Genomic DNA, 143,717 nt, shown 5'->3' on the forward strand with positions numbered 1-143,717 from the left:
CTTCCCTCAATATATTTGTGGACGAGAGTTCTCATTTATAACTCTGCAGGTTTGTGAATTGCAGTGCCCCTGAGCTCCATTTGTCAACTCGCTTTTCTGGGAGCTGGCCGCAAAAGCGCAGGATTGCTTCAGGGCCTATTCTGGTTCCGGGGGGCAGGCTGAGCCTGTGGTTCATTCTTCTTCCTGATGGGAAAATAGAGTGGCCTGTGCCTGTCCCAACACCTAGAGCTAGTCTCTCATTGGTTCCCCCTCTTCCCGTTCATCCTCAGGACAAATTGCGACCTGTACGAAACAGGAGGTCAACGGTGCTGATTCTCCAAGTAGGGAGATTGTTAGTGAAGCGGCTGGAATGGCGAACCCGAGCACAAGGAGAGGAGAAATGAGGTGCGTTTTAGAAACCTTTTCCGATCACACGGTGTACCATATTCTGGGTTTCCCAGGCATGTTTTCGATGTAGGAAGATGCCCTTGAACCTGGAGATTTGGGACCCATGGCATGGGTACCACGCACTATTACTTTAAAGGGTCTGCATTTGCTCACGCAACCTCACCAATCCTCTCAGCACCAAGAGTGTCCAGCCTTCTGTCTCATCCAGCTGTGGGTCTAGATATGGTCAATCCAGGTTGCATCAGAGCCCCTGAATGGATTTTGTAAGAATTTCTCTCTCTTTCACTGTCTTTGTTTTATGGGTTTTTTTTTTAAGTAATCTATTTTTATAATGGGGTTTAGCTGCTTTTCCCTGCTGTGTTTATGCCGCTTTACACCCTCTTGATTCACTTCCAGAGAGATATCAATACATAGGTTTTAAGACTCTTCCTAGTCAGATATATTCTTGGGCGGTGAATAGGGGGTGTTGAGTCCAGTTCACTGAGCAGGGAGTAGGTCTTGTCTATTACATATTTGGCTTCTGGAACGGTATCTGAGCTAATTTGAAACCCTTGTTTTATGCATCGCCCCACCTCACTTTCCCGTTAAGCAGCCATAGTGTGTTTTCTAAATGTGTGACTCTGTTCTGTTTGGGACTTCTGTTCAGGTGTAGCGATTTTGACATTCCCTCTATAAGTGATATCTTAGGATAAGTGTCCTTTTCTGTGTGACTTACTTCACTTAGAGTCATCGTCCCTAAATCCACTCATCATGCTGCTACTAGCCTTATGACACTGATTTCATGGCTGAGTGATATTCCATTGTGCATAAGTACCACAACTTCTTTATCCATTTTTCTCTTTCCTGGGATATTTAGGGTGTACCGAAGTGGAGGTTCTTGGAAACAGAGCAGCCCTAAACTTTGGGGTGCCTGTGTCTTGTTGAGTTTTACGTTTCCCGATTTCTACGCCCATGAGTGGAAGTGCCCTATGCTCTCTCAGCTGTGTCTATTACATGTTTCAGGACGCAGCGTACACTTCTCCAGAGTGGTTGTTGGCAATTTCCATCCCGCCCATCAGCGTAGCAAGGCTCCCATGTCTCCATGGCCTGTCCTGCATTTCTGGTTTTTACACTTTTTTCAGCATGGCCCTTTTGACCGCTGGCAAGCGAGACTTGTTTGTAGCGCCGATTTGCCTTTCCGGCTTGCTTGGTTGGCCAAAAAGGGCGTATGCGTTTTTTCCTGAATATATTCAGGAAAAAACGCATACGCCCTTTTTGGCCAAGGGCATCATTGTCAACGCTTTGCCGCTTTTCATGTGCTTTCAAGGCGAGTCGAATCTACCTCCTGAAATCTGTTTCCTGCAATTCTGCCTTGCTTTCAAATCCTCTTCGTTGCCTTCCCTCAATATATTTGTGGACGAGAGTTCTCATTTATAACTCTGCAGGTTTGTGAATTGCAGTGCCCCTGAGCTCCATTTGTCAACTCGCTTTTTTGGGAGCTGGCCGCAAAAGCGCACGATTGCTTCAGGGCCTATTCTGGTTCCAGGGGGCAGGCTGAGCCTGTGGTTCATTCTTCTTCCTGATGGGAAAATAGAGTGACCTGTGCCTGTCCCAACACCTAGAGCTAGTCTCTCATTGGTTCCCCCTCTTCCCGTTCATCCTCAGCACAAATTGCGAGCTGTACGAAACAGGAGGTCAACGGTGCTGATTCTCCAAGTAGGGAGATTGTTAGTGAAGCGGCTGGAATGGCGAACCCGAGCACAAGGAGAGGAGAAATGAGGTGCGTTTTAGAAACCTTTCCCGATCACACGGTGTGCCATCTTCTGGGTTTCCGAGGCATGTTTTCGATGTAGGAAGATGCCCTTGAACCTGGAGATTTGGGACCCATGGCATGGGTACCACGCACTATTACTTTGAAGGGTCTGCGTTTGCTCACCCAACCTCACCAATCCTCTCAGCCCCAAGAGTGTCCAGCCTTCTGTCTCATCCAGCTGTGGGTCTAGATATGGTCAATCCAGGTTGCATCAGAGCCCCTGAACGGATTTTGTAAGAATTTCTCTCTCTTTCACTGTCTTTGTTTTATGGGTTTTTTTTTAAGTAATCTATTTTTATAATGGGGTTTAGCTGCTTTTCCCTGCTGTGTTTATGCCGCTTTACACCCTCTTGATTCACTTCCAGAGAGATATCAATATATAGGTTTTAAGACTCTTCCTAGTCAGATATATTCTTGGGCGGTGAATAGGGGGTGTTGAGTCCATTTCACTGAGCAGGGAGTAGGTCTTGTCTATTACATATTTGGCTTCTGGAACGGTATCTGAGCTAATTTGAAACCCTTGTTTTATGCATCGCCCCACCTCACTTTCCCGTTAAGCAGCCATAGTGTGTTTTCTAAATGTGTGACTCTGTTCTGTTTTGGAATTCAGTTCAGGTGTGCGATTTTGACATTCCCTCTATAAGTGATATCTTAGGATAAGTGTCCTTTTCTGTGTGACTTACTTCACTTAGAGTCATCGTCCCTAAATCCACTCATCATGCTGCTACTAGCCTTATGACACTGATTTCATGGCTGAGTGATATTCCATTGTGCATAAGTACCACAACTTCTTTATCCATTTTTCTCTTTCCTGGGATATTTAGGGTGTACCGAAGTAGAGGTTCTTGGAAACAGAGCAGCCCTAAACTTTGGGGTGCCTGTGTCTTGTTGAGTTTTAGGTTTCCCGATTTCTACGCCCATGAGTGGAAGTGCCCTATGCTCTCTCAGCTGTGTCTGTTACATGTTTCAGGACGCAGCGTACACTTCTCCAGAGTGGCTGTTGGCATCTTCCATCGCGCCCATCAGCGTAGCAAGGCTCCCATGTCTCCATGGCCTGTCCTGCATTACTGGTTTTTACACATTTTTCAGCATGGCCCTTTTGACCGCTGGCAAGCGAGACTTGTTTGTAGCGCCGATTTGCCTTTCCGGCTTGCTTGGTTGGCCAAAAAGGGCGTATGCGTTTTTTCCTGAATATATTCAGGAAAAAACGCATACGCCCTTTTTGGCCAAGGGCATCATTGTCAACGCTTTGCCGCTTTTCATGTGCTTTCAAGGCGAGTCGAATCTACCTCCTGAAATCTGTTTCCTGCAATTCTGCCTTGCTTTCAAATCCTCTTCGTTGCCTTCCCTCAATATATTTGTGCACGAGAGTTATCATTTATAACTCTGCAGGTTTGTGAATTGCAGTGCCCCTGAGCTCCATTTGTCAACTCGCTTTTTTGGGAGCTGGCCGCAAAAGCGCAGGATTGCTTCAGGCCCTATTCTGGTTCCGGGGGGCAGGCTGAGCCTGTGGTACATTCTTCTTCCTGATGGGAAAATAGAGTGGCCTGTGCCTGTCCCAACACCTAGAGCTAGTCTCTCATTGGTTTCCCCTCTTCCCGTTCATCCTCAGGACAAATTGCGAGCTGTACGAAACAGGAGGTCAACGGTGCTGATTCTCCAAGTAGGGAGATTGTTAGTGAAGCGGCTGGAATGGCGAACCCGAGCACAAGGAGAGGAGAAATGAGGTGCGTTTTAGAAACCTTTTCCGATCACACGGTGTACCATCTTCTGGGTTTCCCAGGCATGTTTTCGATGTAGGAAGATGCCCTTGAACCTGGAGATTTGGGACCCATGGCATGGGTACCACGCACTATTACTTTAAAGGGTCTGCATTTGCTCACGCAACCTCACCAATCCTCTCAGCCCCAAGAGTGTCCAGCCTTCTGTCTCATCCAGCTGTGGGTCTAGATATGGTCAATCCAGGTTGCATCAGAGCCCCTGAACGGATTTTGTAAGAATTTCTCTCTCTTTCACTGTCTTTGTTTTATGGGTTTTTTTTTAAGTAATCTATTTTTATAATGGGGTTTAGCTGCTTTTCCCTGCTGTGTTTATGCCGCTTTACACCCTCTTGATTCACTTCCAGAGAGATATCAATACATAGGTTTTAAGACTCTTCCTAGTCAGATATATTCTTGGGCGGTGAATAGGGGGTGTTGAGTCCAGTTCACTGAGCAGGGAGTAGGTCTTGTCTATTACATATTTGGCTTCTGGAACGGTATCTGAGCTAATTTGAAACCCTTGTTTTATGCATCGCCCCACCTCACTTTCCCGTTAAGCAGCCATAGTGTGTTTTCTAAATGTGTGACTCTGTTCTGTTTGGGACTTCTGTTCAGGTGTAGCGATTTTGACATTCCCTCTATAAGTGATATCTTAGGATAAGTGTCCTTTTCTGTGTGACTTACTTCACTTAGAGTCATCGTCCCTAAATCCACTCATCATGCTGCTACTAGCCTTATGACACTGATTTCATGGCTGAGTGATATTCCATTGTGCATAAGTACCACAACTTCTTTATCCATTTTTCTCTTTCCTGGGATATTTAGGGTGTACCGAAGTGGAGGTTCTTGGAAACAGAGCAGCCCTAAACTTTGGGGTGCCTGTGTCTTGTTGAGTTTTACGTTTCCCGATTTCTACGCCCATGAGTGGAAGTGCCCTATGCTCTCTCAGCTGTGTCTATTACATGTTTCAGGACGCAGCGTACACTTCTCCAGAGTGGTTGTTGGCAATTTCCATCCCGCCCATCAGCGTAGCAAGGCTCCCATGTCTCCATGGCCTGTCCTGCATTTCTGGTTTTTACACTTTTTTCAGCATGGCCCTTTTGACCGCTGGCAAGCGAGACTTGTTTGTAGCGCCGATTTGCCTTTCCGGCTTGCTTGGTTGGCCAAAAAGGGCGTATGCGTTTTTTCCTGAATATATTCAGGAAAAAACGCATACGCCCTTTTTGGCCAAGGGCATCATTGTCAACGCTTTGCCGCTTTTCATGTGCTTTCAAGGCGAGTCGAATCTACCTCCTGAAATCTGTTTCCTGCAATTCTGCCTTGCTTTCAAATCCTCTTCGTTGCCTTCCCTCAATATATTTGTGGACGAGAGTTCTCATTTATAACTCTGCAGGTTTGTGAATTGCAGTGCCCCTGAGCTCCATTTGTCAACTCGCTTTTTTGGGAGCTGGCCGCAAAAGCGCAGGATTGCTTCAGGGCCTATTCTGGTTCCGGGGGGCAGGCTGAGCCTGTGGTTCATTCTTCTTCCTGATGGGAAAATAGAGTGACCTGTGCCTGTCCCAACACCTAGAGCTAGTCTCTCATTGGTTCCCCCTCTTCCCGTTCATCCTCAGCACAAATTGCGAGCTGTACGAAACAGGAGGTCAACGGTGCTGATTCTCCAAGTAGGGAGATTGTTAGTGAAGCGGCTGGAATGGCGAACCCGAGCACAAGGAGAGGAGAAATGAGGTGCGTTTTAGAAACCTTTCCCGATCACACGGTGTGCCATCTTCTGGGTTTCCGAGGCATGTTTTCGATGTAGGAAGATGCCCTTGAACCTGGAGATTTGGGACCCATGGCATGGGTACCACGCACTATTACTTTAAAGGGTCTGCGTTTGCTCACCCAACCTCACCAATCCTCTCAGCCCCAAGAGTGTCCAGCCTTCTGTCTCATCCAGCTGTGGGTCTAGATATGGTCAATCCAGGTTGCATCAGAGCCCCTGAACGGATTTTGTAAGAATTTCTCTCTCTTTCACTGCCCTTGTTTTATGGGGATTTTTATTAAGTAATCTATTTTTATAATGGGGTTTAGCTGCTTTTCCCTGCTGTGTTTATGCCGCTTTACACCCTCTTGATTCACTTCCAGAGAGATATCAATACATAGGTTTTAAGACTCTTCCTAGTCAGATATATTCTTGGGTGGTGAATAGGGGGTGTTGAGTCCAGTTCACTGAGCAGGGAGTAGGTCTTGTCTATTACATATTTGGCTTCTGGAACGGTATCTGAGCTAATTTGAAACCCTTGTTTTATGCATCGCCCCACCTCACTTTCCCGTTAAGCAGCCATAGTGTGTTTTCTAAATGTGTGACTCTGTTCTGTTTGGGACTTCAGTTCAGGTGTAGCGATTTTGACATTCCCTCTATAAGTGATATCTTAGGATAAGTGTCCTTTTCTGTGTGACTTACTTCACTTAGAGTCATCGTCCCTAAATCCACTCATCATGCTGCTACTAGCCTTATGACACTGATTTCATGGCTGAGTGATATTCCATTGTGCATAAGTACCACAACTTCTTTATCCATTTTTCTTTTTCCTGGGATATTTAAGGTGTACCGAAGTGGAGGTTCTTGGAAACAGAGCAGCCCTAAACTTTGGGGTGCCTGTGTCTTGTTGATTTTTAGGTTTCCCGATTTCTACGCCCATGAGTGGAAGTGCCCTATGCTCTCTCAGCTGTGTCTATTACATGTTTCAGGACGCAGCGTACACATCTCCAGAGTGGCTGTTGGCAACTTCCATCGCGCCCATTAGCGTAGCAAGGCTCCCACGTCTCCATGGCCTGTCCTGCATTTCTGGTTTTTACACATTTTTCAGCATGGCCCTTTTGACCGCTGGCAAGCGAGACTTGTTTGTAGCGCCGATTTGCCTTTCCGGCTTGCTTGGTTGGCCAAAAAGGGCGTATGCGTTTTTTCCTGAATATATTCAGGAAAAAACGCATACGCCCTTTTTGGCCAAGGGCATCATTGTCAACGCTTTGCCGCTTTTCATGTGCTTTCAAGGCGAGTCGAATCTACCTCCTGAAATCTGTTTCCTGCAATTCTGCCTTGCTTTCAAATCCTCTTCGTTGCCTTCCCTCAATATATTTGTGCACGAGAGTTATCATTTATAACTCTGCAGGTTTGTGAATTGCAGTGCCCCTGAGCTCCATTTGTCAACTCGCTTTTTTGGGAGCTGGCCGCAAAAGCGCAGGATTGCTTCAGGCCCTATTCTGGTTCCGGGGGGCAGGCTGAGCCTGTGGTACATTCTTCTTCCTGATGGGAAAATAGAGTGGCCTGTGCCTGTCCCAACACCTAGAGCTAGTCTCTCATTGGTTTCCCCTCTTCCCGTTCATCCTCAGGACAAATTGCGAGCTGTACGAAACAGGAGGTCAACGGTGCTGATTCTCCAAGTAGGGAGATTGTTAGTGAAGCGGCTGGAATGGCGAACCCGAGCACAAGGAGAGGAGAAATGAGGTGCGTTTTAGAAACCTTTTCCGATCACACGGTGTACCATCTTCTGGGTTTCCCAGGCATGTTTTCGATGTAGGAAGATGCCCTTGAACCTGGAGATTTGGGACCCATGGCATGGGTACCACGCACTATTACTTTAAAGGGTCTGCATTTGCTCACGCAACCTCACCAATCCTCTCAGCCCCAAGAGTGTCCAGCCTTCTGTCTCATCCAGCTGTGGGTCTAGATATGGTCAATCCAGGTTGCATCAGAGCCCCTGAACGGATTTTGTAAGAATTTCTCTCTCTTTCACTGTCTTTGTTTTATGGGTTTTTTTTTAAGTAATCTATTTTTATAATGGGGTTTAGCTGCTTTTCCCTGCTGTGTTTATGCCGCTTTACACCCTCTTGATTCACTTCCAGAGAGATATCAATACATAGGTTTTAAGACTCTTCCTAGTCAGATATATTCTTGGGCGGTGAATAGGGGGTGTTGAGTCCAGTTCACTGAGCAGGGAGTAGGTCTTGTCTATTACATATTTGGCTTCTGGAACGGTATCTGAGCTAATTTGAAACCCTTGTTTTATGCATCGCCCCACCTCACTTTCCCGTTAAGCAGCCATAGTGTGTTTTCTAAATGTGTGACTCTGTTCTGTTTGGGACTTCTGTTCAGGTGTAGCGATTTTGACATTCCCTCTATAAGTGATATCTTAGGATAAGTGTCCTTTTCTGTGTGACTTACTTCACTTAGAGTCATCGTCCCTAAATCCACTCATCATGCTGCTACTAGCCTTATGACACTGATTTCATGGCTGAGTGATATTCCATTGTGCATAAGTACCACAACTTCTTTATCCATTTTTCTCTTTCCTGGGATATTTAGTGTGTACCGAAGTGGAGGTTCTTGGAAACAGAGCAGCCCTAAACTTTGGGGTGCCTGTGTCTTGTTGAGTTTTACGTTTCCCGATTTCTACGCCCATGAGTGGAAGTGCCCTATGCTCTCTCAGCTGTGTCTATTACATGTTTCAGGACGCAGCGTACACTTCTCCAGAGTGGTTGTTGGCAATTTCCATCCCGCCCATCAGCGTAGCAAGGCTCCCATGTCTCCATGGCCTGTCCTGCATTTCTGGTTTATACACTTTTTTCAGCATGGCCCTTTTGACCGCTGGCAAGCGAGACTTGTTTGTAGCGCCGATTTGCCTTTCCGGCTTGCTTGGTTGGCCAAAAAGGGCGTATGCGTTTTTTCCTGAATATATTCAGGAAAAAACGCATACGCCCTTTTTGGCCAAGGGCATCATTGTCAACACTTTGGCGCTTTTCATGTGCTTTCAAGGCGAGTCGAATCTACCTCCTGAAATCTGTTTCCTGCAATTCTGCCTTGCTTTCAAATCCTCTTCGTTGCCTTCCCTCAATATATTTGTGGACGAGAGTTCTCATTTATAACTCTGCAGGTTTGTGAATTGCAGTGCCCCTGAGCTCCATTTGTCAACTCGCTTTTTTGGGAGCTGGCCGCAAAAGCGCAGGATTGCTTCAGGGCCTATTCTGGTTCCGGGGGGCAGGCTGAGCCTGTGGTTCATTCTTCTTCCTGATGGGAAAATAGAGTGACCTGTGCCTGTCCCAACACCTAGAGCTAGTCTCTCATTGGTTCCCCCTCTTCCCGTTCATCCTCAGCACAAATTGCGAGCTGTACGAAACAGGAGGTCAACGGTGCTGATTCTCCAAGTAGGGAGATTGTTAGTGAAGCGGCTGGAATGGCGAACCCGAGCACAAGGAGAGGAGAAATGAGGTGCGTTTTAGAAACCTTTCCCGATCACACGGTGTGCCATCTTCTGGGTTTCCGAGGCATGTTTTCGATGTAGGAAGATGCCCTTGAACCTGGAGATTTGGGACCCATGGCATGGGTACCACGCACTATTACTTTAAAGGGTCTGCGTTTGCTCACCCAACCTCACCAATCCTCTCAGCCCCAAGAGTGTCCAGCCTTCTGTCTCATCCAGCTGTGGGTCTAGATATGGTCAATCCAGGTTGCATCAGAGCCCCTGAACGGATTTTGTAAGAATTTCTCTCTCTTTCACTGCCTTTGTTTTATGGGGATTTTTATTAAGTAATCTATTTTTATAATGGGGTTTAGCTGCTTTTCCCTGCTGTGTTTATGCCGCTTTACACCCTCTTGATTCACTTCCAGAGAGATATCAATACATAGGTTTTAAGACTCTTCCTAGTCAGATATATTCTTGGGTGGTGAATAGGGGGTGTTGAGTCCAGTTCACTGAGCAGGGAGTAGGTCTTGTCTATTACATATTTGGCTTCTGGAACGGTATCTGAGCTAATTTGAAACCCTTGTTTTATGCATCGCCCCACCTCACTTTCCCGTTAAGCAGCCATAGTGTGTTTTCTAAATGTGTGACTCTGTTCTGTTTGGGACTTCAGTTCAGGTGTAGCGATTTTGACATTCCCTCTATAAGTGATATCTTAGGATAAGTGTCCTTTTCTGTGTGACTTACTTCACTTAGAGTCATCGTCCCTAAATCCACTCATCATGCTGCTACTAGCCTTATGACACTGATTTCATGGCTGAGTGATATTCCATTGTGCATAAGTACCACAACTTCTTTATCCATTTTTCTTTTTCCTGGGATATTTAAGGTGTACCGAAGTGGAGGTTCTTGGAAACAGAGCAGCCCTAAACTTTGGGGTGCCTGTGTCTTGTTGATTTTTAGGTTTCCCGATTTCTACGCCCATGAGTGGAAGTGCCCTATGCTCTCTCAGCTGTGTCTATTACATGTTTCAGGACGCAGCGTACACATCTCCAGAGTGGCTGTTGGCAACTTCCATCGCGCCCATTAGCGTAGCAAGGCTCCCACGTCTCCATGGCCTGTCCTGCATTTCTGGTTTTTACACATTTTTCAGCATGGCCCTTTTGACCGCTGGCAAGCGAGACTTGTTTGTAGCGCCGATTTGCCTTTCCGGCTTGCTTGGTTGGCCAAAAAGGGCGTATGCGTTTTTTCCTGAATATATTCAGGAAAAAACGCATACGCCCTTTTTGGCCAAGGGCATCATTGTCAACGCTTTGCCGCTTTTCATGTGCTTTCAAGGCGAGTCGAATCTACCTCCTGAAATCTGTTTCCTGCAATTCTGCCTTGCTTTCAAATCCTCTTCGTTGCCTTCCCTCAATATATTTGTGGACGAGAGTTCTCATTTATAACTCTGCAGGTTTGTGAATTGCAGTGCCCCTGAGCTCCATTTGTCAACTCGCTTTTTTGGGAGCTGGCCGCAAAAGCGCAGGATTGCTTCAGGCCCTATTCTGGTTCCGGGGGGCAGGCTGAGCCTGTGGTTCATTCTTCTTCCTGATGGGAAAATAGAGTGACCTGTGCCTGTCCCAACACCTAGAGCTAGTCTCTCATTGGTTCCCCCTCTTCCCGTTCATCCTCAGGACAAATTGCGAGCTGTACGAAACAGGAGGTCAACGGTGCTGATTCTCCAAGTAGGGAGATTGTTAGTGAAGCGGCTGGAATGGCGAACCCGAGCACAAGGAGAGGAGAAATGAGGTGCGTTTTAGAAACCTTTTCCGATCACACGGTGTACCATCTTCTGGGTTTCCCAGGCATGTTTTCGATGTAGGAAGATGCCCTTGAACCTGGAGATTTGGGACCCATGGCATGGGTACCACGCACTATTACTTTAAAGGGTCTGCATTTGCTCACGCAACCTCACCAATTCTCTCAGCCCCAAGAGTGTCCAGCCTTCTGTCTCATCCAGCTGTGGGTCTAGATATGGTCAATCCAGGTTGCATCAGAGCCCCTGAACGGATTTTGTAAGAATTTCTCTCTCTTTCACTGTCTTTGTTTTATGGGGTTTTTTTTTAAGTAATCTATTTTTATAATGGGGTTTAGCTGTTTTTCCCTGCTGTGTTTATGCCGCTTTACACCCTCTTGATTCACTTCCAGAGAGATATCAATACATAGGTTTTAAGACTCTTCCTAGTCAGATATATTCTTGGGCGGTGAATAGGGGGTGTTGAGTCCAGTTCACTGAGCAGGGAGTAGGTCTTGTCTATTACATATTTGGCTTCTGGAACGGTATCTGAGCTAATTTGAAACCCTTGTTTTATGCATCGCCCCACCTCACTTTCCCGTTAAGCAGCCATAGTGTGTTTTCTAAATGTGTGACTCTGTTCTGTTTGGGACTTCTGTTCAGGTGTAGCGATTTTGACATTCCCTCTATAAGTGATATCTTAGGATAAGTGTCCTTTTCTGTGTGACTTACTTCACTTAGAGTCATCGTCCCTAAATCCACTCATCATGCTGCTACTAGCCTTATGACACTGATTTCATGGCTGAGTGATATTCCATTGTGCATAAGTACCACAACTTCTTTATCCATTTTCCTCTTTCCTGGGATATTTAAGGTGTACCGAAGTGGAGGTTCTTGGAAACAGAGCAGCCCTAAACTTTGGGGTGCCTGTGTCTTGTTGATTTTTAGGTTTCCCGATTTCTACGCCCATGAGTGGAAGTGCCCTATGCTCTCTCAGCTGTGTCTATTACATGTTACAGGACGCAGCGTACACTTCTCCAGAGTGGCTGTTGGCAATTTCCATCGCGCCCATCAGCGTAGCAAGGCTCCCATGTCTCCATGGCCTGTCCTGCATTTCTGGTTTTTACACTTTTTTCAGCATGGCCCTTTTGACCGCTGGCAAGCGAGACTTGTTTGTAGCGCCGATTTGCCTTTCCGGCTTGCTTGGTTGGCCAAAAAGGGCGTATGCGTTTTTTCCTGAATATATTCAGGAAAAAACGCATACGCCCTTTTTGGCCAAGGGCCTCATTGTCAACGCTTTGCCGCTTTTCATGTGCTTTCAAGGCGAGTCGAATCTACCTCCTGAAATCTGTTTCCTGCAATTCTGCCTTGCTTTCAAATCCTCTTCGTTGCCTTCCCTCAATATATTTGTGGACGAGAGTTCTCATTTATAACTCTGCAGGCTTGTGAATTGCAGTGCCCCTGAGCTCCATTTGTCAACTCGCTTTTTTGGGAGCTGGCCGCAAAAGCGCAGGATTGCTTCAGGCCCTATTCTGGTTCCGGGGGGCAGGCTGAGCCTGTGGTTCATTCTTCTTCCTGATGGGAAAATAGAGTGACCTGTGCCTGTCCCAACACCTAGAGCTAGTCTCTCATTGGTTCCCCCTCTTCCCGTTCATCCTCAGGACAAATTGCGAGCTGTACGAAACAGGAGGTCAACGGTGCTGATTCTCCAAGTAGGGAGATTGTTAGTGAAGCGGCTGGAATGGCGAACCCGAGCACAAGGAGAGGAGAAATGAGGTGCGTTTTAGAAACCTTTTCCGATCACACGGTGTACCATCTTCTGGGTTTCCCAGGCATGTTTTCGATGTAGGAAGATGCCCTTGAACCTGGAGATTTGGGACCCATGGCATGGGTACCACGCACTATTACTTTAAAGGGTCTGCATTTGCTCACGCAACCTCACCAATCCTCTCAGCCCCAAGAGTGTCCAGCCTTCTGTCACATCCAGCTGTGGGTCTAGATATGGTCAATCCAGGTTGCATCAGAGCCCCTGAACGGATTTTGTAAGAATTTCTCTCTGTTTCACTGTCTTTGTTTTATGGGTTTTTTTTTTTAAGTAATCTATTTTTATAATGGGGTTTAGCTGTTTTTCCCTGCTGTGTTTATGCCGCTTTACACCCTCTTGATTCACTTCCAGAGAGATATCAATACATAGGTTTTAAGACTCTTCCTAGTCAGATATATTCTTGGGCGGTGAATAGGGTGTGTTGAGTCCAGTTCACTGAGCAGGGAGTAGGTCTTGTCTATTACATATTTGGCTTCTGGAACGGTATCTGAGCTAATTTGAAACCCTTGTTTTATGCATCGCCCCACCTCACTTTCCCGTTAAGCAGCCATAGTGTGTTTTCTAAATGTGTGACTCTGTTCTGTTTTGGAATTCAGTTCAGGTGTGCGATTTTGACATTCCCTCTATAAGTGATATCTTAGGATAAGTGTCCTTTTCTGTGTGACTTACTTCACTTAGAGTCATCGTCCCTAAATCCACTCATCATGCTGCTACTAGCCTTATGACACTGATTTCATGGCTGAGTGATATTCCATTGTGCATAAGTACCACAACTTCTTTATCCATTTTTCTCTTTCCTGGGATATTTAGGGTGTACCGAAGTAGAGGTTCTTGGAAACAGAGCAGCCCTAAACTTTGGGGTGCCTGTGTCTTGTTGAGTTTTAGGTTTCCCGATTTCTACGCCCATGAGTGGAAGTGCCCTATGCTCTCTCAGCTGTGTCTATTACATGTTTCAGGACGCAGCGTACACTTCTCCAGAGTGGCTGTTGGCAACTTCCATCGCGCCCATCAGCGTAGCAAGGCTCCCACGTCTCCATAGCCTGTCCTGCATTTCTGGTTTTTACACATTTTTCAGCATGGCCCTTTTGACCGCTGGCAAGCGAGACTTGTTTGTAGCGCCGATTTGCCTTTCCGGCTTGCTTGGTTGGCCAAAAAGGGCGTATGCGTTTTTTCCTGAATATATTCAGGAAAAAACGCATACGCCCTTTTTGGCCAAGGGCATCATTGTCAACGCTTTGCCGCTTTTCATGTGCTTTCAAGGCGAGTCGAATCTACCTCCTGAAATCTGTTTCCTGCAATTCTGCCTTGCTTTCAAATCCTCTTCGTTGCCTTCCCTCAATATATTTGTGGACGAGAGTTCTCATTTATAACTCTGCAGGTTTGTGAATTGCAGTGCCCCTGAGCTCCATTTGTCAACTCGCTTTTCTGGGAGCTGGCCGCAAAAGCGCAGGATTGCTTCAGGGCCTATTCTGGTTCCGGGGGGCAGGCTGAGCCTGTGGTTCATTCTTCTTCCTGATGGGAAAATAGAGTGGCCTGTGCCTGTCCCAACACCTAGAGCTAGTCTCTCATTGGTTCCCCCTCTTCCCGTTCATCCTCAGGACAAATTGCGACCTGTACGAAACAGGAGGTCAACGGTGCTGATTCTCCAAGTAGGGAGATTGTTAGTGAAGCGGCTGGAATGGCGAACCCGAGCACAAGGAGAGGAGAAATGAGGTGCGTTTTAGAAACCTTTTCCGATCACACGGTGTACCATATTCTGGGTTTCCCAGGCATGTTTTCGATGTAGGAAGATGCCCTTGAACCTGGAGATTTGGGACCCATGGCATGGGTACCACGCACTATTACTTTAAAGGGTCTGCATTTGCTCACGCAACCTCACCAATCCTCTCAGCACCAAGAGTGTCCAGCCTTCTGTCTCATCCAGCTGTGGGTCTAGATATGGTCAATCCAGGTTGCATCAGAGCCCCTGAATGGATTTTGTAAGAATTTCTCTCTCTTTCACTGTCTTTGTTTTATGGGTTTTTTTTTTAAGTAATCTATTTTTATAATGGGGTTTAGCTGCTTTTCCCTGCTGTGTTTATGCCGCTTTACACCCTCTTGATTCACTTCCAGAGAGATATCAATACATAGGTTTTAAGACTCTTCCTAGTCAGATATATTCTTGGGCGGTGAATAGGGGGTGTTGAGTCCAGTTCACTGAGCAGGGAGTAGGTCTTGTCTATTACATATTTGGCTTCTGGAACGGTATCTGAGCTAATTTGAAACCCTTGTTTTATGCATCGCCCCACCTCACTTTCCCGTTAAGCAGCCATAGTGTGTTTTCTAAATGTGTGACTCTGTTCTGTTTGGGACTTCTGTTCAGGTGTAGCGATTTTGACATTCCCTCTATAAGTGATATCTTAGGATAAGTGTCCTTTTCTGTGTGACTTACTTCACTTAGAGTCATCGTCCCTAAATCCACTCATCATGCTGCTACTAGCCTTATGACACTGATTTCATGGCTGAGTGATATTCCATTGTGCATAAGTACCACAACTTCTTTATCCATTTTTCTCTTTCCTGGGATATTTAGGGTGTACCGAAGTGGAGGTTCTTGGAAACAGAGCAGCCCTAAACTTTGGGGTGCCTGTGTCTTGTTGAGTTTTACGTTTCCCGATTTCTACGCCCATGAGTGGAAGTGCCCTATGCTCTCTCAGCTGTGTCTATTACATGTTTCAGGACGCAGCGTACACTTCTCCAGAGTGGTTGTTGGCAATTTCCATCCCGCCCATCAGCGTAGCAAGGCTCCCATGTCTCCATGGCCTGTCCTGCATTTCTGGTTTTTACACTTTTTTCAGCATGGCCCTTTTGACCGCTGGCAAGCGAGACTTGTTTGTAGCGCCGATTTGCCTTTCCGGCTTGCTTGGTTGGCCAAAAAGGGCGTATGCGTTTTTTCCTGAATATATTCAGGAAAAAACGCATACGCCCTTTTTGGCCAAGGGCATCATTGTCAACGCTTTGCCGCTTTTCATGTGCTTTCAAGGCGAGTCGAATCTACCTCCTGAAATCTGTTTCCTGCAATTCTGCCTTGCTTTCAAATCCTCTTCGTTGCCTTCCCTCAATATATTTGTGGACGAGAGTTCTCATTTATAACTCTGCAGGTTTGTGAATTGCAGTGCCCCTGAGCTCCATTTGTCAACTCGCTTTTTTGGGAGCTGGCCGCAAAAGCGCACGATTGCTTCAGGGCCTATTCTGGTTCCAGGGGGCAGGCTGAGCCTGTGGTTCATTCTTCTTCCTGATGGGAAAATAGAGTGACCTGTGCCTGTCCCAACACCTAGAGCTAGTCTCTCATTGGTTCCCCCTCTTCCCGTTCATCCTCAGCACAAATTGCGAGCTGTACGAAACAGGAGGTCAACGGTGCTGATTCTCCAAGTAGGGAGATTGTTAGTGAAGCGGCTGGAATGGCGAACCCGAGCACAAGGAGAGGAGAAATGAGGTGCGTTTTAGAAACCTTTCCCGATCACACGGTGTGCCATCTTCTGGGTTTCCGAGGCATGTTTTCGATGTAGGAAGATGCCCTTGAACCTGGAGATTTGGGACCCATGGCATGGGTACCACGCACTATTACTTTGAAGGGTCTGCGTTTGCTCACCCAACCTCACCAATCCTCTCAGCCCCAAGAGTGTCCAGCCTTCTGTCTCATCCAGCTGTGGGTCTAGATATGGTCAATCCAGGTTGCATCAGAGCCCCTGAACGGATTTTGTAAGAATTTCTCTCTCTTTCACTGTCTTTGTTTTATGGGTTTTTTTTTAAGTAATCTATTTTTATAATGGGGTTTAGCTGCTTTTCCCTGCTGTGTTTATGCCGCTTTACACCCTCTTGATTCACTTCCAGAGAGATATCAATATATAGGTTTTAAGACTCTTCCTAGTCAGATATATTCTTGGGCGGTGAATAGGGGGTGTTGAGTCCATTTCACTGAGCAGGGAGTAGGTCTTGTCTATTACATATTTGGCTTCTGGAACGGTATCTGAGCTAATTTGAAACCCTTGTTTTATGCATCGCCCCACCTCACTTTCCCGTTAAGCAGCCATAGTGTGTTTTCTAAATGTGTGACTCTGTTCTGTTTTGGAATTCAGTTCAGGTGTGCGATTTTGACATTCCCTCTATAAGTGATATCTTAGGATAAGTGTCCTTTTCTGTGTGACTTACTTCACTTAGAGTCATCGTCCCTAAATCCACTCATCATGCTGCTACTAGCCTTATGACACTGATTTCATGGCTGAGTGATATTCCATTGTGCATAAGTACCACAACTTCTTTATCCATTTTTCTCTTTCCTGGGATATTTAGGGTGTACCGAAGTAGAGGTTCTTGGAAACAGAGCAGCCCTAAACTTTGGGGTGCCTGTGTCTTGTTGAGTTTTAGGTTTCCCGATTTCTACGCCCATGAGTGGAAGTGCCCTATGCTCTCTCAGCTGTGTCTGTTACATGTTTCAGGACGCAGCGTACACTTCTCCAGAGTGGCTGTTGGCATCTTCCATCGCGCCCATCAGCGTAGCAAGGCTCCCATGTCTCCATGGCCTGTCCTGCATTACTGGTTTTTACACATTTTTCAGCATGGCCGTTTTGACCGCTGGCAAGCGAGACTTGTTTGTAGCGCCGATTTGCCTTTCCGGCTTGCTTGGTTGGCCAAAAAGGGCGTATGCGTTTTTTCCTGAATATATTCAGGAAAAAACGCATACGCCCTTTTTGGCCAAGGGCATCATTGTCAACGCTTTGCCGCTTTTCATGTGCTTTCAAGGCGAGTCGAATCTACCTCCTGAAATCTGTTTCCTGCAATTCTGCCTTGCTTTCAAATCCTCTTCGTTGCCTTCCCTCAATATATTTGTGCACGAGAGTTATCATTTATAACTCTGCAGGTTTGTGAATTGCAGTGCCCCTGAGCTCCATTTGTCAACTCGCTTTTTTGGGAGCTGGCCGCAAAAGCGCAGGATTGCTTCAGGCCCTATTCTGGTTCCGGGGGGCAGGCTGAGCCTGTGGTACATTCTTCTTCCTGATGGGAAAATAGAGTGGCCTGTGCCTGTCCCAACACCTAGAGCTAGTCTCTCATTGGTTTCCCCTCTTCCCGTTCATCCTCAGGACAAATTGCGAGCTGTACGAAACAGGAGGTCAACGGTGCTGATTCTCCAAGTAGGGAGATTGTTAGTGAAGCGGCTGGAATGTCGAACCCGAGCACAAGGAGAGGAGAAATGAGGTGCGTTTTAGAAACCTTTTCCGATCACACGGTGTACCATCTTCTGGGTTTCCCAGGCATGTTTTCGATGTAGGAAGATGCCCTTGAACCTGGAGATTTGGGACCCATGGCATGGGTACCACGCACTATTACTTTAAAGGGTCTGCATTTGCTCACGCAACCTCACCAATCCTCTCAGCCCCAAGAGTGTCCAGCCTTCTGTCTCATCCAGCTGTGGGTCTAGATATGGTCAATCCAGGTTGCATCAGAGCCCCTGAACGGATTTTGTAAGAATTTCTCTCTCTTTCACTGTCTTTGTTTTATGGGTTTTTTTTTAAGTAATCTATTTTTATAATGGGGTTTAGCTGCTTTTCCCTGCTGTGTTTATGCCGCTTTACACCCTCTTGATTCACTTCCAGAGAGATATCAATATATGGGTTTTAAGACTCTTCCTAGTCAGATATATTCTTGGGCGGTGAATAGGGGGTGTTGAGTCCAGTTCACTGAGCAGGGAGTAGGTCTTGTCTATTACATATTTGGCTTCTGGAACGGTATCTGAGCTAATTTGAAACCCTTGTTTTATGCATCGCCCCACCTCACTTTCCCGTTAAGCAGCCATAGTGTGTTTTCTAAATGTGTGACTCTGTTCTGTTTTGGAATTCAGTTCAGGTGTAGCGATTTTGACATTCCCTCTATAAGTGATATCTTAGGATAAGTGTCCTTTTCTGTGTGACTTACTTCACTTAGAGTCATCGTCCCTAAATCCACTCATCATGCTGCTACTAGCCTTATGACACTGATTTCATGGCTGATTGATATTCCATTGTGCATAAGTACCACAACTTCTTTATCCATTTTCCTCTTTCCTGGGATATTTAAGGTGTACCGAAGTGGAGGTTCTTGGAAACAGAGCAGCCCTAAACTTTGGGGTGCCTGTGTCTTGTTGATTTTTAGGTTTCCCGATTTCTACGCCCATGAGTGCAAGTGCCCTATGCTCTCTCAGCTGTGTCTATTACATGTTACAGGACGCAGCGTACACTTCTCCAGAGTGGCTGTTGGCAATTTCCATCCCGCCCATCAGCGTAGCAAGGCTCCCATGTCTCCATGGCCTGTCCTGCATTTCTGGTTTTTACACTTTTTTCAGCATGGCCCTTTTGACCGCTGGCAAGCGAGACTTGTTTGTAGCGCCGATTTGCCTTTCCGGCTTGCTTGGTTGGCCAAAAAGGGCGTATGCGTTTTTTCCTGAATATATTCAGGAAAAAACGCATACGCCCTTTTTGGCCAAGGGCATCATTGTCAGCGCTTTGCTGCTTTTCATGTGCTTTCAAGGCGAGTCGAATCTACCTCCTGAAATCTGTTTCCTGCAATTCTGCCTTGCTTTTAAATCCTCTTCGTTGCCTTCCCTCAATATATTTGTGGACGAGAGTTCTCATTTATAACTCTGCAGGTTTGTGAATTGCAGTGCCCCTGAGCTCCATTTGTCAACTCGCTTTTTTGGGAGCTGGCCGCAAAAGCGCAGGATTGCTTCAGGCCCTATTCTGGTTCCGGGGGGCAGGCTGAGCCTGTGGTTCATTCTTCTTCCTGATGGGAAAATAGAGTGACCTGTGCCTGTCCCAACACCTAGAGCTAGTCTCTCATTGGTTCCCCCTCTTCCCGTTCATCCTCAGCACAAATTGCGAGCTGTTCGAAACAGGAGGTCAACGGTGCTGATTCTCCAAGTAGGGAGATTGTTAGTGAAGCGGCTGGAATGGCGAACCCGAGCACAAGAAGAGGAGAAATGAGGTGCGTTTTAGAAACCTTTCCCGATCACACGGTGTGCCATCTTCTGGGTTTCCCAGGCATGTTTTCGATGTAGGAAGATGCCCTTGAACCTGGAGATTTGGGACCCATGGCATGGGTACCACGCACTATTACTTTAAAGGGTCTGCATTTGCTCACCCAACCTCACCAATCCTCTCAGCCCCAAGCGTGTCCAGCCTTCTGTCTCATCCAGCTGTGGGTCTAGATATGGTCAATCCAGGTTGCATCAGAGCCCCTGAACGGATTTTGTAAGAATTTCTCTCTCTTTCACTGTCTTTGTTTTATGGGGTTTTTTTTTTAAGTAATCTATTTTTATAATGGGGTTTAGCTGTTTTTCCCTGCTGTGTTTATGCCGCTTTACACCCTCTTGATTCACTTCCAGAGAGATATCAATACATAGGTTTTAAGACTCTTCCTAGTCAGATATATTCTTGGGCGGTGAATAGGGGGTGTTGAGTCCAGTTCACTGAGCAGGGAGTAGGTCTTGTCTATTACATATTTGGCTTCTGGAACGGTATCTGAGCTAATTTGAAACCCTTGTTTTATGCATCGCCCCACCTCACTTTCCCGTTAAGCAGCCATAGTGTGTTTTCTAAATGTGTGACTCTGTTCTGTTTTGGAATTCAGTTCAGGTGTGCGATTTTGACATTCCCTCTATAAGTGATATCTTAGGATAAGTGTCCTTTTCTGTGTGACTTACTTCACTTAGCGTCATCGTCCCTAAATCCACTCATCATGCTGCTACTAGCCTTATGACACTGATTTCATGGCTGATTGATATTCCATTGTGCATAAGTACCACAACTTCTTTATCCATTTTCCTCTTTCCTGGGATATTTAAGGTGTACCGAAGTGGAGGTTCTTGGAAACAGAGCAGCCCTAAACTTTGGGGTGCCTGTGTCTTGTTGATTTTTAGGTTTCCCGATTTCTACGCCCATGAGTGGAAGTGCCCTATGCTCTCTCAGCTGTGTCTATTACATGTTACAGGACGCAGCGTACACTTCTCCAGAGTGGCTGTTGGCAATTTCCATCCCGCCCATCAGCGTAGCAAGGCTCCCATGTCTCCATGGCCTGTCCTGCATTTCTGGTTTTTACACTTTTTTCAGCATGGCCCTTTTGACCGCTGGCAAGCGAGACTTCTTTGTAGCGCCGATTTGCCTTTCCGGCTTGCTTGGTTGGCCAAAAAGGGCGTATGCGTTTTTTCCTGAATATATTCAGGAAAAAACGCATACGCCCTTTTTGGCCAAGGGCATCATTGTCAACGCTTTGCCGCTTTTCATGTGCTTTCAAGGCGAGTCGAATCTACCTCCTGAAATCTGTTTCCTGCAATTCTGCCTTGCTTTCAAATCCTCTTCGTTGCCTTCCCTCAATATATTTGTGGACGAGAGTTCTCATTTATAACTCTGCAGGTTTGTGAATTGCAGTGCCCCTGAGCTCCATTTGTCAACTCGCTTTTTTGGGAGCTGGCCGCAAAAGCGCAGGATTGCTTCAGGGCCTATTCTGGTTCCGGGGGGCAGGCTGAGCCTGTGGTTCATTCTTCTTCCTGATGGGAAAATAGAGTGACCTGTGCCTGTCCCAACACCTAGAGCTAGTCTCTCATTGGTTCCCCCTCTTCCCGTTCATCGTCAGGACAAATTGCGAGCTGTACGAAACAGGAGGTCAACGGTGCTGATTCTCCAAGTAGGGAGATTGTTAGTGAAGCGGCTGGAATGGCGAACCCGAGCACAAGGAGAGGAGAAATGAGGTGCGTTTTAGAAACCTTTCCCGATCACACGGTGTACCATCTTCTGGGTTTCCCAGGCATGTTTTCGATGTAGGAAGATGCCCTTGAACCTGGAGATTTGGGACCCATGGCATGGGTACCACGCACTATTACTTTAAAGGGTCTGCGTTTGCTCACGCAACCTCACCAATCCTCTCAGCCCCAAGAGTGTCCAGCCTTCTGTCTCATCCAGCTGTGGGTCTAGATATGGTCAATCCAGGTTGCATCAGAGCCCCTGAACGGATTTTGTAAGAATTTCTCTCTCTTTCACTGTCTTTGTTTTATGGGGTTTTTTTTAAGTAATCTATTTTTATAATGGGGTTTAGCTGCTTTTCCCTGCTGTGTTTATGCCGCTTTACACCCTCTTGATTCACTTCCAGAGAGATATCAATATATAGGTTTTAAGACTCTTCCTAGTCAGATATATTCTTGGGCGGTGAATAGGGGGTGTTGAGTCCATTTCACTGAGCAGGGAGTAGGTCTTGTCTATTACATATTTGGCTTCTGGAACGGTATCTGAGCTAATTTGAAACCCTTGTTTTATGCATCGCCCCACCTCACTTTCCCGTTAAGCAGCCATAGTGTGTTTTCTAAATGTGTGACTCTGTTCTGTTTGGGACTTCAGTTCAGGTGTAGCGATTTTGACATTCCCTCTATAAGTGATATCTTAGGATAAGTGTCCTTTTCTGTGTGACTTACTTCACTTAGAGTCATCGTCCCTAAATCCACTCATCATGCTGCTACTAGCCTTATGACACTGATTTCATGGCTGATTGATATTCCATTGTGCATAAGTACCACAACTTCTTTATCCATTTTCCTCTTTCCTGGGATATTTAAGGTGTACCGAAGTGGAGGTTCTTGGAAACAGAGCAGCCCTAAACTTTGGGGTGCCTGTGTCTTGTTGATTTTTAGGTTTCCCGATTTCTACGCCCATGAGTGGAAGTGCCCTATGCTCTCTCAGCTGTGTCTATTACATGTTACAGGACGCAGCGTACACTTCTCCAGAGTGGCTGTTGGCAATTTCCATCCCGCCCATCAGCGTAGCAAGGCTCCCATGTCTCCATGGCCTGTCCTGCATTTCTGGTTTTTACACTTTTTTCAGCATGGCCCTTTTGACCGCTGGCAAGCGAGACTTCTTTGTAGCGCCGATTGGCCTTTCCGGCTTGCTTGGTTGGCCAAAAAGGGCGTATGCGTTTTTTCCTGAATATATTCAGGAAAAAACGCATACGCCCTTTTTGGCCAAGGGCATCATTGTCAACGCTTTGCCGCTTTTCATGTGCTTTCAAGGCGAGTCGAATCTACCTCCTGAAATCTGTTTCCTGCAATTCTGCCTTGCTTTCAAATCCTCTTCGTTGCCTTCCCTCAATATATTTGTGGACGAGAGTTCTCATTTATAACTCTGCAGGTTTGTGAATTGCAGTGCCCCTGAGCTCCATTTGTCAACTCGCTTTTTTGGGAGCTGGCCGCAAAAGCGCAGGATTGCTTCAGGCCCTATTCTGGTTCCGGGGGGCAGGCTGAGCCTGTGGTTCATTCTTCTTCCTGATGGGAAAATAGAGTGACCTGTGCGTGTCTCAACACCTAGAGCTAGTCTCTCATTGGTTCCCCCTCTTCCCGTTCATCGTCAGGACAAATTGCGAGCTGTATGAAACAGGAGGTCAACGGTGCTGATTCTCCAAGTAGGGAGATTGTTAGTGAAGCGGCTGGAATGGCGAACCCGAGCACAAGGAGAGGAGAAATGAGGTGCGTTTTAGAAACCTTTTCCGATCACACGGTGTACCATCTTCTGGGTTTCCCAGGCATGTTTTCGATGTAGGAAGATGCCCTTGAACCTGGAGATTTGGGACCCATGGCATGGGTACCACGCACTATTACTTTAAAGGGTCTGCATTTGCTCACGCAACCTCACCAATCCTCTCAGCCCCAAGAGTGTCCAGCCTTCTGTCTCATCCAGCTGTGGGTCTAGATATGGTCAATCCAGGTTGCATCAGAGCCCCTGAACGGATTTTGTAAGAATTTCTCTCTCTTTCACTGTCTTTGTTTTATGGGTTTTTTCTTAAGTAATCTATTTTTATAATGGGGTTTAGCTGCTTTTCCCTGCTGTGTTTATACCGCTTTACACCCTCTTGATTCACTTCCAGAGAGATATCAATATATAGGTTTTAAGACTCTTCCTAGTCAGATATATTCTTGGGCGGTGAATAGGGGGTGTTGAGTCCAGTTTACTGAGCAGGGAGTAGGTCTTGTCTATTACATATTTGGCTTCTGGAACGGTATCTGAGCTAATTTGAAACCCTTGTTTTATTCATCGCCCCACCTCACTTTCCCATTAAGCAGCCATAGTGTGTTTTCTAAATGTGTGACTCTGTTCTGTTTTGGAATTCAGTTCAGGTGTGCGATTTTGACATTCCCTCTATAAGTGATATCTTAGGATAAGTGTCCTTTTCTGTGTGACTTACTTCACTTAGAGTCATCGTCCCTAAATCCACTCATCATGCTGCTACTAGCCTTATGACACTGATTTCATGGCTGATTGATATTCCATTGTGCATAAGTACCACAACTTCTTTATCCATTTTCCTCTTTCCTGGGATATTTAAGGTGTACCGAAGTGGAGGTTCTTGGAAACAGAGCAGCCCTAAACTTTGGGGTGCCTGTGTCTTGTTGATTTTTAGGTTTCCCGATTTCTACGCCCATGAGTGGAAGTGCCCTATGCTCTCTCAGCTGTGTCTATTACATGTTACAGGACGCAGCGTACACTTCTCCAGAGTGGCTGTTGGCAATTTCCATCCCGCCCATCAGCGTAGCAAGGCTCCCATGTCTCCATGGCCTGTCCTGCATTTCTGGTTTTTACACTTTTTTCAGCATGGCCCTTTTGACCGCTGGAAAGCGAGACTTGTTTGTAGCGCCGATTTGCCTTTAAGGCTTGCTTGGTTGGCCAAAAAGGGCGTATGCGTTTTTTCCTGAATATATTCAGGAAAAAACGCATACGCCCTTTTTGGCCAAGGGCATCATTGTCAATGCTTTGCCGCTTTTCATGTGCTTTCAAGGCGAGTCGAATCTACCTCCTGAAATCTGTTTCCTGCAATTCTGCCTTGCTTTCAAATCCTCTTCGTTGCCTTCCCTCAATATATTTGTGGACGAGAGTTCTCATTTATAACTCTGCAGGTTTGTGAATTGCAGTGCCCCTGAGCTCCATTTGTCAACTCGCTTTTTTGGGAGCTGGCCGCAAAAGCGCAGGATTGCTTCAGGGCCTATTCTTGTTCCGGGGGGCAGGCTGAGCCTGTGGTTCATTCTTCTTCCTGATGGGAAAATAGAGTGACCTGTGCCTGTCCCAACACCTAGAGCTAGTCTCTCATTGGTTTCCCCTCTTCCCGTTCATCCTCAGCACAAATTGCGAGCTGTACGAAACAGGAGGTCAACGGTGCTGATTCTCCAAGTAGGGAGATTGTTAGTGAAGCGGCTGGAATGGCGAACCCGAGCACAAGGAGAGGAGAAATGAGGTGCGTTTTAGAAACCTTTCCCGATCACACGGTGAACCATCTTCTGGGTTTCCCAGGCATGTTTTCGATGTAGGAAGATGCCCTTGAACCAGGAGATTTGGGACCCATGGCATGGGTACCACGCACTATTACTTTAAAGGGTCTGCGTTTGCTCACCCAACCTCACCAATCCTCTCAGCCCCAAGAGTGTCCAGCCTTCTGTCTCATCCAGCTGTGGGTCTAGATATGGTCAATCCAGGTTGCATCAGAGCCCCTGAACGGATTTTGTAAGAATTTCTCTCTCTTTCACTGTCTTTGTTTTATGGGTTTTTTTTTAAGTAATCTATTTTTATAATGGGGTTTAGCTGCTTTTCCCTGCTGTGTTTATGCCGCTTTACACCCTCTTGATTCACTTCCAGAGAGATATCAATATATAGGTTTTAAGACTCTTCCTAGTCAGATATATTCTTGGGCGGTGAATAGGGGGTGTTGAGTCCATTTCACTGAGCAGGGAGTAGGTCTTGTCTATTACATATTTGGCTTCTGGAACGGTATCTGAGCTAATTTGAAACCCTTGTTTTATGCATCGCCCCACCTCACTTTCCCGTTAAGCAGCCATAGTGTGTTTTCTAAATGTGTGACTCTGTTCTGTTTGGGACTTCAGTTCAGGTGTAGCGATTTTGACATTCCCTCTATAAGTGATATCTTAGGATAAGTGTCCTTTTCTGTGTGACTTACTTCACTTAGAGTCATCGTCCCTAAATCCACTCATCATGCTGCTACTAGCCTTATGACACTGATTTCATGGCTGATTGATATTCCATTGTGCATAAGTACCACAACTTCTTTATCCATTTTCCTCTTTCCTGGGATATTTAAGGTGTACCGAAGTGGAGGTTCTTGGAAACAGAGCAGCCCTAAACTTTGGGGTGCCTGTGTCTTGTTGATTTTTAGGTTTCCCGATTTCTACGCCCATGAGTGGAAGTGCCCTATGCTCTCTCAGCTGTGTCTATTACATGTTACAGGACGCAGCGTACACTTCTCCAGAGTGGCTGTTGGCAATTTCCATCGCGCCCATCAGCGTAGCAAGGCTCCCATGTCTCCATGGCCTGTCCTGCATTTCTGGTTTTTACACTTTTTTCAGCATGGCCCTTTTGACCGCTGGCAAGCGAGACTTCTTTGTAGCGCCGATTGGCCTTTCCGGCTTGCTTGGTTGGCCAAAAAGGGCGTATGCGTTTTTTCCTGAGTATATTCAGGAAAAAACGCATACGCCCTTTTTGGCCAAGGGCATCATTGTCAACGCTTTGCCGCTTTTCATGTGCTTTCAAGGCGAGTCGAATCTACCTCCTGAAATCTGTTTCCTGCAATTCTGCCTTGCTTTCAAATCCTCTTCGTTGCCTTCCCTCAATATATTTGTGCACGAGAGTTATCATTTATAACTCTGCAGGTTTGTGAATTGCAGTGCCCCTGAGCTCCATTTGTCAACTCGCTTTTTTGGGAGCTGGCCGCAAAAGCGCAGGATTGCTTCAGGCCCTATTCTGGTTCCGGGGGGCAGGCTGAGCCTGTGGTTCATTCTTCTTCCTGATGGGAAAATAGAGTGGCCTGTGCCTGTCCCAACACCTAGAGCTAGTCTCTCATTGGTTCCCCCTCTTCCCGTTCATCCTCAGGACAAATTGCGACCTGTACGAAACAGGAGGTCAACGGTGCTGATTCTCCAAGTACGGAGATTGTTAGTGAAGCGGCTGGAATGGCGAACCCGAGTACAAGGAGAGGAGAAATGAGGTGCGTTTTAGAAACCTTTTCCGATCACACGGTGTACCATCTTCTGGGTTTCCCATGCATGTTTTCGATGTAGGAAGATGCCCTTGAACCTGGAGATTTGGGACCCATGGCATGGGTACCACGCACTATTACTTTAAAGGGTCTGCATTTGCTTACGCAACCTCACCAATCCTCTCAGCCCCAAGAGTGTCCAGCCTTCTGTCTCATCCAGCTGTGGGTCTAGATATGGTCAATCCAGGTTGCATCAGAGCCCCTGAACGGATTTTGTAAGAATTTCTCTCTCTTTCACTGTCTTTGTTTTATGGGTTTTTTTTTAAGTAATCTATTTTTATAATGGGGTTTAGCTGTTTTTCCCTGCTGTGTTTATGCCGCTTTACACCCTCTTGATTCACTTCCAGAGAGATATCAATATATAGGTTTTAAGACTCTTCCTAGTCAGATATATTCTTGGGCGGTGAATAGGGGGTGTTGAGTCCAGTTCACTGAGCAGGGAGTAGGTCTTGTCTATTACATATTTGGCTTCTGGAACGGTATCTGAGCTAATTTGAAACCCTTGTTTTATGCATCGCCCCACCTCACTTTCCCGTTAAGCAGCCATAGTGTGTTTTCTAAATGTGTGACTCTGTTCTGTTTGGGACTTCAGTTCAGGTGTAGCGATTTTGACATTCCCTCTATAAGTCATATCTTAGGATAAGTGTCCTTTTCTGTGTGACTTACTTCACTTAGAGTCATCGTCCCTAAATCCACTCATCATGCTGCTACTAGCCTTATGACACTGATTTCATGGCTGAGTGATATTCCATTGTGCATAAGTACCACAACTTCTTTATCCATTTTCCTCTTTCCTGGGATATTTAAGGTGTACCGAAGTGGAGGTTCTTGGAAACAGAGCAGCCCTAAACTTTGGGGTGCCTGTGTCTTGTTGATTTTTAGGTTTCCCGATTTCTACGCCCATGAGTGGAAGTGCCCTATGCTCTCTCAGCTGTGTCTATTACATGTTACAGGACGCAGCGTACACTTCTCCAGAGTGGCTGTTGGCAATTTCCATCCCGCCCATCAGCGTAGCAAGGCTCCCATGTCTCCATGGCCTGTCCTGCATTTCTGGTTTTTACACTTTTTTCAGCATGGCCCTTTTGACCGCTGGCAATCGAGACTTCTTTGTAGCGCCGATTGGCCTTTCCGGCTTGCTTGGTTGGCCAAAAAGGGCGTATGCGTTTTTTCCTGAATATATTCAGGAAAAAACGCATACGCCCTTTTTGGCCAAGGGCATCATTGTCAACGCTTTGCCGCTTTTCATGTGCTTTCAAGGCGAGTCGAATCTACCTCCTGAAATCTGTTTCCTGCAATTCTGCCTTGCTTTCAAATCCTCTTCGTTGCCTTCCCTCAATATATTTGTGCACGAGAGTTCTCATTTATAACTCTGCAGGTTTGTGAATTGCAGTGCCCCTGAGCTCCATTTGTCAACTCGCTTTTTTGGGAGCTGGCCGCAAAAGCGCAGGATTGCTTCAGGGCCTATTCTGGTTCCGGGGGGCAGGCTGAGCCTGTGGTTCATTCTTCTTCCTGATGGGAAAATAGAGTGGCCTGTGCCTGTCCCAACACCTAGAGCTAGTCTCTCATTGGTTCCCCCTCTTCCCGTTCATCGTCAGGACAAATTGCGACCTGAACGAAACAGGAGGTCAACGGTGCTGATTCTCCAAGTAGGGAGATTGTTAGTGAAGCGGCTGGAATGGCGAACCCGAGCACAAGGAGAGGAGAAATGAGGTGCTTTTTAGAAACCTTTCCCGATAACACACAGTGTACCAACTTTGGGTTTCCCAGGCATGTTTTCGATGTAGGAAGATGCCCTTGAACCAGGAGATTTGGGACCCATGGCATGGGTACCACGCACTATTACTTTAAAGGGTCTGCGTTTGCTCACCCAACCTCACCAATCCTCTCAGCCCCAAGAGTGTCCAGCCTTCTGACTCATCCAGCTGTGGGTCTAGATATGGTCAATCCAGGTTGCATCAGAGCCCCTGAACGGATTTTGTAAGAATTTCTCTCTCTTTCACTGTCTTTGTTTTATGGGGTTTTTTTTTTTAAGTAATCTATTTTTATAATGGGGTTTAGCTGTTTTTCCCTGCTGTGTTTATGCCGCTTTACACCCTCTTGATTCACTTCCAGAGAGATATCAATACATAGGTTTTAAGACTCTTCCTAGTCAGATATATTCTTGGGCGGTGAATAGGGGGTGTTGAGTCCAGTTCACTGAGCAGGGAGTAGGTCTTGTCTATTACATATTTGGCTTCTGGAACGGTATCTGAGCTAATTTGAAACCCTTGTTTTATGCATCGCCCCACCTCACTTTCCCGTTAAGCAGCCATAGTGTGTTTTCTAAATGTGTGACTCTGTTCTGTTTTGGAATTCAGTTCAGGTGTGCGATTTTGACATTCCCTCTATAAGTGATATCTTAGGATAAGTGTCCTTTTCTGTGTGACTTACTTCACTTAGCGTCATCGTCCCTAAATCCACTCATCATGCTGCTACTAGCCTTATGACACTGATTTCATGGCTGATTGATATTCCATTGTGCATAAGTACCACAACTTCTTTATCCATTTTCCTCTTTCCTGGGATATTTAAGGTGTACCGAAGTGGAGGTTCTTGGAAACAGAGCAGCCCTAAACTTTGGGGTGCCTGTGTCTTGTTGATTTTTAGGTTTCCCGATTTCTACGCCCATGAGTGGAAGTGCCCTATGCTCTCTCAGCTGTGTCTATTACATGTTACAGGACGCAGCGTACACTTCTCCAGAGTGGCTGTTGGCAATTTCCATCCCGCCCATCAGCGTAGCAAGGCTCCCATGTCTCCATGGCCTGTCCTGCATTTCTGGTTTTTACACTTTTTTCAGCATGGCCCTTTTGACCGCTGGCAAGCGAGACTTGTTTGTAGCGCCGATTTGCCTTTCCGGCTTGCTTGGTTGGCCAAAAAGGGCGTATGCGTTTTTTCCTGAATATATTCAGGAAAAAACGCATACGCCCTTTTTGGCCAAGGGCATCATTGTCAACGCTTTGCCGCTTTTCATGTGCTTTCAAGGCGAGTCGAATCTACCTCCTGAAATCTGTTTCCTGCAATTCTGCCTTGCTTTCAAATCCTCTTCGTTGCCTTCCCTCAATATATTTGTGGACGAGAGTTCTCATTTATAACTCTGCAGGTTTGTGAATTGCAGTGCCCCTGAGCTCCATTTGTCAACTCGCTTTTTTGGGAGCTGGCCGCAAAAGCGCAGGATTGCTTCAGGCCCTATTCTGGTTCCGGCGGGCAGGCTGAGCCTGTGGTTCATTCTTCTTCCTGATGGGAAAATAGAGTGGCCTGTGCCTGTCCCAAAACCTAGAGCTAGTCTCTCATTGGTTCCCCCTCTTCCCGTTCATCGTCAGGACAAATTGCGACCTGTACGAAACAGGAGGTCAACGGTGCTGATTCTCCAACTAGGGAGATTGTTAGTGAAGCGGCTGGAATGGCGAACCCGAGCACAAGGAGAGGAGAAATGAGGTGCTTTTTAGAAACCTTTCCCGATCACACAGTGTACCAACTTTGGGTTTCCCAGGCATGTTTTCGATGTAGGAAGATGCCCTTGAACCAGGAGATTTGGGACCCATGGCATGGGTACCACGCACTATTACTTTAAAGGGTCTGCGTTTGCTCACCCAACCTCACCAATCCTCTCAGCCCCAAGAGTGTCCAGCCTTCTGTCTCATCCAGCTGTGGGTCTAGATATGGTCAATCCAGGTTGCATCAGAGCCCCTGAACGGATTTTGTAAGAATTTCTCTCTCTTTCACTGTCTTTGTTTTATGGGGTTTTTTTTAAGTAATCTATTTTTATAATGGGGTTTAGCTGTTTTTCCCTGCTGTGTTTATGCCGCTTTACACCCTCTTGATTCACTTCCAGAGAGATATCAATATATAGGTTTTAAGACTCTTCCTAGTCAGATATATTCTTGGGCGGTGAATAGGGGGTGTTGAGTCCATTTCACTGAGCAGGGAGTAGGTCTTGTCTATTACATATTTGGCTTCTGGAACGGTATCTGAGCTAATTTGAAACCCTTGTTTTATGCATCGCCCCACCTCACTTTCCCGTTAAGCAGCCATAGTGTGTTTTCTAAATGTGTGACTCTGTTCTGTTTGGGACTTCAGTTCAGGTGTAGCGATTTTGACATTCCCTCTATAAGTGATATCTTAGGATAAGTGTCCTTTTCTGTGTGACTTACTTCACTTAGAGTCATCGTCCCTAAATCCACTCATCATGCTGCTACTAGCCTTATGACACTGATTTCATGGCTGATTGATATTCCATTGTGCATAAGTACCACAACTTCTTTATCCATTTTCCTCTTTCCTGGGATATTTAAGGTGTACCGAAGTGGAGGTTCTTGGAAACAGAGCAGCCCTAAACTTTGGGGTGCCTGTGTCTTGTTGATTTTTAGGTTTCCCGATTTCTACGCCCATGAGTGGAAGTGCCCTATGCTCTCTCAGCTGTGTCTATTACATGTTACAGGACGCAGCGTACACTTCTCCAGAGTGGCTGTTGGCAATTGCCATCGCGCCCATCAGCGTAGCAAGGCTCCCATGTCTCCATGGCCTGTCCTGCATTTCTGGTTTTTACACTTTTTTCAGCATGGCCCTTTTGACCTCTGGCAAGCGAGACTTGTTTGTAGCGCCGATTTGCCTTTCCGGCTTGCTTGGTTGGCCAAAAAGGGCGTATGCGTTTTTTCCTGAATATATTCAGGAAAAAACGCATACGCCCTTTTTGGCCAAGGGCATCATTGTCAACGCTTTGCCGCTTTTCATGTGCTTTCAAGGCGAGTCGAATCTACCTCCTGAAATCTGTTTCCTGCAATTCTGCCTTGCTTTCAAATCCTCTTCGTTGCCTTCCCTCAATATATTTGTGGACGAGAGTTCTCATTTATAACTCTGCAGGTTTGTGAATTGCAGTGCCCCTGAGCTCCATTTGTCAACTCGCTTTTTTGGGAGCTGGCCGCAAAAGCGCAGGATTGCTTCAGGCCCTATTCTGGTTCCGGCGGGCAGGCTGAGCCTGTGGTTCATTCTTCTTCCTGATGGGAAAATAGAGTGGCCTGTGCCTGTCCCAACACCTAGAGCTAGTCTCTCATTGGTTCCCCCTCTTCCCGTTCATCGTCAGGACAAATTGCGACCTGTACGAAACAGGAGGTCAACGGTGCTGATTCTCCAACTAGGGAGATTGTTAGTGAAGCGGCTGGAATGGCGAACCCGAGCACAAGGAGAGGAGAAATGAGGTGCTTTTTAGAAACCTTTCCCGATCACACAGTGTACCAACTTTGGGTTTCCCAGGCATGTTTTCGATGTAGGAAGATGCCCTTGAACCAGGAGATTTGGGACCCATGGCATGGGTACCACGCACTATTACTTTAAAGGGTCTGCGTTTGCTCACCCAACCTCACCAATCCTCTCAGCCCCAAGAGTGTCCAGCCTTCTGTCTCATCCAGCTGTGGGTCTAGATATGGTCAATCCAGGTTGCATCAGAGCCCCTGAACGGATTTTGTAAGAATTTCTCTCTCTTTCACTGTCTTTGTTTTATGGGTTTTTTTTTAAGTAATCTATTTTTATAATGGGGTTTAGCTGTTTTTCCCTGCTGTGTTTATGCCGCTTTACACCCTCTTGATTCACTTCCAGAGAGATATCAATATATAGGTTTTAAGACTCTTCCTAGTCAGATATATTCTTGGGCGGTGAATAGGGGGTGTTGAGTCCATTTCACTGAGCAGGGAGTAGGTCTTGTCTATTACATATTTGGCTTCTGGAACGGTATCTGAGCTAATTTGAAACCCTTGTTTTATGCATCGCCCCACCTCACTTTCCCGTTAAGCAGCCATAGTGTGTTTTCTAAATGTGTGACTCTGTTCTGTTTGGGACTTCAGTTCAGGTGTAGCGATTTTGACATTCCCTCTATAAGTGATATCTTAGGATAAGTGTCCTTTTCTGTGTGACTTACTTCACTTAGAGTCATCGTCCCTAAATCCACTCATCATGCTGCTACTAGCCTTATGACACTGATTTCATGGCTGATTGATATTCCATTGTGCATAAGTACCACAACTTCTTTATCCATTTTCCTCTTTCCTGGGATATTTAAGGTGTACCGAAGTGGAGGTTCTTGGAAACAGAGCAGCCCTAAACTTTGGGGTGCCTGTGTCTTGTTGATTTTTAGGTTTCCCGATTTCTACGCCCATGAGTGGAAGTGCCCTATGCTCTCTCAGCTGTGTCTATTACATGTTACAGGACGCAGCGTACACTTCTCCAGAGTGGCTGTTGGCAATTGCCATCGCGCCCATCAGCGTAGCAAGGCTCCCATGTCTCCATGGCCTGTCCTGCATTTCTGGTTTTTACACTTTTTTCAGCATGGCCCTTTTGACCTCTGGCAAGCGAGACTTGTTTGTAGCGCCGATTTGCCTTTCCGGCTTGCTTGGTTGGCCAAAAAGGGCGTATGCGTTTTTTCCTGAATATATTCAGGAAAAAACGCATACGCCCTTTTTGGCCAAGGGCATCATTGTCAACGCTTTGCCGCTTTTCATGTGCTTTCAAGGCGAGTCGAATCTACCTCCTGAAATCTGTTTCCTGCAATTCTGCCTTGCTTTCAAATCCTCTTCGTTGCCTTCCCTCAATATATTTGTGGACGAGAGTTCTCATTTATAACTCTGCAGGTTTGTGAATTGCAGTGCCCCTGAGCTCCATTTGTCAACTCGCTTTTTTGGGAGCTGGCCGCAAAAGCGCAGGATTGCTTCAGGCCCTATTCTGGTTCCGGGGGGCAGGCTGAGCCTGTGGTTCATTCTTCTTCCTGATGGGAAAATAGAGTGGCCTGTGCCTGTCCCAACACCTAGAGCTAGTCTCTCATTGGTTCCCCCTCTTCCCGTTCATCGTCAGGACAAATTGCGACCTGTACGAAACAGGAGGTCAACGGTGCTGATTCTCCGAGTAGGGAGATTGTTAGTGAAGCGGCTGGAATGGCGAACCCGAGCACAAGGAGAGGAGAAATGAGGTGCGTTTTAGAAACCTTTTCCGATCACACGGTTTACCATCTTCTGGGTTTCCCAGGCATGTTTTCGATGTAGGAATATGCCCTTGAACCTGGAGATTTGGGACCCATGGCATGGGTACCACGCAGTATTACTTTAAAGGGTCTGCGTTTGCTCACCCAACCTCACCAATCCTCTCAGCCCCAAGAGTGTCCAGCCTTCTGTCTCATCCAGCTGTGGGTCTAGATATGGTCAATCCAGGTTGCATCAGAGCCCCTGAACGGATTTTGTAAGAATTTCTCTCTCTTTCACTGTCTTTGTTTTATGGGTTTTTTTTTAAGTAATCTATATTTATAATGGGGTTTAGCTGCTTTTCCCTGCTGTGTTTATGCCGCTTTACACCCTCTTGATTCACTTCCAGAGAGATATCAATACATAGGTTTTAAGACTCTTCCTAGTCAGATATATTCTTGGGCGGTGAATAGGGGGTGTTGAGTCCAGTTCACTGAGCAGGGAGTAGGTCTTGTCTATTACATATTTGGCTTCTGGAACGGTATCTGAGCTAATTTGAAACCCTTGTTTTATGCATCGCCCCACCTCACTTTCCCGTTAAGCAGCCATAGTGTGTTTTCTAAATGTGTGACTGTGTTCTGTTTGGGACTTCAGTTCAGGTGTAGCGATTTTGACATTCCCTCTATAAGTGATATCTTAGGATAAGTGTCCTTTTCTGTGTGACTTACTTCACTTAGAGTCATCGTCCCTAAATCCACTCATCATGCTGCTACTAGCCTTATGACACTGATTTCATGGCTGAGTGATATTCCATTGTGCATAAGTACCACAACTTCTTTATGCATTTTCCTCTTTCCTGGGATATTTAAGGTGTACCGAAGTGGAGGTTCTTGGAAACAGAGCAGCCCTAAACTTTGGGGTGCCTGTGTCTTGTTGATTTTTAGGTTTCCCGATTTCTACGCCCATGAGTGGAAGTGCCCTATGCTCTCTCAGCTGTGTCTATTACATGTTACAGGACGCAGCGTACACTTCTCCAGAGTGGCTGTTGGCAATTTCCATCCCGCCCATCAGCGTAGCAAGGCTCCCATGTCTCCATGGCCTGTCCTGCATTTCTGGTTTTTACACTTTTTTCAGCATGGCCCTTTTGACCGCTGGCAAGCGAGACTTGTTTGTAGCGCCGATTTGCCTTTCCGGCTTGCTTGGTTGGCCAAAAAGGGCGTATGCGTTTTTTCCTGAATATATTCAGGAAAAAACGCATACGCCCTTTTTGGCCAAGGGCATCATTGTCAACGCTTTGCCGCTTTTCATGTGCTTTCAAGGCGAGTCGAATCTACCTCCTGAAATCTGTTTCCTGCAATTCTGCCTTGCTTTCAAATCCTCTTCGTTGCCTTCCCTCAATATATTTGTGGACGAGAGTTCTCATTTATAACTCTGCAGGTTTGTGAATTGCAGTGCCCCTGAGCTCCATTTGTCAACTCGCTTTTTTGGGAGCTGGCCGCAAAAGCGCAGGATTGCTTCAGGCCCTATTCTGGTTCCGGGGGGCAGGCTGAGCCTGTGGTTCATTCTTCTTCCTGATGGGAAAATAGAGTGACCTGTGCCTGTCCCAACACCTAGAGCTAGTCTCTCATTGGTTCCCCCTCTTCCCGTTCATCCTCAGGACAAATTGCGAGCTGTACGAAACAGGAGGTCAACGGTGCTGATTCTCCAAGTAGGGAGATTGTTAGTGAAGCGGCTGGAATGGCGAACCCGAGCACAAGAAGAGGAGAAATGAGGTGCGTTTTAGAAACCTTTCCCTATCACACGGTGTGCCATCTTCTGGGTTTCCCAGGCATGTTTTCGATGTAGGAAGATGCCCTTGAACCTGGAGATTTGGGACCCATGGCATGAGTACCACGCACTATTACTTTAAAGGGTCTGCGTTTGCTCACCCAACCTCACCAATCCTCTCAGCCCCAAGAGTGTCCAGCCTTCTGTCTCATCCAGCTGTGGGTCTAGATATGGTCAATCCAGGTTGCATCAGAGCCCCTGAACGGATTTTGTAAGAATTTCTCTCTCTTTCACTGTCTTTGTTTTATGGGGTTTTTTTTTTTTAAGTAATCTAGTTTTATAATGGGGTTTAGCTGCTTTTCCCTGCTGTGTTTATGCCGCTTTACACCCTCTTGATTCACTTCCAGAGAGATATCAATACATAGGTTTTAAGACTCTTCCTAGTCAGATATATTCTTGGGCGGTGAATAGGGGGTGTTGAGTCCAGTTCACTGAGCAGGGAGTAGGTCTTGTCTATTACATATTTGGCTTCTGGAACGGTATCTGAGCTAATTTGAAACCCTTGTTTTATGCATCGCCCCACCTCACTTTCCCGTTAAGCAGCCATAGTGTGTTTTCTAAATGTGTGACTCTGTTCTGTTTGGGACTTCAGTTCAGGTGTAGCGATTTTGACATTCCCTCTATAAGTGATATCTTAGGATGAGTGTCCTTTTCTGTGTGACTTACTTCACTTAGAGTCATCGTCCCTAAATCCACTCATCATGCTGCTACTAGCCTTATGACACTGATTTCATGGCTGAGTGATATTCCATTGTGCATAAGTACCACAACTTCTTTATCCATTTTCCTCTTTCCTGGGATACTTAAGGTGTACCGAAGTGGAGGTTCTTGGAAACAGAGCAGCCCTAAACTTTGGGGTGCCTGTGTCTTGTTGATTTTTAGGTTTCCCGATTTCTACGCCCATGAGTGGAAGTGCCCTATGCTCTCTCAGCTGTGTCTATTACATGTTACAGGACGCAGCGTACACTTCTCCAGAGTGGCTGTTGGCAATTTCCATCCCGCCCATCAGCGTAGCAAGGCTCCCATGTCTCCATGGCCTGTCCTGCATTTCTGGTTTTTACACTTTTTTCAGCATGGCCCTTTTGACCGCTGGCAATCGAGACTTCTTTGTAGCGCCGATTGGCCTTTCCGGCTTGCTTGGTTGGCCAAAAAGGGCGTATGCGTTTTTTCCTGAATATATTCAGGAAAAAACGCATACGCCCTTTTTGGCCAAGGGCATCATTGTCAACGCTTTGCCGCTTTTCATGTGCTTTCAAGGCGAGTCGAATCTACCTCCTGAAATCTGTTTCCTGCAATTCTGCCTTGCTTTCAAATCCTCTTCGTTGCCTTCCCTCAATATATTTGTGGACGAGAGTTCTCATTTATAACTCTGCAGGTTTGTGAATTGCAGTGCCCCTGAGCTCCATTTGTCAACTCGCTTTTTTGGGAGCTGGCCGCAAAAGCGCAGGATTGCTTCAGGGCCTATTCTGGTTCCGGGGGGCAGGCTGAGCCTGTGGTTCATTCTTCTTCCTGATGGGAAAATAGAGTGACCTGTGCCTGTCCCAACACCTAGAGCTAGTCTCTCATTGGTTCCCCCTCTTCCCGTTCATCGTCAGGACAAATTGCGACCTGTACGAAACAGGAGGTCAACGGTGCTGATTCTCCAAGTAGAGAGATGGTTAGTGAAGCGGCTGGAATGGCGAACCCGAGCACAAGGAGAGGAGAAATGAGGTGCTTTTTAGAAACCTTTCCCGATCACACAGTGTACCAACTTTGGGTTTCCCAGGCATGTTTTCGATGTAGGAAGATGCCCTTGAACCAGGAGATTTGGGACCCATGGCATGGGTACCACGCAGTATTACTTTAAAGGGTCTGCGTTTGCTCACCCAACCTCACCAATCCTCTCAGCCCCAAGAGTGTCCAGCCTTATGTCTCATCCAGCTGTGGGTCTAGATATGGTCAATCCAGGTTGCATCAGAGCCCCTGAACGGATTTTGTAAGAATTTCTCTCTCTTTCACTGTCTTTGTTTTATGGGTTTTTTTTTAAGTAATCTATATTTATAATGGGGTTTAGCTGCTTTTCCCTGCTGTGTTTATGCCGCTTTACACCCTCTTGATTCACTTCCAGAGAGATATCAATATATAGGTTTTAAGACTCTTCCTAGTCAGATATATTCTTGGGCGGTGAATAGGGGGTGTTGAGTCCATTTCACTGAGCAGGGAGTAGGTCTTGTCTATTACATATTTGGCTTCTGGAACGGTATCTGAGCTAATTTGAAACCCTTGTTTTATGCATCGCCCCACCTCACTTTCCCGTTAAGCAGCCATAGTGTGTTTTCTAAATGTGTGACTCTGTTCTTTTTGGGACTTCAGTTCAGGTGTAGCGATTTTGACATTCCCTCTATAAGTGATATCTTAGGATAAGTGTCCTTTTCTGTGTGACTTACTTCACTTAGAGTCATCGTCCCTAAATCCACTCATCATGCTGCTACTAGCCTTATGACACTGATTTCATGGCTGATTGATATTCCATTGTGCATAAGTACCACAACTTCTTTATCCATTTTCCTCTTTCCTGGGATATTTAAGGTGTACCGAAGTGGAGGTTCTTGGAAACAGAGCAGCCCTAAACTTTGGGGTGCCTGTGTCTTGTTGATTTTTAGGTTTCCCGATTTCTACGCCCATGAGTGGAAGTGCCCTATGCTCTCTCAGCTGTGTCTATTACATGTTACAGGACGCAGCGTACACTTCTCCAGAGTGGCTGTTGGCAATTTCCATCGCGCCCATCAGCGTAGCAAGGCTCCCATGTCTCCATGGCCTGTCCTGAATTTCTGGTTTTTACACTTTTTTCAGCATGGCCCTTTTGACCTCTGGCAAGCGAGACTTGTTTGTAGCGCCGATTTGCCTTTCCGGCTTGCTTGGTTGGCCAAAAAGGGCGTATGCGTTTTTTCCTGAATATATTCAGGAAAAAACGCATACGCCCTTTTTGGCCAAGGGCATCATTGTCAACGCTTTGCCGCTTTTCATGTGCTTTCAAGGCAAGTCGAATCTACCTCCTGAAATCTGTTTCCTGCAATTCTGCCTTGCTTTCAAATCCTCTTCGTTGCCTTCCCTCAATATATTTGTGCACGAGAGTTCTCATTTATAACTCTGCAGGTTTGTGAATTGCAGTGCCCCTGAGCTCCATTTGTCAACTCGCTTTTTTGGGAGCTGGCCGCAAAAGCGCAGGATTGCTTCAGGCCCTATTCTGGTTCCGGGGGGCAGGCTGAGCCTGTGGTTCATTCTTCTTCCTGATGGGAAAATAGAGTGGCCTGTGCCTGTCCCAACACCTAGAGCTAGTCTCTCATTGGTTCCCCCTCTTCCCGTTCATCGTCAGGACAAATTGCGACCTGTACGAAACAGGAGGTCAACGGTGCTGATTCTCCAAGTAGGGAGATTGTTAGTGAAGCGGCTGGAATGGCGAACCCGAGCACAAGGAGAGGAGAAATGAGGTGCGTTTTAGAAACCTTTTCCGATCACACGGTTTACCATCTTCTGGGTTTCCAAGGCATGTTTTCGATGTAGGAAGATGCCCTTGAACCTGGAGATTTGGGACCCATGGCATGGGTACCACGCACTATTACTTTAAAGGGTCTGCGTTTGCTCACCCAACCTCACCAATCCTCTCAGCCCCAAGAGTGTCCAGCCTTCTGTCTCATCCAGCTGTGGGTCTAGATATGGTCAATCCAGGTTGCATCAGAGCCCCTGAACGGATTTTGTAAGAATTTCTCTCTCTTTCACTGTCTTTGTTTTATGGGGTTTTTTTTTTAAGTAATCTATTTTTATAATGGGGTTTAGCTGCTTTTCCCTGCTGTGTTTATGCCGCTTTACACCCTCTTGATTCACTTCCAGAGAGATATCAATACATAGGTTTTAAGACTCTTCCTAGTCAGATATATTCTTGGGCGGTGAATAGGGGGTGTTGAGTCCAGTTCACTGAGCAGGGAGTAGGTCTTGTCTATTACATATTTGGCTTCTGGAACGGTATCTGAGCTAATTTGAAACCCTTGTTTTATGCATCGCCCCACCTCACTTTCCCGTTAAGCAGCCATAGTGTGTTTTCTAAATGTGTGACTCTGTTCTGTTTGGGACTTCAGTTCAGGTGTAGCGATTTTGACATTCCCTCTATAAGTGATATCTTAGGATGAGTGTCCTTTTCTGTGTGACTTACTTCACTTAGAGTCATCGTCCCTAAATCCACTCATCATGCTGCTACTAGCCTTATGACACTGATTTCATGGCTGATTGATATTCCATTGTGCATAAGTACCACAACTTCTTTATCCATTTTCCTCTTTCCTGGGATATTTAAGGTGTACCGAAGTGGAGGTTCTTGGAAACAGAGCAGCCCTAAACTTTGGGGTGCCTGTGTCTTGTTGATTTTTAGGTTTCCCGATTTCTACGCCCATGAGTGGAAGTGCCCTATGCTCTCTCAGCTGTGTCTATTACATGTTACAGGACGCAGCGTACACTTCTCCAGAGTGGCTGTTGGCAATTTCCATCGCGCCCATCAGCGTAGCAAGGCTCCCATGTCTCCATGGCCTGTCCTGCATTTCTGGTTTTTACACTTTTTTCAGCATGGCCCTTTTGACCGCTGGCAAGCGAGACTTCTTTGTAGCGCCGATTGGCCTTTCCGGCTTGCTTGGTTGGCCAAAAAGGGCGTATGCGTTTTTTCCTGAATATATTCAGGAAAAAACGCATACGCCCTTTTTGGCCAAGGGCATCATTGTCAACGCTTTGCCGCTTTTCATGTGCTTTCAAGGCGAGGCGAATCTACCTCCTGAAATCTGTTTCCTGCAATTCTGCCTTGCTTTCAAATCCTCTTCGTTGCCTTCCCTCAATATATTTGTGCACGAGAGTTATCATTTATAACTCTGCAGGTTTGTGAATTGCAGTGCCCCTGAGCTCCATTTGTCAACTCGCTTTTTTGGGAGCTGGCCGCAAAAGCGCAGGATTGCTTCAGGGCCTATTCTGGTTCCGGGGGGCAGGCTGAGCCTGTGGTTCATTCTTCTTCCTGATGGGAAAATAGAGTGACCTGTGCCTGTCCCAACACCTAGAGCTAGTCTCTCATTGGTTCCCCCTCTTCCCGTTCATCGTCAGGACAAATTGCGAGCTGTACGAAACAGGAGGTCAACGGTGCTGATTCTCCAAGTAGGGAGATTGTTAGTGAAGCGGCTGGAATGGCGAACCCGAGCACAAGGAGAGGAGAAATGAGGTGCGTTTTAGAAACCTTTCCCGATCACACGGTGTACCATCTTCTGGGTTTCCCAGGCATGTTTTCGATGTAGGAAGATGCCCTTGAACCTGGAGATTTGGGACCCATGGCATGGGTACCACGCACTATTACTTTAAAGGGTCTGCGTTTGCTCACCCAACCTCACCAATCCTCTCAGCCCCAAGAGTGTCCAGCCTTCTGTCTCATCCAGCTGTGGGTCTAGATATGGTCAATCCAGGTTGCATCAGAGCCCCTGAACGGATTTTGTAAGAATTTCTCTCTCTTTCACTGTCTTTGTTTTATGGGGTTTTTTTTAAGTAATCTATTTTTATAATGGGGTTTAGCTGCTTTTCCCTGCTGTGTTTATGCCGCTTTACACCCTCTTGATTCACTTCCAGAGAGATATCAATATATAGGTTTTAAGACTCTTCCTAGTCAGATATATTCTTGGGCGGTGAATAGGGGGTGTTGAGTCCATTTCACTGAGCAGGGAGTAGGTCTTGTCTATTACATATTTGGCTTCTGGAACGGTATCTGAGCTAATTTGAAACCCTTGTTTTATGCATCGCCCCACCTCACTTTCCCGTTAAGCAGCCATAGTGTGTTTTCTAAATGTGTGACTCTGTTCTGTTTGGGACTTCAGTTCAGGTGTAGCGATTTTGACATTCCCTCTATAAGTGATATCTTAGGATAAGTGTCCTTTTCTGTGTGACTTACTTCACTTAGAGTCATCGTCCCTAAATCCACTCATCATGCTGCTACTAGCCTTATGACACTGATTTCATGGCTGATTGATATTCCATTGTGCATAAGTACCACAACTTCTTTATCCATTTTCCTCTTTCCTGGGATATTTAAGGTGTACCGAAGTGGAGGTTCTTGGAAACAGAGCAGCCCTAAACTTTGGGGTGCCTGTGTCTTGTTGATTTTTAGGTTTCCCGATTTCTACGCCCATGAGTGGAAGTGCCCTATGCTCTCTCAGCTGTGTCTATTACATGTTACAGGACGCAGCGTACACTTCTCCAGAGTGGCTGTTGGCAATTTCCATCGCGCCCATCAGCGTAGCAAGGCTCCCATGTCTCCATGGCCTGTCCTGCATTTCTGGTTTTTACACTTTTTTCAGCATGGCCCTTTTGACCGCTGGCAAGCGAGACTTCTTTGTAGCGCCGATTGGCCTTTCCGGCTTGCTTGGTTGGCCAAAAAGGGCGTATGCGTTTTTTCCTGAATATATTCAGGAAAAAACGCATACGCCCTTTTTGGCCAAGGGCATCATTGTCAACGCTTTGCCGCTTTTCATGTGCTTTCAAGGCGAGTCGAATCTACCTCCTGAAATCTGTTTCCTGCAATTCTGCCTTGCTTTCAAATCCTCTTCGTTGCCTTCCCTCAATATATTTGTGGACGAGAGTTCTCATTTATAACTCTGCAGGTTTGTGAATTGCAGTGCCCCTGAGCTCCATTTGTCAACTCGCTTTTTTGGGAGCTGGCCGCAAAAGCGCAGGATTGCTTCAGGCCCTATTCTGGTTCCGGGGGGCAGGCTGAGCCTGTGGTTCATTCTTCTTCCTGATGGGAAAATAGAGTGACCTGTGCGTGTCTCAACACCTAGAGCTAGTCTCTCATTGGTTCCCCCTCTTCCTGTTCATCGTCAGGACAAATTGCGAGCTGTATGAAACAGGAGGTCAACGGTGCTGATTCTCCAAGTAGGGAGATTGTTAGTGAAGCGGCTGGAATGGCGAACCCGAGCACAAGGAGAGGAGAAATGAGGTGCGTTTTAGAAACCTTTTCCGATCACACGGTGTACCATCTTCTGGGTTTCCCAGGCATGTTTTCGATGTAGGAAGATGCCCTTGAACCTGGAGATTTGGGACCCATGGCATGGGTACCACGCACTATTACTTTAAAGGGTCTGCATTTGCTCACGCAACCTCACCAATCCTCTCAGCCCCAAGAGTGTCCAGCCTTCTGTCTCATCCAGCTGTGGGTCTAGATATGGTCAATCCAGGTTGCATCAGAGCCCCTGAACGGATTTTGTAAGAATTTCTCTCTCTTTCACTGTCTTTGTTTTATGGGTTTTTTCTTAAGTAATCTATTTTTATAATGGGGTTTAGCTGCTTTTCCCTGCTGTGTTTATACCGCTTTACACCCTCTTGATTCACTTCCAGAGAGATATCAATATATAGGTTTTAAGACTCTTCCTAGTCAGATATATTCTTGGGCGGTGAATAGGGGGTGTTGAGTCCAGTTTACTGAGCAGGGAGTAGGTCTTGTCTATTACATATTTGGCTTCTGGAACGGTATCTGAGCTAATTTGAAACCCTTGTTTTATTCATCGCCCCACCTCACTTTCCCATTAAGCAGCCATAGTGTGTTTTCTAAATGTGTGACTCTGTTCTGTTTTGGAATTCAGTTCAGGTGTGCGATTTTGACATTCCCTCTATAAGTGATATCTTAGGATAAGTGTCCTTTTCTGTGTGACTTACTTCACTTAGAGTCATCGTCCCTAAATCCACTCATCATGCTGCTACTAGCCTTATGACACTGATTTCATGGCTGATTGATATTCCATTGTGCATAAGTACCACAACTTCTTTATCCATTTTCCTCTTTCCTGGGATATTTAAGGTGTACCGAAGTGGAGGTTCTTGGAAACAGAGCAGCCCTAAACTTTGGGGTGCCTGTGTCTTGTTGATTTTTAGGTTTCCCGATTTCTACGCCCATGAGTGGAAGTGCCCTATGCTCTCTCAGCTGTGTCTATTACATGTTACAGGACGCAGCGTACACTTCTCCAGAGTGGCTGTTGGCAATTTCCATCCCGCCCATCAGCGTAGCAAGGCTCCCATGTCTCCATGGCCTGTCCTGCATTTCTGGTTTTTACACTTTTTTCAGCATGGCCCTTTTGACCGCTGGAAAGCGAGACTTGTTTGTAGCGCCGATTTGCCTTTAAGGCTTGCTTGGTTGGCCAAAAAGGGCGTATGCGTTTTTTCCTGAATATATTCAGGAAAAAACGCATACGCCCTTTTTGGCCAAGGGCATCATTGTCAATGCTTTGCCGCTTTTCATGTGCTTTCAAGGCGAGTCGAATCTACCTCCTGAAATCTGTTTCCTGCAATTCTGCCTTGCTTTCAAATCCTCTTCGTTGCCTTCCCTCAATATATTTGTGGACGAGAGTTCTCATTTATAACTCTGCAGGTTTGTGAATTGCAGTGCCCCTGAGCTCCATTTGTCAACTCGCTTTTTTGGGAGCTGGCCGCAAAAGCGCAGGATTGCTTCAGGGCCTATTCTTGTTCCGGGGGGCAGGCTGAGCCTGTGGTTCATTCTTCTTCCTGATGGGAAAATAGAGTGACCTGTGCCTGTCCCAACACCTAGAGCTAGTCTCTCATTGGTTTCCCCTCTTCCCGTTCATCCTCAGCACAAATTGCGAGCTGTACGAAACAGGAGGTCAACGGTGCTGATTCTCCAAGTAGGGAGATTGTTAGTGAAGCGGCTGGAATGGCGAACCCGAGCACAAGGAGAGGAGAAATGAGGTGCGTTTTAGAAACCTTTCCCGATCACACGGTGAACCATCTTCTGGGTTTCCCAGGCATGTTTTCGATGTAGGAAGATGCCCTTGAACCTGGAGATTTGGGACCCATGGCATGGGTACCACGCACTATTACTTTGAAGGGTCTGCGTTTGCTCACCCAACCTCACCAATCCTCTCAGCCCCAAGAGTGTCCAGCCTTCTGTCTCATCCAGCTGTGGGTCTAGATATGGTCAATCCAGGTTGCATCAGAGCCCCTGAACGGATTTTGTAAGAATTTCTCTCTCTTTCACTGTCTTTGTTTTATGGGTTTTTTTTTTTAAGTAATCTATTTTTATAATGGGGTTTAGCTGTTTTTCCCTGCTGTGTTTATGCCGCTTTACACCCTCTTGATTCACTTCCAGAGAGATATCAATACATAGGTTTTAAGACTCTTCCTAGTCAGATATATTCTTGGGCGGTGAATAGGGGGTGTTGAGTCCAGTTCACTGAGCAGGGAGTAGGTCTTGTCTATTACATATTTGGCTTCTGGAACGGTATCTGAGCTAATTTGAAACCCTTGTTTTATGCATCGCCCCACCTCACTTTCCCGTTAAGTAGCCATAGTGTGTTTTCTAAATGTGTGAGTCTGTTCTGTTTGGGACTTCAGTTCAGGTGTAGCGATTTTGACATTCCCTCTATAAGTGATATCTTAGGATAAGTGTCCTTTTCTGTGTGACTTACTTCACTTAGAGTCATCGTCCCTAAATCCACTCATCATGCTGCTACTAGCCTTATGACACTGATTTCATGGCTGATTGATATTCCATTGTGCATAAGTACCACAACTTCTTTATCCATTTTCCTCTTTCCTGGGATATTTAAGGTGTACCGAAGTGGAGGTTCTTGGAAACAGAGCAGCCCTAAACTTTGGGGTGCCTGTGTCTTGTTGATTTTTAGGTTTCCCGATTTCTACGCCCATGAGTGGAAGTGCCCTATGCTCTCTCAGCTGTGTCTATTACATGTTACAGGACGCAGCGTACACTTCTCCAGAGTGGCTGTTGGCAATTTCCATCCCGCCCATCAGCGTAGCAAGGCTCCCATGTCTCCATGGCCTGTCCTGCATTTCTGGTTTTTACACTTTTTTCAGCATGGCCCTTTTGACCGCTGGCAAGCGAGACTTCTTTGTAGCGCCGATTGGCCTTTCCGGCTTGCTTGGTTGGCCAAAAAGGGCGTATGCGTTTTTTCCTGAATATATTCAGGAAAAAACGCATACGCCCTTTTTGGCCAAGGGCATCATTGTCAACGCTTTGCCGCTTTTCATGTGCTTTCAAGGCGAGTCGAATCTACCTCCTGAAATCTGTTTCCTGCAATTCTGCCTTGCTTTCAAATCCTCTTCGTTGCCTTCCCTCAATATATTTGTGGACGAGAGTTCTCATTTATAACTCTGCAGGTTTGTGAATTGCAGTGCCCCTGAGCTCCATTTGTCAACTCGCTTTTTTGGGAGCTGGCCGCAAAAGCGCAGGATTGCTTCAGGCCCTATTCTGGTTCCGGGGGGCAGGCTGAGCCTGTGGTTCATTCTTCTTCCTGATGGGAAAATAGAGTGACCTGTGCCTGTCTCAACACCTAGAGCTAGTCTCTCATTGGTTCCCCCTCTTCCCGTTCATCGTCAGGACAAATTGCGAGCTGTATGAAACAGGAGGTCAACGGTGCTGATTCTCCAAGTAGGGAGATTGTTAGTGAAGCGGCTGGAATGGCGAACCCGAGCACAAGGAGAGGAGAAATGAGGTGCGTTTTAGAAACCTTTTCCGATCACACGGTGTACCATCTTCTGGGTTTCCCAGGCATGTTTTCGATGTAGGAAGATGCCCTTGAACCTGGAGATTTGGGACCCATGGCATGGGTACCACGCACTATTACTTTAAAGGGTCTGCATTTGCTCACGCAACCTCACCAATCCTCTCAGCCCCAAGAGTGTCCAGCCTTCTGTCTCATCCAGCTGTGGGTCTAGATATGGTCAATCCAGGTTGCATCAGAGCCCCTGAACGGATTTTGTAAGAATTTCTCTCTCTTTCACTGTCTTTGTTTTATGGGTTTTTTTTTTTAAGTAATCTATTTTTATAATGGGGTTTAGCTGTTTTTCCCTGCTGTGTTTATGCCGCTTTACACCCTCTTGATTCACTTCCAGAGAGATATCAATACATAGGTTTTAAGACTCTTCCTAGTCAGATATATTCTTGGGCGGTGAATAGGGGGTGTTGAGTCCAGTTCACTGAGCAGGGAGTAGGTCTTGTCTATTACATATTTGGCTTCTGGAACGGTATCTGAGCTAATTTGAAACCCTTGTTTTATGCATCGCCCCACCTCACTTTCCCGTTAAGTAGCCATAGTGTGTTTTCTAAATGTGTGACTCTGTTCTGTTTTGGAATTCAGTTCAGGTGTGCGATTTTGACATTCCCTCTATAAGTGATATCTTAGGATAAGTGTCCTTTTCTGTGTGACTTACTTCACTTAGCGTCATCGTCCCTAAATCCACTCATCATGCTGCTACTAGCCTTATGACACTGATTTCATGGCTGATTGATATTCCATTGTGCATAAGTACCACAACTTCTTTATCCATTTTCCTCTTTCCTGGGATATTTAAGGTGTACCGAAGTGGAGGTTCTTGGAAACAGAGCAGCCCTAAACTTTGGGGTGCCTGTGTCTTGTTGATTTTTAGGTTTCCCGATTTCTACGCCCATGAGTGGAAGTGCCCTATGCTCTCTCAGCTGTGTCTATTACATGTTACAGGACGCAGCGTACACTTCTCCAGAGTGGCTGTTGGCAATTTCCATCCCGCCCATCAGCGTAGCAAGGCTCCCATGTCTCCATGGCCTGTCCTGCATTTCTGGTTTTTACACTTTTTTCAGCATGGCCCTTTTGACCGCTGGCAAGCGAGACTTGTTTGTAGCGCCGATTTGCCTTTCCGGCTTGCTTGGTTGGCCAAAAAGGGCGTATGCGTTTTTTCCTGAATATATTCAGGAAAAAACGCATACGCCCTTTTTGGCCAAGGGCATCATTGTCAACGCTTTGCCGCTTTTCATGTGCTTTCAAGGCGAGTCGAATCTACCTCCTGAAATCTGTTTCCTGCAATTCTGCCTTGCTTTCAAATCCTCTTCGTTGCCTTCCCTCAATATATTTGTGGACGAGAGTTCTCATTTATAACTCTGCAGGTTTGTGAATTGCAGTGCCCCTGAGCTCCATTTGTCAACTCGCTTTTTTGGGAGCTGGCCGCAAAAGCGCAGGATTGCTTCAGGCCCTATTCTGGTTCCGGGGGGCAGGCTGAGCCTGTGGTTCATTCTTCTTCCTGATGGGAAAATAGAGTGACCTGTGCCTGTCCCAACACCTAGAGCTAGTCTCTCATTGGTTCCCCCTCTTCCCGTTCATCCTCAGGACAAATTGCGAGCTGTACGAAACAGGAGGTCAACGGTGCTGATTCTCCAAGTAGGGAGATTGTTAGTGAAGCGGCTGGAATGGCGAACCCGAGCACAAGGAGAGGAGAAATGAGGTGCGTTTTAGAAACCTTTCCCGATCACACGGTGTACCATCTTCTGGGTTTCCCAGGCATGTTTTCGATGTAGGAAGATGCCCTTGAACCTGGAGATTTGGGACCCATGGCATGGGTACCACGCACTATTACTTTAAAGGGTCTGCGTTTGCTCACCCAACCTCACCAATCCTCTCAGCCCCAAGAGTGTCCAGCCTTCTGTCTCATCCAGCTGTGGGTCTAGATATGGTCAATCCAGGTTGCATCAGAGCCCCTGAACGGATTTTGTAAGAATTTCTCTCTCTTTCACTGTCTTTGTTTTATGGGGTTTTTTTTAAGTAATCTATTTTTATAATGGGGTTTAGCTGCTTTTCCCTGCTGTGTTTATGCCGCTTTACACCCTCTTGATTCACTTCCAGAGAGATATCAATATATAGGTTTTAAGACTCTTCCTAGTCAGATATATTCTTGGGCGGTGAATAGGGGGTGTTGAGTCCATTTCACTGAGCAGGGAGTAGGTCTTGTCTATTACATATTTGGCTTCTGGAACGGTATCTGAGCTAATTTGAAACCCTTGTTTTATGCATCGCCCCACCTCACTTTCCCGTTAAGCAGCCATAGTGTGTTTTCTAAATGTGTGACTCTGTTCTGTTTGGGACTTCAGTTCAGGTGTAGCGATTTTGACATTCCCTCTATAAGTGATATCTTAGGATAAGTGTCCTTTTCTGTGTGACTTACTTCACTTAGAGTCATCGTCCCTAAATCCACTCATCATGCTGCTACTAGCCTTATGACACTGATTTCATGGCTGATTGATATTCCATTGTGCATAAGTACCACAACTTCTTTATCCATTTTCCTCTTTCCTGGGATATTTAAGGTGTACCGAAGTGGAGGTTCTTGGAAACAGAGCAGCCCTAAACTTTGGGGTGCCTGTGTCTTGTTGATTTTTAGGTTTCCCGATTTCTACGCCCATGAGTGGAAGTGCCCTATGCTCTCTCAGCTGTGTCTATTACATGTTACAGGACGCAGCGTACACTTCTCCAGAGTGGCTGTTGGCAATTTCCATCCCGCCCATCAGCGTAGCAAGGCTCCCATGTCTCCATGGCCTGTCCTGCATTTCTGGTTTTTACACTTTTTTCAGCATGGCCCTTTTGACCGCTGGCAAGCGAGACTTGTTTGTAGCGCCGATTTGCCTTTCCGGCTTGCTTGGTTGGCCAAAAAGGGCGTATGCGTTTTTTCCTGAATATATTCAGGAAAAAACGCATACGCCCTTTTTGGCCAAGGGCATCATTGTCAACGCTTTGCCGCTTTTCATGTGCTTTCAAGGCGAGTCGAATCTACCTCCTGAAATCTGTTTCCTGCAATTCTGCCTTGCTTTCAAATCCTCTTCGTTGCCTTCCCTCAATATATTTGTGGACGAGAGTTCTCATTTATAACTCTGCAGGTTTGTGAATTGCAGTGCCCCTGAGCTCCATTTGTCAACTCGCTTTTTTGGGAGCTGGCCGCAAAAGCGCAGGATTGCTTCAGGCCCTATTCTGGTTCCGGCGGGCAGGCTGAGCCTGTGGTTCATTCTTCTTCCTGATGGGAAAATAGAGTGGCCTGTGCCTGTCCCAACACCTAGAGCTAGTCTCTCATTGGTTCCCCCTCTTCCCGTTCATCGTCAGGACAAATTGCGACCTGTACGAAACAGGAGGTCAACGGTGCTGATTCTCCAAGTAGGGAGATTGTTAGTGAAGCGGCTGGAATGGCGAACCCGAGCACAAGGAGAGGAGAAATGAGGTGCTTTTTAGAAACCTTTCCCGATCACACAGTGTACCAACTTTGGGTTTCCCAGGCATGTTTTCGATGTAGGAAGATGCCCTTGAACCAGGAGATTTGGGACCCATGGCATGGGTACCACGCACTATTACTTTAAAGGGTCTGCGTTTGCTCACCCAACCTCACCAATCCTCTCAGCCCCAAGAGTGTCCAGCCTTCTGTCTCATCCAGCTGTGGGTCTAGATATGGTCAATCCAGGTTGCATCAGAGCCCCTGAACGGATTTTGTAAGAATTTCTCTCTCTTTCACTGTCTTTGTTTTATGGGGTTTTTTTTAAGTAATCTATTTTTATAATGGGGTTTAGCTGCTTTTCCCTGCTGTGTTTATGCCGCTTTACACCCTCTTGATTCACTTCCAGAGAGATATCAATATATAGGTTTTAAGACTCTTCCTAGTCAGATATATTCTTGGGCGGTGAATAGGGGGTGTTGAGTCCAGTTCACTGAGCAGGGAGTAGGTCTTGTCTATTACATATTTGGCTTCTGGAACGGTATCTGAGCTAATTTGAAACCCTTGTTTTATGCATCGCCCCACCTCACTTTCCCGTTAAGCAGCCATAGTGTGTTTTCTAAATGTGTGACTCTGTTCTGTTTGGGACTTCAGTTCAGGTGTAGCGATTTTGACATTCCCTCTATAAGTGATATCTTAGGATAAGTGTCCTTTTCTGTGTGACTTACTTCACTTAGAGTCATCGTCCCTAAATCCACTCATCATGCTGCTACTAGCCTTATGACACTGATTTCATGGCTGATTGATATTCCATTGTGCATAAGTACCACAACTTCTTTATCCATTTTCCTCTTTCCTGGGATATTTAAGGTGTACCGAAGTGGAGGTTCTTGGAAACAGAGCAGCCCTAAACTTTGGGGTGCCTGTGTCTTGTTGATTTTTAGGTTTCCCGATTTCTACGCCCATGAGTGGAAGTGCCCTATGCTCTCTCAGCTGTGTCTATTACATGTTACAGGACGCAGCGTACACTTCTCCAGAGTGGCTGTTGGCAATTTCCATCGCGCCCATCAGCGTAGCAAGGCTCCCATGTCTCCATGGCCTGTCCTGCATTTCTGGTTTTTACACTTTTTTCAGCATGGCCCTTTTGACCGCTCGCAAGCGAGACTTCTTTGTAGCGCCGATTGGCCTCTCCGGCTTGCTTGGTTGGCCAAAAAGGGCGTATGCGTTTTTTCCTGAATATATTCAGGAAAAAACGCATACGCCCTTTTTGGCCAAGGGCATCATTGTCAACGCTTTGCCGCTTTTCATGTGCTTTCAAGGCGAGGCGAATCTACCTCCTGAAATCTGTTTCCTGCAATTCTGCCTTGCTTTCAAATCCTCTTCGTTGCCTTCCCTCAATATATTTGTGCACGAGAGTTATCATTTATAACTCTGCAGGTTTGTGAATTGCAGTGCCCCTGAGCTCCATTTGTCAACTCGCTTTTTTGGGAGCTGGCCGCAAAAGCGCAGGATTGCTTCAGGCCCTATTCTGGTTCCGGGGGGCAGGCTGAGCCTGTGGTTCATTCTTCTTCCTGATGGGAAAATAGAGTGACCTGTGCCTGTCCCAACACCTAGAGCTAGTCTCTCATTGGTTCCCCCTCTTCCCGTTCATCCTCAGGACAAATTGCGAGCTGTACGAAACAGGAGGTCAACGGTGCTGATTCTCCAAGTAGGGAGATTGTTAGTGAAGCGGCTGGAATGGCGAACCCGAGCACAAGGAGAGGAGAAATGAGGTGCGTTTTAGAAACCTTTCCCGATCACACGGTGTACCATCTTCTGGGTTTCCCAGGCATGTTTTCGATGTAGGAAGATGCCCTTGAACCTGGAGATTTGGGACCCATGGCATGGGTACCACGCACTATTACTTTAAAGGGTCTGCGTTTGCTCACCCAACCTCACCAATCCTCTCAGCCCCAAGAGTGTCCAGCCTTCTGTCTCATCCAGCTGTGGGTCTAGATATGGTCAATCCAGGTTGCATCAGAGCCCCTGAACGGATTTTGTAAGAATTTCTCTCTCTTTCACTGTCTTTGTTTTATGGGGTTTTTTTTAAGTAATCTATTTTTATAATGGGGTTTAGCTGCTTTTCCCTGCTGTGTTTATGCCGCTTTACACCCTCTTGATTCACTTCCAGAGAGATATCAATATATAGGTTTTAAGACTCTTCCTAGTCAGATATATTCTTGGGCGGTGAATAGGGGGTGTTGAGTCCATTTCACTGAGCAGGGAGTAGGTCTTGTCTATTACATATTTGGCTTCTGGAACGGTATCTGAGCTAATTTGAAACCCTTGTTTTATGCATCGCCCCACCTCACTTTCCCGTTAAGCAGCCATAGTGTGTTTTCTAAATGTGTGACTCTGTTCTGTTTGGGACTTCAGTTCAGGTGTAGCGATTTTGACATTCCCTCTATAAGTGATATCTTAGGATAAGTGTCCTTTTCTGTGTGACTTACTTCACTTAGAGTCATCGTCCCTAAATCCACTCATCATGCTGCTACTAGCCTTATGACACTGATTTCATGGCTGATTGATATTCCATTGTGCATAAGTACCACAACTTCTTTATCCATTTTCCTCTTTCCTGGGATATTTAAGGTGTACCGAAGTGGAGGTTCTTGGAAACAGAGCAGCCCTAAACTTTGGGGTGCCTGTGTCTTGTTGATTTTTAGGTTTCCCGATTTCTACGCCCATGAGTGGAAGTGCCCTATGCTCTCTCAGCTGTGTCTATTACATGTTACAGGACGCAGCGTACACTTCTCCAGAGTGGCTGTTGGCAATTTCCATCGCGCCCATCAGCGTAGCAAGGCTCCCATGTCTCCATGGCCTGTCCTGCATTTCTGGTTTTTACACTTTTTTCAGCATGGCCCTTTTGACCGCTGGCAAGCGAGACTTCTTTGTAGCGCCGATTGGCCTTTCCGGCTTGCTTGGTTGGCCAAAAAGGGCGTATGCGTTTTTTCCTGAGTATATTCAGGAAAAAACGCATACGCCCTTTTTGGCCAAGGGCATCATTGTCAACGCTTTGCCGCTTTTCATGTGCTTTCAAGGCGAGTCGAATCTACCTCCTGAAATCTGTTTCCTGCAATTCTGCCTTGCTTTCAAATCCTCTTCGTTGCCTTCCCTCAATATATTTGTGCACGAGAGTTATCATTTATAACTCTGCAGGTTTGTGAATTGCAGTGCCCCTGAGCTCCATTTGTCAACTCGCTTTTTTGGGAGCTGGCCGCAAAAGCGCAGGATTGCTTCAGGCCCTATTCTGGTTCCGGGGGGCAGGCTGAGCCTGTGGTTCATTCTTCTTCCTGATGGGAAAATAGAGTGGCCTGTGCCTGTCCCAACACCTAGAGCTAGTCTCTCATTGGTTCCCCCTCTTCCCGTTCATCCTCAGGACAAATTGCGACCTGTACGAAACAGGAGGTCAACGGTGCTGATTCTCCAAGTACGGAGATTGTTAGTGAAGCGGCTGGAATGGCGAACCCGAGTACAAGGAGAGGAGAAATGAGGTGCGTTTTAGAAACCTTTTCCGATCACACGGTGTACCATCTTCTGGGTTTCCCATGCATGTTTTCGATGTAGGAAGATGCCCTTGAACCTGGAGATTTGGGACCCATGGCATGGGTACCACGCACTATTACTTTAAAGGGTCTGCATTTGCTTACGCAACCTCACCAATCCTCTCAGCCCCAAGAGTGTCCAGCCTTCTGTCTCATCCAGCTGTGGGTCTAGATATGGTCAATCCAGGTTGCATCAGAGCCCCTGAACGGATTTTGTAAGAATTTCTCTCTCTTTCACTGTCTTTGTTTTATGGGTTTTTTTTTAAGTAATCTATTTTTATAATGGGGTTTAGCTGTTTTTCCCTGCTGTGTTTATGCCGCTTTACACCCTCTTGATTCACTTCCAGAGAGATATCAATATATAGGTTTTAAGACTCTTCCTAGTCAGATATATTCTTGGGCGGTGAATAGGGGGTGTTGAGTCCAGTTCACTGAGCAGGGAGTAGGTCTTGTCTATTACATATTTGGCTTCTGGAACGGTATCTGAGCTAATTTGAAACCCTTGTTTTATGCATCGCCCCACCTCACTTTCCCGTTAAGCAGCCATAGTGTGTTTTCTAAATGTGTGACTCTGTTCTGTTTGGGACTTCAGTTCAGGTGTAGCGATTTTGACATTCCCTCTATAAGTGATATCTTAGGATAAGTGTCCTTTTCTGTGTGACTTACTTCACTTAGAGTCATCGTCCCTAAATCCACTCATCATGCTGCTACTAGCCTTATGACACTGATTTCATGGCTGAGTGATATTCCATTGTGCATAAGTACCACAACTTCTTTATCCATTTTCCTCTTTCCTGGGATATTTAAGGTGTACCGAAGTGGAGGTTCTTGGAAACAGAGCAGCCCTAAACTTTGGGGTGCCTGTGTCTTGTTGATTTTTAGGTTTCCCGATTTCTACGCCCATGAGTGGAAGTGCCCTATGCTCTCTCAGCTGTGTCTATTACATGTTACAGGACGCAGCGTACACTTCTCCAGAGTGGCTGTTGGCAATTTCCATCCCGCCCATCAGCGTAGCAAGGCTCCCATGTCTCCATGGCCTGTCCTGCATTTCTGGTTTTTACACTTTTTTCAGCATGGCCCTTTTGACCGCTGGCAATCGAGACTTCTTTGTAGCGCCGATTGGCCTTTCCGGCTTGCTTGGTTGGCCAAAAAGGGCGTATGCGTTTTTTCCTGAATATATTCAGGAAAAAACGCATACGCCCTTTTTGGCCAAGGGCATCATTGTCAACGCTTTGCCGCTTTTCATGTGCTTTCAAGGCGAGTCGAATCTACCTCCTGAAATCTGTTTCCTGCAATTCTGCCTTGCTTTCAAATCCTCTTCGTTGCCTTCCCTCAATATATTTGTGCACGAGAGTTCTCATTTATAACTCTGCAGGTTTGTGAATTGCAGTGCCCCTGAGCTCCATTTGTCAACTCGCTTTTTTGGGAGCTGGCCGCAAAAGCGCAGGATTGCTTCAGGGCCTATTCTGGTTCCGGGGGGCAGGCTGAGCCTGTGGTTCATTCTTCTTCCTGATGGGAAAATAGAGTGGCCTGTGCCTGTCCCAACACCTAGAGCTAGTCTCTCATTGGTTCCCCCTCTTCCCGTTCATCGTCAGGACAAATTGCGACCTGAACGAAACAGGAGGTCAACGGTGCTGATTCTCCAAGTAGGGAGATTGTTAGTGAAGCGGCTGGAATGGCGAACCCGAGCACAAGGAGAGGAGAAATGAGGTGCTTTTTAGAAACCTTTCCCGATCACACAGTGTACCAACTTTGGGTTTCCCAGGCATGTTTTCGATGTAGGAAGATGCCCTTGAACCAGGAGATTTGGGACCCATGGCATGGGTACCACGCACTATTACTTTAAAGGGTCTGCGTTTGCTCACCCAACCTCACCAATCCTCTCAGCCCCAAGAGTGTCCAGCCTTCTGACTCATCCAGCTGTGGGTCTAGATATGGTCAATCCAGGTTGCATCAGAGCCCCTGAACGGATTTTGTAAGAATTTCTCTCTCTTTCACTGTCTTTGTTTTATGGGGTTTTTTTTTTAAGTAATCTATTTTTATAATGGGGTTTAGCTGTTTTTCCCTGCTGTGTTTATGCCGCTTTACACCCTCTTGATTCACTTCCAGAGAGATATCAATACATAGGTTTTAAGACTCTTCCTAGTCAGATATATTCTTGGGCGGTGAATAGGGGGTGTTGAGTCCAGTTCACTGAGCAGGGAGTAGGTCTTGTCTATTACATATTTGGCTTCTGGAACGGTATCTGAGCTAATTTGAAACCCTTGTTTTATGCATCGCCCCACCTCACTTTCCCGTTAAGCAGCCATAGTGTGTTTTCTAAATGTGTGACTCTGTTCTGTTTTGGAATTCAGTTCAGGTGTGCGATTTTGACATTCCCTCTATAAGTGATATCTTAGGATAAGTGTCCTTTTCTGTGTGACTTACTTCACTTAGCGTCATCGTCCCTAAATCCACTCATCATGCTGCTACTAGCCTTATGACACTGATTTCATGGCTGATTGATATTCCATTGTGCATAAGTACCACAACTTCTTTATCCATTTTCCTCTTTCCTGGGATATTTAAGGTGTACCGAAGTGGAGGTTCTTGGAAACAGAGCAGCCCTAAACTTTGGGGTGCCTGTGTCTTGTTGATTTTTAGGTTTCCCGATTTCTACGCCCATGAGTGGAAGTGCCCTATGCTCTCTCAGCTGTGTCTATTACATGTTACAGGACGCAGCGTACACTTCTCCAGAGTGGCTGTTGGCAATTTCCATCCCGCCCATCAGCGTAGCAAGGCTCCCATGTCTCCATGGCCTGTCCTGCATTTCTGGTTTTTACACTTTTTTCAGCATGGCCCTTTTGACCGCTGGCAAGCGAGACTTGTTTGTAGCGCCGATTTGCCTTTCCGGCTTGCTTGGTTGGCCAAAAAGGGCGTATGCGTTTTTTCCTGAATATATTCAGGAAAAAACGCATACGCCCTTTTTGGCCAAGGGCATCATTGTCAACGCTTTGCCGCTTTTCATGTGCTTTCAAGGCGAGTCGAATCTACCTCCTGAAATCTGTTTCCTGCAATTCTGCCTTGCTTTCAAATCCTCTTCGTTGCCTTCCCTCAATATATTTGTGGACGAGAGTTCTCATTTATAACTCTGCAGGTTTGTGAATTGCAGTGCCCCTGAGCTCCATTTGTCAACTCGCTTTTTTGGGAGCTGGCCGCAAAAGCGCAGGATTGCTTCAGGCCCTATTCTGGTTCCGGCGGGCAGGCTGAGCCTGTGGTTCATTCTTCTTCCTGATGGGAAAATAGAGTGGCCTGTGCCTGTCCCAAAACCTAGAGCTAGTCTCTCATTGGTTCCCCCTCTTCCCGTTCATCGTCAGGACAAATTGCGACCTGTACGAAACAGGAGGTCAACGGTGCTGATTCTCCAACTAGGGAGATTGTTAGTGAAGCGGCTGGAATGGCGAACCCGAGCACAAGGAGAGGAGAAATGAGGTGCTTTTTAGAAACCTTTCCCGATCACACAGTGTACCAACTTTGGGTTTCCCAGGCATGTTTTCGATGTAGGAAGATGCCCTTGAACCAGGAGATTTGGGACCCATGGCATGGGTACCACGCACTATTACTTTAAAGGGTCTGCGTTTGCTCACCCAACCTCACCAATCCTCTCAGCCCCAAGAGTGTCCAGCCTTCTGTCTCATCCAGCTGTGGGTCTAGATATGGTCAATCCAGGTTGCATCAGAGCCCCTGAACGGATTTTGTAAGAATTTCTCTCTCTTTCACTGTCTTTGTTTTATGGGTTTTTTTTTAAGTAATCTATTTTTATAATGGGGTTTAGCTGTTTTTCCCTGCTGTGTTTATGCCGCTTTACACCCTCTTGATTCACTTCCAGAGAGATATCAATATATAGGTTTTAAGACTCTTCCTAGTCAGATATATTCTTGGGCGGTGAATAGGGGGTGTTGAGTCCATTTCACTGAGCAGGGAGTAGGTCTTGTCTATTACATATTTGGCTTCTGGAACGGTATCTGAGCTAATTTGAAACCCTTGTTTTATGCATCGCCCCACCTCACTTTCCCGTTAAGCAGCCATAGTGTGTTTTCTAAATGTGTGACTCTGTTCTGTTTGGGACTTCAGTTCAGGTGTAGCGATTTTGACATTCCCTCTATAAGTGATATCTTAGGATAAGTGTCCTTTTCTGTGTGACTTACTTCACTTAGAGTCATCGTCCCTAAATCCACTCATCATGCTGCTACTAGCCTTATGACACTGATTTCATGGCTGATTGATATTCCATTGTGCATAAGTACCACAACTTCTTTATCCATTTTCCTCTTTCCTGGGATATTTAAGGTGTACCGAAGTGGAGGTTCTTGGAAACAGAGCAGCCCTAAACTTTGGGGTGCCTGTGTCTTGTTGATTTTTAGGTTTCCCGATTTCTACGCCCATGAGTGGAAGTGCCCTATGCTCTCTCAGCTGTGTCTATTACATGTTACAGGACGCAGCGTACACTTCTCCAGAGTGGCTGTTGGCAATTGCCATCGCGCCCATCAGCGTAGCAAGGCTCCCATGTCTCCATGGCCTGTCCTGCATTTCTGGTTTTTACACTTTTTTCAGCATGGCCCTTTTGACCTCTGGCAAGCGAGACTTGTTTGTAGCGCCGATTTGCCTTTCCGGCTTGCTTGGTTGGCCAAAAAGGGCGTATGCGTTTTTTCCTGAATATATTCAGGAAAAAACGCATACGCCCTTTTTGGCCAAGGGCATCATTGTCAACGCTTTGCCGCTTTTCATGTGCTTTCAAGGCGAGTCGAATCTACCTCCTGAAATCTGTTTCCTGCAATTCTGCCTTGCTTTCAAATCCTCTTCGTTGCCTTCCCTCAATATATTTGTGGACGAGAGTTCTCATTTATAACTCTGCAGGTTTGTGAATTGCAGTGCCCCTGAGCTCCATTTGTCAACTCGCTTTTTTGGGAGCTGGCCGCAAAAGCGCAGGATTGCTTCAGGCCCTATTCTGGTTCCGGGGGGCAGGCTGAGCCTGTGGTTCATTCTTCTTCCTGATGGGAAAATAGAGTGGCCTGTGCCTGTCCCAACACCTAGAGCTAGTCTCTCATTGGTTCCCCCTCTTCCCGTTCATCGTCAGGACAAATTGCGACCTGTACGAAACAGGAGGTCAACGGTGCTGATTCTCCGAGTAGGGAGATTGTTAGTGAAGCGGCTGGAATGGCGAACCCGAGCACAAGGAGAGGAGAAATGAGGTGCGTTTTAGAAACCTTTTCCGATCACACGGTTTACCATCTTCTGGGTTTCCCAGGCATGTTTTCGATGTAGGAAGATGCCCTTGAACCTGGAGATTTGGGACCCATGGCATGGGTACCACGCAGTATTACTTTAAAGGGTCTGCGTTTGCTCACCCAACCTCACCAATCCTCTCAGCCCCAAGAGTGTCCAGCCTTCTGTCTCATCCAGCTGTGGGTCTAGATATGGTCAATCCAGGTTGCATCAGAGCCCCTGAACGGATTTTGTAAGAATTTCTCTCTCTTTCACTGTCTTTGTTTTATGGGTTTTTTTTTAAGTAATCTATATTTATAATGGGGTTTAGCTGCTTTTCCCTGCTGTGTTTATGCCGCTTTACACCCTCTTGATTCACTTCCAGAGAGATATCAATACATAGGTTTTAAGACTCTTCCTAGTCAGATATATTCTTGGGCGGTGAATAGGGGGTGTTGAGTCCAGTTCACTGAGCAGGGAGTAGGTCTTGTCTATTACATATTTGGCTTCTGGAACGGTATCTGAGCTAATTTGAAACCCTTGTTTTATGCATCGCCCCACCTCACTTTCCCGTTAAGCAGCCATAGTGTGTTTTCTAAATGTGTGACTGTGTTCTGTTTGGGACTTCAGTTCAGGTGTAGCGATTTTGACATTCCCTCTATAAGTGATATCTTAGGATAAGTGTCCTTTTCTGTGTGACTTACTTCACTTAGAGTCATCGTCCCTAAATCCACTCATCATGCTGCTACTAGCCTTATGACACTGATTTCATGGCTGAGTGATATTCCATTGTGCATAAGTACCACAACTTCTTTATGCATTTTCCTCTTTCCTGGGATATTTAAGGTGTACCGAAGTGGAGGTTCTTGGAAACAGAGCAGCCCTAAACTTTGGGGTGCCTGTGTCTTGTTGATTTTTAGGTTTCCCGATTTCTACGCCCATGAGTGGAAGTGCCCTATGCTCTCTCAGCTGTGTCTATTACATGTTACAGGACGCAGCGTACACTTCTCCAGAGTGGCTGTTGGCAATTTCCATCCCGCCCATCAGCGTAGCAAGGCTCCCATGTCTCCATGGCCTGTCCTGCATTTCTGGTTTTTACACTTTTTTCAGCATGGCCCTTTTGACCGCTGGCAAGCGAGACTTGTTTGTAGCGCCGATTTGCCTTTCCGGCTTGCTTGGTTGGCCAAAAAGGGCGTATGCGTTTTTTCCTGAATATATTCAGGAAAAAACGCATACGCCCTTTTTGGCCAAGGGCATCATTGTCAACGCTTTGCCGCTTTTCATGTGCTTTCAAGGCGAGTCGAATCTACCTCCTGAAATCTGTTTCCTGCAATTCTGCCTTGCTTTCAAATCCTCTTCGTTGCCTTCCCTCAATATATTTGTGGACGAGAGTTCTCATTTATAACTCTGCAGGTTTGTGAATTGCAGTGCCCCTGAGCTCCATTTGTCAACTCGCTTTTTTGGGAGCTGGCCGCAAAAGCGCAGGATTGCTTCAGGCCCTATTCTGGTTCCGGGGGGCAGGCTGAGCCTGTGGTTCATTCTTCTTCCTGATGGGAAAATAGAGTGACCTGTGCCTGTCCCAACACCTAGAGCTAGTCTCTCATTGGTTCCCCCTCTTCCCGTTCATCCTCAGGACAAATTGCGAGCTGTACGAAACAGGAGGTCAACGGTGCTGATTCTCCAAGTAGGGAGATTGTTAGTGAAGCGGCTGGAATGGCGAACCCGAGCACAAGAAGAGGAGAAATGAGGTGCGTTTTAGAAACCTTTCCCTATCACACGGTGTGCCATCTTCTGGGTTTCCCAGGCATGTTTTCGATGTAGGAAGATGCCCTTGAACCTGGAGATTTGGGACCCATGGCATGAGTACCACGCACTATTACTTTAAAGGGTCTGCGTTTGCTCACCCAACCTCACCAATCCTCTCAGCCCCAAGAGTGTCCAGCCTTCTGTCTCATCCAGCTGTGGGTCTAGATATGGTCAATCCAGGTTGCATCAGAGCCCCTGAACGGATTTTGTAAGAATTTCTCTCTCTTTCACTGTCTTTGTTTTATGGGGTTTTTTTTTTTTAAGTAATCTAGTTTTATAATGGGGTTTAGCTGCTTTTCCCTGCTGTGTTTATGCCGCTTTACACCCTCTTGATTCACTTCCAGAGAGATATCAATACATAGGTTTTAAGACTCTTCCTAGTCAGATATATTCTTGGGCGGTGAATAGGGGGTGTTGAGTCCAGTTCACTGAGCAGGGAGTAGGTCTTGTCTATTACATATTTGGCTTCTGGAACGGTATCTGAGCTAATTTGAAACCCTTGTTTTATGCATCGCCCCACCTCACTTTCCCGTTAAGCAGCCATAGTGTGTTTTCTAAATGTGTGACTCTGTTCTGTTTGGGACTTCAGTTCAGGTGTAGCGATTTTGACATTCCCTCTATAAGTGATATCTTAGGATGAGTGTCCTTTTCTGTGTGACTTACTTCACTTAGAGTCATCGTCCCTAAATCCACTCATCATGCTGCTACTAGCCTTATGACACTGATTTCATGGCTGAGTGATATTCCATTGTGCATAAGTACCACAACTTCTTTATCCATTTTCCTCTTTCCTGGGATACTTAAGGTGTACCGAAGTGGAGGTTCTTGGAAACAGAGCAGCCCTAAACTTTGGGGTGCCTGTGTCTTGTTGATTTTTAGGTTTCCCGATTTCTACGCCCATGAGTGGAAGTGCCCTATGCTCTCTCAGCTGTGTCTATTACATGTTACAGGACGCAGCGTACACTTCTCCAGAGTGGCTGTTGGCAATTTCCATCCCGCCCATCAGCGTAGCAAGGCTCCCATGTCTCCATGGCCTGTCCTGCATTTCTGGTTTTTACACTTTTTTCAGCATGGCCCTTTTGACCGCTGGCAATCGAGACTTCTTTGTAGCGCCGATTGGCCTTTCCGGCTTGCTTGGTTGGCCAAAAAGGGCGTATGCGTTTTTTCCTGAATATATTCAGGAAAAAACGCATACGCCCTTTTTGGCCAAGGGCATCATTGTCAACGCTTTGCCGCTTTTCATGTGCTTTCAAGGCGAGTCGAATCTACCTCCTGAAATCTGTTTCCTGCAATTCTGCCTTGCTTTCAAATCCTCTTCGTTGCCTTCCCTCAATATATTTGTGGACGAGAGTTCTCATTTATAACTCTGCAGGTTTGTGAATTGCAGTGCCCCTGAGCTCCATTTGTCAACTCGCTTTTTTGGGAGCTGGCCGCAAAAGCGCAGGATTGCTTCAGGGCCTATTCTGGTTCCGGGGGGCAGGCTGAGCCTGTGGTTCATTCTTCTTCCTGATGGGAAAATAGAGTGACCTGTGCCTGTCCCAACACCTAGAGCTAGTCTCTCATTGGTTCCCCCTCTTCCCGTTCATCGTCAGGACAAATTGCGACCTGTACGAAACAGGAGGTCAACGGTGCTGATTCTCCAAGTAGAGAGATGGTTAGTGAAGCGGCTGGAATGGCGAACCCGAGCACAAGGAGAGGAGAAATGAGGTGCTTTTTAGAAACCTTTCCCGATCACACAGTGTACCAACTTTGGGTTTCCCAGGCATGTTTTCGATGTAGGAAGATGCCCTTGAACCAGGAGATTTGGGACCCATGGCATGGGTACCACGCAGTATTACTTTAAAGGGTCTGCGTTTGCTCACCCAACCTCACCAATCCTCTCAGCCCCAAGAGTGTCCAGCCTTATGTCTCATCCAGCTGTGGGTCTAGATATGGTCAATCCAGGTTGCATCAGAGCCCCTGAACGGATTTTGTAAGAATTTCTCTCTCTTTCACTGTCTTTGTTTTATGGGTTTTTTTTTAAGTAATCTATATTTATAATGGGGTTTAGCTGCTTTTCCCTGCTGTGTTTATGCCGCTTTACACCCTCTTGATTCACTTCCAGAGAGATATCAATATATAGGTTTTAAGACTCTTCCTAGTCAGATATATTCTTGGGCGGTGAATAGGGGGTGTTGAGTCCATTTCACTGAGCAGGGAGTAGGTCTTGTCTATTACATATTTGGCTTCTGGAACGGTATCTGAGCTAATTTGAAACCCTTGTTTTATGCATCGCCCCACCTCACTTTCCCGTTAAGCAGCCATAGTGTGTTTTCTAAATGTGTGACTCTGTTCTTTTTGGGACTTCAGTTCAGGTGTAGCGATTTTGACATTCCCTCTATAAGTGATATCTTAGGATAAGTGTCCTTTTCTGTGTGACTTACTTCACTTAGAGTCATCGTCCCTAAATCCACTCATCATGCTGCTACTAGCCTTATGACACTGATTTCATGGCTGATTGATATTCCATTGTGCATAAGTACCACAACTTCTTTATCCATTTTCCTCTTTCCTGGGATATTTAAGGTGTACCGAAGTGGAGGTTCTTGGAAACAGAGCAGCCCTAAACTTTGGGGTGCCTGTGTCTTGTTGATTTTTAGGTTTCCCGATTTCTACGCCCATGAGTGGAAGTGCCCTATGCTCTCTCAGCTGTGTCTATTACATGTTACAGGACGCAGCGTACACTTCTCCAGAGTGGCTGTTGGCAATTTCCATCGCGCCCATCAGCGTAGCAAGGCTCCCATGTCTCCATGGCCTGTCCTGAATTTCTGGTTTTTACACTTTTTTCAGCATGGCCCTTTTGACCTCTGGCAAGCGAGACTTGTTTGTAGCGCCGATTTGCCTTTCCGGCTTGCTTGGTTGGCCAAAAAGGGCGTATGCGTTTTTTCCTGAATATATTCAGGAAAAAACGCATACGCCCTTTTTGGCCAAGGGCATCATTGTCAACGCTTTGCCGCTTTTCATGTGCTTTCAAGGCAAGTCGAATCTACCTCCTGAAATCTGTTTCCTGCAATTCTGCCTTGCTTTCAAATCCTCTTCGTTGCCTTCCCTCAATATATTTGTGCACGAGAGTTCTCATTTATAACTCTGCAGGTTTGTGAATTGCAGTGCCCCTGAGCTCCATTTGTCAACTCGCTTTTTTGGGAGCTGGCCGCAAAAGCGCAGGATTGCTTCAGGCCCTATTCTGGTTCCGGGGGGCAGGCTGAGCCTGTGGTTCATTCTTCTTCCTGATGGGAAAATAGAGTGGCCTGTGCCTGTCCCAACACCTAGAGCTAGTCTCTCATTGGTTCCCCCTCTTCCCGTTCATCGTCAGGACAAATTGCGACCTGTACGAAACAGGAGGTCAACGGTGCTGATTCTCCAAGTAGGGAGATTGTTAGTGAAGCGGCTGGAATGGCGAACCCGAGCACAAGGAGAGGAGAAATGAGGTGCGTTTTAGAAACCTTTTCCGATCACACGGTTTACCATCTTCTGGGTTTCCAAGGCATGTTTTCGATGTAGGAAGATGCCCTTGAACCTGGAGATTTGGGACCCATGGCATGGGTACCACGCACTATTACTTTAAAGGGTCTGCGTTTGCTCACCCAACCTCACCAATCCTCTCAGCCCCAAGAGTGTCCAGCCTTCTGTCTCATCCAGCTGTGGGTCTAGATATGGTCAATCCAGGTTGCATCAGAGCCCCTGAACGGATTTTGTAAGAATTTCTCTCTCTTTCACTGTCTTTGTTTTATGGGGTTTTTTTTTTAAGTAATCTATTTTTATAATGGGGTTTAGCTGCTTTTCCCTGCTGTGTTTATGCCGCTTTACACCCTCTTGATTCACTTCCAGAGAGATATCAATACATAGGTTTTAAGACTCTTCCTAGTCAGATATATTCTTGGGCGGTGAATAGGGGGTGTTGAGTCCAGTTCACTGAGCAGGGAGTAGGTCTTGTCTATTACATATTTGGCTTCTGGAACGGTATCTGAGCTAATTTGAAACCCTTGTTTTATGCATCGCCCCACCTCACTTTCCCGTTAAGCAGCCATAGTGTGTTTTCTAAATGTGTGACTCTGTTCTGTTTGGGACTTCAGTTCAGGTGTAGCGATTTTGACATTCCCTCTATAAGTGATATCTTAGGATGAGTGTCCTTTTCTGTGTGACTTACTTCACTTAGAGTCATCGTCCCTAAATCCACTCATCATGCTGCTACTAGCCTTATGACACTGATTTCATGGCTGATTGATATTCCATTGTGCATAAGTACCACAACTTCTTTATCCATTTTCCTCTTTCCTGGGATATTTAAGGTGTACCGAAGTGGAGGTTCTTGGAAACAGAGCAGCCCTAAACTTTGGGGTGCCTGTGTCTTGTTGATTTTTAGGTTTCCCGATTTCTACGCCCATGAGTGGAAGTGCCCTATGCTCTCTCAGCTGTGTCTATTACATGTTACAGGACGCAGCGTACACTTCTCCAGAGTGGCTGTTGGCAATTTCCATCGCGCCCATCAGCGTAGCAAGGCTCCCATGTCTCCATGGCCTGTCCTGCATTTCTGGTTTTTACACTTTTTTCAGCATGGCCCTTTTGACCGCTGGCAAGCGAGACTTCTTTGTAGCGCCGATTGGCCTTTCCGGCTTGCTTGGTTGGCCAAAAAGGGCGTATGCGTTTTTTCCTGAATATATTCAGGAAAAAACGCATACGCCCTTTTTGGCCAAGGGCATCATTGTCAACGCTTTGCCGCTTTTCATGTGCTTTCAAGGCGAGGCGAATCTACCTCCTGAAATCTGTTTCCTGCAATTCTGCCTTGCTTTCAAATCCTCTTCGTTGCCTTCCCTCAATATATTTGTGCACGAGAGTTATCATTTATAACTCTGCAGGTTTGTGAATTGCAGTGCCCCTGAGCTCCATTTGTCAACTCGCTTTTTTGGGAGCTGGCCGCAAAAGCGCAGGATTGCTTCAGGCCCTATTCTGGTTCCGGGGGGCAGGCTGAGCCTGTGGTTCATTCTTCTTCCTGATGGGAAAATAGAGTGACCTGTGCCTGTCCCAACACCTAGAGCTAGTCTCTCATTGGTTCCCCCTCTTCCCGTTCATCCTCAGGACAAATTGCGAGCTGTACGAAACAGGAGGTCAACGGTGCTGATTCTCCAAGTAGGGAGATTGTTAGTGAAGCGGCTGGAATGGCGAACCCGAGCACAAGGAGAGGAGAAATGAGGTGCGTTTTAGAAACCTTTCCCGATCACACGGTGTACCATCTTCTGGGTTTCCCAGGCATGTTTTCGATGTAGGAAGATGCCCTTGAACCTGGAGATTTGGGACCCATGGCATGGGTACCACGCACTATTACTTTAAAGGGTCTGCGTTTGCTCACCCAACCTCACCAATACTCTCAGCCCCAAGAGTGTCCAGCCTTCTGTCTCATCCAGCTGTGGGTCTAGATATGGTCAATCCAGGTTGCATCAGAGCCCCTGAACGGATTTTGTAAGAATTTCTCTCTCTTTCACTGTCTTTGTTTTATGGGGTTTTTTTTAAGTAATCTATTTTTATAATGGGGTTTAGCTGCTTTTCCCTGCTGTGTTTATGCCGCTTTACACCCTCTTGATTCACTTCCAGAGAGATATCAATATATAGGTTTTAAGACTCTTCCTAGTCAGATATATTCTTGGGCGGTGAATAGGGGGTGTTGAGTCCATTTCACTGAGCAGGGAGTAGGTCTTGTCTATTACATATTTGGCTTCTGGAACGGTATCTGAGCTAATTTGAAACCCTTGTTTTATGCATCGCCCCACCTCACTTTCCCGTTAAGCAGCCATAGTGTGTTTTCTAAATGTGTGACTCTGTTCTGTTTTGGAATTCAGTTCAGGTGTGCGATTTTGACATTCCCTCTATAAGTGATATCTTAGGATAAGTGTCCTTTTCTGTGTGACTTACTTCACTTAGCGTCATCGTCCCTAAATCCACTCATCATGCTGCTACTAGCCTTATGACACTGATTTCATGGCTGATTGATATTCCATTGTGCATAAGTACCACAACTTCTTTATCCATTTTCCTCTTTCCTGGGATATTTAAGGTGTACCGAAGTGGAGGTTCTTGGAAACAGAGCAGCCCTAAACTTTGGGGTGCCTGTGTCTTGTTGATTTTTAGGTTTCCCGATTTCTACGCCCATGAGTGGAAGTGCCCTATGCTCTCTCAGCTGTGTCTATTACATGTTACAGGACGCAGCGTACACTTCTCCAGAGTGGCTGTTGGCAATTTCCATCCCGCCCATCAGCGTAGCAAGGCTCCCATGTCTCCATGGCCTGTCCTGCATTTCTGGTTTTTACACTTTTTTCAGCATGGCCCTTTTGACCGCTGGCAAGCGAGACTTGTTTGTAGCGCCGATTTGCCTTTCCGGCTTGCTTGGTTGGCCAAAAAGGGCGTATGCGTTTTTTCCTGAATATATTCAGGAAAAAACGCATACGCCCTTTTTGGCCAAGGGCATCATTGTCAACGCTTTGCCGCTTTTCATGTGCTTTCAAGGCGAGTCGAATCTACCTCCTGAAATCTGTTTCCTGCAATTCTGCCTTGCTTTCAAATCCTCTTCGTTGCCTTCCCTCAATATATTTGTGGACGAGAGTTCTCATTTATAACTCTGCAGGTTTGTGAATTGCAGTGCCCCTGAGCTCCATTTGTCAACTCGCTTTTTTGGGAGCTGGCCGCAAAAGCGCAGGATTGCTTCAGGCCCTATTCTGGTTCCGGCGGGCAGGCTGAGCCTGTGGTTCATTCTTCTTCCTGATGGGAAAATAGAGTGGCCTGTGCCTGTCCCAAAACCTAGAGCTAGTCTCTCATTGGTTCCCCCTCTTCCCGTTCATCGTCAGGACAAATTGCGACCTGTACGAAACAGGAGGTCAACGGTGCTGATTCTCCAACTAGGGAGATTGTTAGTGAAGCGGCTGGAATGGCGAACCCGAGCACAAGGAGAGGAGAAATGAGGTGCTTTTTAGAAACCTTTCCCGATCACACAGTGTACCAACTTTGGGTTTCCCAGGCATGTTTTCGATGTAGGAAGATGCCCTTGAACCAGGAGATTTGGGACCCATGGCATGGGTACCACGCACTATTACTTTAAAGGGTCTGCGTTTGCTCACCCAACCTCACCAATCCTCTCAGCCCCAAGAGTGTCCAGCCTTCTGTCTCATCCAGCTGTGGGTCTAGATATGGTCAATCCAGGTTGCATCAGAGCCCCTGAACGGATTTTGTAAGAATTTCTCTCTCTTTCACTGTCTTTGTTTTATGGGTTTTTTTTTAAGTAATCTATTTTTATAATGGGGTTTAGCTGTTTTTCCCTGCTGTGTTTATGCCGCTTTACACCCTCTTGATTCACTTCCAGAGAGATATCAATATATAGGTTTTAAGACTCTTCCTAGTCAGATATATTCTTGGGCGGTGAATAGGGGGTGTTGAGTCCATTTCACTGAGCAGGGAGTAGGTCTTGTCTATTACATATTTGGCTTCTGGAACGGTATCTGAGCTAATTTGAAACCCTTGTTTTATGCATCGCCCCACCTCACTTTCCCGTTAAGCAGCCATAGTGTGTTTTCTAAATGTGTGACTCTGTTCTGTTTGGGACTTCAGTTCAGGTGTAGCGATTTTGACATTCCCTCTATAAGTGATATCTTAGGATAAGTGTCCTTTTCTGTGTGACTTACTTCACTTAGAGTCATCGTCCCTAAATCCACTCATCATGCTGCTACTAGCCTTATGACACTGATTTCATGGCTGATTGATATTCCATTGTGCATAAGTACCACAACTTCTTTATCCATTTTCCTCTTTCCTGGGATATTTAAGGTGTACCGAAGTGGAGGTTCTTGGAAACAGAGCAGCCCTAAACTTTGGGGTGCCTGTGTCTTGTTGATTTTTAGGTTTCCCGATTTCTACGCCCATGAGTGGAAGTGCCCTATGCTCTCTCAGCTGTGTCTATTACATGTTACAGGACGCAGCGTACACTTCTCCAGAGTGGCTGTTGGCAATTGCCATCGCGCCCATCAGCGTAGCAAGGCTCCCATGTCTCCATGGCCTGTCCTGCATTTCTGGTTTTTACACTTTTTTCAGCATGGCCCTTTTGACCTCTGGCAAGCGAGACTTGTTTGTAGCGCCGATTTGCCTTTCCGGCTTGCTTGGTTGGCCAAAAAGGGCGTATGCGTTTTTTCCTGAATATATTCAGGAAAAAACGCATACGCCCTTTTTGGCCAAGGGCATCATTGTCAACGCTTTGCCGCTTTTCATGTGCTTTCAAGGCGAGTCGAATCTACCTCCTGAAATCTGTTTCCTGCAATTCTGCCTTGCTTTCAAATCCTCTTCGTTGCCTTCCCTCAATATATTTGTGGACGAGAGTTCTCATTTATAACTCTGCAGGTTTGTGAATTGCAGTGCCCCTGAGCTCCATTTGTCAACTCGCTTTTTTGGGAGCTGGCCGCAAAAGCGCAGGATTGCTTCAGGGCCTATTCTGGTTCCGGGGGGCAGGCTGAGCCTGTGGTTCATTCTTCTTCCTGATGGGAAAATAGAGTGACCTGTGCCTGTCCCAACACCTAGAGCTAGTCTCTCATTGGTTCCCCCTCTTCCCGTTCATCGTCAGGACAAATTGCGACCTGTACGAAACAGGAGGTCAACGGTGCTGATTCTCCAAGTAGAGAGATGGTTAGTGAAGCGGCTGGAATGGCGAACCCGAGCACAAGGAGAGGAGAAATGAGGTGCTTTTTAGAAACCTTTCCCGATCACACAGTGTACCAACTTTGGGTTTCCCAGGCATGTTTTCGATGTAGGAAGATGCCCTTGAACCAGGAGATTTGGGACCCATGGCATGGGTACCACGCAGTATTACTTTAAAGGGTCTGCGTTTGCTCACCCAACCTCACCAATCCTCTCAGCCCCAAGAGTGTCCAGCCTTATGTCTCATCCAGCTGTGGGTCTAGATATGGTCAATCCAGGTTGCATCAGAGCCCCTGAACGGATTTTGTAAGAATTTCTCTCTCTTTCACTGTCTTTGTTTTATGGGTTTTTTTTTAAGTAATCTATATTTATAATGGGGTTTAGCTGCTTTTCCCTGCTGTGTTTATGCCGCTTTACACCCTCTTGATTCACTTCCAGAGAGATATCAATATATAGGTTTTAAGACTCTTCCTAGTCAGATATATTCTTGGGCGGTGAATAGGGGGTGTTGAGTCCATTTCACTGAGCAGGGAGTAGGTCTTGTCTATTACATATTTGGCTTCTGGAACGGTATCTGAGCTAATTTCAAACCCTTGTTTTATGCATCGCCCCACCTCACCTTTCCCGTTAAGCAGCCATAGTGTGTTTTCTAAATGTGTGACTCTGTTCTGTTTTGGAATTCAGTTCAGGTGTGCGATTTTGACATTCCCTCTATAAGTGATATCTTAGGATAAGTGTCCTTTTCTGTGTGACTTACTTCACTTAGAGTCATCGTCCCTAAATCCACTCATCATGCTGCTACTAGCCTTATGACACTGATTTCATGGCTGATTGATATTCCATTGTGCATAAGTACCACAACTTCTTTATCCATTTTCCTCTTTCCTGGGATATTTAAGGTGTACCGAAGTGGAGGTTCTTGGAAACAGAGCAGCCCTAAACTTTGGGGTGCCTGTGTCTTGTTGAGTTTTAGGTTTCCCGATTTCTACGCCCATGAGTGGAAGTGCCCTATGCTCTCTCAGCTGTGTCTATTACATGTTACAGGACGCAGCGTACACTTCTCCAGAGTGGCTGTTGGCAATTTCCATCCCGCCCATCAGCGTAGCAAGGCTCCCATGTCTCCATGGCCTGTCCTGCATTTCTGGTTTTTACACTTTTTTCAGCATGGCCCTTTTGACCGCTGGCAAGCGAGACTTGTTTGTAGCGCCGATTTGCCTTTAAGGCTTGCTTGGTTGGCCAAAAAGGGCGTATGCGTTTTTTCCTGAATATATTCAGGAAAAAACGCATACGCCCTTTTTGGCCAAGGGCATCATTGTCAACGCTTTGCCGCTTTTCATGTGCTTTCAAGGCGAGTCGAATCTACCTCCTGAAATCTGTTTCCTGCAATTCTGCCTTGCTTTCAAATCCTCTTCGTTGCCTTCCCTCAATATATTTGTGGACGAGAGTTCTCATTTATAACTCTGCAGGTTTGTGAATTGCAGTGCCCCTGAGCTCCATTTGTCAACTCGCTTTTTTGGGAGCTGGCCGCAAAAGCGCAGGATTGCTTCAGGGCCTATTCTGGTTCCGGGGGGCAGGCTGAGCCTGTGGTTCATTCTTCTTCCTGATGGGAAAATAGAGTGGCCTGTGCCTGTCCCAACACCTAGAGCTAGTCTCTCATTGGTTTCCCCTCTTCCCGTTCATCCTCAGCACAAATTGCGAGCTGTACGAAACAGGAGGTCAACGGTGCTGATTCTCCAAGTAGGGAGATTGTTAGTGAAGCGGCTGGAATGGCGAACCCGAGCACAAGGAGAGGAGAAATGAGGTGCGTTTTAGAAACCTTTCCCGATCACACGGTGAACCATCTTCTGGGTTTCCCAGGCATGTTTTCGATGTAGGAAGATGCCCTTGAACCTGGAGATTTGGGACCCATGGCATGGGTACCACGCACTATTACTTTGAAGGGTCTGCGTTTGCTCACCCAACCTCACCAATCCTCTCAGCCCCAAGAGTGTCCAGCCTTCTGTCTCATCCAGCTGTGGGTCTAGATATGGTCAATCCAGGTTGCATCAGAGCCCCTGAACGGATTTTGTAAGAATTTCTCTCTCTTTCACTGTCTTTGTTTTATGGGTTTTTTTTTTTAAGTAATCTATTTTTATAATGGGGTTTAGCTGTTTTTCCCTGCTGTGTTTATGCCGCTTTACACCCTCTTGATTCACTTCCAGAGAGATATCAATACATAGGTTTTAAGACTCTTCCTAGTCAGATATATTCTTGGGCGGTGAATAGGGGGTGTTGAGTCCAGTTCACTGAGCAGGGAGTAGGTCTTGTCTATTACATATTTGGCTTCTGGAACGGTATCTGAGCTAATTTGAAACCCTTGTTTTATGCATCGCCCCACCTCACTTTCCCGTTAAGTAGCCATAGTGTGTTTTCTAAATGTGTGACTCTGTTCTGTTTTGGAATTCAGTTCAGGTGTGCGATTTTGACATTCCCTCTATAAGTGATATCTTAGGATAAGTGTCCTTTTCTGTGTGACTTACTTCACTTAGCGTCATCGTCCCTAAATCCACTCATCATGCTGCTACTAGCCTTATGACACTGATTTCATGGCTGATTGATATTCCATTGTGCATAAGTACCACAACTTCTTTATCCATTTTCCTCTTTCCTGGGATATTTAAGGTGTACCGAAGTGGAGGTTCTTGGAAACAGAGCAGCCCTAAACTTTGGGGTGCCTGTGTCTTGTTGATTTTTAGGTTTCCCGATTTCTACGCCCATGAGTGGAAGTGCCCTATGCTCTCTCAGCTGTGTCTATTACATGTTACAGGACGCAGCGTACACTTCTCCAGAGTGGCTGTTGGCAATTTCCATCCCGCCCATCAGCGTAGCAAGGCTCCCATGTCTCCATGGCCTGTCCTGCATTTCTGGTTTTTACACTTTTTTCAGCATGGCCCTTTTGACCGCTGGCAAGCGAGACTTGTTTGTAGCGCCGATTTGCCTTTCCGGCTTGCTTGGTTGGCCAAAAAGGGCGTATGCGTTTTTTCCTGAATATATTCAGGAAAAAACGCATACGCCCTTTTTGGCCAAGGGCATCATTGTCAACGCTTTGCCGCTTTTCATGTGCTTTCAAGGCGAGTCGAATCTACCTCCTGAAATCTGTTTCCTGCAATTCTGCCTTGCTTTCAAATCCTCTTCGTTGCCTTCCCTCAATATATTTGTGGACGAGAGTTCTCATTTATAACTCTGCAGGTTTGTGAATTGCAGTGCCCCTGAGCTCCATTTGTCAACTCGCTTTTTTGGGAGCTGGCCGCAAAAGCGCAGGATTGCTTCAGGCCCTATTCTGGTTCCGGGGGGCAGGCTGAGCCTGTGGTTCATTCTTCTTCCTGATGGGAAAATAGAGTGACCTGTGCCTGTCCCAACACCTAGAGCTAGTCTCTCATTGGTTCCCCCTCTTCCCGTTCATCCTCAGGACAAATTGCGAGCTGTACGAAACAGGAGGTCAACGGTGCTGATTCTCCAAGTAGGGAGATTGTTAGTGAAGCGGCTGGAATGGCGAACCCGAGCACAAGGAGAGGAGAAATGAGGTGCGTTTTAGAAACCTTTCCCGATCACACGGTGTACCATCTTCTGGGTTTCCCAGGCATGTTTTCGATGTAGGAAGATGCCCTTGAACCTGGAGATTTGGGACCCATGGCATGGGTACCACGCACTATTACTTTAAAGGGTCTGCGTTTGCTCACCCAACCTCACCAATCCTCTCAGCCCCAAGAGTGTCCAGCCTTCTGTCTCATCCAGCTGTGGGTCTAGATATGGTCAATCCAGGTTGCATCAGAGCCCCTGAACGGATTTTGTAAGAATTTCTCTCTCTTTCACTGTCTTTGTTTTATGGGGTTTTTTTTAAGTAATCTATTTTTATAATGGGGTTTAGCTGCTTTTCCCTGCTGTGTTTATGCCGCTTTACACCCTCTTGATTCACTTCCAGAGAGATATCAATATATAGGTTTTAAGACTCTTCCTAGTCAGATATATTCTTGGGCGGTGAATAGGGGGTGTTGAGTCCATTTCACTGAGCAGGGAGTAGGTCTTGTCTATTACATATTTGGCTTCTGGAACGGTATCTGAGCTAATTTGAAACCCTTGTTTTATGCATCGCCCCACCTCACTTTCCCGTTAAGCAGCCATAGTGTGTTTTCTAAATGTGTGACTCTGTTCTGTTTGGGACTTCAGTTCAGGTGTAGCGATTTTGACATTCCCTCTATAAGTGATATCTTAGGATAAGTGTCCTTTTCTGTGTGACTTACTTCACTTAGAGTCATCGTCCCTAAATCCACTCATCATGCTGCTACTAGCCTTATGACACTGATTTCATGGCTGATTGATATTCCATTGTGCATAAGTACCACAACTTCTTTATCCATTTTCCTCTTTCCTGGGATATTTAAGGTGTACCGAAGTGGAGGTTCTTGGAAACAGAGCAGCCCTAAACTTTGGGGTGCCTGTGTCTTGTTGATTTTTAGGTTTCCCGATTTCTACGCCCATGAGTGGAAGTGCCCTATGCTCTCTCAGCTGTGTCTATTACATGTTACAGGACGCAGCGTACACTTCTCCAGAGTGGCTGTTGGCAATTTCCATCCCGCCCATCAGCGTAGCAAGGCTCCCATGTCTCCATGGCCTGTCCTGCATTTCTGGTTTTTACACTTTTTTCAGCATGGCCCTTTTGACCGCTGGCAAGCGAGACTTGTTTGTAGCGCCGATTTGCCTTTCCGGCTTGCTTGGTTGGCCAAAAAGGGCGTATGCGTTTTTTCCTGAATATATTCAGGAAAAAACGCATACGCCCTTTTTGGCCAAGGGCATCATTGTCAACGCTTTGCCGCTTTTCATGTGCTTTCAAGGCGAGTCGAATCTACCTCCTGAAATCTGTTTCCTGCAATTCTGCCTTGCTTTCAAATCCTCTTCGTTGCCTTCCCTCAATATATTTGTGGACGAGAGTTCTCATTTATAACTCTGCAGGTTTGTGAATTGCAGTGCCCCTGAGCTCCATTTGTCAACTCGCTTTTTTGGGAGCTGGCCGCAAAAGCGCAGGATTGCTTCAGGCCCTATTCTGGTTCCGGCGGGCAGGCTGAGCCTGTGGTTCATTCTTCTTCCTGATGGGAAAATAGAGTGGCCTGTGCCTGTCCCAACACCTAGAGCTAGTCTCTCATTGGTTCCCCCTCTTCCCGTTCATCGTCAGGACAAATTGCGACCTGTACGAAACAGGAGGTCAACGGTGCTGATTCTCCAAGTAGGGAGATTGTTAGTGAAGCGGCTGGAATGGCGAACCCGAGCACAAGGAGAGGAGAAATGAGGTGCTTTTTAGAAACCTTTCCCGATCACACAGTGTACCAACTTTGGGTTTCCCAGGCATGTTTTCGATGTAGGAAGATGCCCTTGAACCAGGAGATTTGGGACCCATGGCATGGGTACCACGCACTATTACTTTAAAGGGTCTGCGTTTGCTCACCCAACCTCACCAATCCTCTCAGCCCCAAGAGTGTCCAGCCTTCTGTCTCATCCAGCTGTGGGTCTAGATATGGTCAATCCAGGTTGCATCAGAGCCCCTGAACGGATTTTGTAAGAATTTCTCTCTCTTTCACTGTCTTTGTTTTATGGGGTTTTTTTTAAGTAATCTATTTTTATAATCGGGTTTAGCTGCTTTTCCCTGCTGTGTTTATGCCGCTTTACACCCTCTTGATTCACTTCCAGAGAGATATCAATATATAGGTTTTAAGACTCTTCCTAGTCAGATATATTCTTGGGCGGTGAATAGGGGGTGTTGAGTCCAGTTCACTGAGCAGGGAGTAGGTCTTGTCTATTACATATTTGGCTTCTGGAACGGTATCTGAGCTAATTTGAAACCCTTGTTTTATGCATCGCCCCACCTCACTTTCCCGTTAAGCAGCCATAGTGTGTTTTCTAAATGTGTGACTCTGTTCTGTTTGGGACTTCAGTTCAGGTGTAGCGATTTTGACATTCCCTCTATAAGTGATATCTTAGGATAAGTGTCCTTTTCTGTGTGACTTACTTCACTTAGAGTCATCGTCCCTAAATCCACTCATCATGCTGCTACTAGCCTTATGACACTGATTTCATGGCTGATTGATATTCCATTGTGCATAAGTACCACAACTTCTTTATCCATTTTCCTCTTTCCTGGGATATTTAAGGTGTACCGAAGTGGAGGTTCTTGGAAACAGAGCAGCCCTAAACTTTGGGGTGCCTGTGTCTTGTTGATTTTTAGGTTTCCCGATTTCTACGCCCATGAGTGGAAGTGCCCTATGCTCTCTCAGCTGTGTCTATTACATGTTACAGGACGCAGCGTACACTTCTCCAGAGTGGCTGTTGGCAATTTCCATCGCGCCCATCAGCGTAGCAAGGCTCCCATGTCTCCATGGCCTGTCCTGCATTTCTGGTTTTTACACTTTTTTCAGCATGGCCCTTTTGACCGCTCGCAAGCGAGACTTCTTTGTAGCGCCGATTGGCCTTTCCGGCTTGCTTGGTTGGCCAAAAAGGGCGTATGCGTTTTTTCCTGAATATATTCAGGAAAAAACGCATACGCCCTTTTTGGCCAAGGGCATCATTGTCAACGCTTTGCCGCTTTTCATGTGCTTTCAAGGCGAGGCGAATCTACCTCCTGAAATCTGTTTCCTGCAATTCTGCCTTGCTTTCAAATCCTCTTCGTTGCCTTCCCTCAATATATTTGTGCACGAGAGTTATCATTTATAACTCTGCAGGTTTGTGAATTGCAGTGCCCCTGAGCTCCATTTGTCAACTCGCTTTTTTGGGAGCTGGCCGCAAAAGCGCAGGATTGCTTCAGGCCCTATTCTGGTTCCGGGGGGCAGGCTGAGCCTGTGGTTCATTCTTCTTCCTGATGGGAAAATAGAGTGACCTGTGCCTGTCCCAACACCTAGAGCTAGTCTCTCATTGGTTCCCCCTCTTCCCGTTCATCCTCAGGACAAATTGCGAGCTGTACGAAACAGGAGGTCAACGGTGCTGATTCTCCAAGTAGGGAGATTGTTAGTGAAGCGGCTGGAATGGCGAACCCGAGCACAAGGAGAGGAGAAATGAGGTGCGTTTTAGAAACCTTTCCCGATCACACGGTGTACCATCTTCTGGGTTTCCCAGGCATGTTTTCGATGTAGGAAGATGCCCTTGAACCTGGAGATTTGGGACCCATGGCATGGGTACCACGCACTATTACTTTAAAGGGTCTGCGTTTGCTCACCCAACCTCACCAATCCTCTCAGCCCCAAGAGTGTCCAGCCTTCTGTCTCATCCAGCTGTGGGTCTAGATATGGTCAATCCAGGTTGCATCAGAGCCCCTGAACGGATTTTGTAAGAATTTCTCTCTCTTTCACTGTCTTTGTTTTATGGGGTTTTTTTTAAGTAATCTATTTTTATAATGGGGTTTAGCTGCTTTTCCCTGCTGTGTTTATGCCGCTTTACACCCTCTTGATTCACTTCCAGAGAGATATCAATATATAGGTTTTAAGACTCTTCCTAGTCAGATATATTCTTGGGCGGTGAATAGGGGGTGTTGAGTCCATTTCACTGAGCAGGGAGTAGGTCTTGTCTATTACATATTTGGCTTCTGGAACGGTATCTGAGCTAATTTGAAACCCTTGTTTTATGCATCGCCCCACCTCACTTTCCCGTTAAGCAGCCATAGTGTGTTTTCTAAATGTGTGACTCTGTTCTGTTTTGGAATTCAGTTCAGGTGTGCGATTTTGACATTCCCTCTATAAGTGATATCTTAGGATAAGTGTCCTTTTCTGTGTGACTTACTTCACTTAGCGTCATCGTCCCTAAATCCACTCATCATGCTGCTACTAGCCTTATGACACTGATTTCATGGCTGATTGATATTCCATTGTGCATAAGTACCACAACTTCTTTATCCATTTTCCTCTTTCCTGGGATATTTAAGGTGTACCGAAGTGGAGGTTCTTGGAAACAGAGCAGCCCTAAACTTTGGGGTGCCTGTGTCTTGTTGATTTTTAGGTTTCCCGATTTCTACGCCCATGAGTGGAAGTGCCCTATGCTCTCTCAGCTGTGTCTATTACATGTTACAGGACGCAGCGTACACTTCTCCAGAGTGGCTGTTGGCAATTTCCATCCCGCCCATCAGCGTAGCAAGGCTCCCATGTCTCCATGGCCTGTCCTGCATTTCTGGTTTTTACACTTTTTTCAGCATGGCCCTTTTGACCGCTGGCAAGCGAGACTTGTTTGTAGCGCCGATTTGCCTTTCCGGCTTGCTTGGTTGGCCAAAAAGGGCGTATGCGTTTTTTCCTGAATATATTCAGGAAAAAACGCATACGCCCTTTTTGGCCAAGGGCATCATTGTCAACGCTTTGCCGCTTTTCATGTGCTTTCAAGGCGAGTCGAATCTACCTCCTGAAATCTGTTTCCTGCAATTCTGCCTTGCTTTCAAATCCTCTTCGTTGCCTTCCCTCAATATATTTGTGGACGAGAGTTCTCATTTATAACTCTGCAGGTTTGTGAATTGCAGTGCCCCTGAGCTCCATTTGTCAACTCGCTTTTTTGGGAGCTGGCCGCAAAAGCGCAGGATTGCTTCAGGCCCTATTCTGGTTCCGGCGGGCAGGCTGAGCCTGTGGTTCATTCTTCTTCCTGATGGGAAAATAGAGTGGCCTGTGCCTGTCCCAAAACCTAGAGCTAGTCTCTCATTGGTTCCCCCTCTTCCCGTTCATCGTCAGGACAAATTGCGACCTGTACGAAACAGGAGGTCAACGGTGCTGATTCTCCAACTAGGGAGATTGTTAGTGAAGCGGCTGGAATGGCGAACCCGAGCACAAGGAGAGGAGAAATGAGGTGCTTTTTAGAAACCTTTCCCGATCACACAGTGTACCAACTTTGGGTTTCCCAGGCATGTTTTCGATGTAGGAAGATGCCCTTGAACCAGGAGATTTGGGACCCATGGCATGGGTACCACGCACTATTACTTTAAAGGGTCTGCGTTTGCTCACCCAACCTCACCAATCCTCTCAGCCCCAAGAGTGTCCAGCCTTCTGTCTCATCCAGCTGTGGGTCTAGATATGGTCAATCCAGGTTGCATCAGAGCCCCTGAACGGATTTTGTAAGAATTTCTCTCTCTTTCACTGTCTTTGTTTTATGGGTTTTTTTTTAAGTAATCTATTTTTATAATGGGGTTTAGCTGTTTTTCCCTGCTGTGTTTATGCCGCTTTACACCCTCTTGATTCACTTCCAGAGAGATATCAATATATAGGTTTTAAGACTCTTCCTAGTCAGATATATTCTTGGGCGGTGAATAGGGGGTGTTGAGTCCATTTCACTGAGCAGGGAGTAGGTCTTGTCTATTACATATTTGGCTTCTGGAACGGTATCTGAGCTAATTTGAAACCCTTGTTTTATGCATCGCCCCACCTCACTTTCCCGTTAAGCAGCCATAGTGTGTTTTCTAAATGTGTGACTCTGTTCTGTTTGGGACTTCAGTTCAGGTGTAGCGATTTTGACATTCCCTCTATAAGTGATATCTTAGGATAAGTGTCCTTTTCTGTGTGACTTACTTCACTTAGAGTCATCGTCCCTAAATCCACTCATCATGCTGCTACTAGCCTTATGACACTGATTTCATGGCTGATTGATATTCCATTGTGCATAAGTACCACAACTTCTTTATCCATTTTCCTCTTTCCTGGGATATTTAAGGTGTACCGAAGTGGAGGTTCTTGGAAACAGAGCAGCCCTAAACTTTGGGGTGCCTGTGTCTTGTTGATTTTTAGGTTTCCCGATTTCTACGCCCATGAGTGGAAGTGCCCTATGCTCTCTCAGCTGTGTCTATTACATGTTACAGGACGCAGCGTACACTTCTCCAGAGTGGCTGTTGGCAATTGCCATCGCGCCCATCAGCGTAGCAAGGCTCCCATGTCTCCATGGCCTGTCCTGCATTTCTGGTTTTTACACTTTTTTCAGCATGGCCCTTTTGACCTCTGGCAAGCGAGACTTGTTTGTAGCGCCGATTTGCCTTTCCGGCTTGCTTGGTTGGCCAAAAAGGGCGTATGCGTTTTTTCCTGAATATATTCAGGAAAAAACGCATACGCCCTTTTTGGCCAAGGGCATCATTGTCAACGCTTTGCCGCTTTTCATGTGCTTTCAAGGCGAGTCGAATCTACCTCCTGAAATCTGTTTCCTGCAATTCTGCCTTGCTTTCAAATCCTCTTCGTTGCCTTCCCTCAATATATTTGTGGACGAGAGTTCTCATTTATAACTCTGCAGGTTTGTGAATTGCAGTGCCCCTGAGCTCCATTTGTCAACTCGCTTTTTTGGGAGCTGGCCGCAAAAGCGCAGGATTGCTTCAGCCCCTATTCTGGTTCCGGCGGGCAGGCTGAGCCTGTGGTTCATTCTTCTTCCTGATGGGAAAATAGAGTGGCCTGTGCCTGTCCCAACACCTAGAGCTAGTCTCTCATTGGTTCCCCCTCTTCCCGTTCATCGTCAGGACAAATTGCGACCTGTACGAAACAGGAGGTCAACGGTGCTGATTCTCCAACTAGGGAGATTGTTAGTGAAGCGGCTGGAATGGCGAACCCGAGCACAAGGAGAGGAGAAATGAGGTGCTTTTTAGAAACCTTTCCCGATCACACAGTGTACCAACTTTGGGTTTCCCAGGCATGTTTTCGATGTAGGAAGATGCCCTTGAACCAGGAGATTTGGGACCCATGGCATGGGTACCACGCACTATTACTTTAAAGGGTCTGCGTTTGCTCACCCAACCTCACCAATCCTCTCAGCCCCAAGAGTGTCCAGCCTTCTGTCTCATCCAGCTGTGGGTCTAGATATGGTCAATCCAGGTTGCATCAGAGCCCCTGAACGGATTTTGTAAGAATTTCTCTCTCTTTCACTGTCTTTGTTTTATGGGTTTTTTTTTAAGTAATCTATTTTTATAATGGGGTTTAGCTGTTTTTCCCTGCTGTGTTTATGCCGCTTTACACCCTCTTGATTCACTTCCAGAGAGATATCAATATATAGGTTTTAAGACTCTTCCTAGTCAGATATATTCTTGGGCGGTGAATAGGGGGTGTTGAGTCCATTTCACTGAGCAGGGAGTAGGTCTTGTCTATTACATATTTGGCTTCTGGAACGGTATCTGAGCTAATTTGAAACCCTTGTTTTATGCATCGCCCCACCTCACTTTCCCGTTAAGCAGCCATAGTGTGTTTTCTAAATGTGTGACTCTGTTCTGTTTGGGACTTCAGTTCAGGTGTAGCGATTTTGACATTCCCTCTATAAGTGATATCTTAGGATAAGTGTCCTTTTCTGTGTGACTTACTTCACTTAGAGTCATCGTCCCTAAATCCACTCATCATGCTGCTACTAGCCTTATGACACTGATTTCATGGCTGATTGATATTCCATTGTGCATAAGTACCACAACTTCTTTATCCATTTTCCTCTTTCCTGGGATATTTAAGGTGTACCGAAGTGGAGGTTCTTGGAAACAGAGCAGCCCTAAACTTTGGGGTGCCTGTGTCTTGTTGATTTTTAGGTTTCCCGATTTCTACGCCCATGAGTGGAAGTGCCCTATGCTCTCTCAGCTGTGTCTATTACATGTTACAGGACGCAGCGTACACTTCTCCAGAGTGGCTGTTGGCAATTTCCATCGCGCCCATCAGCGTAGCAAGGCTCCCATGTCTCCATGGCCTGTCCTGCATTTCTGGTTTTTACACTTTTTTCAGCATGGCCCTTTTGACCTCTGGCAAGCGAGACTTGTTTGTAGCGCCGATTTGCCTTTCCGGCTTGCTTGGTTGGCCAAAAAGGGCGTATGCGTTTTTTCCTGAATATATTCAGGAAAAAACGCATACGCCCTTTTTGGCCAAGGGCATCATTGTCAACGCTTTGCCGCTTTTCATGTGCTTTCAAGGCGAGTCGAATCTACCTCCTGAAATCTGTTTCCTGCAATTCTGCCTTGCTTTCAAATCCTCTTCGTTGCCTTCCCTCAATATATTTGTGGACGAGAGTTCTCATTTATAACTCTGCAGGTTTGTGAATTGCAGTGCCCCTGAGCTCCATTTGTCAACTCGCTTTTTTGGGAGCTGGCCGCAAAAGCGCAGGATTGCTTCAGGCCCTATTCTGGTTCCGGGGGGCAGGCTGAGCCTGTGGTTCATTCTTCTTCCTGATGGGAAAATAGAGTGGCCTGTGCCTGTCCCAACACCTAGAGCTAGTCTCTCATTGGTTCCCCCTCTTCCCGTTCATCGTCAGGACAAATTGCGACCTGTACGAAACAGGAGGTCAACGGTGCTGATTCTCCGAGTAGGGAGATTGTTAGTGAAGCGGCTGGAATGGCGAACCCGAGCACAAGGAGAGGAGAAATGAGGTGCGTTTTAGAAACCTTTTCCGATCACACGGTTTACCATCTTCTGGGTTTCCCAGGCATGTTTTCGATGTAGGAAGATGCCCTTGAACCTGGAGATTTGGGACCCATGGCATGGGTACCACGCAGTATTACTTTAAAGGGTCTGCGTTTGCTCACCCAACCTCACCAATCCTCTCAGCCCCAAGAGTGTCCAGCCTTCTGTCTCATCCAGCTGTGGGTCTAGATATGGTCAATCCAGGTTGCATCAGAGCCCCTGAACGGATTTTGTAAGAATTTCTCTCTCTTTCACTGTCTTTGTTTTATGGGTTTTTTTTTAAGTAATCTATATTTATAATGGGGTTTAGCTGCTTTTCCCTGCTGTGTTTATGCCGCTTTACACCCTCTTGATTCACTTCCAGAGAGATATCAATACATAGGTTTTAAGACTCTTCCTAGTCAGATATATTCTTGGGCGGTGAATAGGGGGTGTTGAGTCCAGTTCACTGAGCAGGGAGTAGGTCTTGTCTATTACATATTTGGCTTCTGGAACGGTATCTGAGCTAATTTGAAACCCTTGTTTTATGCATCGCCCCACCTCACTTTCCCGTTAAGCAGCCATAGTGTGTTTTCTAAATGTGTGACTGTGTTCTGTTTGGGACTTCAGTTCAGGTGTAGCGATTTTGACATTCCCTCTATAAGTGATATCTTAGGATAAGTGTCCTTTTCTGTGTGACTTACTTCACTTAGAGTCATCGTCCCTAAATCCACTCATCATGCTGCTACTAGCCTTATGACACTGATTTCATGGCTGAGTGATATTCCATTGTGCATAAGTACCACAACTTCTTTATGCATTTTCCTCTTTCCTGGGATATTTAAGGTGTACCGAAGTGGAGGTTCTTGGAAACAGAGCAGCCCTAAACTTTGGGGTGCCTGTGTCTTGTTGATTTTTAGGTTTCCCGATTTCTACGCCCATGAGTGGAAGTGCCCTATGCTCTCTCAGCTGTGTCTATTACATGTTACAGGACGCAGCGTACACTTCTCCAGAGTGGCTGTTGGCAATTTCCATCCCGCCCATCAGCGTAGCAAGGCTCCCATGTCTCCATGGCCTGTCCTGCATTTCTGGTTTTTACACTTTTTTCAGCATGGCCCTTTTGACCGCTGGCAAGCGAGACTTGTTTGTAGCGCCGATTTGCCTTTCCGGCTTGCTTGGTTGGCCAAAAAGGGCGTATGCGTTTTTTCCTGAATATATTCAGGAAAAAACGCATACGCCCTTTTTGGCCAAGGGCATCATTGTCAACGCTTTGCCGCTTTTCATGTGCTTTCAAGGCGAGTCGAATCTACCTCCTGAAATCTGTTTCCTGCAATTCTGCCTTGCTTTCAAATCCTCTTCGTTGCCTTCCCTCAATATATTTGTGGACGAGAGTTCTCATTTATAACTCTGCAGGTTTGTGAATTGCAGTGCCCCTGAGCTCCATTTGTCAACTCGCTTTTTTGGGAGCTGGCCGCAAAAGCGCAGGATTGCTTCAGGCCCTATTCTGGTTCCGGGGGGCAGGCTGAGCCTGTGGTTCATTCTTCTTCCTGATGGGAAAATAGAGTGACCTGTGCCTGTCCCAACACCTAGAGCTAGTCTCTCATTGGTTCCCCCTCTTCCCGTTCATCCTCAGGACAAATTGCGAGCTGTACGAAACAGGAGGTCAACGGTGCTGATTCTCCAAGTAGGGAGATTGTTAGTGAAGCGGCTGGAATGGCGAACCCGAGCACAAGAAGAGGAGAAATGAGGTGCGTTTTAGAAACCTTTCCCTATCACACGGTGTGCCATCTTCTGGGTTTCCCAGGCATGTTTTCGATGTAGGAAGATGCCCTTGAACCTGGAGATTTGGGACCCATGGCATGAGTACCACGCACTATTACTTTAAAGGGTCTGCGTTTGCTCACCCAACCTCACCAATCCTCTCAGCCCCAAGAGTGTCCAGCCTTCTGTCTCATCCAGCTGTGGGTCTAGATATGGTCAATCCAGGTTGCATCAGAGCCCCTGAACGGATTTTGTAAGAATTTCTCTCTCTTTCACTGTCTTTGTTTTATGGGGTTTTTTTTTTTTAAGTAATCTAGTTTTATAATGGGGTTTAGCTGCTTTTCCCTGCTGTGTTTATGCCGCTTTACACCCTCTTGATTCACTTCCAGAGAGATATCAATACATAGGTTTTAAGACTCTTCCTAGTCAGATATATTCTTGGGCGGTGAATAGGGGGTGTTGAGTCCAGTTCACTGAGCAGGGAGTAGGTCTTGTCTATTACATATTTGGCTTCTGGAACGGTATCTGAGCTAATTTGAAACCCTTGTTTTATGCATCGCCCCACCTCACTTTCCCGTTAAGCAGCCATAGTGTGTTTTCTAAATGTGTGACTCTGTTCTGTTTGGGACTTCAGTTCAGGTGTAGCGATTTTGACATTCCCTCTATAAGTGATATCTTAGGATGAGTGTCCTTTTCTGTGTGACTTACTTCACTTAGAGTCATCGTCCCTAAATCCACTCATCATGCTGCTACTAGCCTTATGACACTGATTTCATGGCTGAGTGATATTCCATTGTGCATAAGTACCACAACTTCTTTATCCATTTTCCTCTTTCCTGGGATACTTAAGGTGTACCGAAGTGGAGGTTCTTGGAAACAGAGCAGCCCTAAACTTTGGGGTGCCTGTGTCTTGTTGATTTTTAGGTTTCCCGATTTCTACGCCCATGAGTGGAAGTGCCCTATGCTCTCTCAGCTGTGTCTATTACATGTTACAGGACGCAGCGTACACTTCTCCAGAGTGGCTGTTGGCAATTTCCATCCCGCCCATCAGCGTAGCAAGGCTCCCATGTCTCCATGGCCTGTCCTGCATTTCTGGTTTTTACACTTTTTTCAGCATGGCCCTTTTGACCGCTGGCAATCGAGACTTCTTTGTAGCGCCGATTGGCCTTTCCGGCTTGCTTGGTTGGCCAAAAAGGGCGTATGCGTTTTTTCCTGAATATATTCAGGAAAAAACGCATACGCCCTTTTTGGCCAAGGGCATCATTGTCAACGCTTTGCCGCTTTTCATGTGCTTTCAAGGCGAGTCGAATCTACCTCCTGAAATCTGTTTCCTGCAATTCTGCCTTGCTTTCAAATCCTCTTCGTTGCCTTCCCTCAATATATTTGTGGACGAGAGTTCTCATTTATAACTCTGCAGGTTTGTGAATTGCAGTGCCCCTGAGCTCCATTTGTCAACTCGCTTTTTTGGGAGCTGGCCGCAAAAGCGCAGGATTGCTTCAGGGCCTATTCTGGTTCCGGGGGGCAGGCTGAGCCTGTGGTTCATTCTTCTTCCTGATGGGAAAATAGAGTGACCTGTGCCTGTCCCAACACCTAGAGCTAGTCTCTCATTGGTTCCCCCTCTTCCCGTTCATCGTCAGGACAAATTGCGACCTGTACGAAACAGGAGGTCAACGGTGCTGATTCTCCAAGTAGAGAGATGGTTAGTGAAGCGGCTGGAATGGCGAACCCGAGCACAAGGAGAGGAGAAATGAGGTGCTTTTTAGAAACCTTTCCCGATCACACAGTGTACCAACTTTGGGTTTCCCAGGCATGTTTTCGATGTAGGAAGATGCCCTTGAACCAGGAGATTTGGGACCCATGGCATGGGTACCACGCAGTATTACTTTAAAGGGTCTGCGTTTGCTCACCCAACCTCACCAATCCTCTCAGCCCCAAGAGTGTCCAGCCTTATGTCTCATCCAGCTGTGGGTCTAGATATGGTCAATCCAGGTTGCATCAGAGCCCCTGAACGGATTTTGTAAGAATTTCTCTCTCTTTCACTGTCTTTGTTTTATGGGTTTTTTTTTAAGTAATCTATATTTATAATGGGGTTTAGCTGCTTTTCCCTGCTGTGTTTATGCCGCTTTACACCCTCTTGATTCACTTCCAGAGAGATATCAATATATAGGTTTTAAGACTCTTCCTAGTCAGATATATTCTTGGGCGGTGAATAGGGGGTGTTGAGTCCATTTCACTGAGCAGGGAGTAGGTCTTGTCTATTACATATTTGGCTTCTGGAACGGTATCTGAGCTAATTTGAAACCCTTGTTTTATGCATCGCCCCACCTCACTTTCCCGTTAAGCAGCCATAGTGTGTTTTCTAAATGTGTGACTCTGTTCTTTTTGGGACTTCAGTTCAGGTGTAGCGATTTTGACATTCCCTCTATAAGTGATATCTTAGGATAAGTGTCCTTTTCTGTGTGACTTACTTCACTTAGAGTCATCGTCCCTAAATCCACTCATCATGCTGCTACTAGCCTTATGACACTGATTTCATGGCTGATTGATATTCCATTGTGCATAAGTACCACAACTTCTTTATCCATTTTCCTCTTTCCTGGGATATTTAAGGTGTACCGAAGTGGAGGTTCTTGGAAACAGAGCAGCCCTAAACTTTGGGGTGCCTGTGTCTTGTTGATTTTTAGGTTTCCCGATTTCTACGCCCATGAGTGGAAGTGCCCTATGCTCTCTCAGCTGTGTCTATTACATGTTACAGGACGCAGCGTACACTTCTCCAGAGTGGCTGTTGGCAATTTCCATCGCGCCCATCAGCGTAGCAAGGCTCCCATGTCTCCATGGCCTGTCCTGAATTTCTGGTTTTTACACTTTTTTCAGCATGGCCCTTTTGACCTCTGGCAAGCGAGACTTGTTTGTAGCGCCGATTTGCCTTTCCGGCTTGCTTGGTTGGCCAAAAAGGGCGTATGCGTTTTTTCCTGAATATATTCAGGAAAAAACGCATACGCCCTTTTTGGCCAAGGGCATCATTGTCAACGCTTTGCCGCTTTTCATGTGCTTTCAAGGCAAGTCGAATCTACCTCCTGAAATCTGTTTCCTGCAATTCTGCCTTGCTTTCAAATCCTCTTCGTTGCCTTCCCTCAATATATTTGTGCACGAGAGTTCTCATTTATAACTCTGCAGGTTTGTGAATTGCAGTGCCCCTGAGCTCCATTTGTCAACTCGCTTTTTTGGGAGCTGGCCGCAAAAGCGCAGGATTGCTTCAGGCCCTATTCTGGTTCCGGGGGGCAGGCTGAGCCTGTGGTTCATTCTTCTTCCTGATGGGAAAATAGAGTGGCCTGTGCCTGTCCCAACACCTAGAGCTAGTCTCTCATTGGTTCCCCCTCTTCCCGTTCATCGTCAGGACAAATTGCGACCTGTACGAAACAGGAGGTCAACGGTGCTGATTCTCCAAGTAGGGAGATTGTTAGTGAAGCGGCTGGAATGGCGAACCCGAGCACAAGGAGAGGAGAAATGAGGTGCGTTTTAGAAACCTTTTCCGATCACACGGTTTACCATCTTCTGGGTTTCCAAGGCATGTTTTCGATGTAGGAAGATGCCCTTGAACCTGGAGATTTGGGACCCATGGCATGGGTACCACGCACTATTACTTTAAAGGGTCTGCGTTTGCTCACCCAACCTCACCAATCCTCTCAGCCCCAAGAGTGTCCAGCCTTCTGTCTCATCCAGCTGTGGGTCTAGATATGGTCAATCCAGGTTGCATCAGAGCCCCTGAACGGATTTTGTAAGAATTTCTCTCTCTTTCACTGTCTTTGTTTTATGGGGTTTTTTTTTTAAGTAATCTATTTTTATAATGGGGTTTAGCTGCTTTTCCCTGCTGTGTTTATGCCGCTTTACACCCTCTTGATTCACTTCCAGAGAGATATCAATACATAGGTTTTAAGACTCTTCCTAGTCAGATATATTCTTGGGCGGTGAATAGGGGGTGTTGAGTCCAGTTCACTGAGCAGGGAGTAGGTCTTGTCTATTACATATTTGGCTTCTGGAACGGTATCTGAGCTAATTTGAAACCCTTGTTTTATGCATCGCCCCACCTCACTTTCCCGTTAAGCAGCCATAGTGTGTTTTCTAAATGTGTGACTCTGTTCTGTTTGGGACTTCAGTTCAGGTGTAGCGATTTTGACATTCCCTCTATAAGTGATATCTTAGGATGAGTGTCCTTTTCTGTGTGACTTACTTCACTTAGAGTCATCGTCCCTAAATCCACTCATCATGCTGCTACTAGCCTTATGACACTGATTTCATGGCTGATTGATATTCCATTGTGCATAAGTACCACAACTTCTTTATCCATTTTCCTCTTTCCTGGGATATTTAAGGTGTACCGAAGTGGAGGTTCTTGGAAACAGAGCAGCCCTAAACTTTGGGGTGCCTGTGTCTTGTTGATTTTTAGGTTTCCCGATTTCTACGCCCATGAGTGGAAGTGCCCTATGCTCTCTCAGCTGTGTCTATTACATGTTACAGGACGCAGCGTACACTTCTCCAGAGTGGCTGTTGGCAATTTCCATCGCGCCCATCAGCGTAGCAAGGCTCCCATGTCTCCATGGCCTGTCCTGCATTTCTGGTTTTTACACTTTTTTCAGCATGGCCCTTTTGACCGCTGGCAAGCGAGACTTCTTTGTAGCGCCGATTGGCCTTTCCGGCTTGCTTGGTTGGCCAAAAAGGGCGTATGCGTTTTTTCCTGAATATATTCAGGAAAAAACGCATACGCCCTTTTTGGCCAAGGGCATCATTGTCAACGCTTTGCCGCTTTTCATGTGCTTTCAAGGCGAGGCGAATCTACCTCCTGAAATCTGTTTCCTGCAATTCTGCCTTGCTTTCAAATCCTCTTCGTTGCCTTCCCTCAATATATTTGTGCACGAGAGTTATCATTTATAACTCTGCAGGTTTGTGAATTGCAGTGCCCCTGAGCTCCATTTGTCAACTCGCTTTTTTGGGAGCTGGCCGCAAAAGCGCAGGATTGCTTCAGGCCCTATTCTGGTTCCGGGGGGCAGGCTGAGCCTGTGGTTCATTCTTCTTCCTGATGGGAAAATAGAGTGACCTGTGCCTGTCCCAACACCTAGAGCTAGTCTCTCATTGGTTCCCCCTCTTCCCGTTCATCCTCAGGACAAATTGCGAGCTGTACGAAACAGGAGGTCAACGGTGCTGATTCTCCAAGTAGGGAGATTGTTAGTGAAGCGGCTGGAATGGCGAACCCGAGCACAAGGAGAGGAGAAATGAGGTGCGTTTTAGAAACCTTTCCCGATCACACGGTGTACCATCTTCTGGGTTTCCCAGGCATGTTTTCGATGTAGGAAGATGCCCTTGAACCTGGAGATTTGGGACCCATGGCATGGGTACCACGCACTATTACTTTAAAGGGTCTGCGTTTGCTCACCCAACCTCACCAATCCTCTCAGCCCCAAGAGTGTCCAGCCTTCTGTCTCATCCAGCTGTGGGTCTAGATATGGTCAATCCAGGTTGCATCAGAGCCCCTGAACGGATTTTGTAAGAATTTCTCTCTCTTTCACTGTCTTTGTTTTATGGGGTTTTTTTTAAGTAATCTATTTTTATAATGGGGTTTAGCTGCTTTTCCCTGCTGTGTTTATGCCGCTTTACACCCTCTTGATTCACTTCCAGAGAGATATCAATATATAGGTTTTAAGACTCTTCCTAGTCAGATATATTCTTGGGCGGTGAATAGGGGGTGTTGAGTCCATTTCACTGAGCAGGGAGTAGGTCTTGTCTATTACATATTTGGCTTCTGGAACGGTATCTGAGCTAATTTGAAACCCTTGTTTTATGCATCGCCCCACCTCACTTTCCCGTTAAGCAGCCATAGTGTGTTTTCTAAATGTGTGACTCTGTTCTGTTTGGGACTTCAGTTCAGGTGTAGCGATTTTGACATTCCCTCTATAAGTGATATCTTAGGATAAGTGTCCTTTTCTGTGTGACTTACTTCACTTAGAGTCATCGTCCCTAAATCCACTCATCATGCTGCTACTAGCCTTATGACACTGATTTCATGGCTGATTGATATTCCATTGTGCATAAGTACCACAACTTCTTTATCCATTTTCCTCTTTCCTGGGATATTTAAGGTGTACCGAAGTGGAGGTTCTTGGAAACAGAGCAGCCCTAAACTTTGGGGTGCCTGTGTCTTGTTGATTTTTAGGTTTCCCGATTTCTACGCCCATGAGTGGAAGTGCCCTATGCTCTCTCAGCTGTGTCTATTACATGTTACAGGACGCAGCGTACACTTCTCCAGAGTGGCTGTTGGCAATTTCCATCGCGCCCATCAGCGTAGCAAGGCTCCCATGTCTCCATGGCCTGTCCTGCATTTCTGGTTTTTACACTTTTTTCAGCATGGCCCTTTTGACCGCTGGCAAGCGAGACTTCTTTGTAGCGCCGATTGGCCTTTCCGGCTTGCTTGGTTGGCCAAAAAGGGCGTATGCGTTTTTTCCTGAGTATATTCAGGAAAAAACGCATACGCCCTTTTTGGCCAAGGGCATCATTGTCAACGCTTTGCCGCTTTTCATGTGCTTTCAAGGCGAGTCGAATCTACCTCCTGAAATCTGTTTCCTGCAATTCTGCCTTGCTTTCAAATCCTCTTCGTTGCCTTCCCTCAATATATTTGTGCACGAGAGTTATCATTTATAACTCTGCAGGTTTGTGAATTGCAGTGCCCCTGAGCTCCATTTGTCAACTCGCTTTTTTGGGAGCTGGCCGCAAAAGCGCAGGATTGCTTCAGGCCCTATTCTGGTTCCGGGGGGCAGGCTGAGCCTGTGGTTCATTCTTCTTCCTGATGGGAAAATAGAGTGGCCTGTGCCTGTCCCAACACCTAGAGCTAGTCTCTCATTGGTTCCCCCTCTTCCCGTTCATCCTCAGGACAAATTGCGACCTGTACGAAACAGGAGGTCAACGGTGCTGATTCTCCAAGTACGGAGATTGTTAGTGAAGCGGCTGGAATGGCGAACCCGAGTACAAGGAGAGGAGAAATGAGGTGCGTTTTAGAAACCTTTTCCGATCACACGGTGTACCATCTTCTGGGTTTCCCAGGCATGTTTTCGATGTAGGAAGATGCCCTTGAACCTGGAGATTTGGGACCCATGGCATGGGTACCACGCACTATTACTTTAAAGGGTCTGCATTTGCTTACGCAACCTCACCAATCCTCTCAGCCCCAAGAGTGTCCAGCCTTCTGTCTCATCCAGCTGTGGGTCTAGATATGGTCAATCCAGGTTGCATCAGAGCCCCTGAACGGATTTTGTAAGAATTTCTCTCTCTTTCACTGTCTTTGTTTTATGGGTTTTTTTTTAAGTAATCTATTTTTATAATGGGGTTTAGCTGTTTTTCCCTGCTGTGTTTATGCCGCTTTACACCCTCTTGATTCACTTCCAGAGAGATATCAATATATAGGTTTTAAGACTCTTCCTAGTCAGATATATTCTTGGGCGGTGAATAGGGGGTGTTGAGTCCAGTTCACTGAGCAGGGAGTAGGTCTTGTCTATTACATATTTGGCTTCTGGAACGGTATCTGAGCTAATTTGAAACCCTTGTTTTATGCATCGCCCCACCTCACTTTCCCGTTAAGCAGCCATAGTGTGTTTTCTAAATGTGTGACTCTGTTCTGTTTGGGACTTCAGTTCAGGTGTAGCGATTTTGACATTCCCTCTATAAGTCATATCTTAGGATAAGTGTCCTTTTCTGTGTGACTTACTTCACTTAGAGTCATCGTCCCTAAATCCACTCATCATGCTGCTACTAGCCTTATGACACTGATTTCATGGCTGAGTGATATTCCATTGTGCATAAGTACCACAACTTCTTTATCCATTTTCCTCTTTCCTGGGATATTTAAGGTGTACCGAAGTGGAGGTTCTTGGAAACAGAGCAGCCCTAAACTTTGGGGTGCCTGTGTCTTGTTGATTTTTAGGTTTCCCGATTTCTACGCCCATGAGTGGAAGTGCCCTATGCTCTCTCAGCTGTGTCTATTACATGTTACAGGACGCAGCGTACACTTCTCCAGAGTGGCTGTTGGCAATTTCCATCCCGCCCATCAGCGTAGCAAGGCTCCCATGTCTCCATGGCCTGTCCTGCATTTCTGGTTTTTACACTTTTTTCAGCATGGCCCTTTTGACCGCTGGCAATCGAGACTTCTTTGTAGCGCCGATTGGCCTTTCCGGCTTGCTTGGTTGGCCAAAAAGGGCGTATGCGTTTTTTCCTGAATATATTCAGGAAAAAACGCATACGCCCTTTTTGGCCAAGGGCATCATTGTCAACGCTTTGCCGCTTTTCATGTGCTTTCAAGGCGAGTCGAATCTACCTCCTGAAATCTGTTTCCTGCAATTCTGCCTTGCTTTCAAATCCTCTTCGTTGCCTTCCCTCAATATATTTGTGCACGAGAGTTCTCATTTATAACTCTGCAGGTTTGTGAATTGCAGTGCCCCTGAGCTCCATTTGTCAACTCGCTTTTTTGGGAGCTGGCCGCAAAAGCGCAGGATTGCTTCAGGGCCTATTCTGGTTCCGGGGGGCAGGCTGAGCCTGTGGTTCATTCTTCTTCCTGATGGGAAAATAGAGTGGCCTGTGCCTGTCCCAACACCTAGAGCTAGTCTCTCATTGGTTCCCCCTCTTCCCGTTCATCGTCAGGACAAATTGCGACCTGAACGAAACAGGAGGTCAACGGTGCTGATTCTCCAAGTAGGGAGATTGTTAGTGAAGCGGCTGGAATGGCGAACCCGAGCACAAGGAGAGGAGAAATGAGGTGCTTTTTAGAAACCTTTCCCGATCACACAGTGTACCAACTTTGGGTTTCCCAGGCATGTTTTCGATGTAGGAAGATGCCCTTGAACCAGGAGATTTGGGACCCATGGCATGGGTACCACGCACTATTACTTTAAAGGGTCTGCGTTTGCTCACCCAACCTCACCAATCCTCTCAGCCCCAAGAGTGTCCAGCCTTCTGACTCATCCAGCTGTGGGTCTAGATATGGTCAATCCAGGTTGCATCAGAGCCCCTGAACGGATTTTGTAAGAATTTCTCTCTCTTTCACTGTCTTTGTTTTATGGGGTTTTTTTTTTAAGTAATCTATTTTTATAATGGGGTTTAGCTGTTTTTCCCTGCTGTGTTTATGCCGCTTTACACCCTCTTGATTCACTTCCAGAGAGATATCAATACATAGGTTTTAAGACTCTTCCTAGTCAGATATATTCTTGGGCGGTGAATAGGGGGTGTTGAGTCCAGTTCACTGAGCAGGGAGTAGGTCTTGTCTATTACATATTTGGCTTCTGGAACGGTATCTGAGCTAATTTGAAACCCTTGTTTTATGCATCGCCCCACCTCACTTTCCCGTTAAGCAGCCATAGTGTGTTTTCTAAATGTGTGACTCTGTTCTGTTTTGGAATTCAGTTCAGGTGTGCGATTTTGACATTCCCTCTATAAGTGATATCTTAGGATAAGTGTCCTTTTCTGTGTGACTTACTTCACTTAGCGTCATCGTCCCTAAATCCACTCATCATGCTGCTACTAGCCTTATGACACTGATTTCATGGCTGATTGATATTCCATTGTGCATAAGTACCACAACTTCTTTATCCATTTTCCTCTTTCCTGGGATATTTAAGGTGTACCGAAGTGGAGGTTCTTGGAAACAGAGCAGCCCTAAACTTTGGGGTGCCTGTGTCTTGTTGATTTTTAGGTTTCCCGATTTCTACGCCCATGAGTGGAAGTGCCCTATGCTCTCTCAGCTGTGTCTATTACATGTTACAGGACGCAGCGTACACTTCTCCAGAGTGGCTGTTGGCAATTTCCATCCCGCCCATCAGCGTAGCAAGGCTCCCATGTCTCCATGGCCTGTCCTGCATTTCTGGTTTTTACACTTTTTTCAGCATGGCCCTTTTGACCGCTGGCAAGCGAGACTTGTTTGTAGCGCCGATTTGCCTTTCCGGCTTGCTTGGTTGGCCAAAAAGGGCGTATGCGTTTTTTCCTGAATATATTCAGGAAAAAACGCATACGCCCTTTTTGGCCAAGGGCATCATTGTCAACGCTTTGCCGCTTTTCATGTGCTTTCAAGGCGAGTCGAATCTACCTCCTGAAATCTGTTTCCTGCAATTCTGCCTTGCTTTCAAATCCTCTTCGTTGCCTTCCCTCAATATATTTGTGGACGAGAGTTCTCATTTATAACTCTGCAGGTTTGTGAATTGCAGTGCCCCTGAGCTCCATTTGTCAACTCGCTTTTTTGGGAGCTGGCCGCAAAAGCGCAGGATTGCTTCAGGCCCTATTCTGGTTCCGGCGGGCAGGCTGAGCCTGTGGTTCATTCTTCTTCCTGATGGGAAAATAGAGTGGCCTGTGCCTGTCCCAAAACCTAGAGCTAGTCTCTCATTGGTTCCCCCTCTTCCCGTTCATCGTCAGGACAAATTGCGACCTGTACGAAACAGGAGGTCAACGGTGCTGATTCTCCAACTAGGGAGATTGTTAGTGAAGCGGCTGGAATGGCGAACCCGAGCACAAGGAGAGGAGAAATGAGGTGCTTTTTAGAAACCTTTCCCGATCACACAGTGTACCAACTTTGGGTTTCCCAGGCATGTTTTCGATGTAGGAAGATGCCCTTGAACCAGGAGATTTGGGACCCATGGCATGGGTACCACGCACTATTACTTTAAAGGGTCTGCGTTTGCTCACCCAACCTCACCAATCCTCTCAGCCCCAAGAGTGTCCAGCCTTCTGTCTCATCCAGCTGTGGGTCTAGATATGGTCAATCCAGGTTGCATCAGAGCCCCTGAACGGATTTTGTAAGAATTTCTCTCTCTTTCACTGTCTTTGTTTTATGGGTTTTTTTTTAAGTAATCTATTTTTATAATGGGGTTTAGCTGTTTTTCCCTGCTGTGTTTATGCCGCTTTACACCCTCTTGATTCACTTCCAGAGAGATATCAATATATAGGTTTTAAGACTCTTCCTAGTCAGATATATTCTTGGGCGGTGAATAGGGGGTGTTGAGTCCATTTCACTGAGCAGGGAGTAGGTCTTGTCTATTACATATTTGGCTTCTGGAACGGTATCTGAGCTAATTTGAAACCCTTGTTTTATGCATCGCCCCACCTCACTTTCCCGTTAAGCAGCCATAGTGTGTTTTCTAAATGTGTGACTCTGTTCTGTTTGGGACTTCAGTTCAGGTGTAGCGATTTTGACATTCCCTCTATAAGTGATATCTTAGGATAAGTGTCCTTTTCTGTGTGACTTACTTCACTTAGAGTCATCGTCCCTAAATCCACTCATCATGCTGCTACTAGCCTTATGACACTGATTTCATGGCTGATTGATATTCCATTGTGCATAAGTACCACAACTTCTTTATCCATTTTCCTCTTTCCTGGGATATTTAAGGTGTACCGAAGTGGAGGTTCTTGGAAACAGAGCAGCCCTAAACTTTGGGGTGCCTGTGTCTTGTTGATTTTTAGGTTTCCCGATTTCTACGCCCATGAGTGGAAGTGCCCTATGCTCTCTCAGCTGTGTCTATTACATGTTACAGGACGCAGCGTACACTTCTCCAGAGTGGCTGTTGGCAATTGCCATCGCGCCCATCAGCGTAGCAAGGCTCCCATGTCTCCATGGCCTGTCCTGCATTTCTGGTTTTTACACTTTTTTCAGCATGGCCCTTTTGACCTCTGGCAAGCGAGACTTGTTTGTAGCGCCGATTTGCCTTTCCGGCTTGCTTGGTTGGCCAAAAAGGGCGTATGCGTTTTTTCCTGAATATATTCAGGAAAAAACGCATACGCCCTTTTTGGCCAAGGGCATCATTGTCAACGCTTTGCCGCTTTTCATGTGCTTTCAAGGCGAGTCGAATCTACCTCCTGAAATCTGTTTCCTGCAATTCTGCCTTGCTTTCAAATCCTCTTCGTTGCCTTCCCTCAATATATTTGTGGACGAGAGTTCTCATTTATAACTCTGCAGGTTTGTGAATTGCAGTGCCCCTGAGCTCCATTTGTCAACTCGCTTTTTTGGGAGCTGGCCGCAAAAGCGCAGGATTGCTTCAGGCCCTATTCTGGTTCCGGGGGGCAGGCTGAGCCTGTGGTTCATTCTTCTTCCTGATGGGAAAATAGAGTGGCCTGTGCCTGTCCCAACACCTAGAGCTAGTCTCTCATTGGTTCCCCCTCTTCCCGTTCATCGTCAGGACAAATTGCGACCTGTACGAAACAGGAGGTCAACGGTGCTGATTCTCCAAGTAGGGAGATTGTTAGTGAAGCGGCTGGAATGGCGAACCCGAGCACAAGGAGAGGAGAAATGAGGTGCTTTTTAGAAACCTTTCCCGATCACACAGTGTACCAACTTTGGGTTTCCCAGGCATGTTTTCGATGTAGGAAGATGCCCTTGAACCAGGAGATTTGGGACCCATGGCATGGGTACCACGCACTATTACTTTAAAGGGTCTGCGTTTGCTCACCCAACCTCACCAATCCTCTCAGCCCCAAGAGTGTCCAGCCTTCTGTCTCATCCAGCTGTGGGTCTAGATATGGTCAATCCAGGTTGCATCAGAGCCCCTGAACGGATTTTGTAAGAATTTCTCTCTCTTTCACTGTCTTTGTTTTATGGGTTTTTTTTTAAGTAATCTATTTTTATAATGGGGTTTAGCTGTTTTTCCCTGCTGTGTTTATGCCGCTTTACACCCTCTTGATTCACTTCCAGAGAGATATCAATATATAGGTTTTAAGACTCTTCCTAGTCAGATATATTCTTGGGCGGTGAATAGGGGGTGTTGAGTCCATTTCACTGAGCAGGGAGTAGGTCTTGTCTATTACATATTTGGCTTCTGGAACGGTATCTGAGCTAATTTGAAACCCTTGTTTTATGCATCGCCCCACCTCACTTTCCCGTTAAGCAGCCATAGTGTGTTTTCTAAATGTGTGACTCTGTTCTGTTTGGGACTTCAGTTCAGGTGTAGCGATTTTGACATTCCCTCTATAAGTGATATCTTAGGATAAGTGTCCTTTTCTGTGTGACTTACTTCACTTAGAGTCATCGTCCCTAAATCCACTCATCATGCTGCTACTAGCCTTATGACACTGATTTCATGGCTGATTGATATTCCATTGTGCATAAGTACCACAACTTCTTTATCCATTTTCCTCTTTCCTGGGATATTTAAGGTGTACCGAAGTGGAGGTTCTTGGAAACAGAGCAGCCCTAAACTTTGGGGTGCCTGTGTCTTGTTGATTTTTAGGTTTCCCGATTTCTACGCCCATGAGTGGAAGTGCCCTATGCTCTCTCAGCTGTGTCTATTACATGTTACAGGACGCAGCGTACACTTCTCCAGAGTGGCTGTTGGCAATTGCCATCGCGCCCATCAGCGTAGCAAGGCTCCCATGTCTCCATGGCCTGTCCTGCATTTCTGGTTTTTACACTTTTTTCAGCATGGCCCTTTTGACCTCTGGCAAGCGAGACTTGTTTGTAGCGCCGATTTGCCTTTCCGGCTTGCTTGGTTGGCCAAAAAGGGCGTATGCGTTTTTTCCTGAATATATTCAGGAAAAAACGCATACGCCCTTTTTGGCCAAGGGCATCATTGTCAACGCTTTGCCGCTTTTCATGTGCTTTCAAGGCGAGTCGAATCTACCTCCTGAAATCTGTTTCCTGCAATTCTGCCTTGCTTTCAAATCCTCTTCGTTGCCTTCCCTCAATATATTTGTGGACGAGAGTTCTCATTTATAACTCTGCAGGTTTGTGAATTGCAGTGCCCCTGAGCTCCATTTGTCAACTCGCTTTTTTGGGAGCTGGCCGCAAAAGCGCAGGATTGCTTCAGGCCCTATTCTGGTTCCGGGGGGCAGGCTGAGCCTGTGGTTCATTCTTCTTCCTGATGGGAAAATAGAGTGGCCTGTGCCTGTCCCAACACCTAGAGCTAGTCTCTCATTGGTTCCCCCTCTTCCCGTTCATCGTCAGGACAAATTGCGACCTGTACGAAACAGGAGGTCAACGGTGCTGATTCTCCGAGTAGGGAGATTGTTAGTGAAGCGGCTGGAATGGCGAACCCGAGCACAAGGAGAGGAGAAATGAGGTGCGTTTTAGAAACCTTTTCCGATCACACGGTTTACCATCTTCTGGGTTTCCCAGGCATGTTTCGATGTAGGAAGATGCCCTTGAACCTGGAGATTTGGGACCCATGGCATGGGTACCACGCAGTATTACTTTAAAGGGTCTGCGTTTGCTCACCCAACCTCACCAATCCTCTCAGCCCCAAGAGTGTCCAGCCTTCTGTCTCATCCAGCTGTGGGTCTAGATATGGTCAATCCAGGTTGCATCAGAGCCCCTGAACGGATTTTGTAAGAATTTCTCTCTCTTTCACTGTCTTTGTTTTATGGGTTTTTTTTTAAGTAATCTATATTTATAATGGGGTTTAGCTGCTTTTCCCTGCTGTGTTTATGCCGCTTTACACCCTCTTGATTCACTTCCAGAGAGATATCAATACATAGGTTTTAAGACTCTTCCTAGTCAGATATATTCTTGGGCGGTGAATAGGGGGTGTTGAGTCCAGTTCACTGAGCAGGGAGTAGGTCTTGTCTATTACATATTTGGCTTCTGGAACGGTATCTGAGCTAATTTGAAACCCTTGTTTTATGCATCGCCCCACCTCACTTTCCCGTTAAGCAGCCATAGTGTGTTTTCTAAATGTGTGACTGTGTTCTGTTTGGGACTTCAGTTCAGGTGTAGCGATTTTGACATTCCCTCTATAAGTGATATCTTAGGATAAGTGTCCTTTTCTGTGTGACTTACTTCACTTAGAGTCATCGTCCCTAAATCCACTCATCATGCTGCTACTAGCCTTATGACACTGATTTCATGGCTGATTGATATTCCATTGTGCATAAGTACCACAACTTCTTTATGCATTTTCCTCTTTCCTGGGATATTTAAGGTGTACCGAAGTGGAGGTTCTTGGAAACAGAGCAGCCCTAAACTTTGGGGTGCCTGTGTCTTGTTGATTTTTAGGTTTCCCGATTTCTACGCCCATGAGTGGAAGTGCCCTATGCTCTCTCAGCTGTGTCTATTACATGTTACAGGACGCAGCGTACACTTCTCCAGAGTGGCTGTTGGCAATTTCCATCCCGCCCATCAGCGTAGCAAGGCTCCCATGTCTCCATGGCCTGTCCTGCATTTCTGGTTTTTACACTTTTTTCAGCATGGCCCTTTTGACCGCTGGCAAGCGAGACTTGTTTGTAGCGCCGATTTGCCTTTCCGGCTTGCTTGGTTGGCCAAAAAGGGCGTATGCGTTTTTTCCTGAATATATTCAGGAAAAAACGCATACGCCCTTTTTGGCCAAGGGCATCATTGTCAACGCTTTGCCGCTTTTCATGTGCTTTCAAGGCGAGTCGAATCTACCTCCTGAAATCTGTTTCCTGCAATTCTGCCTTGCTTTCAAATCCTCTTCGTTGCCTTCCCTCAATATATTTGTGGACGAGAGTTCTCATTTATAACTCTGCAGGTTTGTGAATTGCAGTGCCCCTGAGCTCCATTTGTCAACTCGCTTTTTTGGGAGCTGGCCGCAAAAGCGCAGGATTGCTTCAGGCCCTATTCTGGTTCCGGGGGGCAGGCTGAGCCTGTGGTTCATTCTTCTTCCTGATGGGAAAATAGAGTGACCTGTGCCTGTCCCAACACCTAGAGCTAGTCTCTCATTGGTTCCCCCTCTTCCCGTTCATCCTCAGGACAAATTGCGAGCTGTACGAAACAGGAGGTCAACGGTGCTGATTCTCCAAGTAGGGAGATTGTTAGTGAAGCGGCTGGAATGGCGAACCCGAGCACAAGAAGAGGAGAAATGAGGTGCGTTTTAGAAACCTTTCCCTATCACACGGTGTGCCATCTTCTGGGTTTCCCAGGCATGTTTTCGATGTAGGAAGATGCCCTTGAACCTGGAGATTTGGGACCCATGGCATGAGTACCACGCACTATTACTTTAAAGGGTCTGCGTTTGCTCACCCAACCTCACCAATCCTCTCAGCCCCAAGAGTGTCCAGCCTTCTGTCTCATCCAGCTGTGGGTCTAGATATGGTCAATCCAGGTTGCATCAGAGCCCCTGAACGGATTTTGTAAGAATTTCTCTCTCTTTCACTGTCTTTGTTTTATGGGGTTTTTTTTTTTTAAGTAATCTAGTTTTATAATGGGGTTTAGCTGCTTTTCCCTGCTGTGTTTATGCCGCTTTACACCCTCTTGATTCACTTCCAGAGAGATATCAATACATAGGTTTTAAGACTCTTCCTAGTCAGATATATTCTTGGGCGGTGAATAGGGGGTGTTGAGTCCAGTTCACTGAGCAGGGAGTAGGTCTTGTCTATTACATATTTGGCTTCTGGAACGGTATCTGAGCTAATTTGAAACCCTTGTTTTATGCATCGCCCCACCTCACTTTCCCGTTAAGCAGCCATAGTGTGTTTTCTAAATGTGTGACTCTGTTCTGTTTGGGACTTCAGTTCAGGTGTAGCGATTTTGACATTCCCTCTATAAGTGATATCTTAGGATGAGTGTCCTTTTCTGTGTGACTTACTTCACTTAGAGTCATCGTCCCTAAATCCACTCATCATGCTGCTACTAGCCTTATGACACTGATTTCATGGCTGAGTGATATTCCATTGTGCATAAGTACCACAACTTCTTTATCCATTTTCCTCTTTCCTGGGATACTTAAGGTGTACCGAAGTGGAGGTTCTTGGAAACAGAGCAGCCCTAAACTTTGGGGTGCCTGTGTCTTGTTGATTTTTAGGTTTCCCGATTTCTACGCCCATGAGTGGAAGTGCCCTATGCTCTCTCAGCTGTGTCTATTACATGTTACAGGACGCAGCGTACACTTCTCCAGAGTGGCTGTTGGCAATTTCCATCCCGCCCATCAGCGTAGCAAGGCTCCCATGTCTCCATGGCCTGTCCTGCATTTCTGGTTTTTACACTTTTTTCAGCATGGCCCTTTTGACCGCTGGCAATCGAGACTTCTTTGTAGCGCCGATTGGCCTTTCCGGCTTGCTTGGTTGGCCAAAAAGGGCGTATGCGTTTTTTCCTGAATATATTCAGGAAAAAACGCATACGCCCTTTTTGGCCAAGGGCATCATTGTCAACGCTTTGCCGCTTTTCATGTGCTTTCAAGGCGAGTCGAATCTACCTCCTGAAATCTGTTTCCTGCAATTCTGCCTTGCTTTCAAATCCTCTTCGTTGCCTTCCCTCAATATATTTGTGGACGAGAGTTCTCATTTATAACTCTGCAGGTTTGTGAATTGCAGTGCCCCTGAGCTCCATTTGTCAACTCGCTTTTTTGGGAGCTGGCCGCAAAAGCGCAGGATTGCTTCAGGGCCTATTCTGGTTCCGGGGGGCAGGCTGAGCCTGTGGTTCATTCTTCTTCCTGATGGGAAAATAGAGTGACCTGTGCCTGTCCCAACACCTAGAGCTAGTCTCTCATTGGTTCCCCCTCTTCCCGTTCATCGTCAGGACAAATTGCGACCTGTACGAAACAGGAGGTCAACGGTGCTGATTCTCCAAGTAGAGAGATGGTTAGTGAAGCGGCTGGAATGGCGAACCCGAGCACAAGGAGAGGAGAAATGAGGTGCTTTTTAGAAACCTTTCCCGATCACACAGTGTACCAACTTTGGGTTTCCCAGGCATGTTTTCGATGTAGGAAGATGCCCTTGAACCAGGAGATTTGGGACCCATGGCATGGGTACCACGCAGTATTACTTTAAAGGGTCTGCGTTTGCTCACCCAACCTCACCAATCCTCTCAGCCCCAAGAGTGTCCAGCCTTATGTCTCATCCAGCTGTGGGTCTAGATATGGTCAATCCAGGTTGCATCAGAGCCCCTGAACGGATTTTGTAAGAATTTCTCTCTCTTTCACTGTCTTTGTTTTATGGGTTTTTTTTTAAGTAATCTATATTTATAATGGGGTTTAGCTGCTTTTCCCTGCTGTGTTTATGCCGCTTTACACCCTCTTGATTCACTTCCAGAGAGATATCAATATATAGGTTTTAAGACTCTTCCTAGTCAGATATATTCTTGGGCGGTGAATAGGGGGTGTTGAGTCCATTTCACTGAGCAGGGAGTAGGTCTTGTCTATTACATATTTGGCTTCTGGAACGGTATCTGAGCTAATTTGAAACCCTTGTTTTATGCATCGCCCCACCTCACTTTCCCGTTAAGCAGCCATAGTGTGTTTTCTAAATGTGTGACTCTGTTCTTTTTGGGACTTCAGTTCAGGTGTAGCGATTTTGACATTCCCTCTATAAGTGATATCTTAGGATAAGTGTCCTTTTCTGTGTGACTTACTTCACTTAGAGTCATCGTCCCTAAATCCACTCATCATGCTGCTACTAGCCTTATGACACTGATTTCATGGCTGATTGATATTCCATTGTGCATAAGTACCACAACTTCTTTATCCATTTTCCTCTTTCCTGGGATATTTAAGGTGTACCGAAGTGGAGGTTCTTGGAAACAGAGCAGCCCTAAACTTTGGGGTGCCTGTGTCTTGTTGATTTTTAGGTTTCCCGATTTCTACGCCCATGAGTGGAAGTGCCCTATGCTCTCTCAGCTGTGTCTATTACATGTTACAGGACGCAGCGTACACTTCTCCAGAGTGGCTGTTGGCAATTTCCATCGCGCCCATCAGCGTAGCAAGGCTCCCATGTCTCCATGGCCTGTCCTGAATTTCTGGTTTTTACACTTTTTTCAGCATGGCCCATTTGACCTCTGGCAAGCGAGACTTGTTTGTAGCGCCGATTTGCCTTTCCGGCTTGCTTGGTTGGCCAAAAAGGGCGTATGCGTTTTTTCCTGAATATATTCAGGAAAAAACGCATACGCCCTTTTTGGCCAAGGGCATCATTGTCAACGCTTTGCCGCTTTTCATGTGCTTTCAAGGCAAGTCGAATCTACCTCCTGAAATCTGTTTCCTGCAATTCTGCCTTGCTTTCAAATCCTCTTCGTTGCCTTCCCTCAATATATTTGTGCACGAGAGTTCTCATTTATAACTCTGCAGGTTTGTGAATTGCAGTGCCCCTGAGCTCCATTTGTCAACTCGCTTTTTTGGGAGCTGGCCGCAAAAGCGCAGGATTGCTTCAGGCCCTATTCTGGTTCCGGGGGGCAGGCTGAGCCTGTGGTTCATTCTTCTTCCTGATGGGAAAATAGAGTGGCCTGTGCCTGTCCCAACACCTAGAGCTAGTCTCTCATTGGTTCCCCCTCTTCCCGTTCATCGTCAGGACAAATTGCGACCTGTACGAAACAGGAGGTCAACGGTGCTGATTCTCCAAGTAGGGAGATTGTTAGTGAAGCGGCTGGAATGGCGAACCCGAGCACAAGGAGAGGAGAAATGAGGTGCGTTTTAGAAACCTTTTCCGATCACACGGTTTACCATCTTCTGGGTTTCCCAGGCATGTTTTCGATGTAGGAAGATGCCCTTGAACCTGGAGATTTGGGACCCATGGCATGGGTACCACGCACTATTACTTTAAAGGGTCTGCGTTTGCTCACCCAACCTCACCAATCCTCTCAGCCCCAAGAGTGTCCAGCCTTCTGTCTCATCCAGCTGTGGGTCTAGATATGGTCAATCCAGGTTGCATCAGAGCCCCTGAACGGATTTTGTAAGAATTTCTCTCTCTTTCACTGTCTTTGTTTTATGGGGTTTTTTTTTTAAGTAATCTATTTTTATAATGGGGTTTAGCTGCTTTTCCCTGCTGTGTTTATGCCGCTTTACACCCTCTTGATTCACTTCCAGAGAGATATCAATACATAGGTTTTAAGACTCTTCCTAGTCAGATATATTCTTGGGCGGTGAATAGGGGGTGTTGAGTCCAGTTCACTGAGCAGGGAGTAGGTCTTGTCTATTACATATTTGGCTTCTGGAACGGTATCTGAGCTAATTTGAAACCCTTGTTTTATGCATCGCCCCACCTCACTTTCCCGTTAAGCAGCCATAGTGTGTTTTCTAAATGTGTGACTCTGTTCTGTTTGGGACTTCAGTTCAGGTGTAGCGATTTTGACATTCCCTCTATAAGTGATATCTTAGGATGAGTGTCCTTTTCTGTGTGACTTACTTCACTTAGAGTCATCGTCCCTAAATCCACTCATCATGCTGCTACTAGCCTTATGACACTGATTTCATGGCTGAGTGATATTCCATTGTGCATAAGTACCACAACTTCTTTATCCATTTTCCTCTTTCCTGGGATATTTAAGGTGTACCGAAGTGGAGGTTCTTGGAAACAGAGCAGCCCTAAACTTTGGGGTGCCTGTGTCTTGTTGATTTTTAGGTTTCCCGATTTCTACGCCCATGAGTGGAAGTGCCCTATGCTCTCTCAGCTGTGTCTATTACATGTTACAGGACGCAGCGTACACTTCTCCAGAGTGGCTGTTGGCAATTTCCATCCCGCCCATCAGCGTAGCAAGGCTCCCATGTCTCCATGGCCTGTCCTGCATTTCTGGTTTTTACACTTTTTTCAGCATGGCCCTTTTGACCGCTGGCAAGCGAGACTTGTTTGTAGCGCCGATTTGCCTTTCCGGCTTGCTTGGTTGGCCAAAAAGGGCGTATGCGTTTTTTCCTGAATATATTCAGGAAAAAACGCATACGCCCTTTTTGGCCAAGGGCATCATTGTCAACACTTTGGCGCTTTTCATGTGCTTTCAAGGCGAGTCGAATCTACCTCCTGAAATCTGTTTCCTGCAATTCTGCCTTGCTTTCAAATCCTCTTCGTTGCCTTCCCTCAATATATTTGTGGACGAGAGTTCTCATTTATAACTCTGCAGGTTTGTGAATTGCAGTGCCCCTGAGCTCCATTTGTCAACTCGCTTTTTTGGGAGCTGGCCGCAAAAGCGCAGGATTGCTTCAGGGCCTATTCTGGTTCCGGGGGGCAGGCTGAGCCTGTGGTTCATTCTTCTTCCTGATGGGAAAATAGAGTGACCTGTGCCTGTCCCAACACCTAGAGCTAGTCTCTCATTGGTTCCCCCTCTTCCCGTTCATCCTCAGCACAAATTGCGAGCTGTACGAAACAGGAGGTCAACGGTGCTGATTCTCCAAGTAGGGAGATTGTTAGTGAAGCGGCTGGAATGGCGAACCCGAGCACAAGGAGAGGAGAAATGAGGTGCGTTTTAGAAACCTTTCCCGATCACACGGTGTGCCATCTTCTGGGTTTCCGAGGCATGTTTTCGATGTAGGAAGATGCCCTTGAACCTGGAGATTTGGGACCCATGGCATGGGTACCACGCACTATTACTTTAAAGGGTCTGCGTTTGCTCACCCAACCTCACCAATCCTCTCAGCCCCAAGAGTGTCCAGCCTTCTGTCTCATCCAGCTGTGGGTCTAGATATGGTCAATCCAGGTTGCATCAGAGCCCCTGAACGGATTTTGTAAGAATTTCTCTCTCTTTCACTGCCTTTGTTTTATGGGGATTTTTATTAAGTAATCTATTTTTATAATGGGGTTTAGCTGCTTTTCCCTGCTGTGTTTATGCCGCTTTACACCCTCTTGATTCACTTCCAGAGAGATATCAATACATAGGTTTTAAGACTCTTCCTAGTCAGATATATTCTTGGGTGGTGAATAGGGGGTGTTGAGTCCAGTTCACTGAGCAGGGAGTAGGTCTTGTCTATTACATATTTGGCTTCTGGAACGGTATCTGAGCTAATTTGAAACCCTTGTTTTATGCATCGCCCCACCTCACTTTCCCGTTAAGCAGCCATAGTGTGTTTTCTAAATGTGTGACTCTGTTCTGTTTGGGACTTCAGTTCAGGTGTAGCGATTTTGACATTCCCTCTATAAGTGATATCTTAGGATAAGTGTCCTTTTCTGTGTGACTTACTTCACTTAGAGTCATCGTCCCTAAATCCACTCATCATGCTGCTACTAGCCTTATGACACTGATTTCATGGCTGAGTGATATTCCATTGTGCATAAGTACCACAACTTCTTTATCCATTTTTCTTTTTCCTGGGATATTTAAGGTGTACCGAAGTGGAGGTTCTTGGAAACAGAGCAGCCCTAAACTTTGGGGTGCCTGTGTCTTGTTGATTTTTAGGTTTCCCGATTTCTACGCCCATGAGTGGAAGTGCCCTATGCTCTCTCAGCTGTGTCTATTACATGTTTCAGGACGCAGCGTACACATCTCCAGAGTGGCTGTTGGCAACTTCCATCGCGCCCATTAGCGTAGCAAGGCTCCCACGTCTCCATGGCCTGTCCTGCATTTCTGGTTTTTACACATTTTTCAGCATGGCCCTTTTGACCGCTGGCAAGCGAGACTTGTTTGTAGCGCCGATTTGCCTTTCCGGCTTGCTTGGTTGGCCAAAAAGGGCGTATGCGTTTTTTCCTGAATATATTCAGGAAAAAACGCATACGCCCTTTTTGGCCAAGGGCATCATTGTCAACGCTTTGCCGCTTTTCATGTGCTTTCAAGGCGAGTCGAATCTACCTCCTGAAATCTGTTTCCTGCAATTCTGCCTTGCTTTCAAATCCTCTTCGTTGCCTTCCCTCAATATATTTGTGGACGAGAGTTCTCATTTATAACTCTGCAGGTTTGTGAATTGCAGTGCCCCTGAGCTCCATTTGTCAACTCGCTTTTTTGGGAGCTGGCCGCAAAAGCGCAGGATTGCTTCAGGCCCTATTCTGGTTCCGGGGGGCAGGCTGAGCCTGTGGTTCATTCTTCTTCCTGATGGGAAAATAGAGTGACCTGTGCCTGTCCCAACACCTAGAGCTAGTCTCTCATTGGTTCCCCCTCTTCCCGTTCATCCTCAGGACAAATTGCGAGCTGTACGAAACAGGAGGTCAACGGTGCTGATTCTCCAAGTAGGGAGATTGTTAGTGAAGCGGCTGGAATGGCGAACCCGAGCACAAGGAGAGGAGAAATGAGGTGCGTTTTAGAAACCTTTTCCGATCACACGGTGTACCATCTTCTGGGTTTCCCAGGCATGTTTTCGATGTAGGAAGATGCCCTTGAACCTGGAGATTTGGGACCCATGGCATGGGTACCACGCACTATTACTTTAAAGGGTCTGCATTTGCTCACGCAACCTCACCAATCCTCTCAGCCCCAAGAGTGTCCAGCCTTCTGTCTCATCCAGCTGTGGGTCTAGATATGGTCAATCCAGGTTGCATCAGAGCCCCTGAACGGATTTTGTAAGAATTTCTCTCTCTTTCACTGTCTTTGTTTTATGGGGTTTTTTTTTAAGTAATCTATTTTTATAATGGGGTTTAGCTGTTTTTCCCTGCTGTGTTTATGCCGCTTTACACCCTCTTGATTCACTTCCAGAGAGATATCAATACATAGGTTTTAAGACTCTTCCTAGTCAGATATATTCTTGGGCGGTGAATAGGGGGTGTTGAGTCCAGTTCACTGAGCAGGGAGTAGGTCTTGTCTATTACATATTTGGCTTCTGGAACGGTATCTGAGCTAATTTGAAACCCTTGTTTTATGCATCGCCCCACCTCACTTTCCCGTTAAGCAGCCATAGTGTGTTTTCTAAATGTGTGACTCTGTTCTGTTTGGGACTTCTGTTCAGGTGTAGCGATTTTGACATTCCCTCTATAAGTGATATCTTAGGATAAGTGTCCTTTTCTGTGTGACTTACTTCACTTAGAGTCATCGTCCCTAAATCCACTCATCATGCTGCTACTAGCCTTATGACACTGATTTCATGGCTGATTGATATTCCATTGTGCATAAGTACCACAACTTCTTTATCCATTTTCCTCTTTCCTGGGATATTTAAGGTGTACCGAAGTGGAGGTTCTTGGAAACAGAGCAGCCCTAAACTTTGGGGTGCCTGTGTCTTGTTGATTTTTAGGTTTCCCGATTTCTACGCCCATGAGTGGAAGTGCCCTATGCTCTCTCAGCTGTGTCTATTACATGTTACAGGACGCAGCGTACACTTCTCCAGAGTGGCTGTTGGCAATTTCCATCGCGCCCATCAGCGTAGCAAGGCTCCCATGTCTCCATGGCCTGTCCTGCATTTCTGGTTTTTACACTTTTTTCAGCATGGCCCTTTTGACCGCTGGCAAGCGAGACTTGTTTGTAGCGCCGATTTGCCTTTCCGGCTTGCTTGGTTGGCCAAAAAGGGCGTATGCGTTTTTTCCTGAATATATTCAGGAAAAAACGCATACGCCCTTTTTGGCCAAGGGCCTCATTGTCAACGCTTTGCCGCTTTTCATGTGCTTTCAAGGCGAGTCGAATCTACCTCCTGAAATCTGTTTCCTGCAATTCTGCCTTGCTTTCAAATCCTCTTCGTTGCCTTCCCTCAATATATTTGTGGACGAGAGTTCTCATTTATAACTCTGCAGGCTTGTGAATTGCAGTGCCCCTGAGCTCCATTTGTCAACTCGCTTTTTTGGGAGCTGGCCGCAAAAGCGCAGGATTGCTTCAGGCCCTATTCTGGTTCCGGGGGGCAGGCTGAGCCTGTGGTTCATTCTTCTTCCTGATGGGAAAATAGAGTGACCTGTGCCTGTCCCAACACCTAGAGCTAGTCTCTCATTGGTTCCCCCTCTTCCCGTTCATCCTCAGGACAAATTGCGAGCTGTACGAAACAGGAGGTCAACGGTGCTGATTCTCCAAGTAGGGAGATTGTTAGTGAAGCGGCTGGAATGGCGAACCCGAGCACAAGGAGAGGAGAAATGAGGTGCGTTTTAGAAACCTTTTCCGATCACACGGTGTACCATCTTCTGGGTTTCCCAGGCATGTTTTCGATGTAGGAAGATGCCCTTGAACCTGGAGATTTGGGACCCATGGCATGGGTACCACGCACTATTACTTTAAAGGGTCTGCATTTGCTCACGCAACCTCACCAATCCTCTCAGCCCCAAGCGTGTCCAGCCTTCTGTCTCATCCAGCTGTGGGTCTAGATATGGTCAATCCAGGTTGCATCAGAGCCCCTGAACGGATTTTGTAAGAATTTCTCTCTCTTTCACTGTCTTTGTTTTATGGGGTTTTTTTTTTAAGTAATCTATTTTTATAATGGGGTTTAGCTGTTTTTCCCTGCTGTGTTTATGCCGCTTTACACCCTCTTGATTCACTTCCAGAGAGATATCAATACATAGGTTTTAAGACTCTTCCTAGTCAGATATATTCTTGGGCGGTGAATAGGGGGTGTTGAGTCCAGTTCACTGAGCAGGGAGTAGGTCTTGTCTATTACATATTTGGCTTCTGGAACGGTATCTGAGCTAATTTGAAACCCTTGTTTTATGCATCGCCCCACCTCACTTTCCCGTTAAGCAGCCATAGTGTGTTTTCTAAATGTGTGACTCTGTTCTGTTTTGGAATTCAGTTCAGGTGTGCGATTTTGACATTCCCTCTATAAGTGATATCTTAGGATAAGTGTCCTTTTCTGTGTGACTTACTTCACTTAGCGTCATCGTCCCTAAATCCACTCATCATGCTGCTACTAGCCTTATGACACTGATTTCATGGCTGATTGATATTCCATTGTGCATAAGTACCACAACTTCTTTATCCATTTTCCTCTTTCCTGGGATATTTAAGGTGTACCGAAGTGGAGGTTCTTGGAAACAGAGCAGCCCTAAACTTTGGGGTGCCTGTGTCTTGTTGATTTTTAGGTTTCCCGATTTCTACGCCCATGAGTGGAAGTGCCCTATGCTCTCTCAGCTGTGTCTATTACATGTTACAGGACGCAGCGTACACTTCTCCAGAGTGGCTGTTGGCAATTTCCATCCCGCCCATCAGCGTAGCAAGGCTCCCATGTCTCCATGGCCTGTCCTGCATTTCTGGTTTTTACACTTTTTTCAGCATGGCCCTTTTGACCGCTGGCAAGCGAGACTTGTTTGTAGCGCCGATTTGCCTTTCCGGCTTGCTTGGTTGGCCAAAAAGGGCGTATGCGTTTTTTCCTGAATATATTCAGGAAAAAACGCATACGCCCTTTTTGGCCAAGGGCATCATTGTCAACGCTTTGCCGCTTTTCATGTGCTTTCAAGGCGAGTCGAATCTACCTCCTGAAATCTGTTTCCTGCAATTCTGCCTTGCTTTCAAATCCTCTTCGTTGCCTTCCCTCAATATATTTGTGGACGAGAGTTCTCATTTATAACTCTGCAGGTTTGTGAATTGCAGTGCCCCTGAGCTCCATTTGTCAACTCGCTTTTTTGGGAGCTGGCCGCAAAAGCGCAGGATTGCTTCAGGGCCTATTCTGGTTCCGGGGGGCAGGCTGAGCCTGTGGTTCATTCTTCTTCCTGATGGGAAAATAGAGTGACCTGTGCCTGTCCCAACACCTAGAGCTAGTCTCTCATTGGTTCCCCCTCTTCCCGTTCATCGTCAGGACAAATTGCGAGCTGTACGAAACAGGAGGTCAACGGTGCTGATTCTCCAAGTAGGGAGATTGTTAGTGAAGCGGCTGGAATGGCGAACCCGAGCACAAGGAGAGGAGAAATGAGGTGCGTTTTAGAAACCTTTCCCGATCACACGGTGTACCATCTTCTGGGTTTCCCAGGCATGTTTTCGATGTAGGAAGATGCCCTTGAACCTGGAGATTTGGGACCCATGGCATGGGTACCACGCACTATTACTTTAAAGGGTCTGCGTTTGCTCACGCAACCTCACCAATCCTCTCAGCCCCAAGAGTGTCCAGCCTTCTGTCTCATCCAGCTGTGGGTCTAGATATGGTCAATCCAGGTTGCATCAGAGCCCCTGAACGGATTTTGTAAGAATTTCTCTCTCTTTCACTGTCTTTGTTTTATGGGGTTTTTTTTAAGTAATCTATTTTTATAATGGGGTTTAGCTGCTTTTCCCTGCTGTGTTTATGCCGCTTTACACCCTCTTGATTCACTTCCAGAGAGATATCAATATATAGGTTTTAAGACTCTTCCTAGTCAGATATATTCTTGGGCGGTGAATAGGGGGTGTTGAGTCCATTTCACTGAGCAGGGAGTAGGTCTTGTCTATTACATATTTGGCTTCTGGAACGGTATCTGAGCTAATTTGAAACCCTTGTTTTATGCATCGCCCCACCTCACTTTCCCGTTAAGCAGCCATAGTGTGTTTTCTAAATGTGTGACTCTGTTCTGTTTGGGACTTCAGTTCAGGTGTAGCGATTTTGACATTCCCTCTATAAGTGATATCTTAGGATAAGTGTCCTTTTCTGTGTGACTTACTTCACTTAGAGTCATCGTCCCTAAATCCACTCATCATGCTGCTACTAGCCTTATGACACTGATTTCATGGCTGATTGATATTCCATTGTGCATAAGTACCACAACTTCTTTATCCATTTTCCTCTTTCCTGGGATATTTAAGGTGTACCGAAGTGGAGGTTCTTGGAAACAGAGCAGCCCTAAACTTTGGGGTGCCTGTGTCTTGTTGATTTTTAGGTTTCCCGATTTCTACGCCCATGAGTGGAAGTGCCCTATGCTCTCTCAGCTGTGTCTATTACATGTTACAGGACGCAGCGTACACTTCTCCAGAGTGGCTGTTGGCAATTTCCATCCCGCCCATCAGCGTAGCAAGGCTCCCATGTCTCCATGGCCTGTCCTGCATTTCTGGTTTTTACACTTTTTTCAGCATGGCCCTTTTGACCGCTGGCAAGCGAGACTTCTTTGTAGCGCCGATTGGCCTTTCCGGCTTGCTTGGTTTGCCAAAAAGGGCGTATGCGTTTTTTCCTGAATATATTCAGGAAAAAACGCATACGCCCTTTTTGGCCAAGGGCATCATTGTCAACGCTTTGCCGCTTTTCATGTGCTTTCAAGGCGAGTCGAATCTACCTCCTGAAATCTGTTTCCTGCAATTCTGCCTTGCTTTCAAATCCTCTTCGTTGCCTTCCCTCAATATATTTGTGGACGAGAGTTCTCATTTATAACTCTGCAGGTTTGTGAATTGCAGTGCCCCTGAGCTCCATTTGTCAACTCGCTTTTTTGGGAGCTGGCCGCAAAAGCGCAGGATTGCTTCAGGCCCTATTCTGGTTCCGGGGGGCAGGCTGAGCCTGTGGTTCATTCTTCTTCCTGATGGGAAAATAGAGTGACCTGTGCGTGTCTCAACACCTAGAGCTAGTCTCTCATTGGTTCCCCCTCTTCCCGTTCATCGTCAGGACAAATTGCGAGCTGTATGAAACAGGAGGTCAACGGTGCTGATTCTCCAAGTAGGGAGATTGTTAGTGAAGCGGCTGGAATGGCGAACCCGAGCACAAGGAGAGGAGAAATGAGGTGCGTTTTAGAAACCTTTTCCGATCACACGGTGTACCATCTTCTGGGTTTCCCAGGCATGTTTTCGATGTAGGAAGATGCCCTTGAACCTGGAGATTTGGGACCCATGGCATGGGTACCACGCACTATTACTTTAAAGGGTCTGCATTTGCTCACGCAACCTCACCAATCCTCTCAGCCCCAAGAGTGTCCAGCCTTCTGTCTCATCCAGCTGTGGGTCTAGATATGGTCAATCCAGGTTGCATCAGAGCCCCTGAACGGATTTTGTAAGAATTTCTCTCTCTTTCACTGTCTTTGTTTTATGGGTTTTTTCTTAAGTAATCTATTTTTATAATGGGGTTTAGCTGCTTTTCCCTGCTGTGTTTATACCGCTTTACACCCTCTTAATTCACTTCCAGAGAGATATCAATATATAGGTTTTAAGACTCTTCCTAGTCAGATATATTCTTGGGCGGTGAATAGGGGGTGTTGAGTCCAGTTTACTGAGCAGGGAGTAGGTCTTGTCTATTACATATTTGGCTTCTGGAACGGTATCTGAGCTAATTTGAAACCCTTGTTTTATTCATCGCCCCACCTCACTTTCCCATTAAGCAGCCATAGTGTGTTTTCTAAATGTGTGACTCTGTTCTGTTTTGGAATTCAGTTCAGGTGTGCGATTTTGACATTCCCTCTATAAGTGATATCTTAGGATAAGTGTCCTTTTCTGTGTGACTTACTTCACTTAGAGTCATCGTCCCTAAATCCACTCATCATGCTGCTACTAGCCTTATGACACTGATTTCATGGCTGATTGATATTCCATTGTGCATAAGTACCACAACTTCTTTATCCATTTTCCTCTTTCCTGGGATATTTAAGGTGTACCGAAGTGGAGGTTCTTGGAAACAGAGCAGCCCTAAACTTTGGGGTGCCTGTGTCTTGTTGATTTTTAGGTTTCCCGATTTCTACGCCCATGAGTGGAAGTGCCCTATGCTCTCTCAGCTGTGTCTATTACATGTTACAGGACGCAGCGTACACTTCTCCAGAGTGGCTGTTGGCAATTTCCATCCCGCCCATCAGCGTAGCAAGGCTCCCATGTCTCCATGGCCTGTCCTGCATTTCTGGTTTTTACACTTTTTTCAGCATGGCCCTTTTGACCGCTGGAAAGCGAGACTTGTTTGTAGCGCCGATTTGCCTTTAAGGCTTGCTTGGTTGGCCAAAAAGGGCGTATGCGTTTTTTCCTGAATATATTCAGGAAAAAACGCATACGCCCTTTTTGGCCAAGGGCATCATTGTCAACGCTTTGCCGCTTTTCATGTGCTTTCAAGGCGAGTCGAATCTACCTCCTGAAATCTGTTTCCTGCAATTCTGCCTTGCTTTCAAATCCTCTTCGTTGCCTTCCCTCAATATATTTGTGGACGAGAGTTCTCATTTATAACTCTGCAGGTTTGTGAATTGCAGTGCCCCTGAGCTCCATTTGTCAACTCGCTTTTTTGGGAGCTGGCCGCAAAAGCGCAGGATTGCTTCAGGGCCTATTCTTGTTCCGGGGGGCAGGCTGAGCCTGTGGTTCATTCTTCTTCCTGATGGGAAAATAGAGTGACCTGTGCCTGTCCCAACACCTAGAGCTAGTCTCTCATTGGTTTCCCCTCTTCCCGTTCATCCTCAGCACAAATTGCGAGCTGTACGAAACAGGAGGTCAACGGTGCTGATTCTCCAAGTAGGGAGATTGTTAGTGAAGCGGCTGGAATGGCGAACCCGAGCACAAGGAGAGGAGAAATGAGGTGCGTTTTAGAAACCTTTCCCGATCACACGGTGAACCATCTTCTGGGTTTCCCAGGCATGTTTTCGATGTAGGAAGATGCCCTTGAACCTGGAGATTTGGGACCCATGGCATGGGTACCACGCACTATTACTTTGAAGGGTCTGCGTTTGCTCACCCAACCTCACCAATCCTCTCAGCCCCAAGAGTGTCCAGCCTTCTGTCTCATCCAGCTGTGGGTCTAGATATGGTCAATCCAGGTTGCATCAGAGCCCCTGAACGGATTTTGTAAGAATTTCTCTCTCTTTCACTGTCTTTGTTTTATGGGTTTTTTTTTTTAAGTAATCTATTTTTATAATGGGGTTTAGCTGTTTTTCCCTGCTGTGTTTATGCCGCTTTACACCCTCTTGATTCACTTCCAGAGAGATATCAATACATAGGTTTTAAGACTCTTCCTAGTCAGATATATTCTTGGGCGGTGAATAGGGGGTGTTGAGTCCAGTTCACTGAGCAGGGAGTAGGTCTTGTCTATTACATATTTGGCTTCTGGAACGGTATCTGAGCTAATTTGAAACCCTTGTTTTATGCATCGCCCCACCTCACTTTCCCGTTAAGTAGCCATAGTGTGTTTTCTAAATGTGTGACTCTGTTCTGTTTGGGACTTCTGTTCAGGTGTAGCGATTTTGACATTCCCTCTATAAGTGATATCTTAGGATAAGTGTCCTTTTCTGTGTGACTTACTTCACTTAGAGTCATCGTCCCTAAATCCACTCATCATGCTGCTACTAGCCTTATGACACTGATTTCATGGCTGATTGATATTCCATTGTGCATAAGTACCACAACTTCTTTATCCATTTTCCTCTTTCCTGGGATATTTAAGGTGTACCGAAGTGGAGGTTCTTGGAAACAGAGCAGCCCTAAACTTTGGGGTGCCTGTGTCTTGTTGATTTTTAGGTTTCCCGATTTCTACGCCCATGAGTGGAAGTGCCCTATGCTCTCTCAGCTGTGTCTATTACATGTTACAGGACGCAGCGTACACTTCTCCAGAGTGGCTGTTGGCAATTTCCATCCCGCCCATCAGCGTAGCAAGGCTCCCATGTCTCCATGGCCTGTCCTGCATTTCTGGTTTTTACACTTTTTTCAGCATGGCCCTTTTGACCGCTGGCAAGCGAGACTTCTTTGTAGCGCCGATTTGCCTTTCCGGCTTGCTTGGTTGGCCAAAAAGGGCGTATGCGTTTTTTCCTGAATATATTCAGGAAAAAACGCATACGCCCTTTTTGGCCAAGGGCATCATTGTCAACGCTTTGCCGCTTTTCATGTGCTTTCAAGGCGAGTCGAATCTACCTCCTGAAATCTGTTTCCTGCAATTCTGCCTTGCTTTCAAATCCTCTTCGTTGCCTTCCCTCAATATATTTGTGGACGAGAGTTCTCATTTATAACTCTGCAGGTTTGTGAATTGCAGTGCCCCTGAGCTCCATTTGTCAACTCGCTTTTTTGGGAGCTGGCCGCAAAAGCGCAGGATTGCTTCAGGCCCTATTCTGGTTCCGGGGGGCAGGCTGAGCCTGTGGTTCATTCTTCTTCCTGATGGGAAAATAGAGTGACCTGTGCCTGTCTCAACACCTAGAGCTAGTCTCTCATTGGTTCCCCCTCTTCCCGTTCATCGTCAGGACAAATTGCGAGCTGTATGAAACAGGAGGTCAACGGTGCTGATTCTCCAAGTAGGGAGATTGTTAGTGAAGCGGCTGGAATGGCGAACCCGAGCACAAGGAGAGGAGAAATGAGGTGCGTTTTAGAAACCTTTCCCGATCACACGGTGTACCATCTTCTGGGTTTCCCAGGCATGTTTTCGATGTAGGAAGATGCCCTTGAACCTGGAGATTTGGGACCCATGGCATGGGTACCACGCACTATTACTTTAAAGGGTCTGCATTTGCTCACGCAACCTCACCAATCCTCTCAGCCCCAAGAGTGTCCAGCCTTCTGTCTCATCCAGCTGTGGGTCTAGATATGGTCAATCCAGGTTGCATCAGAGCCCCTGAACGGATTTTGTAAGAATTTCTCTCTCTTTCACTGTCTTTGTTTTATGGGTTTTTTTTTAAGTAATCTATTTTTATAATGGGATTTAGCTGCTTTTCCCTGCTGTGTTTATGCCGCTTTACACCCTCTTGATTCACTTCCAGAGAGATATCAATATATAGGTTTTAAGACTCTTCCTAGTCAGATATATTCTTGGGCGGTGAATAGGGGGTGTTGAGTCCAGTTTACTGAGCAGGGAGTAGGTCTTGTCTATTACATATTTGGCTTCTGGAACGGTATCTGAGCTAATTTGAAACCCTTGTTTTATGCATCGCCCCACCTCACTTTCCCATTAAGCAGCCATAGTGTGTTTTCTAAATGTGTGACTCTGTTCTGTTTTGGAATTCAGTTCAGGTGTGCGATTTTGACATTCCCTCTATAAGTGATATCTTAGGATAAGTGTCCTTTTCTGTGTGACTTACTTCACTTAGAGTCATCGTCCCTAAATCCACTCATCATGCTGCTACTAGCCTTATGACACTGATTTCATGGCTGATTGATATTCCATTGTGCATAAGTACCACAACTTCTTTATCCATTTTCCTCTTTCCTGGGATATTTAAGGTGTACCGAAGTGGAGGTTCTTGGAAACAGAGCAGCCCTAAACTTTGGGGTGCCTGTGTCTTGTTGAGTTTTAGGTTTCCCGATTTCTACGCCCATGAGTGGAAGTGCCCTATGCTCTCTCAGCTGTGTCTGTTACATGTTTCAGGACGCAGCGTACACTTCTCCAGAGTGGCTGTTGGCATCTTCCATCGCGCCCATCAGCGTAGCAAGGCTCCCATGTCTCCATGGCCTGTCCTGCATTACTGGTTTTTACACATTTTTCAGCATGGCCCTTTTGACCGCTGGCAAGCGAGACTTGTTTGTAGCGCCGATTTGCCTTTCCGGCTTGCTTGGTTGGCCAAAAAGGGCGTATGCGTTTTTTCCTGAATATATTCAGGAAAAAACGCATACGCCCTTTTTGGCCAAGGGCATCATTGTCAACGCTTTGCCGCTTTTCATGTGCTTTCAAGGCGAGTCGAATCTACCTCCTGAAATCTGTTTCCTGCAATTCTGCCTTGCTTTCAAATCCTCTTCGTTGCCTTCCCTCAATATATTTGTGCACGAGAGTTATCATTTATAACTCTGCAGGTTTGTGAATTGCAGTGCCCCTGAGCTCCATTTGTCAACTCGCTTTTTTGGGAGCTGGCCGCAAAAGCGCAGGATTGCTTCAGGCCCTATTCTGGTTCCGGGGGGCAGGCTGAGCCTGTGGTACATTCTTCTTCCTGATGGGAAAATAGAGTGGCCTGTGCCTGTCCCAACACCTAGAGCTAGTCTCTCATTGGTTTCCCCTCTTCCCGTTCATCCTCAGGACAAATTGCGAGCTGTACGAAACAGGAGGTCAACGGTGCTGATTCTCCAAGTAGGGAGATTGTTAGTGAAGCGGCTGGAATGGCGAACCCGAGCACAAGGAGAGGAGAAATGAGGTGCGTTTTAGAAACCTTTTCCGATCACACGGTGTACCATCTTCTGGGTTTCCCAGGCATGTTTTCGATGTAGGAAGATGCCCTTGAACCTGGAGATTTGGGACCCATGGCATGGGTACCACGCACTATTACTTTAAAGGGTCTGCATTTGCTCACGCAACCTCACCAATCCTCTCAGCCCCAAGAGTGTCCAGCCTTCTGTCTCATCCAGCTGTGGGTCTAGATATGGTCAATCCAGGTTGCATCAGAGCCCCTGAACGGATTTTGTAAGAATTTCTCTCTCTTTCACTGTCTTTGTTTTATGGGTTTTTTTTTAAGTAATCTATTTTTATAATGGGGTTTAGCTGCTTTTCCCTGCTGTGTTTATGCCGCTTTACACCCTCTTGATTCACTTCCAGAGAGATATCAATATATGGGTTTTAAGACTCTTCCTAGTCAGATATATTCTTGGGCGGTGAATAGGGGGTGTTGAGTCCAGTTCACTGAGCAGGGAGTAGGTCTTGTCTATTACATATTTGGCTTCTGGAACGGTATCTGAGCTAATTTGAAACCCTTGTTTTATGCATCGCCCCACCTCACTTTCCCGTTAAGCAGCCATAGTGTGTTTTCTAAATGTGTGACTCTGTTCTGTTTTGGAATTCAGTTCAGGTGTAGCGATTTTGACATTCCCTCTATAAGTGATATCTTAGGATAAGTGTCCTTTTCTGTGTGACTTACTTCACTTAGAGTCATCGTCCCTAAATCCACTCATCATGCTGCTACTAGCCTTATGACACTGATTTCATGGCTGATTGATATTCCATTGTGCATAAGTACCACAACTTCTTTATCCATTTTCCTCTTTCCTGGGATATTTAAGGTGTACCGAAGTGGAGGTTCTTGGAAACAGAGCAGCCCTAAACTTTGGGGTGCCTGTGTCTTGTTGATTTTTAGGTTTCCCGATTTCTACGCCCATGAGTGCAAGTGCCCTATGCTCTCTCAGCTGTGTCTATTACATGTTACAGGACGCAGCGTACACTTCTCCAGAGTGGCTGTTGGCAATTTCCATCCCGCCCATCAGCGTAGCAAGGCTCCCATGTCTCCATGGCCTGTCCTGCATTTCTGGTTTTTACACTTTTTTCAGCATGGCCCTTTTGACCGCTGGCAAGCGAGACTTGTTTGTAGCGCCGATTTGCCTTTCCGGCTTGCTTGGTTGGCCAAAAAGGGCGTATGCGTTTTTTCCTGAATATATTCAGGAAAAAACGCATACGCCCTTTTTGGCCAAGGGCATCATTGTCAGCGCTTTGCTGCTTTTCATGTGCTTTCAAGGCGAGTCGAATCTACCTCCTGAAATCTGTTTCCTGCAATTCTGCCTTGCTTTTAAATCCTCTTCGTTGCCTTCCCTCAATATATTTGTGGACGAGAGTTCTCATTTATAACTCTGCAGGTTTGTGAATTGCAGTGCCCCTGAGCTCCATTTGTCAACTCGCTTTTTTGGGAGCTGGCCGCAAAAGCGCAGGATTGCTTCAGGCCCTATTCTGGTTCCGGGGGGCAGGCTGAGCCTGTGGTTCATTCTTCTTCCTGATGGGAAAATAGAGTGACCTGTGCCTGTCCCAACACCTAGAGCTAGTCTCTCATTGGTTCCCCCTCTTCCCGTTCATCCTCAGCACAAATTGCGAGCTGTTCGAAACAGGAGGTCAACGGTGCTGATTCTCCAAGTAGGGAGATTGTTAGTGAAGCGGCTGGAATGGCGAACCCGAGCACAAGAAGAGGAGAAATGAGGTGCGTTTTAGAAACCTTTCCCGATCACACGGTGTGCCATCTTCTGGGTTTCCCAGGCATGTTTTCGATGTAGGAAGATGCCCTTGAACCTGGAGATTTGGGACCCATGGCATGGGTACCACGCACTATTACTTTAAAGGGTCTGCATTTGCTCACCCAACCTCACCAATCCTCTCAGCCCCAAGCGTGTCCAGCCTTCTGTCTCATCCAGCTGTGGGTCTAGATATGGTCAATCCAGGTTGCATCAGAGCCCCTGAACGGATTTTGTAAGAATTTCTCTCTCTTTCACTGTCTTTGTTTTATGGGGTTTTTTTTTTAAGTAATCTATTTTTATAATGGGGTTTAGCTGTTTTTCCCTGCTGTGTTTATGCCGCTTTACACCCTCTTGATTCACTTCCAGAGAGATATCAATACATAGGTTTTAAGACTCTTCCTAGTCAGATATATTCTTGGGCGGTGAATAGGGGGTGTTGAGTCCAGTTCACTGAGCAGGGAGTAGGTCTTGTCTATTACATATTTGGCTTCTGGAACGGTATCTGAGCTAATTTGAAACCCTTGTTTTATGCATCGCCCCACCTCACTTTCCCGTTAAGCAGCCATAGTGTGTTTTCTAAATGTGTGACTCTGTTCTGTTTTGGAATTCAGTTCAGGTGTGCGATTTTGACATTCCCTCTATAAGTGATATCTTAGGATAAGTGTCCTTTTCTGTGTGACTTACTTCACTTAGCGTCATCGTCCCTAAATCCACTCATCATGCTGCTACTAGCCTTATGACACTGATTTCATGGCTGATTGATATTCCATTGTGCATAAGTACCACAACTTCTTTATCCATTTTCCTCTTTCCTGGGATATTTAAGGTGTACCGAAGTGGAGGTTCTTGGAAACAGAGCAGCCCTAAACTTTGGGGTGCCTGTGTCTTGTTGATTTTTAGGTTTCCCGATTTCTACGCCCATGAGTGGAAGTGCCCTATGCTCTCTCAGCTGTGTCTATTACATGTTACAGGACGCAGCGTACACTTCTCCAGAGTGGCTGTTGGCAATTTCCATCCCGCCCATCAGCGTAGCAAGGCTCCCATGTCTCCATGGCCTGTCCTGCATTTCTGGTTTTTACACTTTTTTCAGCATGGCCCTTTTGACCGCTGGCAAGCGAGACTTCTTTGTAGCGCCGATTTGCCTTTCCGGCTTGCTTGGTTGGCCAAAAAGGGCGTATGCGTTTTTTCCTGAATATATTCAGGAAAAAACGCATACGCCCTTTTTGGCCAAGGGCATCATTGTCAACGCTTTGCCGCTTTTCATGTGCTTTCAAGGCGAGTCGAATCTACCTCCTGAAATCTGTTTCCTGCAATTCTGCCTTGCTTTCAAATCCTCTTCGTTGCCTTCCCTCAATATATTTGTGGACGAGAGTTCTCATTTATAACTCTGCAGGTTTGTGAATTGCAGTGCCCCTGAGCTCCATTTGTCAACTCGCTTTTTTGGGAGCTGGCCGCAAAAGCGCAGGATTGCTTCAGGGCCTATTCTGGTTCCGGGGGGCAGGCTGAGCCTGTGGTTCATTCTTCTTCCTGATGGGAAAATAGAGTGACCTGTGCCTGTCCCAACACCTAGAGCTAGTCTCTCATTGGTTCCCCCTCTTCCCGTTCATCGTCAGGACAAATTGCGAGCTGTACGAAACAGGAGGTCAACGGTGCTGATTCTCCAAGTAGGGAGATTGTTAGTGAAGCGGCTGGAATGGCGAACCCGAGCACAAGGAGAGGAGAAATGAGGTGCGTTTTAGAAACCTTTCCCGATCACACGGTGTACCATCTTCTGGGTTTCCCAGGCATGTTTTCGATGTAGGAAGATGCCCTTGAACCTGGAGATTTGGGACCCATGGCATGGGTACCACGCACTATTACTTTAAAGGGTCTGCGTTTGCTCACGCAACCTCACCAATCCTCTCAGCCCCAAGAGTGTCCAGCCTTCTGTCTCATCCAGCTGTGGGTCTAGATATGGTCAATCCAGGTTGCATCAGAGCCCCTGAACGGATTTTGTAAGAATTTCTCTCTCTTTCACTGTCTTTGTTTTATGGGGTTTTTTTTAAGTAATCTATTTTTATAATGGGGTTTAGCTGCTTTTCCCTGCTGTGTTTATGCCGCTTTACACCCTCTTGATTCACTTCCAGAGAGATATCAATATATAGGTTTTAAGACTCTTCCTAGTCAGATATATTCTTGGGCGGTGAATAGGGGGTGTTGAGTCCATTTCACTGAGCAGGGAGTAGGTCTTGTCTATTACATATTTGGCTTCTGGAACGGTATCTGAGCTAATTTGAAACCCTTGTTTTATGCATCGCCCCACCTCACTTTCCCGTTAAGCAGCCATAGTGTGTTTTCTAAATGTGTGACTCTGTTCTGTTTGGGACTTCAGTTCAGGTGTAGCGATTTTGACATTCCCTCTATAAGTGATATCTTAGGATAAGTGTCCTTTTCTGTGTGACTTACTTCACTTAGAGTCATCGTCCCTAAATCCACTCATCATGCTGCTACTAGCCTTATGACACTGATTTCATGGCTGATTGATATTCCATTGTGCATAAGTACCACAACTTCTTTATCCATTTTCCTCTTTCCTGGGATATTTAAGGTGTACCGAAGTGGAGGTTCTTGGAAACAGAGCAGCCCTAAACTTTGGGGTGCCTGTGTCTTGTTGATTTTTAGGTTTCCCGATTTCTACGCCCATGAGTGGAAGTGCCCTATGCTCTCTCAGCTGTGTCTATTACATGTTACAGGACGCAGCGTACACTTCTCCAGAGTGGCTGTTGGCAATTTCCATCCCGCCCATCAGCGTAGCAAGGCTCCCATGTCTCCATGGCCTGTCCTGCATTTCTGGTTTTTACACTTTTTTCAGCATGGCCCTTTTGACCGCTGGCAAGCGAGACTTCTTTGTAGCGCCGATTGGCCTTTCCGGCTTGCTTGGTTGGCCAAAAAGGGCGTATGCGTTTTTTCCTGAATATATTCAGGAAAAAACGCATACGCCCTTTTTGGCCAAGGGCATCATTGTCAACGCTTTGCCGCTTTTCATGTGCTTTCAAGGCGAGTCGAATCTACCTCCTGAAATCTGTTTCCTGCAATTCTGCCTTGCTTTCAAATCCTCTTCGTTGCCTTCCCTCAATATATTTGTGGACGAGAGTTCTCATTTATAACTCTGCAGGTTTGTGAATTGCAGTGCCCCTGAGCTCCATTTGTCAACTCGCTTTTTTGGGAGCTGGCCGCAAAAGCGCAGGATTGCTTCAGGCCCTATTCTGGTTCCGGGGGGCAGGCTGAGCCTGTGGTTCATTCTTCTTCCTGATGGGAAAATAGAGTGACCTGTGCGTGTCTCAACACCTAGAGCTAGTCTCTCATTGGTTCCCCCTCTTCCCGTTCATCGTCAGGACAAATTGCGAGCTGTATGAAACAGGAGGTCAACGGTGCTGATTCTCCAAGTAGGGAGATTGTTAGTGAAGCGGCTGGAATGGCGAACCCGAGCACAAGGAGAGGAGAAATGAGGTGCGTTTTAGAAACCTTTTCCGATCACACGGTGTACCATCTTCTGGGTTTCCCAGGCATGTTTTCGATGTAGGAAGATGCCCTTGAACCTGGAGATTTGGGACCCATGGCATGGGTACCACGCACTATTACTTTAAAGGGTCTGCATTTGCTCACGCAACCTCACCAATCCTCTCAGCCCCAAGAGTGTCCAGCCTTCTGTCTCATCCAGCTGTGGGTCTAGATATGGTCAATCCAGGTTGCATCAGAGCCCCTGAACGGATTTTGTAAGAATTTCTCTCTCTTTCACTGTCTTTGTTTTATGGGTTTTTTCTTAAGTAATCTATTTTTATAATGGGGTTTAGCTGCTTTTCCCTGCTGTGTTTATACCGCTTTACACCCTCTTGATTCACTTCCAGAGAGATATCAATATATAGGTTTTAAGACTCTTCCTAGTCAGATATATTCTTGGGCGGTGAATAGGGGGTGTTGAGTCCAGTTTACTGAGCAGGGAGTAGGTCTTGTCTATTACATATTTGGCTTCTGGAACGGTATCTGAGCTAATTTGAAACCCTTGTTTTATTCATCGCCCCACCTCACTTTCCCATTAAGCAGCCATAGTGTGTTTTCTAAATGTGTGACTCTGTTCTGTTTTGGAATTCAGTTCAGGTGTGCGATTTTGACATTCCCTCTATAAGTGATATCTTAGGATAAGTGTCCTTTTCTGTGTGACTTACTTCACTTAGAGTCATCGTCCCTAAATCCACTCATCATGCTGCTACTAGCCTTATGACACTGATTTCATGGCTGATTGATATTCCATTGTGCATAAGTACCACAACTTCTTTATCCATTTTCCTCTTTCCTGGGATATTTAAGGTGTACCGAAGTGGAGGTTCTTGGAAACAGAGCAGCCCTAAACTTTGGGGTGCCTGTGTCTTGTTGATTTTTAGGTTTCCCGATTTCTACGCCCATGAGTGGAAGTGCCCTATGCTCTCTCAGCTGTGTCTATTACATGTTACAGGACGCAGCGTACACTTCTCCAGAGTGGCTGTTGGCAATTTCCATCCCGCCCATCAGCGTAGCAAGGCTCCCATGTCTCCATGGCCTGTCCTGCATTTCTGGTTTTTACACTTTTTTCAGCATGGCCCTTTTGACCGCTGGAAAGCGAGACTTGTTTGTAGCGCCGATTTGCCTTTAAGGCTTGCTTGGTTGGCCAAAAAGGGCGTATGCGTTTTTTCCTGAATATATTCAGGAAAAAACGCATACGCCCTTTTTGGCCAAGGGCATCATTGTCAATGCTTTGCCGCTTTTCATGTGCTTTCAAGGCGAGTCGAATCTACCTCCTGAAATCTGTTTCCTGCAATTCTGCCTTGCTTTCAAATCCTCTTCGTTGCCTTCCCTCAATATATTTGTGGACGAGAGTTCTCATTTATAACTCTGCAGGTTTGTGAATTGCAGTGCCCCTGAGCTCCATTTGTCAACTCGCTTTTTTGGGAGCTGGCCGCAAAAGCGCAGGATTGCTTCAGGGCCTATTCTTGTTCCGGGGGGCAGGCTGAGCCTGTGGTTCATTCTTCTTCCTGATGGGAAAATAGAGTGACCTGTGCCTGTCCCAACACCTAGAGCTAGTCTCTCATTGGTTTCCCCTCTTCCCGTTCATCCTCAGCACAAATTGCGAGCTGTACGAAACAGGAGGTCAACGGTGCTGATTCTCCAAGTAGGGAGATTGTTAGTGAAGCGGCTGGAATGGCGAACCCGAGCACAAGGAGAGGAGAAATGAGGTGCGTTTTAGAAACCTTTCCCGATCACACGGTGAACCATCTTCTGGGTTTCCCAGGCATGTTTTCGATGTAGGAAGATGCCCTTGAACCTGGAGATTTGGGACCCATGGCATGGGTACCACGCACTATTACTTTGAAGGGTCTGCGTTTGCTCACCCAACCTCACCAATCCTCTCAGCCCCAAGAGTGTCCAGCCTTCTGTCTCATCCAGCTGTGGGTCTAGATATGGTCAATCCAGGTTGCATCAGAGCCCCTGAACGGATTTTGTAAGAATTTCTCTCTCTTTCACTGTCTTTGTTTTATGGGTTTTTTTTTTTAAGTAATCTATTTTTATAATGGGGTTTAGCTGTTTTTCCCTGCTGTGTTTATGCCGCTTTACACCCTCTTGATTCACTTCCAGAGAGATATCAATACATAGGTTTTAAGACTCTTCCTAGTCAGATATATTCTTGGGCGGTGAATAGGGGGTGTTGAGTCCAGTTCACTGAGCAGGGAGTAGGTCTTGTCTATTACATATTTGGCTTCTGGAACGGTATCTGAGCTAATTTGAAACCCTTGTTTTATGCATCGCCCCACCTCACTTTCCCGTTAAGTAGCCATAGTGTGTTTTCTAAATGTGTGAGTCTGTTCTGTTTGGGACTTCAGTTCAGGTGTAGCGATTTTGACATTCCCTCTATAAGTGATATCTTAGGATAAGTGTCCTTTTCTGTGTGACTTACTTCACTTAGAGTCATCGTCCCTAAATCCACTCATCATGCTGCTACTAGCCTTATGACACTGATTTCATGGCTGATTGATATTCCATTGTGCATAAGTACCACAACTTCTTTATCCATTTTCCTCTTTCCTGGGATATTTAAGGTGTACCGAAGTGGAGGTTCTTGGAAACAGAGCAGCCCTAAACTTTGGGGTGCCTGTGTCTTGTTGATTTTTAGGTTTCCCGATTTCTACGCCCATGAGTGGAAGTGCCCTATGCTCTCTCAGCTGTGTCTATTACATGTTACAGGACGCAGCGTACACTTCTCCAGAGTGGCTGTTGGCAATTTCCATCCCGCCCATCAGCGTAGCAAGGCTCCCATGTCTCCATGGCCTGTCCTGCATTTCTGGTTTTTACACTTTTTTCAGCATGGCCCTTTTGACCGCTGGCAAGCGAGACTTCTTTGTAGCGCCGATTGGCCTTTCCGGCTTGCTTGGTTGGCCAAAAAGGGCGTATGCGTTTTTTCCTGAATATATTCAGGAAAAAACGCATACGCCCTTTTTGGCCAAGGGCATCATTGTCAACGCTTTGCCGCTTTTCATGTGCTTTCAAGGCGAGTCGAATCTACCTCCTGAAATCTGTTTCCTGCAATTCTGCCTTGCTTTCAAATCCTCTTCGTTGCCTTCCCTCAATATATTTGTGGACGAGAGTTCTCATTTATAACTCTGCAGGTTTGTGAATTGCAGTGCCCCTGAGCTCCATTTGTCAACTCGCTTTTTTGGGAGCTGGCCGCAAAAGCGCAGGATTGCTTCAGGCCCTATTCTGGTTCCGGGGGGCAGGCTGAGCCTGTGGTTCATTCTTCTTCCTGATGGGAAAATAGAGTGACCTGTGCCTGTCTCAACACCTAGAGCTAGTCTCTCATTGGTTCCCCCTCTTCCCGTTCATCGTCAGGACAAATTGCGAGCTGTATGAAACAGGAGGTCAACGGTGCTGATTCTCCAAGTAGGGAGATTGTTAGTGAAGCGGCTGGAATGGCGAACCCGAGCACAAGGAGAGGAGAAATGAGGTGCGTTTTAGAAACCTTTTCCGATCACACGGTGTACCATCTTCTGGGTTTCCCAGGCATGTTTTCGATGTAGGAAGATGCCCTTGAACCTGGAGATTTGGGACCCATGGCATGGGTACCACGCACTATTACTTTAAAGGGTCTGCATTTGCTCACGCAACCTCACCAATCCTCTCAGCCCCAAGAGTGTCCAGCCTTCTGTCTCATCCAGCTGTGGGTCTAGATATGGTCAATCCAGGTTGCATCAGAGCCCCTGAACGGATTTTGTAAGAATTTCTCTCTCTTTCACTGTCTTTGTTTTATGGGTTTTTTTTTAAGTAATCTATTTTTATAATGGGATTTAGCTGCTTTTCCCTGCTGTGTTTATGCCGCTTTACACCCTCTTGATTCACTTCCAGAGAGATATCAATATATAGGTTTTAAGACTCTTCCTAGTCAGATATATTCTTGGGCGGTGAATAGGGGGTGTTGAGTCCAGTTTACTGAGCAGGGAGTAGGTCTTGTCTATTACATATTTGGCTTCTGGAACGGTATCTGAGCTAATTTGAAACCCTTGTTTTATGCATCGCCCCACCTCACTTTCCCATTAAGCAGCCATAGTGTGTTTTCTAAATGTGTGACTCTGTTCTGTTTTGGAATTCAGTTCAGGTGTGCGATTTTGACATTCCCTCTATAAGTGATATCTTAGGATAAGTGTCCTTTTCTGTGTGACTTACTTCACTTAGAGTCATCGTCCCTAAATCCACTCATCATGCTGCTACTAGCCTTATGACACTGATTTCATGGCTGATTGATATTCCATTGTGCATAAGTACCACAACTTCTTTATCCATTTTCCTCTTTCCTGGGATATTTAAGGTGTACCGAAGTGGAGGTTCTTGGAAACAGAGCAGCCCTAAACTTTGGGGTGCCTGTGTCTTGTTGAGTTTTAGGTTTCCCGATTTCTACGCCCATGAGTGGAAGTGCCCTATGCTCTCTCAGCTGTGTCTATTACATGTTACAGGACGCAGCGTACACTTCTCCAGAGTGGCTGTTGGCAATTTCCATCCCGCCCATCAGCGTAGCAAGGCTCCCATGTCTCCATGGCCTGTCCTGCATTTCTGGTTTTTACACTTTTTTCAGCATGGCCCTTTTGACCGCTGGCAAGCGAGACTTGTTTGTAGCGCCGATTTGCCTTTAAGGCTTGCTTGGTTGGCCAAAAAGGGCGTATGCGTTTTTTCCTGAATATATTCAGGAAAAAACGCATACGCCCTTTTTGGCCAAGGGCATCATTGTCAACGCTTTGCCGCTTTTCATGTGCTTTCAAGGCGAGTCGAATCTACCTCCTGAAATCTGTTTCCTGCAATTCTGCCTTGCTTTCAAATCCTCTTCGTTGCCTTCCCTCAATATATTTGTGGACGAGAGTTCTCATTTATAACTCTGCAGGTTTGTGAATTGCAGTGCCCCTGAGCTCCATTTGTCAACTCGCTTTTTTGGGAGCTGGCCGCAAAAGCGCAGGATTGCTTCAGGGCCTATTCTGGTTCCGGGGGGCAGGCTGAGCCTGTGGTTCATTCTTCTTCCTGATGGGAAAATAGAGTGGCCTGTGCCTGTCCCAACACCTAGAGCTAGTCTCTCATTGGTTTCCCCTCTTCCCGTTCATCCTCAGCACAAATTGCGAGCTGTACGAAACAGGAGGTCAACGGTGCTGATTCTCCAAGTAGGGAGATTGTTAGTGAAGCGGCTGGAATGGCGAACCCGAGCACAAGGAGAGGAGAAATGAGGTGCGTTTTAGAAACCTTTCCCGATCACACGGTGAACCATCTTCTGGGTTTCCCAGGCATGTTTTCGATGTAGGAAGATGCCCTTGAACCTGGAGATTTGGGACCCATGGCATGGGTACCACGCACTATTACTTTGAAGGGTCTGCGTTTGCTCACCCAACCTCACCAATCCTCTCAGCCCCAAGAGTGTCCAGCCTTCTGTCTCATCCAGCTGTGGGTCTAGATATGGTCAATCCAGGTTGCATCAGAGCCCCTGAACGGATTTTGTAAGAATTTCTCTCTCTTTCACTGTCTTTGTTTTATGGGTTTTTTTTTTTAAGTAATCTATTTTTATAATGGGGTTTAGCTGTTTTTCCCTGCTGTGTTTATGCCGCTTTACACCCTCTTGATTCACTTCCAGAGAGATATCAATACATAGGTTTTAAGACTCTTCCTAGTCAGATATATTCTTGGGCGGTGAATAGGGGGTGTTGAGTCCAGTTCACTGAGCAGGGAGTAGGTCTTGTCTATTACATATTTGGCTTCTGGAACGGTATCTGAGCTAATTTGAAACCCTTGTTTTATGCATCGCCCCACCTCACTTTCCCGTTAAGTAGCCATAGTGTGTTTTCTAAATGTGTGACTCTGTTCTGTTTTGGAATTCAGTTCAGGTGTGCGATTTTGACATTCCCTCTATAAGTGATATCTTAGGATAAGTGTCCTTTTCTGTGTGACTTACTTCACTTAGCGTCATCGTCCCTAAATCCACTCATCATGCTGCTACTAGCCTTATGACACTGATTTCATGGCTGATTGATATTCCATTGTGCATAAGTACCACAACTTCTTTATCCATTTTCCTCTTTCCTGGGATATTTAAGGTGTACCGAAGTGGAGGTTCTTGGAAACAGAGCAGCCCTAAACTTTGGGGTGCCTGTGTCTTGTTGATTTTTAGGTTTCCCGATTTCTACGCCCATGAGTGGAAGTGCCCTATGCTCTCTCAGCTGTGTCTATTACATGTTACAGGACGCAGCGTACACTTCTCCAGAGTGGCTGTTGGCAATTTCCATCCCGCCCATCAGCGTAGCAAGGCTCCCATGTCTCCATGGCCTGTCCTGCATTTCTGGTTTTTACACTTTTTTCAGCATGGCCCTTTTGACCGCTGGCAAGCGAGACTTGTTTGTAGCGCCGATTTGCCTTTCCGGCTTGCTTGGTTGGCCAAAAAGGGCGTATGCGTTTTTTCCTGAATATATTCAGGAAAAAACGCATACGCCCTTTTTGGCCAAGGGCATCATTGTCAACGCTTTGCCGCTTTTCATGTGCTTTCAAGGCGAGTCGAATCTACCTCCTGAAATCTGTTTCCTGCAATTCTGCCTTGCTTTCAAATCCTCTTCGTTGCCTTCCCTCAATATATTTGTGGACGAGAGTTCTCATTTATAACTCTGCAGGTTTGTGAATTGCAGTGCCCCTGAGCTCCATTTGTCAACTCGCTTTTTTGGGAGCTGGCCGCAAAAGCGCAGGATTGCTTCAGGCCCTATTCTGGTTCCGGGGGGCAGGCTGAGCCTGTGGTTCATTCTTCTTCCTGATGGGAAAATAGAGTGACCTGTGCCTGTCCCAACACCTAGAGCTAGTCTCTCATTGGTTCCCCCTCTTCCCGTTCATCCTCAGGACAAATTGCGAGCTGTACGAAACAGGAGGTCAACGGTGCTGATTCTCCAAGTAGGGAGATTGTTAGTGAAGCGGCTGGAATGGCGAACCCGAGCACAAGGAGAGGAGAAATGAGGTGCGTTTTAGAAACCTTTCCCGATCACACGGTGTACCATCTTCTGGGTTTCCCAGGCATGTTTTCGATGTAGGAAGATGCCCTTGAACCTGGAGATTTGGGACCCATGGCATGGGTACCACGCACTATTACTTTAAAGGGTCTGCGTTTGCTCACCCAACCTCACCAATCCTCTCAGCCCCAAGAGTGTCCAGCCTTCTGTCTCATCCAGCTGTGGGTCTAGATATGGTCAATCCAGGTTGCATCAGAGCCCCTGAACGGATTTTGTAAGAATTTCTCTCTCTTTCACTGTCTTTGTTTTATGGGGTTTTTTTTAAGTAATCTATTTTTATAATGGGGTTTAGCTGCTTTTCCCTGCTGTGTTTATGCCGCTTTACACCCTCTTGATTCACTTCCAGAGAGATATCAATATATAGGTTTTAAGACTCTTCCTAGTCAGATATATTCTTGGGCGGTGAATAGGGGGTGTTGAGTCCATTTCACTGAGCAGGGAGTAGGTCTTGTCTATTACATATTTGGCTTCTGGAACGGTATCTGAGCTAATTTGAAACCCTTGTTTTATGCATCGCCCCACCTCACTTTCCCGTTAAGCAGCCATAGTGTGTTTTCTAAATGTGTGACTCTGTTCTGTTTGGGACTTCAGTTCAGGTGTAGCGATTTTGACATTCCCTCTATAAGTGATATCTTAGGATAAGTGTCCTTTTCTGTGTGACTTACTTCACTTAGAGTCATCGTCCCTAAATCCACTCATCATGCTGCTACTAGCCTTATGACACTGATTTCATGGCTGATTGATATTCCATTGTGCATAAGTACCACAACTTCTTTATCCATTTTCCTCTTTCCTGGGATATTTAAGGTGTACCGAAGTGGAGGTTCTTGGAAACAGAGCAGCCCTAAACTTTGGGGTGCCTGTGTCTTGTTGATTTTTAGGTTTCCCGATTTCTACGCCCATGAGTGGAAGTGCCCTATGCTCTCTCAGCTGTGTCTATTACATGTTACAGGACGCAGCGTACACTTCTCCAGAGTGGCTGTTGGCAATTTCCATCCCGCCCATCAGCGTAGCAAGGCTCCCATGTCTCCATGGCCTGTCCTGCATTTCTGGTTTTTACACTTTTTTCAGCATGGCCCTTTTGACCGCTGGCAAGCGAGACTTGTTTGTAGCGCCGATTTGCCTTTCCGGCTTGCTTGGTTGGCCAAAAAGGGCGTATGCGTTTTTTCCTGAATATATTCAGGAAAAAACGCATACGCCCTTTTTGGCCAAGGGCATCATTGTCAACGCTTTGCCGCTTTTCATGTGCTTTCAAGGCGAGTCGAATCTACCTCCTGAAATCTGTTTCCTGCAATTCTGCCTTGCTTTCAAATCCTCTTCGTTGCCTTCCCTCAATATATTTGTGGACGAGAGTTCTCATTTATAACTCTGCAGGTTTGTGAATTGCAGTGCCCCTGAGCTCCATTTGTCAACTCGCTTTTTTGGGAGCTGGCCGCAAAAGCGCAGGATTGCTTCAGGCCCTATTCTGGTTCCGGCGGGCAGGCTGAGCCTGTGGTTCATTCTTCTTCCTGATGGGAAAATAGAGTGGCCTGTGCCTGTCCCAACACCTAGAGCTAGTCTCTCATTGGTTCCCCCTCTTCCCGTTCATCGTCAGGACAAATTGCGACCTGTACGAAACAGGAGGTCAACGGTGCTGATTCTCCAAGTAGGGAGATTGTTAGTGAAGCGGCTGGAATGGCGAACCCGAGCACAAGGAGAGGAGAAATGAGGTGCTTTTTAGAAACCTTTCCCGATCACACAGTGTACCAACTTTGGGTTTCCCAGGCATGTTTTCGATGTAGGAAGATGCCCTTGAACCAGGAGATTTGGGACCCATGGCATGGGTACCACGCACTATTACTTTAAAGGGTCTGCGTTTGCTCACCCAACCTCACCAATCCTCTCAGCCCCAAGAGTGTCCAGCCTTCTGTCTCATCCAGCTGTGGGTCTAGATATGGTCAATCCAGGTTGCATCAGAGCCCCTGAACGGATTTTGTAAGAATTTCTCTCTCTTTCACTGTCTTTGTTTTATGGGTTTTTTTTTAAGTAATCTATTTTTATAATGGGGTTTAGCTGCTTTTCCCTGCTGTGTTTATGCCGCTTTACACCCTCTTGATTCACTTCCAGAGAGATATCAATATATAGGTTTTAAGACTCTTCCTAGTCAGATATATTCTTGGGCGGTGAATAGGGGGTGTTGAGTCCAGTTCACTGAGCAGGGAGTAGGTCTTGTCTATTACATATTTGGCTTCTGGAACGGTATCTGAGCTAATTTGAAACCCTTGTTTTATGCATCGCCCCACCTCACTTTCCCGTTAAGCAGCCATAGTGTGTTTTCTAAATGTGTGACTCTGTTCTGTTTGGGACTTCAGTTCAGGTGTAGCGATTTTGACATTCCCTCTATAAGTGATATCTTAGGATAAGTGTCCTTTTCTGTGTGACTTACTTCACTTAGAGTCATCGTCCCTAAATCCACTCATCATGCTGCTACTAGCCTTATGACACTGATTTCATGGCTGATTGATATTCCATTGTGCATAAGTACCACAACTTCTTTATCCATTTTCCTCTTTCCTGGGATATTTAAGGTGTACCGAAGTGGAGGTTCTTGGAAACAGAGCAGCCCTAAACTTTGGGGTGCCTGTGTCTTGTTGATTTTTAGGTTTCCCGATTTCTACGCCCATGAGTGGAAGTGCCCTATGCTCTCTCAGCTGTGTCTATTACATGTTACAGGACGCAGCGTACACTTCTCCAGAGTGGCTGTTGGCAATTTCCATCGCGCCCATCAGCGTAGCAAGGCTCCCATGTCTCCATGGCCTGTCCTGCATTTCTGGTTTTTACACTTTTTTCAGCATGGCCCTTTTGACCGCTGGCAAGCGAGACTTCTTTGTAGCGCCGATTGGCCTTTCCGGCTTGCTTGGTTGGCCAAAAAGGGCGTATGCGTTTTTTCCTGAGTATATTCAGGAAAAAACGCATACGCCCTTTTTGGCCAAGGGCATCATTGTCAACGCTTTGCCGCTTTTCATGTGCTTTCAAGGCGAGTCGAATCTACCTCCTGAAATCTGTTTCCTGCAATTCTGCCTTGCTTTCAAATCCTCTTCGTTGCCTTCCCTCAGTATATTTGTGCACGAGAGTTATCATTTATAACTCTGCAGGTTTGTGAATTGCAGTGCCCCTGAGCTCCATTTGTCAACTCGCTTTTTTGGGAGCTGGCCGCAAAAGCGCAGGATTGCTTCAGGCCCTATTCTGGTTCCGGGGGGCAGGCTGAGCCTGTGGTTCATTCTTCTTCCTGATGGGAAAATAGAGTGGCCTGTGCCTGTCCCAACACCTAGAGCTAGTCTCTCATTGGTTCCCCCTCTTCCCGTTCATCCTCAGGACAAATTGCGACCTGTACGAAACAGGAGGTCAACGGTGCTGATTCTCCAAGTACGGAGATTGTTAGTGAAGCGGCTGGAATGGCGAACCCGAGTACAAGGAGAGGAGAAATGAGGTGCGTTTTAGAAACCTTTTCCGATCACACGGTGTACCATCTTCTGGGTTTCCCATGCATGTTTTCGATGTAGGAAGATGCCCTTGAACCTGGAGATTTGGGACCCATGGCATGGGTACCACGCACTATTACTTTAAAGGGTCTGCATTTGCTTACGCAACCTCACCAATCCTCTCAGCCCCAAGAGTGTCCAGCCTTCTGTCTCATCCAGCTGTGGGTCTAGATATGGTCAATCCAGGTTGCATCAGAGCCCCTGAACGGATTTTGTAAGAATTTCTCTCTCTTTCACTGTCTTTGTTTTATGGGTTTTTTTTTAAGTAATCTATTTTTATAATGGGGTTTAGCTGTTTTTCCCTGCTGTGTTTATGCCGCTTTACACCCTCTTGATTCACTTCCAGAGAGATATCAATATATAGGTTTTAAGACTCTTCCTAGTCAGATATATTCTTGGGCGGTGAATAGGGGGTGTTGAGTCCAGTTCACTGAGCAGGGAGTAGGTCTTGTCTATTACATATTTGGCTTCTGGAACGGTATCTGAGCTAATTTGAAACCCTTGTTTTATGCATCGCCCCACCTCACTTTCCCGTTAAGCAGCCATAGTGTGTTTTCTAAATGTGTGACTCTGTTCTGTTTGGGACTTCAGTTCAGGTGTAGCGATTTTGACATTCCCTCTATAAGTCATATCTTAGGATAAGTGTCCTTTTCTGTGTGACTTACTTCACTTAGAGTCATCGTCCCTAAATCCACTCATCATGCTGCTACTAGCCTTATGACACTGATTTCATGGCTGAGTGATATTCCATTGTGCATAAGTACCACAACTTCTTTATCCATTTTCCTCTTTCCTGGGATACTTAAGGTGTACCGAAGTGGAGGTTCTTGGAAACAGAGCAGCCCTAAACTTTGGGGTGCCTGTGTCTTGTTGATTTTTAGGTTTCCCGATTTCTACGCCCATGAGTGGAAGTGCCCTATGCTCTCTCAGCTGTGTCTATTACATGTTACAGGACGCAGCGTACACTTCTCCAGAGTGGCTGTTGGCAATTTCCATCCCGCCCATCAGCGTAGCAAGGCTCCCATGTCTCCATGGCCTGTCCTGCATTTCTGGTTTTTACACTTTTTTCAGCATGGCCCTTTTGACCGCTGGCAATCGAGACTTCTTTGTAGCGCCGATTGGCCTTTCCGGCTTGCTTGGTTGGCCAAAAAGGGCGTATGCGTTTTTTCCTGAATATATTCAGGAAAAAACGCATACGCCCTTTTTGGCCAAGGGCATCATTGTCAACGCTTTGCCGCTTTTCATGTGCTTTCAAGGCGAGTCGAATCTACCTCCTGAAATCTGTTTCCTGCAATTCTGCCTTGCTTTCAAATCCTCTTCGTTGCCTTCCCTCAATATATTTGTGCACGAGAGTTCTCATTTATAACTCTGCAGGTTTGTGAATTGCAGTGCCCCTGAGCTCCATTTGTCAACTCGCTTTTTTGGGAGCTGGCCGCAAAAGCGCAGGATTGCTTCAGGGCCTATTCTGGTTCCGGGGGGCAGGCTGAGCCTGTGGTTCATTCTTCTTCCTGATGGGAAAATAGAGTGGCCTGTGCCTGTCCCAACACCTAGAGCTAGTCTCTCATTGGTTCCCCCTCTTCCCGTTCATCGTCAGGACAAATTGCGACCTGAACGAAACAGGAGGTCAACGGTGCTGATTCTCCAAGTAGGGAGATTGTTAGTGAAGCGGCTGGAATGGCGAACCCGAGCACAAGGAGAGGAGAAATGAGGTGCTTTTTAGAAACCTTTCCCGATCACACAGTGTACCAACTTTGGGTTTCCCAGGCATGTTTTCGATGTAGGAAGATGCCCTTGAACCAGGAGATTTGGGACCCATGGCATGGGTACCACGCACTATTACTTTAAAGGGTCTGCGTTTGCTCACCCAACCTCACCAATCCTCTCAGCCCCAAGAGTGTCCAGCCTTCTGACTCATCCAGCTGTGGGTCTAGATATGGTCAATCCAGGTTGCATCAGAGCCCCTGAACGGATTTTGTAAGAATTTCTCTCTCTTTCACTGTCTTTGTTTTATGGGGTTTTTTTTTTAAGTAATCTATTTTTATAATGGGGTTTAGCTGTTTTTCCCTGCTGTGTTTATGCCGCTTTACACCCTCTTGATTCACTTCCAGAGAGATATCAATACATAGGTTTTAAGACTCTTCCTAGTCAGATATATTCTTGGGCGGTGAATAGGGGGTGTTGAGTCCAGTTCACTGAGCAGGGAGTAGGTCTTGTCTATTACATATTTGGCTTCTGGAACGGTATCTGAGCTAATTTGAAACCCTTGTTTTATGCATCGCCCCACCTCACTTTCCCGTTAAGCAGCCATAGTGTGTTTTCTAAATGTGTGACTCTGTTCTGTTTTGGAATTCAGTTCAGGTGTGCGATTTTGACATTCCCTCTATAAGTGATATCTTAGGATAAGTGTCCTTTTCTGTGTGACTTACTTCACTTAGCGTCATCGTCCCTAAATCCACTCATCATGCTGCTACTAGCCTTATGACACTGATTTCATGGCTGATTGATATTCCATTGTGCATAAGTACCACAACTTCTTTATCCATTTTCCTCTTTCCTGGGATATTTAAGGTGTACCGAAGTGGAGGTTCTTGGAAACAGAGCAGCCCTAAACTTTGGGGTGCCTGTGTCTTGTTGATTTTTAGGTTTCCCGATTTCTACGCCCATGAGTGGAAGTGCCCTATGCTCTCTCAGCTGTGTCTATTACATGTTACAGGACGCAGCGTACACTTCTCCAGAGTGGCTGTTGGCAATTTCCATCCCGCCCATCAGCGTAGCAAGGCTCCCATGTCTCCATGGCCTGTCCTGCATTTCTGGTTTTTACACTTTTTTCAGCATGGCCCTTTTGACCGCTGGCAAGCGAGACTTCTTTGTAGCGCCGATTTGCCTTTCCGGCTTGCTTGGTTGGCCAAAAAGGGCGTATGCGTTTTTTCCTGAATATATTCAGGAAAAAACGCATACGCCCTTTTTGGCCAAGGGCATCATTGTCAACGCTTTGCCGCTTTTCATGTGCTTTCAAGGCGAGTCGAATCTACCTCCTGAAATCTGTTTCCTGCAATTCTGCCTTGCTTTCAAATCCTCTTCGTTGCCTTCCCTCAATATATTTGTGGACGAGAGTTCTCATTTATAACTCTGCAGGTTTGTGAATTGCAGTGCCCCTGAGCTCCATTTGTCAACTCGCTTTTTTGGGAGCTGGCCGCAAAAGCGCAGGATTGCTTCAGGCCCTATTCTGGTTCCGGCGGGCAGGCTGAGCCTGTGGTTCATTCTTCTTCCTGATGGGAAAATAGAGTGGCCTGTGCCTGTCCCAAAACCTAGAGCTAGTCTCTCATTGGTTCCCCCTCTTCCCGTTCATCGTCAGGACAAATTGCGACCTGTACGAAACAGGAGGTCAACGGTGCTGATTCTCCAACTAGGGAGATTGTTAGTGAAGCGGCTGGAATGGCGAACCCGAGCACAAGGAGAGGAGAAATGAGGTGCTTTTTAGAAACCTTTCCCGATCACACAGTGTACCAACTTTGGGTTTCCCAGGCATGTTTTCGATGTAGGAAGATGCCCTTGAACCAGGAGATTTGGGACCCATGGCATGGGTACCACGCACTATTACTTTAAAGGGTCTGCGTTTGCTCACCCAACCTCACCAATCCTCTCAGCCCCAAGAGTGTCCAGCCTTCTGTCTCATCCAGCTGTGGGTCTAGATATGGTCAATCCAGGTTGCATCAGAGCCCCTGAACGGATTTTGTAAGAATTTCTCTCTCTTTCACTGTCTTTGTTTTATGGGTTTTTTTTTAAGTAATCTATTTTTATAATGGGGTTTAGCTGTTTTTCCCTGCTGTGTTTATGCCGCTTTACACCCTCTTGATTCACTTCCAGAGAGATATCAATATATAGGTTTTAAGACTCTTCCTAGTCAGATATATTCTTGGGCGGTGAATAGGGGGTGTTGAGTCCATTTCACTGAGCAGGGAGTAGGTCTTGTCTATTACATATTTGGCTTCTGGAACGGTATCTGAGCTAATTTGAAACCCTTGTTTTATGCATCGCCCCACCTCACTTTCCCGTTAAGCAGCCATAGTGTGTTTTCTAAATGTGTGACTCTGTTCTGTTTGGGACTTCAGTTCAGGTGTAGCGATTTTGACATTCCCTCTATAAGTGATATCTTAGGATAAGTGTCCTTTTCTGTGTGACTTACTTCACTTAGAGTCATCGTCCCTAAATCCACTCATCATGCTGCTACTAGCCTTATGACACTGATTTCATGGCTGATTGATATTCCATTGTGCATAAGTACCACAACTTCTTTATCCATTTTCCTCTTTCCTGGGATATTTAAGGTGTACCGAAGTGGAGGTTCTTGGAAACAGAGCAGCCCTAAACTTTGGGGTGCCTGTGTCTTGTTGATTTTTAGGTTTCCCGATTTCTACGCCCATGAGTGGAAGTGCCCTATGCTCTCTCAGCTGTGTCTATTACATGTTACAGGACGCAGCGTACACTTCTCCAGAGTGGCTGTTGGCAATTGCCATCGCGCCCATCAGCGTAGCAAGGCTCCCATGTCTCCATGGCCTGTCCTGCATTTCTGGTTTTTACACTTTTTTCAGCATGGCCCTTTTGACCTCTGGCAAGCGAGACTTGTTTGTAGCGCCGATTTGCCTTTCCGGCTTGCTTGGTTGGCCAAAAAGGGCGTATGCGTTTTTTCCTGAATATATTCAGGAAAAAACGCATACGCCCTTTTTGGCCAAGGGCATCATTGTCAACGCTTTGCCGCTTTTCATGTGCTTTCAAGGCGAGTCGAATCTACCTCCTGAAATCTGTTTCCTGCAATTCTGCCTTGCTTTCAAATCCTCTTCGTTGCCTTCCCTCAATATATTTGTGGACGAGAGTTCTCATTTATAACTCTGCAGGTTTGTGAATTGCAGTGCCCCTGAGCTCCATTTGTCAACTCGCTTTTTTGGGAGCTGGCCGCAAAAGCGCAGGATTGCTTCAGCCCCTATTCTGGTTCCGGCGGGCAGGCTGAGCCTGTGGTTCATTCTTCTTCCTGATGGGAAAATAGAGTGGCCTGTGCCTGTCCCAACACCTAGAGCTAGTCTCTCATTGGTTCCCCCTCTTCCCGTTCATCGTCAGGACAAATTGCGACCTGTACGAAACAGGAGGTCAACGGTGCTGATTCTCCAACTAGGGAGATTGTTAGTGAAGCGGCTGGAATGGCGAACCCGAGCACAAGGAGAGGAGAAATGAGGTGCTTTTTAGAAACCTTTCCCGATCACACAGTGTACCAACTTTGGGTTTCCCAGGCATGTTTTCGATGTAGGAAGATGCCCTTGAACCAGGAGATTTGGGACCCATGGCATGGGTACCACGCACTATTACTTTAAAGGGTCTGCGTTTGCTCACCCAACCTCACCAATCCTCTCAGCCCCAAGAGTGTCCAGCCTTCTGTCTCATCCAGCTGTGGGTCTAGATATGGTCAATCCAGGTTGCATCAGAGCCCCTGAACGGATTTTGTAAGAATTTCTCTCTCTTTCACTGTCTTTGTTTTATGGGTTTTTTTTTAAGTAATCTATTTTTATAATGGGGTTTAGCTGTTTTTCCCTGCTGTGTTTATGCCGCTTTACACCCTCTTGATTCACTTCCAGAGAGATATCAATATATAGGTTTTAAGACTCTTCCTAGTCAGATATATTCTTGGGCGGTGAATAGGGGGTGTTGAGTCCATTTCACTGAGCAGGGAGTAGGTCTTGTCTATTACATATTTGGCTTCTGGAACGGTATCTGAGCTAATTTGAAACCCTTGTTTTATGCATCGCCCCACCTCACTTTCCCGTTAAGCAGCCATAGTGTGTTTTCTAAATGTGTGACTCTGTTCTGTTTGGGACTTCAGTTCAGGTGTAGCGATTTTGACATTCCCTCTATAAGTGATATCTTAGGATAAGTGTCCTTTTCTGTGTGACTTACTTCACTTAGAGTCATCGTCCCTAAATCCACTCATCATGCTGCTACTAGCCTTATGACACTGATTTCATGGCTGATTGATATTCCATTGTGCATAAGTACCACAACTTCTTTATCCATTTTCCTCTTTCCTGGGATATTTAAGGTGTACCGAAGTGGAGGTTCTTGGAAACAGAGCAGCCCTAAACTTTGGGGTGCCTGTGTCTTGTTGATTTTTAGGTTTCCCGATTTCTACGCCCATGAGTGGAAGTGCCCTATGCTCTCTCAGCTGTGTCTATTACATGTTACAGGACGCAGCGTACACTTCTCCAGAGTGGCTGTTGGCAATTGCCATCGCGCCCATCAGCGTAGCAAGGCTCCCATGTCTCCATGGCCTGTCCTGCATTTCTGGTTTTTACACTTTTTTCAGCATGGCCCTTTTGACCTCTGGCAAGCGAGACTTGTTTGTAGCGCCGATTTGCCTTTCCGGCTTGCTTGGTTGGCCAAAAAGGGCGTATGCGTTTTTTCCTGAATATATTCAGGAAAAAACGCATACGCCCTTTTTGGCCAAGGGCATCATTGTCAACGCTTTGCCGCTTTTCATGTGCTTTCAAGGCGAGTCGAATCTACCTCCTGAAATCTGTTTCCTGCAATTCTGCCTTGCTTTCAAATCCTCTTCGTTGCCTTCCCTCAATATATTTGTGGACGAGAGTTCTCATTTATAACTCTGCAGGTTTGTGAATTGCAGTGCCCCTGAGCTCCATTTGTCAACTCGCTTTTTTGGGAGCTGGCCGCAAAAGCGCAGGATTGCTTCAGGCCCTATTCTGGTTCCGGGGGGCAGGCTGAGCCTGTGGTTCATTCTTCTTCCTGATGGGAAAATAGAGTGGCCTGTGCCTGTCCCAACACCTAGAGCTAGTCTCTCATTGGTTCCCCCTCTTCCCGTTCATCGTCAGGACAAATTGCGACCTGTACGAAACAGGAGGTCAACGGTGCTGATTCTCCGAGTAGGGAGATTGTTAGTGAAGCGGCTGGAATGGCGAACCCGAGCACAAGGAGAGGAGAAATGAGGTGCGTTTTAGAAACCTTTTCCGATCACACGGTTTACCATCTTCTGGGTTTCCCAGGCATGTTTTCGATGTAGGAAGATGCCCTTGAACCTGGAGATTTGGGACCCATGGCATGGGTACCACGCAGTATTACTTTAAAGGGTCTGCGTTTGCTCACCCAACCTCACCAATCCTCTCAGCCCCAAGAGTGTCCAGCCTTCTGTCTCATCCAGCTGTGGGTCTAGATATGGTCAATCCAGGTTGCATCAGAGCCCCTGAACGGATTTTGTAAGAATTTCTCTCTCTTTCACTGTCTTTGTTTTATGGGTTTTTTTTTAAGTAATCTATATTTATAATGGGGTTTAGCTGCTTTTCCCTGCTGTGTTTATGCCGCTTTACACCCTCTTGATTCACTTCCAGAGAGATATCAATACATAGGTTTTAAGACTCTTCCTAGTCAGATATATTCTTGGGCGGTGAATAGGGGGTGTTGAGTCCAGTTCACTGAGCAGGGAGTAGGTCTTGTCTATTACATATTTGGCTTCTGGAACGGTATCTGAGCTAATTTGAAACCCTTGTTTTATGCATCGCCCCACCTCACTTTCCCGTTAAGCAGCCATAGTGTGTTTTCTAAATGTGTGACTGTGTTCTGTTTGGGACTTCAGTTCAGGTGTAGCGATTTTGACATTCCCTCTATAAGTGATATCTTAGGATAAGTGTCCTTTTCTGTGTGACTTACTTCACTTAGAGTCATCGTCCCTAAATCCACTCATCATGCTGCTACTAGCCTTATGACACTGATTTCATGGCTGAGTGATATTCCATTGTGCATAAGTACCACAACTTCTTTATGCATTTTCCTCTTTCCTGGGATATTTAAGGTGTACCGAAGTGGAGGTTCTTGGAAACAGAGCAGCCCTAAACTTTGGGGTGCCTGTGTCTTGTTGATTTTTAGGTTTCCCGATTTCTACGCCCATGAGTGGAAGTGCCCTATGCTCTCTCAGCTGTGTCTATTACATGTTACAGGACGCAGCGTACACTTCTCCAGAGTGGCTGTTGGCAATTTCCATCCCGCCCATCAGCGTAGCAAGGCTCCCATGTCTCCATGGCCTGTCCTGCATTTCTGGTTTTTACACTTTTTTCAGCATGGCCCTTTTGACCGCTGGCAAGCGAGACTTGTTTGTAGCGCCGATTTGCCTTTCCGGCTTGCTTGGTTGGCCAAAAAGGGCGTATGCGTTTTTTCCTGAATATATTCAGGAAAAAACGCATACGCCCTTTTTGGCCAAGGGCATCATTGTCAACGCTTTGCCGCTTTTCATGTGCTTTCAAGGCGAGTCGAATCTACCTCCTGAAATCTGTTTCCTGCAATTCTGCCTTGCTTTCAAATCCTCTTCGTTGCCTTCCCTCAATATATTTGTGGACGAGAGTTCTCATTTATAACTCTGCAGGTTTGTGAATTGCAGTGCCCCTGAGCTCCATTTGTCAACTCGCTTTTTTGGGAGCTGGCCGCAAAAGCGCAGGATTGCTTCAGGCCCTATTCTGGTTCCGGGGGGCAGGCTGAGCCTGTGGTTCATTCTTCTTCCTGATGGGAAAATAGAGTGACCTGTGCCTGTCCCAACACCTAGAGCTAGTCTCTCATTGGTTCCCCCTCTTCCCGTTCATCCTCAGGACAAATTGCGAGCTGTACGAAACAGGAGGTCAACGGTGCTGATTCTCCAAGTAGGGAGATTGTTAGTGAAGCGGCTGGAATGGCGAACCCGAGCACAAGAAGAGGAGAAATGAGGTGCGTTTTAGAAACCTTTCCCTGTCACACGGTGTGCCATCTTCTGGGTTTCCCAGGCATGTTTTCGATGTAGGAAGATGCCCTTGAACCTGGAGATTTGGGACCCATGGCATGAGTACCACGCACTATTACTTTAAAGGGTCTGCGTTTGCTCACCCAACCTCACCAATCCTCTCAGCCCCAAGAGTGTCCAGCCTTCTGTCTCATCCAGCTGTGGGTCTAGATATGGTCAATCCAGGTTGCATCAGAGCCCCTGAACGGATTTTGTAAGAATTTCTCTCTCTTTCACTGTCTTTGTTTTATGGGGTTTTTTTTTTTTAAGTAATCTAGTTTTATAATGGGGTTTAGCTGCTTTTCCCTGCTGTGTTTATGCCGCTTTACACCCTCTTGATTCACTTCCAGAGAGATATCAATACATAGGTTTTAAGACTCTTCCTAGTCAGATATATTCTTGGGCGGTGAATAGGGGGTGTTGAGTCCAGTTCACTGAGCAGGGAGTAGGTCTTGTCTATTACATATTTGGCTTCTGGAACGGTATCTGAGCTAATTTGAAACCCTTGTTTTATGCATCGCCCCACCTCACTTTCCCGTTAAGCAGCCATAGTGTGTTTTCTAAATGTGTGACTCTGTTCTGTTTGGGACTTCAGTTCAGGTGTAGCGATTTTGACATTCCCTCTATAAGTGATATCTTAGGATGAGTGTCCTTTTCTGTGTGACTTACTTCACTTAGAGTCATCGTCCCTAAATCCACTCATCATGCTGCTACTAGCCTTATGACACTGATTTCATGGCTGAGTGATATTCCATTGTGCATAAGTACCACAACTTCTTTATCCATTTTCCTCTTTCCTGGGATACTTAAGGTGTACCGAAGTGGAGGTTCTTGGAAACAGAGCAGCCCTAAACTTTGGGGTGCCTGTGTCTTGTTGATTTTTAGGTTTCCCGATTTCTACGCCCATGAGTGGAAGTGCCCTATGCTCTCTCAGCTGTGTCTATTACATGTTACAGGACGCAGCGTACACTTCTCCAGAGTGGCTGTTGGCAATTTCCATCCCGCCCATCAGCGTAGCAAGGCTCCCATGTCTCCATGGCCTGTCCTGCATTTCTGGTTTTTACACTTTTTTCAGCATGGCCCTTTTGACCGCTGGCAATCGAGACTTCTTTGTAGCGCCGATTGGCCTTTCCGGCTTGCTTGGTTGGCCAAAAAGGGCGTATGCGTTTTTTCCTGAATATATTCAGGAAAAAACGCATACGCCCTTTTTGGCCAAGGGCATCATTGTCAACGCTTTGCCGCTTTTCATGTGCTTTCAAGGCGAGTCGAATCTACCTCCTGAAATCTGTTTCCTGCAATTCTGCCTTGCTTTCAAATCCTCTTCGTTGCCTTCCCTCAATATATTTGTGGACGAGAGTTCTCATTTATAACTCTGCAGGTTTGTGAATTGCAGTGCCCCTGAGCTCCATTTGTCAACTCGCTTTTTTGGGAGCTGGCCGCAAAAGCGCAGGATTGCTTCAGGGCCTATTCTGGTTCCGGGGGGCAGGCTGAGCCTGTGGTTCATTCTTCTTCCTGATGGGAAAATAGAGTGACCTGTGCCTGTCCCAACACCTAGAGCTAGTCTCTCATTGGTTCCCCCTCTTCCCGTTCATCGTCAGGACAAATTGCGACCTGTACGAAACAGGAGGTCAACGGTGCTGATTCTCCAAGTAGAGAGATGGTTAGTGAAGCGGCTGGAATGGCGAACCCGAGCACAAGGAGAGGAGAAATGAGGTGCTTTTTAGAAACCTTTCCCGATCACACAGTGTACCAACTTTGGGTTTCCCAGGCATGTTTTCGATGTAGGAAGATGCCCTTGAACCAGGAGATTTGGGACCCATGGCATGGGTACCACGCAGTATTACTTTAAAGGGTCTGCGTTTGCTCACCCAACCTCACCAATCCTCTCAGCCCCAAGAGTGTCCAGCCTTATGTCTCATCCAGCTGTGGGTCTAGATATGGTCAATCCAGGTTGCATCAGAGCCCCTGAACGGATTTTGTAAGAATTTCTCTCTCTTTCACTGTCTTTGTTTTATGGGTTTTTTTTTAAGTAATCTATATTTATAATGGGGTTTAGCTGCTTTTCCCTGCTGTGTTTATGCCGCTTTACACCCTCTTGATTCACTTCCAGAGAGATATCAATATATAGGTTTTAAGACTCTTCCTAGTCAGATATATTCTTGGGCGGTGAATAGGGGGTGTTGAGTCCATTTCACTGAGCAGGGAGTAGGTCTTGTCTATTACATATTTGGCTTCTGGAACGGTATCTGAGCTAATTTGAAACCCTTGTTTTATGCATCGCCCCACCTCACTTTCCCGTTAAGCAGCCATAGTGTGTTTTCTAAATGTGTGACTCTGTTCTTTTTGGGACTTCAGTTCAGGTGTAGCGATTTTGACATTCCCT

Source organism: Eubalaena glacialis, chromosome 1, assembly GCF_028564815.1.
Source record: "Eubalaena glacialis isolate mEubGla1 chromosome 1, mEubGla1.1.hap2.+ XY, whole genome shotgun sequence".
In the NCBI taxonomy this organism is placed as follows: domain Eukaryota; kingdom Metazoa; phylum Chordata; class Mammalia; order Artiodactyla; family Balaenidae; genus Eubalaena; species Eubalaena glacialis.